The sequence below is a fragment of the Lissotriton helveticus genome, chromosome 2_1 (assembly GCF_964261635.1).
Source record: "Lissotriton helveticus chromosome 2_1, aLisHel1.1, whole genome shotgun sequence".
In the NCBI taxonomy this organism is placed as follows: domain Eukaryota; kingdom Metazoa; phylum Chordata; class Amphibia; order Caudata; family Salamandridae; genus Lissotriton; species Lissotriton helveticus.
The window spans coordinates 1,947,254,330-1,947,398,508 of NC_136059.1; positions in this window are offsets into that span (position 1 = coordinate 1,947,254,330).

The window sequence follows — 144,179 nt, forward strand, 5'->3', positions numbered from 1 at the left end:
TTCCAGGGGTGCAACAGGTGTCCTTTGGACACCCTGGCAACCTTGGAATTGCGCTTCTCAAATTGCGATTTTCTCATAGAAAATCGCAATTTGAGAATGTATCCCCATTTAGGAATGAATGGGACACTCATTCCTTAATTGCGATTCGCAATTTGGTAATCGCAATTAAGGAATTTTAGAGATTCGCAAAAAATTGCGATTTATTACCTACATTCCATTTTGCAATTCTCAAATAGCGATTCCTTAAAAATCGCTATTTGAGAATCGCAAAATGGAAATTACCTACATATGCCCCATGGTGTATATAAAATGTTGCTTTTGAATCTATGTATATAATGATGTCGCATTTCACTGTTTGTTTACGAATGTCTTTTGTGAATTGTTTAATGTATTGTTTGTAGATGTCTTTTGAAAATTAGTGTTGTTTTCTTTTCTTGCATTTGAATTTTGCTAAAAATATATGAAAATAATTTGAAAAGGAATGGTTAAATAAATACCTTATTCAAACATCAAAAGGTAGTTGTTTGATTAGCGCTCTAAAGTAAAAGAGAATAAGCTGTGAAGGAGTCAGGTTCCCCCCTTTTTGTGAATTTGTTAACTTTTAGAAAGTTGCCATTTTTTTGCCTTAGCCATTTGGTGCCTGCAGCCTGTCTCTGGTCACAAATTTGGATGTAGTTGGCAGTGGGGCTTTGTGTATTCCTCCTAGACAACTTGCATAATGGGAACGTAGGTGTAGTTGGATGGGCCATCACGGGCAGTATGGGTGGGAGCAGCTGGGTCCAGCCTCATTTACACCTGAATAGGTTGTGTCCTGTCTCTACACAAAGGGCTGCCTGCTCCCTGCAGTTAGTCTGGAGACAGGGCAGAGAAGGCATGGCATCTGTGCACTTTCTGCAAATAGATAAGCCCCCTGACAAAACATGCTATTATCGCCCAATTACCTTGCTGAATAGCGACTATATAATTTTCACCAAAATTATTGCGACCAGGCTAGCCCTCTTAGTGCGAAATGTGGTCCATTTAGACCAAAGTGGCTTTTTGCAAGCTAGGGTTTCGGCAATTATCATGCTGAGAATGGCTTTGGTTTAGTTCAATGGGAGGTCCTGTTCGCCAATCTATTGAATTTCGGTTTCCTTCGGAATATGGTAGTTCTGCTAAAAACCTGTATAGGAATGCTCAGGCTAAAATCATAACCAACTCACATATTTTTGAGTATGTGCACATTTTAAAAGGGTGGCTTTTTATTCCAAATGGATGCTATACTTTACCCCCTCTAGGTTGTAAAAAATGTTCTTCACCATCTCGGCAGCTTGTTTTAGGTGTGACCATGTGAGGGGCGATTGGCCACATATCTGTTTAACATGCCCCACTCTTAAACATGTCAGGCACAGAGTATTTGGTTTAAACAGCGATAAGCTGCAAGTTATAATTGATCCAAAACTGTCTTATTTGGCATATGCCCCATGTCAACTCAAACTACATTACTCCAGCAACAATTCATTTTTATTTCTACATTGATAGCTAATTCGTTCATATTGCAATTGCAACAGTGGAGATCCTCTGAAGTACCTACCTTTAATCACTGGTTGGTGAACATGAAGCGGGTGACACGCTATGAAGATCTCTAGGCTCAAAGAGTTGGTGCTCTCAAAAAATATGAGGGGATATGGCATGATTGACTGCATTGAGTTACTATGGCCCCGATTCCCAAAAGTAATCTGAGACAAAATCCTAACTTTACGACTTTCGATATTCACAAAGGGCATTTAGGACTAGTAAAGGTAGGAATCCTAGAGTTATGTCTGATGCTCGATTGAGTTACTATACAATGTTTTTTTTGTTTCGCCTGTTGTTTTAGTTGTGTCAGTATTTTTTATCACATTTGCAAATTAGGGTGATTTTGCACTTTATGGAGAACTATATTCCTTTTTCTTATGCATTTTGCTGGATGTGCACTGTATCACATGTATTTGATGAATTTCTGAATAATGATGGATGTTTGTAATGTTACTATGCACTTTTTCTACATTAGGTAAATAAATAAAAATCTTTAAAAAAGAAAAACACTTCTGGACCTGTGGGGACTTTGCCAGGAAGAAGAGCTGCTGTGCTGCTACAATGATTGCCACTCTCCTGGACTGCTGCTCTGAAGGACTGCTGCCCGGCTGTGCTGACCTGCTGTCTGCTTCCCTCTTGCCTGGGAAAGAATAACTGGACCTGTACTCCGACTTAAACCCTGTCTCCAGAGTGACTCAAAGGGAAAGTCTACTGGTCTCCTGACCTGAGCATCTGGGAGATAAAAGGCTCCACAAAAATGTCTAAATTTTTCTGCAGTGAGTTCCTGACTCCCAAGTGGAGCGTCTCAGGCCCTGGACTTTTGATGTAGCTCCTGAGCTCTTGAAATCAAGCTTTTGGGCTCTTCACCACCGCGAACAAGCCAGTTCACACCAGAGCAGGGCCGCTCGAACTGAAAGTCAGTGCAGCCCTTCACCACCCTGCCTCTTCACACAGTCCGTGGGGGAATGCCCACATGAAGCTCCAGCCTGCCGATCCGTGACGCCCAGAATTTTTTTGCGCCACACTGGCCACTGCTAGTGACGCGCTTCATGCCGCCCTCTCGAACGCAAACGGGACTCTTGCCACAAATCTAAAGAAGGTAAACCTTCAGCCGGACTAATCGTGGACTGTATCTGACTTGTGCTCATTTGTGGTCTGCCTGGAAATTTGACTTTGAACCATTCCAGTGCAACCAGATAGCTGCAGTTGGCACTTTATGCTTTTAGGCACTAAATTGCTGTTTATTCTTTAAAAATCCATAACTCCGGCTCTACTGATTGGATTGTGTTATTTTGGTCTTGTTTTAAATCAAGCACTATTCTTCTAATTTGGTGTGGGAACTTTTTGGGTGTAATTTTCGCAGTTTGATGTGTTGCACAAATACCTTGCACATAGCCTCTGAGGTAAGCCTGACTGCTCTGTACCAAGCTATCAAGTGGTTGAGCACAGGTTAATGTGGGTTTTGCTTGTGCATCACCCTGCCTGGATTATGGTTGCTGTTTAACCAGGGCTCACACCCCAGTGAACCAGTACAGCCCAATTTCAAACAGTATCACAGTAGAGTAAGTTATAGTACAAAAAAGCAGATCATTACAATAACACACGGTATATAGTAAAAAACAAAATCACAGTTCGATTTCTAGGTGAATCTTGGGCACATTCCCTAGTCTGCTGGAGAAAGGACATATTCTATTTTAGTGTATTACATTAACCAGCTATATTGAGTCAATTATTGGTTTCCCCTCGTGGGTTTTTCGCATTTCTGTCCCCTAGACCGTCCACCGTGCCCTGTGTTGGAGGCCTAAATATCACCATCTGCTGTTCCCTTTGGTGGAATTGCTGCTGCGATTTGCACCACCAAAATGTCCCTTTCCACGTTGAGATATTCCATTCATTGGAGAAGTATCCACAGCAAGGGAAATTCTGTGGAATGTCAAATCCTCGTGTAGCACAGCCACACTGACTGGCAAACGTTCTGACAGCAAAACTCTAAATCAGCCCCTACGACCTCCAATAGGGATTCATTTAGAGTTGGGTGGTAATGGAAAATGTGTCCTTTGCTAGAGAAAAGGTTTAAACTTCATTCACCATAACAATTTTATTGAAAAATAAATTCAACCATTGGAATCTCCTCCACATTTTCAGAGGATTTCCCTCTTCCACCATATTTTGAATCAAGCCCTAAAATGTATAAATACTATTTTTGGACACCTATTTAACGCGATGCCCTCTACCCTGCAGGCCGCCCGACACGGAGCCGCAGGTGACCCTCATAAGAGGGCGGGCACCGTAGTGCCACAGGAAAGCCGGCGCACCAGCCCTCAGGGGTCCAGTGGCCGGAGGCCGCTGCCTGGGCCATGACGTCATCGCTATTTATTGGGGGGCGTGGGGGGACAAGGTATTTATGTCTCCTCCACGCCCCTGAGCAGTCTCTTTTGTTTGCTGCCCTCGATGTTGAATGCTGCCCAGGGCGTTACGGACTTAAGGTGAGAGCCGTTTTGGGTCCGTCCATGTGGGGGGTTTCTGGGCACAGGGTTGGGGGTATTTTAAATTGGTAATATTGCTTTACTTTTATTCGTAGGTGGCCTCATTTTTCGTTTTGCCACGGGGTTACACACTATAGCTGGGAGTAATTTCGTTGTGCTCTGTTGTATGTTTTCTTAGTTTCCTTCCTGGGTTTTAACTGTTTTACTGTGTAACGGTTTTATGTTTAACTTTTGGTGCTCCGCTACTTGGTATGTGTTTATTTAATTTTCCTATTGCGGGGCGGGTTCGTGGGGAGCAATTCAACTGCTGAATCTGGCGCTTCCTTTTGCGCGTCTGCCTCGGGGTCCAGAGGGCCAGGGTCCTTCCCGAGAGCCTGTGGCTTGGCTTAGTATTTTCCCCGGAGTTTGGAGGTGGGGGGGGCTGCGGGCAGCAGGCCTGACCTGACCCTCGGGGTCAGGGACCCTCTCTGCGGGTCTTTGGCTGTTGCGGGCTAGGTTCTGGCATGCTCCCTCGAGGGAGATAGACAGTCCACTCGATGATTTGGGCAACAGTATGAGGGGAAAGTTGTCGCTCTCGTAGATTCCTCGGGGCAGGTTACTGTTTAGCCCAGGTGTCACAGGCCTTTCTTCTGTGGAGTTTATGTCCCTCTGACGGTGACATGGGTTTTGGGTGCCTGTGGTCCTTTGTCGGGGAAGGTGGCCATTGGTTGGGGCCGCCATTGCCGGACATGAGGGTCAAGCACCCAGGCGGCCATTTTGTGGTGTAACGGTCAGTTCGGCCATGGGGGGAGGGGCGGGGTTTGGGTGGCCATCTTGTTCACCTTTACCTCAGGCCTGCCCTTTACAGGGATGCTTGGCGGTGCGGGGCACCGCGGGTGCAGCTGGCCCCAGGTTTAGTACACGGGCCAGCGACTTTAATAAGGGTTTCTGCTTTATTAAAGTCTCTTCTGCTCCGGCCTGCAGCTGGCGTGCACAGCATCTCCTTTCTACGTCTCTTAATAGCCCACGTTGTAGCTCTCTCAGTATTTTAACTGCTTGTATTTCATGTAACCCTTCGGACTCCCTACGCGGTCCTCATGTCTTCTTGCCTTCCGGGGTTTTCGAGGGCCCGACCCCCGGCGGGCCCTTGTCCGCGTTTACTGCCTGCTTTTAACTAGCAAAGTAGTGGCCTTGGTTCATGCTGCAGGATTAAGGACCTTTTTCATTGAAGGCAGGGGTTCGAGTACCGGCGCTGCCAGTTACTTGCACTTCCTGCCCTGCTTTTCTTTACGGAATTTTTACTCCGGTGTGTCCCGTTAGCACTGCCAGGGTGAGCACTTCTCTGGGTCCTGCCCCCTGCTCTGACCCTCTGTCCAGGGCATTCCTCCCTTGTGAAAGTGTACGGGGCGCAGGGCCATGCATTGCCTCGCGGGTCGGGCGTGGCAGCATCCCTCTCCTTTTTCAGTCCCCCGCGCTCCCACTCTGTATCTGGTTATGGAGGTTACAGTGAACGGTTCCGCAGTGCCCTGCTGTCTTGCTCTGTGCGCCTCTTCGTCTGTTTCCCGTGTCCCGGCCCGCCTGCCTCCAGCATACCAGTGTAGGTTCTGGCGGGCCGAGGGGGGGGTTCCACTCGGCGGCCTGTGGGCTAACGCATTACGCCCCCCCCCCCCTCTCCTTGGCTCTCGTGGGTCTCGGTGTCGTGAGGCTGTGGCCTCTCACACGAGTTCAGGTGCACATTCAACCAATTTGCTAGCGGAACGTCGGATATATGCTGTCTTTTCCTTTCAGGGCTGCTGTTCCTATTGGGCAGTATTAACGGGCTTATTCCTAACCATTTAACGAAGGATTACTTCAGGATACAGTTTCGTTAAAGTTGCATGTGGGATAGCCTTGGAAGAGCAATGTTGGTATAGCTTGGGAGGAATACACGTTCACAGCGCGACGCATTCTAAAGGGTGTACAGAGCGGGGCCTCTCTCGTCAGTTTCGGCCTTTTGAATATTTCACTCGGGGTACAGGTTTCCCCCGATTCTGTGTGGCGGAGTCGTTTTACGTTGGATTCCTATCCCGCTTGCACTTGGCACACAGCGAGGAGCGCAGCGGTCAGCAAAGAGGTCTCCCGGGTCAGCTGCGACTTGACAAGCACCGGTGTTTCTCCGCCCTCGCCCCCCCCCCTCCGCCCGGGGCGAGGGGTGGTTTTCCTATGTGGTGGCCGGCTAGACGGTGGCATTGCACACGAGTTCAGGTGAACATCACACCAGTTATAGGGAACGGCAGGCATATGTTTTCCCTCCCTTCCAGGGTGCTGTCCCTATCGGGCAGGGTTAGCAGGTTATTCCTTATGAGTTAACTATGGACTACTTTTGTATACATTTTCTGTAAGTAAGGCATGGGGATAACCATGGAATAGCAATGTCGGTATAGCTGTTGAGTAATACATGGTAACTTACGAGGGCTGAGATTGGGTTCTTTTAAGGTGGCACTAACAGTCGTATCTTGCAGGACTGATTACAGATGGCTATCGATGTGTGGAAGGCCATGAACGGACATACAGCGGCAAGAAGCTGAAGAAAGAAACTTACAAGGGGTGATATTGAATTCATGTATGTGGCACTAACATCCATATCTTGCAGGATGAAATGCACACGGCTGGGGGAGCCGGGAGTGGAAGGAGCAGAAACACGGCGTCAAGGCACTTAAAATCTGGAATGCGCGCAACAAACCAAGGAGACCTAGAGTTGACAGGGAAGGGACGTTGTAACACTGTTGTTTATTTTTCAGACTGCAAGTAAAAAATCATCAGCGGACGATCAAACCAAAGGGGACAGGTTGATGCGTGTGGTCCAGTGACAGGTACACTGGTAGAACAAGCTGCTGGGGGTTGCCGGGGAGGCAATAGGGGAAAGGAGAGCTGGTCAGTTGTGGCCTATAGAAATTGGCTATTACAAGTACTCCTACTAACGTCCGCCTTTTCCCTCCATAGCCTCTTCTCACGCTCACTCACCCGAGTCCTCCATGCCGCTCGAATCTTTCTTTCCGCTTGTTGCATCACTGGGATATTTCAAGTGGTTAAGGTATGGCGCCATGTCAGTGGTAGTAATCCTTCATAGGTATCGCAAGTGGCTTTTATAGGGGCATGAGGAGAACGCTAGGATGGCCTAACACGTAGCGGGGTGCACTCCCTTTTCTACCTTTTACTTATATTGTACAGTGTTGTTTTTGCACTGGGAAGAGAAAGCCCCTTTCCTCGAGGGGGTTTCGGTATCACCGAAAGGCACTTTCCCATGGCTTGCGAACGTGTCATCCGCTTCCCATGCTGGAGCTCAGGGATCCTAGTGGGGCTAACCGCAGCAGGAGTCTACGGGGGCGGGCGTGATCTGTGTAGCGCCCCCTAGGTGCAGCGGCACTAAGTGCACCCCCCCCCTAGGTGCAGGCACACCATTTGGAGGTACTGGGAGCAATTTTCTTAAGAACTTGTGCCCACTTGCCCAATGGCCACTCGCATGTCATTTGCACGTTCTCTCTCATGCAGTCATTAATTTACTGGTTTTCCAGGCACTAGATAGTGCAGAACAGGTAGAGTACCAGGATATGGCGGGCGGGTCAGGTGCAGGTGTGGGAGATCGGCGCAGTGGATTGGCTGGTGGGTGCTTTCCCTGGAAGTTGGGATACTCTGTACAAACCTCAGCTTGGCCCGTTGTGGTGCCTAGGAGGACATGTGTCGTAAACTAAGCGGTTCCGATCTATTGCATGGTGTGAAGACTTCGCTGGTTTCTAGTTGCATTAGAATTATGTGGCCTGCTGACGAAGCCGTTCCTAGCTACTTGGGCACGGAACAAACTGAATTGCCATACATGCGTACATGCGTACATGTGTCAGGGCTGTAATTAGGAGTTGGGCATCAGTAGATTTGTATTGTGCCCGACCTTGTCCTGATTAATGGCTGTGACTCCCGATTGTATTTGGAGGCTATAGTCGTGCTTGCGGTAACTGGAATAAGGCGTGTTGGTCACATACTGTATGCGATCTCTGAGGAGGATCTTGGTGATTTTGTTCTGGTCCAAAGCCGAAGTGAGCTGCTGGCGCAGGGCCAGACTCATTAGGTGACTGCAGCGAGGCAAAGGTCTTCTAAGGGCACAGCTACAATATGGTGCAAGAGAAGGAGTCCATGAGGACCACCCCTCACAAGGAGGGCTAGCAGGGGTCACTCTGGGTACCTAGCTATTAGCTTCCAGTGTTTTGAGCCTTTAACCAGCATGCAAAGTTTGAGGGAAGCTGCTGAGTTGCCTGAGATTGTTGCTCGTCCCGGTGCTAGGATGGTGACGCTTAAGGGTAAGGTTCTAATTATTAGTGGCGTTTGGATACGTTGACAGGTGGCCCTTTCTCGTGTAACACAGCGATAAAGTTGCGAGTTGTGGAGTGTTGAACTTGATTGTTCGTGGAACAGCAGGAATGTGGCCCGATTGACCTAGTGAGTTTTGTCGTCCAGAGTAGTCCTTTATCCCAGTTTGGAGTCCCTCTAGGGTGCGGAGCCACTATACACATTTCGGTTCTTTGTAACATGCTATTTTGTTCCAGCTCCCTGGAAAGCAAAATACTTTATCGCTTTTGACAGGATGCACCAGGAAGCCTCGAAATGTGGCAGGGTAAAATCTTTCACCGTTAATTTATGGGGCTTGCCTTTATCACAGGTAGGAAAGGTAGGTACATGTATTATTGGGACAAATTGTCTCATACACATGTTTCTAGCAGGCAACGTGCATGCCTCCTCTGGATAGGGATAGTAGGAGTGCTTATCGTAATTTGTTACGGTTATATCAGGTACTATCGGTTTGTTTACTTTCCCAGCCACAGATTAGTTTGACATTTATTGGCACGCGTCACCCAGTTGGGTTGTGTCTTGGCAGGTAGGCCTGCAATGGTTTTGGCTAGGTTTTACTGGTAGGGCCCAGAGGGGACAGGTATAACAGTCGTCATGCAAACTGCATGGGGAAGAACCAATGTCACTCTTTGTGCTCTGTACCTTGGACAGGGCACACATAGCGGTTGATCCCGGGTAGCCTGATTAAGGGTGGCTAGTTCGTGCGGGACCATGCAAGGAAGTTCTATTGTGGCCGCTATTCTTGTGCAACCAAGCAACATTGACTGGCACTTTGACTCCCAAAGTAGCGTATATACGGCATTGTTGCACACAGGCATACGTCTTGTACGGGAATTTCTGACATATGCAGCCTTATCCTTGACATTTTAGTGTCTTTTGTTAGTCATTTGGTGTATTTACTGATTTGGCTCTGACTCAGCTACATGTTCCATGGCTGGCACGAAAGTGTTATTCTTGTCCTTTGATGTCACTCTTAGTGCACTGTATTGATGGAAAGGTCACACATAGACACCTAGGTAGCTATGGAGGGAGGCGACTTTTCTTGTTTTGCTGCGAGAAAGCTATTACTGTGGCTTAGTTTGACTCTGCTATGAGACGGCCGGGTTGGTATGTTATCGCTCCATTTCCACGTAAGGATAGGGAGGCGTTGTCTTAGCGGCCTATCACCAAGCACTTCTCAGCACTTTGTGCCTGAGCAAGCTGGGTAGCCCAGGTAGGCGATTGCTTTAGCTGTCTGTTGGTGAAGGGTCCGCAAGGGACAGGAATTTCCTCAGTCTAAGTCCCTCATCGGGGGTTGACTCGCAGGGAGGGCCCATGGCTAGGTGCTTGGATAGGCTTTTAAACCAGACAGCATCAAGTTAGTTGTTATTCTGGTAAGATAGTCGGGCTTCCGTTGGCAGTGTCCACTTACCAGGTAGTAAGAGGAGGAAGTTTTAGTTCCCTGATTTCCACAGGATGCATATACTGTTGTATAGGCTGCTGGTTAAGCTTCATAGGGTACAACTTAGGCCAGGCACAGGGGGACGCCTTGGCATGCGTCTACCACGAAGGGATTCCCTACACAGTGTTATAAGGGATCTGGCCCGCGCGAATCTCGCACTGGCCTCATACGCTTGATGGAGAGGCTTGCGTCCAGCGGTGGGCCGCTCAACTAAGGTATTATGTGAAGGGGGCAGGCAGGGACAAAGAATTGATCCTCGGGATCTGTCTTGTCAGTCTTTTGACTCAATGGCATTCCCACAGCCGAAGTCAGGGTCAGGTTGCATTCTGGTAGTTCCCCCTCCTACCGGGCTGGTACGCTGGGACACCCGTGCTCATGTCACTCTTCCCATGGCACGACAGTCACTACTAGGTGTGAACGGCCAGTTACAGGCCTTAACAGGACCGGACCAGCCACTCTCTTTTCTGGTCACCTTCAAGTACTGCAGGTCACATACTCTGACTGGGGGTGCGGGGCCCTATGCCAATAACATAAGCTGCGAGGGGGCATCGGGCTGTCAAATGTCATCATGGGACGGAGAGGGGCATTAGGGGCCTAGTGCAGGACGCAGTATTTGCAGGGACATATGGGTCCCGGCGGAGCCCCCAAAGGGATCTCAGTGAAGCAGGTGACACAAAACATGATAGCCCGACACCGTTCTGGTGTATGTATCTAGACTCACGCGGGTGGTTAACAGGGAACGGGATTCTGGGTCCGGTCATAGGGTCAGCTAGCAGGGTAGACTGCACCAGTTGGCCCTTCAGAGGAAGAAGACAAGGGTAATTGGCCACGCGTTGGTGTCGGATGAGCGCTGTGGTCTGATTCTTATCCCGAGCTCCAGTGGCATGATGACCTGTCTGGGACAGTGAGGCAGCTGGCTCGCACGAGGTTTGCTGCGCCATGGGTAAATATTTTGGGCAGAGATCGGGCCTTCTGCATGTGGGCCACAAGCCAAACTCCCTGGGTGTTGCTGGGTGGTTAGCAGGCACCGGGTCTACTGTGTCCGGTCACTGGGTCAGCAAGCAGGGTGCCTGCACGTGTGGGCCCTTCATGGAAGTTGTCAGGACTCTTTCCCTCCACCTTGTTGTGACACCAGGCTGTGTCGCCGGGCAGCTGTGGGGAAGTATTGGTAATGTGTATCAGCTGGGGCTAGCAGGCACTTTAGAAGAACACTAGGGGAATTGCCCACACGTTAGTGACAGATGAGCGCTGTGGTCCGATTTCTTATCCCGAGCTCCAGTGGCATTTTGCCCTGATGGACCAGTAAGGCAGCTGGCTCGCATGAGGGTTGCTGCGCCATGAGTGAATATCTTGGGCTGAGATTGGATTTGGTGTGTGTTTAATAAATAGTTACATGCAAAACTTCTCTTTATGTACCAGGAACAACGGTCTGGGTGCTGGGACACGAGGGGGTTTCCAGGTTGACCCAGTGGGCAGAAAAGAGAAAGTGGAAGCATGGGTTTAGCAGAACTCGGTTTCTTTGGCATGGAGTCACTGGTTTACGATGGAGCGGGGTGCTTGGTTTGCTAACACGTGAATTACAAGGGAACGCTCAGCCCCCAGACGTGCTCATCCTGCACGTGGGAGGGAACGACCTACCTTGCCTAGGGAAAAGATTTCTCTTAAGGGACATGAAAGTAAACATCATCAAAATCAGCAACTTATTGGGTCCTTGTGATCTTTGGTGGTCGGAAATCACACCACGCCGGTGTTGGGCAGGTGCTCGCTCTGTGCAAGCAGTGGAAGTGGCGCGAAGAAAATTAAACTGCGCTATGCGTAAATTCGCTGAGCTGATGGGCTTTGGTTTTATTAGACACGGGGAACTCCATGCCAAAGCCCCTGGTTGCCTAGACGAAGAAGGCGTCCACCTGTCCGACGTAGGCATGGACTTATTTCTTCTGGACATTCAGGAGGCACTAAGCTCTTCAGGCTGCATATAGGAGGTAGATATGGTGGCGGGCCCTGCCTGTGACGGTCGCCACATCCAGGGCTGTGGAGGAGTTACATGATGATCCAGAGGCGAAAGGTACTTGGGAGTACCCTATGCAGAAGCACAAAGGGTGCTGAGGCCTATTATCCCTGGGAGATCCGTGCGGTGGACCCTGGGGGTGCAACGGCGCCCCGTTATCCTACGGGCAGTTGGTTACCTGGACAACCGGGGGTTGCTTGAACGCTCCGCCCCTCGTAGGGGGGGGCGTGGGCTAGAGGGTGGACCAATGGTTCACCGGACAGGTGAGGGGCTACCCTCTCACCATCAACCGCTAAGCACCGCATGGCCAAGGCCGCGGGCTACTTGGCCTATCAGGTGGCAAGCTGCGAGGGGCGGCTTGCCTTGGATCATCTGTAAGTTAACCCACCATGTCTTAGCAATGATATGCTAATAAACCTGCGACTACGTTTTCCCAACAACAAGTTGTCTTGTCCAATTATTTTGATGGGGTTCATGTATTTGGAGGGATGGTGGGCGCGCCGATATTGGCACTATGTGCACCGACTCACTGCTTTGAAACAAACTTTTATTTAGGCATTCAAAACCTCATCTAACGTGCCATTTTACAATTCCTAACAAATATTTACGGGAAAATGACATTCAGGATCCGATTATTTATAAAGAGAAGGGCGGGGTGGTCTTCTACATATCGATATATATAAACACGGAGTACCACCACAATATAAACAGATATGTTTTGTTGTTTACGTGCCAGAGAAACAAGCTGCATTTTACCACCAGGATTTCTCGTAAACACAGCTTTACACAATCTTTGCTTGGTTCCTTGAACTCTGTAGATGGCGTTTGTGAGCGTTACAAAGTCAAGGAGAAATATAATCAGATAATATGTCGATTCCCATTTCTAAATCACTTCTAGCGAGTGCTGTGCAATTTTTATCACAATAATAATATCCAGATTACTTACCAGCAATCTTCATTACTCCGGGCTTTTCCCATCCTTTTTTTAGTTCATGTATTGTGACGTGCTCTTTCCAGGTATGTCTATTCGGTAACCTGTCTCAGGGTTGTGGAATTTCTCGGAAAGAAAGGACTAGTGCGAGATAATTATAATTTACCTTTACCATTTACTATTGGTAAGTGACTGTGCTAACGCACAGATCTTTCCAGGTAAATAAAAAAGTAACAGAAACCACATGGACAGATGAAGCAGTAAAAGAAAATTATAGACCTGTATATCAGTTTAAGGATTTGAGATACCAAGGCAATGTTGAATGTGTTTATTCAGCATCTATGTAAGCAATCAGCAGCTATAGTCAGGATCTGCAACTGCCGCCCAGTGTTTTAAAACATTATGGAGTAATTTGAAATTTAAAGTTTATTGTTTAGTTAATTAAAACCATAACAATTTGATATATGATGCACAACAGGTATACAAATGTATAAGATGGTCATTAAAAATCAGTGATAAAAAGGCTTGTGGTAAAAACGGAAGGTAAAACTAAATAATTTTCCTACTGTTATTTACATCACTATGAAAATGATTCAGGCAGAGAAAAAATTCAAATCATTAACAATTTAAAATCCTCATGTTGCTTTATGCATTGATCAAATGCCTGTAGGAACTTCACCAGCTTGCAATGTATTCGAGGAGCGGTTGTATCCAAGCTTCCAATAATGGCAGATCTGCATGTTCGTAGTCTCCTGATCCGAAAACTTTCCTTTAAAAAGTATGACTGCTCCTTGGACAGCATCTTACAATGACAGACTATGTGTATTATATCTTCTTTATGGCTACCACACAGTCGACATGTAACGGCAGCGTGCTGTTTCCAGGCAGGATCATCGGCTAGTGTCGGAAAGACGCCAAATCTCAAAGACATCAGCTTTCTCTTAATAAAAATAGAGTAGGTTGCTTCCAGGTACAGTGCTCGTGTCAGTGTCTTATAGCCATTTATCACAGCCCATGAGTGCGAGCGATGGGAGAAAATTTCTTTGTCTAAAACTAATGAGTGAAGTTTGGCCACTTTATTTAGAGTCTGTTTTAGAACAGCGAATGACAGATTTGTATCCCATAAGGTTTTTGAGCAGGTTGTCTCCAAGGCGTGCGTGAGGAATTGATTTGCTTTGGATTTTTTTTTAGATTTGAGCTCTTGCCATAGGTAGGTGTTAAGATTTTTATTACATGCTTTTTGCTTGATCTGATACCACACCTTAATGAAGGAGTATAATCTGCCCGGTGTTTCATTTTTTAATCCAAACTCGAGTCCCATTTGCGCTGGTGATGTACTGTTTGGTAATCGTAATATCTTTTTGTAAATTTTAGTTGTCAGGCTGTTTAGTAAGTCAGCGTCTTTTCCATGCATTGCCACACTTGTATAGGTCAGAGTTGGGAGAACTTTGTCTGCCATCACAGTTAATAAGGGTTTAAGTGATGGCCCTTCCAATTTTTTTGACAAAGTACTTAGTCCAAATAATAGGGCACCAGCTCTTTGAGTCAAATATTTCCTCTGTTCTTTAAAATTGAGTTTATCGTCTATATAGAAACCCAGGTACTTATATGCTGAGACTTTCTCTAACGGGTTTCCCTTTAACCTAATATCAAGGTGCGATCCACGTCGGTTGGTAATCAACATGGTTTTGGTTTTTGAGATGTTTAATGACAACTTGTTTGCCAACAGGAAAGCCGAGAGTTCCATTACTAATCTGGTGAATCCCACCTTTGTTAGGCTCAGGAGTACTATATCATCTGCGTAAGCCAGATGGGTGAGCTGTAAAACACCTAGTTTCGGTGGATGGGCATTGCAATGGTTCAGTTTCCCAGAAAGATCTGAAATGAAGAGGTTAAATAAATGTGGAGCAAGAACACACCCCTGTTTGAGGCCAATCATTGTGGGAACTTTTCTCGACAGTCGTGTTCCATCGCCTATTTTTACTTGCGACTAAGTATCCGAATAGAGTAGCAGCAGACCCCTTAGGATATTCTCCGGTATTGCCCACGTTCTCAGTTTCGCCCACAATAAGTTCCGGTCTACACTGTCAAAGGCCGCCTGAAGATCAATGAAACACATATTCAGGTCCTGTTTACTACTCATGCACTTCTCCGCAATCATAGTGATGGATAGGATGTTTGCTGTTGTTCCAGTCCCCTTCCTGACCCCGTTTGATTAATGGGGATCAGGGCTTTTTCGCCTGACCAGGAGACCAATTCGTTTAATAGTAAAGATGCAAAATATTTTGCCTCGACGTCCTGCAATGCTATCAGACAATAATTGTTTGCTAATGATCTTTCTCCACCTTTATAAATTGGCATAAATATTGATCCTTGCCAACTTTCAGGTACTTGATTCAAGTTTTGCACATCTGAGAACAGTTCCGCCAGGCAAGGTCCCCAAAATTCAGGGGCATATTTATACGCCGCTTGTGGGATGCCATTCGGGCCTGGTGCCCCATTGGGTTTACCTTTTTTGATTATTTTAATTATTTCTTCCGCCGTATATGGATTATTCTGAAGGTCTGTAACCGATATGTTGCAATGTGCGCTGGTCAACGTTTTACTCCAAGGTTCTTCTACGAGGCACATTTTGTTTTGACTTTTTGTGCATGGTTCACTACTTTGAGTTATTGTCGAGGTGTCTGTAAATTTTAATGCGAGAAACTCAGCCCAATCCGATTCCTGCACGTTAGAACTTAGGACGTTACAGGGTCTTGTTAACTGATTTATTGTTTGCCAAAATATATTAGTGTTCTGTAGTTTTGAACTGTGAATTAGTGTTGACCAGAAGCTATCGTTTGTTGACCTTTTAAATTCCCAGATCATATTTTTATACTCTTTTCTTTGTGCACGGAAGCTGGCCCATTGGGATGTACCATGATCTGCCGACTGTAACTTCCTTTGAGATTTTTGAAGTAGTCTTCACAGGTCTTGTAGCTCTTTCGGGTGTTTTTTCTGTGATCCGTCAGTGCTGGATTTCACGACAGGCAGCTTCATCTTTTGTTTCAATTTTGACAGAAAGAGAGACCATCCTTGGATAGCATTCGTTGAGGAACTCCCTATCTCAGTCAATGTGTCCTTCATTGTAGAGAACCACTCATATTCATATATGTTGGACCAGTTTATCCGTTTCAAATTGACAGAGCTTAACTGGCCTTCTAATATGTATGATGGTTGCAATCTTTCCTTGTCAAGGTTAAAGGTGGTATGTTGTAGTGCATGGTCACTCAACAGGGTAAACTCAATTTGAAAACTAATCACAAAGGGGATTAATGAAAGGCCAACCATTGTAAAGTCCAACGTGGATCCAGAATGTGGACCCATAGTATGTTTTACTAGGTGGTTGGTCCTCGGCAAACCTCCCATTCAGTACACGCAATCCGAGAAACTCCAATTCAGTCACTAATTGGATTGCTAATTGGTCTTTCCATGTACCAACATCTCCTTGCATCTCTTCGGGAACACCCCAGTAGCTATTATCAGTTAGTAATTTATCATCATCTTCCGGTGTTAGGATCATGTTGGAATTAAAGTCACCCGTGATTATTATGTTAGATAGTGGGTCAGTAGACCGTAGGTCCGTAATGACTTTGCACAGTATCGCATTCTTTAATTTTTTTTCCTTAAGTTTTGGTTGCGTATAGTAGTTAACCAGAATTGTTGGTTTGCTATTGTTATTATTTTGATCTGTTAATTTGATTAACTGAATACTGGGAACTGGTGATTGTAATTGTACTGAATTAATTTTTAGGGATGAAGATACGTATACTGAAAGGCCACCAATGGCACGGCCATAGATCTTACATTTTTCCGCTGCCACGCCATGATGTATAAACCCAGCTAGTGCTATTTCTTCTCGTAGCCAGGTTTCCTGTAGTGCGATTATATCACAACCACGCCATTCATCCAATGGAAGACCTCCTTCTATCAATCGTTTTGCACAGGAAATATTCCAGGATACCATATGTATGACCTTATTAGTATCTTGTCTCTGTTTACCTATGAGCGGTCAGACCTTCCGTTTTTCATTTAACATACCGGGGAGCCATTTCCAGTTGTCCATTGTATTATGTGATTCCTCATTACCCCATTTTGATTCTTCACATACTGGCGAAGGTTCACTTCTACCCTTTGCATTAAATAGAATGAAATATTCGAATGCCCCACAATTGAAAGATATCCACTTTCCCCATAATTGCTTCTGCTATTTCTATTGATTTCCAGGTTGTCAAAGTATGTTCAGCTGATGTATCCTTAGGGTCATTTAGAAATTCAACCAACTCAAGATCAGCTGTGTTTATATCTTTTAGGTAATCGAATTCTGCCAATAGCTTCAGAATGTTGCTCCTGTTTAGTATATCATGTGCCCCCTGTGATTTATACTCTGGTGACCAAATTATTTTGTGCAGCTCTATACCAGCTTTATGATTGGGTGGCCTTGTCGGAATGACAGATTCCGTATTTTCCTGTGCAACCTCTGGATTCTTTACACAGAATTTTAATGTTCTCTGCGTCAAGGAGCTTAAATCCACATTCAGCCCTTAGCGTTCACGGTGAGGTGAGACATCTCTAATTGTACTCCCCCGATCTGTTATTAGTTGTATCGAAGGAGCGGGAATTACCTTTTGACCTTCATCACGACGTACTGACATTTGTGCAAGGCTAATTGAACAATCTGGGGCAGTATTTTTTTCTGTTGGTTGAGCATCTACCTGTAGTATTGATGGTATTGATTCCACTAAGCTGACACTGGATTGCAAGTGCCCCTTCTTATCATCCTTGTCCGAGCCGGGGACAATGACTTCAATGGGCTTGATCTTGTACATTGCTTCTAGCTGTGTGGTCTGATCACCAATGAAATTACAATTTCTATCTGGATTTGGAGTGGGCGAGTGATTTATGCCAACATACTCGGTTTGCTCATGTGTAGAATTGGAAGATGTGTCGAATTTCTGGAGGTTTTAAAGAGCATTTTTAAACACTGATTTATCTCCTTTGAACGTTTCATCACTTGCAAATGTGTCTGAGTGGCTTCCGAAGTTGCCAGTGGTTTTTAGTGGACCTTGGTTCAGATTAGAAAAATAGGATAAACTCCGATAGCCTTGTTTAGAACAACCTCACTTATCTTGTTTCAGGCTTTCCTCTCTTTTTTCCTTTGTCTCTTGGTTAACATTAGCTTTGTGGTCTCATTATTTCTAGGGTCTTTCACAGCTGTTATCTCGGTTACTTCACTTATATTGATATTAGCCGGGGCGACATTGGCCTCATTGGTACAAGACGCTTTTATAGTATTATCATCATCCTGTAAGATTGCCTCGGGCTTAGCACCGATTGCTCCGTCCCGCATCTGATCTACATGAGAATTTAGAGTTAAAATCTGGTCTAGGATGACGGGAAGGGTGCTCAATTTGTCCAGAACAGGGCCACAGGATCAGGGGGATTGTAACTGATAAGTGTGGGCTTGTGCTCTTGTTATAATGCTATTTAAGTTGTCCAACTTTGTATTAATCCCAGCAATATTGTACGCGATAATACTCATTAGGTCGATTTGAATGTCCAACTTGTCAGATTGCATTGACATAGTTGTTACGGACGTTTGCAGGACTTTTAGGAGAGGGTCAACCAAATTCACGAAGGCCTTGTCCATTTGAGATTTAGTCATGGGGTCCTCCTTTGATGGATCTTTATGGATTGAATTACCTAATGGTGGTGATAAAGCCGGCCTGGGACCCTTTGGTCTCTGTAGGTGTTCCATGAGGCCCTCACAGGCCAGGTACTTGTCCTCCTTGACATTATCAATTTGACCTTCCCCCTCTAGCTCCCCTTTACCTGCGGAGAAGCCAACCAGCTGATCCTTCCGGTCCCTTTTATCTGAAAATGAACTTGTGATGAGACTGGTACAGGCCAGCTCGGCGGGGGCCGGTTCCATCGAACCGCACTGTAGACTTCCCCAATATCTGTAGGCTCTGTTAAACCCAGAAAAGCTGGGCTTGGAGTAATTGTTGTTAACACTCCTGGGGACTGCAGATTTGAAGATGTCGTTGGTTTGACCACTGGGATATTATGTACCAATGCTGTAGTTATAACTTCGTAATTTTTCCCCCACACGCCTGTTGATTTTTCAATGTTTCCTAAACTCTCCATCTGGTCAATGTGTTTACAGGGCTCACATGTATCATTTGATTGCTTACTATGAGTCACAAGGGCAGGTATCATTGGTGGTATGGAAAAGGCTTTATTTGGCATGGCCGCCCCATGTTCCCCAGGGCGAGTCTCGGTTGTGGGCTCAATCGGTGTTAATAAACCCGGGACTCCTTCCGTAGATGAAAACACAACAGCCCCAGGGTCTTTCAAATACTGGAATCGAGAACATGACGTGTTTTTGTTTTGGATTGACTTTTCAAAGAGAGAGGCAATTGGTGAGATCAGTGGATTTTGTTTTGGACTATTTGCTTTATTTACATTCAGTTTTTCCAATCTTTTCCGTTTGAGGGTGCCTCGTGAGGCTGAGATCTTATCCCTGGGTGCCTTCCTCACTTTACCAGACCTTATGGTGAAACTTGAAGGTAATATAACTTGAATTGACTTTAAGTTGGTCTTTATCTTTGTCTTTGTTATATCCTAGTCCTTGATTTAAATCTCGGTCCAGACTATGTAATGGTTTAAACAGACCCCTTGCTGAACCCTGTGAGCTGTTCACTCAACCTCAATAGTACAAGGCTGCGCAGACTGCACGCCCTCCCAAGCCTGTCTGCACCCTCCGTTCTTAGCCGTGTAACCACTTCCTACACAAGCACGACACACGTGGTCTGGTGCAGCTGCCATCAGGGAGGCAACGTTATGCTGATTGCGCTATTGCAATTGCCGGTTTTGCAGTATTAGGCAGGGTTAAGCAGGGGCAATGAAGTGGGTATGACCCGGTCAGATTTATATTTTCGCAGAAGTCAGTCATTGTCAGCACACCTTTATATAACCTTAATATAACCTTTTTAGAACTGCGCCTTTTCGAAGGAGCTCTGATGGTTCTGAAAACACGCGGCTTATAGTTTTGTATTGTAATATAATGTTTGTAATAGGCACTGCCCGGTGATGATAACCTTCCACCAGCTTACCGCTTGCCGCTTGTGCTGAAGCCAGTTGACCATGACATCGGCATCAGCATTCCCATCTTGGCTTTGCTTGACTTGGCTCGACTCGGCTCGGCTTGGCTTGGTTTGGCTTGGCTTATCAATCCCACGACTCCACAATTTGGGGCTGAAGCTGCCGAGCTCACATGGCCTCCCAGATCGCCCAGATCGCCCAGGCCGCACAGTTGCAGGTTCCTGATGCCTGATGAAGATGTCTGATGTCTGATGTCAAAGTATTAAAATGAGTTTTTAAGATGAGTTTTTAAGCCAGTGGCAGAGAAGGCAAAGAATGGCAGGTGGGAACTCAATAGTCTCAGCGATGGTGGTCTTAGTGCTTAGTGCTTGGTGCTTAGTCGTCTAGTCATCAGGACGTTTTTCGGAACAATTTCGGAACAATTTTCCGCCGCTTTTATGCAGTGAAGGTTTCCTTTTTTATGCAATAAAGGTTTCCCTTTCCCTATACACCAAAGGCGCCACTGGCAACCAGTCGTCAGCTATCGGCTGACTACAACCGGCCCGTTGAGGCCACAGCCCACAGCCCGCAGCACGCAGGCTACAGCAGTCTTCAGGTGAACCCCTGCCGACTTCCCAACCTCGGGGCAGTAACGGACCTGTTTGGCTGGGTCTGGTAGCGACCAAGCTCCCGCTCCCGCCGCGTCGGAGCTGATGTTGGAGATTTCCTCAAAGCGCACCGATATCCTGCAAGCTGCGCGTTTAACCGCTCGTAGATCTGCCACAGCCACGGAGAGGCCCCAGCAGAGCAGCAGAGCAGAGCAGAAGAGCAGCAACAACAGCGTCCAGCACCGCTGTCCAGCGTCCGGCAGAATGGCATTTTCGGCAGCAGCGTGTCTCTCTCAGCTCTCTGGCGCACTCTAGTGTTCAGCGGTTAACACAGTGAGTTGGTCATTATGGAGTATATTCTCAAGAACGTGCGATAACCATTGCAAAAGTAACTTAATGCAACTCTCAACATCGCAGTCTATAGCAGGAAAATGACGCTGTGTTCACTAAGTATTCACAACACGGCTGTACCATGAGCTAGTCACCGAATAATGCGACAAATAAGCGCGTTAAAATTAACCCCACACCGTAAAAATGCGAAACACGAATGCAAGAAAAGCTGCGAAGAGGCCAATCGCGATACAAAAATCTGTGAAAACCAGCTACAGGCCTGCAATTCACACGCGTCAGGCAGGAACAATCACCATAAAAGTAGAAAAAAAATGACAAACAAATGCCAAATAACAGCGAAGCTCAATGGATGTTGCCAAAGCAAGTACGGAGGAGAACCAGAACCCAACAAGCCCCCCGGAGGACCCGCCTAGGATCTCGGGGTCAGGGAAGGCCAAGGAGAAGAAGAGTAGGAAGAAACGGTTCAGTCCGCATGAAAACAGGATCCTGATAACAGAGGTGGTAGAACAACATCAACAACTGTTCGTCACCTCCACTGTGTCATTGGCAACCAAAAATGGACTATGGCAGTCCATCGTGGACAAGGTGAATGCATTGGGAGTGCTGAAGAGGACAATGGAAGAGGTCATGAGGCACTGGAATGATGTCAAGCGCAAAACCAAGCTGAAACTCACCAACAACTGGAAGGCAGCATTGAAGACTGGAGGTGGGAGTCCTGCTCCACAGGAGGAGCGGGACGAAATGGAGGAAAGGGTGTCCACAGTCGTCAGTGGGGAGACTGTGGAAGGAGTCGTGGAACAGGACACTGCTCAACAATACCGGACACAACAGCACCAGGGTGAGTAACGACCAGGGACTGGAGGGTCAGGGGGAGATGGGCACAATGGCACACATGCACAATTAAGTAGAGCACATCTGTGGACAAACCATGCCCCAGACCACCAACTCCCAGCAAGAGACTAATGTACCCAAGTTTGCAACATCTCAGCACTGTGCAAGCGCAAAAGTCAAAGGCACACCGCATGAAAGGGATAAGGGGCAGCAAAATCAGAGCTGCAGGGGCATCTCTCCCAAAAAGCAGCAAACACACATAAAATGCAGAGCACACCAACACTGACAACAATGAGGTACAAACCACAAAACACCTGCAACAGAACACAGGACACAACTGGTGTCGCTTGGGTATAGACACTGGCCGATCACACTTGGCACTGCAGGGAAATGTGAGTTGATAATGTACAAGTACAAACACACACACGTCTGTCGTCGAAATGTCCACTGTCCCCATCAAATAGGCAGCTCCTCCCCAAGCTCCTCCCAAACTGTCAGACCAAGGAGTGCGACTTCCTCAGGAGCAGATGACCTTACCCCAAATCCACCAAACCCAAATCAAGGACTGATAAAGACAACTGTCTCTTAATTAAACCCGGGGGAAAGTGGAAGTGGAAGACAAAACAAGAGAGACTGCCAGGCCACACCTCTTCTTCTTAACTTCTTTTCTTGAGTTTTTCTTATCTGAAATACATAAACAACAGTTATCTTCTCTAACCTATCTTCCTAACTGAATTCACAATCCCTATCTTTCTATTCTTGCTTCTTACTCATAAATGACCTAGATTAGCCCCTCTCTGGATGTTTCATCTTGTGCCAATACTATTTGATTGACTGAAAGAATTTGCGATTTGAGAATAATCAGTTTTTTAAGATTTGTCTCAGTATTTTGATAATTGGATATTGTCTCTTCTCAAGTTCAGTAGATTTTTCTTTAGCTGCACAATGCTCAATTAGAACCATATGTATTAGAAAAGATCCTAGGACTCAGATGTTGAAAGCCAGAATACTGTTCTCCTCAAATATCAATAAAATGATCAACTCTGCTTCTTCAGGAAGTAGAACTCCGATACTCAACTCTGGTCGGCAGACATAATATTCAAAAACTCTTACTTGTTGGTTGGAAATTACTTCTCTTCGCCAAAGTTAATTTCCTTACTTCACAATTTGTAGCCTCTTACTGCTCAGGTTCTATGGTAAGAAGATGCTTTGAAACTCAGCTCGACTTTCTGTGAAGAATGTATTATAACAACACAAATAAACTTAGGAAGTCAAAAATGCTAGAATATAGTAATACTGAACTTCCCTTTTAAACTTGGACCAAGCGCGACAAGTACTCAAGAAATATTCCAGTCAGGATAACGAGCGGCACGAAAACTAAACCGCTCCTCAAGGTTTTTTTACAGTTGAAGTGCGTTGCGCTAAACTTGCGCATGCACACTATTGACTCTGAAATGTCTAGAGGGAAAAAAGACTGGATCTCGCACCGCTACAGGAAGCGGTCGCGGTAAAATCATTCCCTGGGATGACGAATCTCCTTAATAGGCGCAATACAGTTCGTAAGGATGTTTTCCAACATGGCTTAAGTCTCTTCACAATGTAGAGGTTTTTAATCAATAGTGTTTTCATGGCGTGGGTGGTGGATTTCTTTATATGAGTACTGGAACTAGGTAAGAGGTCTGTATGAAAACATATACAATGCGACAACATACATGTGGACACAATGTTAACCTGCATCTCCCCTTCATATTGCAGAGGGAGAATCAACACCTCCTGCAGAGCAGCCCGATCCTCTCTTCTCTGATGACGAAGAGGACCACCACAGCTTCGACTCCGATGCCCTCCAACAGCTCATTGAGAGCCTATGCAGCCCACTTTCAGGAGCTGGCCAGCCCAGCGGCTACGAGGAGACCCAACCACCTGCACAGACCACACAGTAGGCAGCAACCACCACCACGGCTGCCTCCCAGGACTCCCACGAAGAACACATGGCCTTCCACCGCCGTGTTTTGGGGTGCCAGGAGCAGCTGACTGAACAGGTGCGGGGGGCTTTGACCATATGGCAGACAAACTATATGCCATACATGGGTATCTGAGTCCCATCAGGGATCACTCACGGTCCCTAACAGACACCCACAGTCTGCTCCATGCTCTCCAACAGACCATGGCTGACATTGCTGGAGCCCTGACTCAGAGACTAGAACAACTGTCCAGTCAGATTGGCTCTAGTGAAGTCACAAGGGAGTTGGGAAACATGCGGAGGTTAATGGAGACCATGGTGCAGGCGAATGCGGAAAGAGCGGGTCGCTGGGTTCCTCAATGACCTCAGGCATTGCTGCCACAAGGCCTGGTGCTGGTTCATGCTGCTACCACTACATGCACATTTCCGCCCCCTGAAGTGTCAGTGCCACACAGTGCGGCAGATCTTCCACCTCTGGCCACTGATGTGTCACTGTCACACAGTGCTGGAGACAGAACACCACCACCCACACGTGAGGCACATGAAACAGCAGGGTACAAAGATGCGGATGAATCTGCCCTTGTGGTAAGAAGGACGCAGTAGCACGCATCTCCGCCATAGGCCGGATTCAGCTTGCTTCTGCCCTCTGCATCATCACCTTCCACTGTCCCCGATGCACTCTGCGACACTCACCTTGGACCTCGACATGGACTGCCATTTGCTGTTTGATCACCAATGACACAGCAATCTGACTGCGGACTAAACTCTTCCTCTTTGTTTGGACTTATCATTACATGAAGGACTCAGGCCAGCCCTCCATGGGCCAACATCGTCATGTGGGGTTTGCAAGGCCGTTTACTGCTCCACATGCGACTCCACTGAAAGTGCATTAAACATTCATAATCACACAGATGTGTGATGTTGATGGTCTTTCAAGTGTGGAAGTATGGATGAATGTAGGCTCACTGGACTTCCCTTTTGTCCATGTAGCTCATGTCGTAGACCAGGGGTCACAGGGTGACACATTGCCGAATGTGGTCCGGGTGGCGCTGACATAACAACAGGGACACATGCATGAGTTACTTCCTTGTCCAGCCCAGTACTGAACAACGCCCAGGGCCCTGGGATCATTGTTCACACCCTTACGCTGGACTGGCATACGCCAGGCCAGCCCACTCTTCTTACGCTCACAGGGGGGGACGGCAATGCTACATGTCCCAGGTCTTCAGGGTAGTGATCTGCTGGTCACAGGTCTAGTTGACAGCATGCCACAGCCACTCCCTCACGGCTGGTTTACACCCACACCACACTCATCCAGCACACGCGTCACAGGACATGTAACCCTGCCAATAAAAAGGCCAGTCGCACCTGGTAGACACCATTTTCACTCTCTATCTGGGTGTATCTTTGTGGTGGACATGTAGGCATGAGGACCTAAGTCCCTGCAACATCGCATTCCCAGGGCCGGAGGAGACATTCTGTCGTCTGCAACACAATACCCAATTATACAGGGTCTATTACTTTGTTGTCACAGACTTGGTGGCACCGTATACATTGCTTCCGGCATAGGCATACCACCATGGGACGGTGACTTTCGGTGCACTGAGGTTGGGGCACCTTAAGTGCGGAGCTGTGTGCAGCCTGCGATGATGCCCCGTCCCGGCCATCCGGACTGCTTAGGATTTGTTTGTGCCCAGCTGGACCGCAGTGTCGGCCAGAGCCAGTGGGCAGTGCGGGCCTACTAGCACGTGGCGTCGCATCCTGGATTACAGAGTTAGTGACACCTCAAGGGCTGAGCAGGTGTGCAGCCTGCGATGATGTCCTGTGCACTGGTATGTCCTCTGCCATAGCGAAATCAAGACCCAGAATCAAATGTGAGACCTGGTGGCCTGAGAATCAGGGATGCATGATGTGGAGGGTGCCATGTCCATGGGCCCCGGGCTTGGAGCTTGTACCAGCACATGGTGGGCCCTTATTGCGACATGCCGGTGGCGGTTGGTAAGCAGTGAGACCTGGGTGCGCAGGGGCGGGCATGCCATGCTGGGTGGCGGGAGGGGCTGGGGTGCAGCTGCATGGGTGTGCAGGGACGGGCATGCCATGCTGGGTGGTGGGAGGGGCTGAGTGCAGCCGCCTGGGTGCGCAGGGGCGGGCATGCCACACTGGGTGGCGGGAGGGGCTGGGGTGCAGCTGCCTGGCTGCGCAGGGACAGGCAGGCGATGATGTCGTGTACAAATGTATGCACTCTGCCATTCATGTATCTGGACTATGTTTCAGATGATGGATTTGTTTCAGATGTGGGACCTGGTGAACTGCACCACATACCGGCATGTGGTTGGAGACACACCGGCATCAGCAGGTGAGCAGTGAGGCCTGGGTGCGCAGTGTCAGCACTCTCTCTCCCAGTCCCTCTCTTCTTTTCTCAGTGTCTCTCTCCCCCTCTCTGTACATCTATCTCTCCCTTTCTCTGTACGACTATATCTCTCTCCCTCTCTTTCTCACTCTCTATATCTCTCTCTCTCCTTCGCTCTCTCTCTCCCCCTCTCAAGACACACCTTCTCATAATGATTTCTGTCTTGCAGGCTGTGACCTACGGATTGTCCTGAGGGGAGCTGCCATGTGTCTTCATTTCTGTTCTGTGTTTATTTGAATACATTTTCATTTGTTAATTCAAAGGTGAATGTGTGATGCTCATTTTTGTGATGACACATGCATGTCACCAAATGTGATTGTGCGATAGGAGGCAGATTATTTGCTACATGATTCTGTGCAGTAGATGTGTCATGTCTTTGAACGGGGGGCGGGGAGGAGGAGTCCTGGGGAGGGTGGGGGTTGTGGCCCTCTTGGGTGTCCGGGCTGCATGATCAGTGCCTCCATAACATCTGTTGCCCTTCAGGTGTAGCTCTGGGCTGGGCTCCCTTTTCTGGTGCAGGCTGTGGTCCAACCTTACACCAGGTCAGATCAGGTGTTAATTTCCTGCTGCTAAAGCGCATAATCGCCTGTTTTGTGGTCTTACAGGTCGTTGAGAATGTTGCAGAGTGGTGTTGATTGCAGCTTTTTGCACTGGAACGCCTACTCTGCATCTCATTAGCGATAGTTGCGGAGGTCATCTGTGGCGATGTTTTTTGCGGCTGCTATCACAGGTAAACTGGTGCTATGGGCTGTTAGCACCAGCTTGTGAATGGGGTGATACCTTTATCGTGACTTTGGCTGTGATAAAGTGCCGAAAACACAGCGATAACTCCTTGTGAATATGCCCCTACTTTCCAAGGGCCAGCCAGACAAGACCTGGGTGAGACCTGGGTGCGCAGGGGCGGGACTTAATTTAATGTTAATTTAATGTTTGCTATTTCAGTTGACACACAGCAGGGCTGCAATTTTTGACTTGTTATATCATATATTTCTATTGATCACCAATACACAGCGGAGAGTGCTGTTGGCTTCATGTATACTCAGGTTATCTCCCTGGTTATCAGAATAATTGGACAGGACGTGTGTATGTCCGAGTGTTTATGTGGCCATTATTGTTTAAAGTGCCATTAAACTCAACCTCCACGCTGTTGTCATGAGCACTGACAGCAGAGGGATTACTGTGTGTGCTAAGACCCTGAAAATGTTAGAATCCTACAGATGGCCTTATATTTTATTTTTCATTCACATTTTGACTCACGTTTTTGCGGAACGTGTTTGTTGAGAGGAGTGTTGTGAGTCTGAAGATAGCCCCAGAGTATTCCTTGATTGCTAGGCATTTTCCTGCCCTGCCTCCTATACGTCTAGCTGACACAGGCCCACTTTGAGAGTCTGATATGTGTTGTCCACTTTCCAATAAAAATATTTTTGTCTCTGGGTTGGTATTTATAATGCCATACTGACAATTTTAAGAGGTCAGAATATGCAGTTTTTCAGGTATCGCCGGATCACGTCCTGTCTATATTTTGGGAGAGATACAGGCGTACCTGCAGCAATCGAGAGACAGTACCAGTGGTGACTACTCTGCTACGGCGGAGGTGCGTCGCCCCACTGCTATTTGAGCAGTGTACAAAATATAAATAAAATGATAATAACAAGCAGTTATTATCATTTAATTTTTCTGCGAGGGATTAGAGCCAGGTCGGGTGGGGTGGAGCTGAGCACAGTGATGAGTGGTTTTTGCATTCCCAAAGTGTGCATGATTGTTTGGCCGGCCCTCTTGTTGCACAGCCCCATGGAGAACATGCCCAGGCTCTCAGGTACTGCCTGAGCGGCCTGCATGCAGCTTCCTGATTGGCTGGGAGAGTCTGGGTGTTTCTGGTTCTGCAGAGTGAGGATGGAGACGGAGGTGTATTTTTTTATTTTGTGAGTGAGGAGTGGTTTTTGCATTCCCAAAGTGTGCATGATTGTTTGGCCGGTCCTCTTGTTGCACAGCGCCATGGAGAACATGCCCAGGCTCCCAGGGACTGCCTGAGCGGCCTACATGCAGCTTCCTGATTGGCTGGGAGAGTCTGGGTGTTTCTGGTTCTGCAGAGTTAGGATGGAGACGAGGGCGCATTTTAAAAAAAAATTTATCCAGTCCTCTCCCCTCCCCCCAGCCACGTACCAAAGCAGCCACCACTGGACAGTACAAGTCACATGTTTCACTGTACTTTCATCAGAAGTTATGGAAAAATATTCCTTTTATTTTTCTCTAATTGCTGGAATATATGTGCTCATGGTTGACACAGGAGAGAAACAATTACATGACTTGCACAGGTAAAGCCTTGTTGCAACGAGCAATGTTAAAGAGAGTGATGTTCTAATGCATGTTTTTGTGAATTTTAGAAAGAGTGACAGTGTTGTAGTGGAAGGCAGTGTTACCTGGAAGCATGTAGCCAGCACCCAGGCTCACCTGAGCCCATCACAATGCTGCAGCGTTGTGATTGGTAGAGCACCATGATTCGGCGCTCACCCAGGGACTGATAGCCTGGGCATGTTCTCCACCCAGGCTGTAATGCAGCCTGCAAGGAGAACATGCAAAGTGGGAAGAGATGTGGCGCCGCGGCCAGGGCGATTCACTCCGGAATCTGGGGATCACGTTCGATCCCCGGTGGCGGCGGCAGATTAGCCCAGCACCATGTGACTCTGGGCAATAGCTTGCTTAATCTTCCCGACGGCCCCCAGCGCCTAGAGACCCTCAAGGGTAATTGTTCGCGCTTTACAAATGTGGATTATTATTAAAGTGTGTATGATGGTGTGGTCGACCTGAGCCGGCCGTCCAAACTGTCATGCGCACTGATAACTCCATACCACTCCCGTGGGTGCCTGTTATTCCTCAGTCCATGCCCCCAAGACTCTGGGACACTAAATAAAACGATAAAAAACACAGCTTATTATCGCTTTATTTTTCTTTTGTTTATGCTGCTGGAATGTGCGACGCCGCTCGCTGCATACAACACTTACCACTGCTGTTGACTCCATGCTCTAGCAGCATATTTGAACAGGGGTTATAGTCTAAGTATGTGCACAGAGCTTGGTTACAGTGGCACAAGGACCATATCTGGGCATACTCTTGTCTCTCAGAGCGTTACATTACAAAAAAAAGATGATGGGAGCAATGCTTTCAATTTGTCTAACCACTGGCAATTGTTTGAGGGGGTAGCATTCCAAACCATCGCTCTGTTGCCCACTACGCCACCTGAGCTTGGCCCCAGCCATATACAAATCAGTCTTGACCCTGTTCCTATAGGAACAATCCAGCTTGAGCTGCAAGGCCAAGTCCACCCTAAACCGGTAAAACACAAGCCACTGGAATCAAGCTACACTTGATTGAAGAGCCCCAATCAGGGAGAAACCAGCCTGGGGTTCCTTGTATTCTGGTTCTGGTTCAGGGAGGACCTGAACAGAAGGAACAATATGCAGTGGACATTCACTTTTCTACATTAAATATATTTAGATTCATTGTAAAAAGCAAAGTTTAAAGTGATATTATCAATAGGTGTTGAAATAGGATAAAAATAAAAAAAAACTGAAATTCACCATTTACCAAGCTAACTATAAATTGCACCCAGCCATGCAGTCCTTATGACCTCTCATATTACATCACTCATGGCATAATAAATGAAAATGATTTATGACATTACTGATGATGTGATTGATCTACCCATACGGTGTGTGGTCTTTGGATGTGAGCAGCATGTGCTGGGTACAGAGCCTAGTCTTGGGTCACACTCAGGCACCAACCCAGTGCTGCTGCAAACACCTGCTGTGCATAACGTTACTTTGACCTGTCAGCCTTCAGGTGGTCTTTCCCCAAACGTTTTGCTATACTTCTCTATATTTTGTATCGTGTTTTTGTTGCCTTAGGACTCTGTGCACGTTACAACTGCTAAACAGTGCGAAAGTGCATGTACCCACTACTTAAAACATGGTAACATTGACCTGTCACCAATTGGCATAATTAATATACTTATAAGTCCCCAGTAAAGTGGTACTAAATGTGCCCAGGGCCTGTAAATTAAATACAACTAGTAAGCCTGTAGCACTGAATGTACCACCTACTTAAGTAGCCCTTTCAAATGTGTATCAGGCCTGCCATTGCAGCCTGTGAGTACAGTTTTAAACTGCCATTTAAACCCAACAAAATAAACCTTTTGCCAGGCCTAAGACTTTCTTTCTAGTATATATGTCACTCCTACTTTAGGCCCTAAATAGCCCAAAGGGCAGGGTGCAATTTAATTTGAAATAGACCAGATACTTTTAAGTTTTACACGTCCTGATAGTGAAAAACTCTAAAAGGATAACATTGGAGTCACCTTATGTGAGAAGCGGGCTTGGTATATGGTGCACCAATCCAGACAACCCTTATGGTGATTTTAGTGGTCTTAGACAACTTTAGGCAGCTCTTTACGTGATAGATGTTCTAAGTGGTAACTGTAGAGAGCAGTCGTCAGGCTTAGTCCAGAAGGAGTGTAAAGCAGCTTGTTTTAACAGAACGTAATCTTATAGGTATAGATTAAGTAATTTTTTATAGATCTGCGATTGGCCTGTGCCGCTCGCTGTCCCTCGCTCTCGTGTTTACGTGGTGGTGCACGTCATTTTGCTTGAGACTACGTTACCCATAATACCATGCTAACCTACGCACAGTACTAAAACGTTCTTAAATCTTTGCACTCTGTTACACAATTGCGTTAATCACTGACATCTTTTCATCGTCTTTGCGTGAACCACATGTATCATAATTAGTGTCGTTAAATTCAACCTGAAGAAACATTGCTATTTTAAAAAACGAACCAGATCTTATTCCATGAATGTCGAGCCTTTAAAGATAATGAGACTAAAATCAAAAAGACTACCACTTTTGTGGGTGCAATCCCAACGGAGGAAGGTAGCATAGAGAACGAGATTTAAATGAAGGGGTAACAGCAGGAGGGTAATTTCGACCGGATCGGAAACAAGACAGGATGGATTTTAGTGTTCATTGCACGTACGTGTAAGGAGCCAAAATGAAGCAGGGAGATGGAATGTGACCAATGGACAAAAAGACTTGTGAATGATGACATGAATACTTTGTTTTACACTAAAAACGTACTGAAAGAGAAATCGAGGTAATCATGTAAAAAGCACAGGGGCATAAAACGTGGTTTCTGATAGTAAAGGGTGAATAGAAAACGTTATATCAACAGGGAGGGGAATAAGAGCCCACAGTCTCTATGTACAATAGCGCTGGATATGAGCGATAAAAATGTTGCCGGATAGGCACTGTTTACAAAGGTAGTGATTGCTAGCGTTGAGGCGACAGGTTACTTAAGAAAATTTGCACAATGATCATGATGTACAAGCGTTTAATTATACAAGACTAGATGACGTGTAAGATTAATATTGAATTGAGTCAAGTGAATACACGATGTTTACCTTTTGCTATTATTGTTGTTTATAGTGTTCCCTGACGAAGGGCAGTGAGGTGCCCGAAATGCATTGGATTTTTAAATAAATATTGCTTTGGACGAACCGCTGCGTTGATCATGTTTGAAAATGAGGTCCGGAGGACACCGCTCAAGCATTAGAAATCTGGAAAATGGCAGAATATAACCTGAATGTGGAGTGAAATGACAGAGTAACACAGAAAATGTGGTAAAACGTGGAATAATATGGTTAAAACTATGGAATATTGGAAAATGGAAAAACATGGATTATGGATGGAATGTAGCCAAAAGGCGAAATAATGGCAGTTGCGACTGGTTTTGGGGTGACATGTGTTACCCCACCCTTCTTCATTGATTCAAAGGTGTCACCGGGGGAAGCACAAAAACCAGTATTGCACGCTATAAAGGATGAACTTTGGACAAACAGAAGATAAATAAATATTGACTTTTAAAAAATAAGTAAAAACAGGTGTGCATCCCACCTTTAATCAGATTGTTCGAAACTGACTTAGCCATGATATCCTATGGAAGGTGGATATCATGGCTAAGTATGTGAGGCCCTATCAGCAAGCTATCGCCAAAAGTTGTGTGATTATCGCTGGATTACCTGCGATAATCACACAGTTAGGCAGCTTGCACTCTGAATTTTATCACTGTAGAGATAAGCGCTATCTCCGCGATAAAATTCAGAGTTGAGAGGCGATAATTATCCTAGCGCTAAGTACGCTTAGCGATAATTATCGCGCCCTCTTGATAATATGCCCCATAGTTTTTAATGTTTTTTTCTATTTCAGGAGAATACATGATCAACTGAATAAACGTCTATCGAAAAGAATGAATAGGTACTGATACAATCTGGATTTTAGGGGCAAGGAAACTTTTAAGACTAGACAGAAATTTAATTAACAGTTTATAAATTCTGTGCACCGTGTGAATCATGGTTGCCAACTCTGGCATAGTTGCAAATGTAATCACCCACTAGGGATAGACACAGAAGTTCTGATTACAGATTGTTGACAATAGTCTGTTTATAATGAAGGTTAGAACATTAGCATGATAATTGAATGTTGGCTAATGAAATTGATGAGTTAAAATTATTTGAACAGGTGGAATACGTTAACACTGCCTTTTTAATAAAAATCTACATATAATGTGGTTGCCAATTTGTCTCTGACCGTTACTTTAATTGAGGAAAAGGTTATGGTGGACTTGATCTTTTCTGCAGGGTCATCTCCAAACCTTTTGCCTTTGCACTGCTTTGCTGAATTCTTTTTTGTTGGCCATAGGACTCTGCACACTTTACCACTGCTAGCCCGTACTAAAGTGCTGGTGCCCTCCCTTTTAAACATGGTAAATTGGCTTATACCAACTGGCACATTTAATTTACTTGCAAGTCCTTAGTAAAGTGGGACTACAGGGACCCAGGCCTGGTACGTTAAATGCTACTAGTGGGCCTGCAGGACTGATTGTGTCACCCACTTAAGCAGCCTTGTAAATTATGTCTCAGTCCTGCCATTCCAGCTGTGTATGCAGTTTTAAACTACCATTTCCACCTGGTAAAATAAACCTTTTGTCCATTACCCAACAATTGAAACAATTAGAATACCTAATAGACGACAACTAAACCAGAGGCTTCATGCATCTACTTTGGTGCTATATCATAGAGCAAAAAGAATACCACAGGGACTTCAGTTATCTATCAGACAAATGTTATTTAGATTTCACCTAAATCCAGCATTCATGGACCAATGGTTTTCTATTCTCAACAAATGTTCTTTGAACTTGACAACGCGAAGTGTTTTGGATAAACTTTCTGGATACTCTAGGCCCGAAAGGGTTAAACGATAGAGTAGAGATGAGTTGCTTTTTATGTAGTACACTGGCTATATCTTGAAGTTATTGTATTTATATATTGAAATGTTTACATGTAACAAGAGCCCACACATGATTTGTTATCTTCAACACTTCTTTTTTCCTGTTCTGTTAAGTTTGAGCATTTTGGGTTTTTCTATTACATCTGGTTCTACATCTCATTATGTCTATTTTCTAAGCCCATGACAGGGCATCTTGGATAGAACATCTATAGGCTGTTAGAGTTAACACTGGATGCAAATAATGTACAATCTACACACACACAGTCTAATGGTGATGTCATCTCCATTTAATTAATACATGCCTGGTACTACAATGTTGCAACTACTTCTGTCGTCCTTTATTCATTTCTCCTATTTTTGGGGTTTTTGGTTTCCAGCATTATTTTTTCACCCGACCTCAACTACCATCGGTTAGGTTCTAATATTTATTTTTTATAAAATACACATCCAATTCACTATCAAGATCGGGTCGTGTTTAGGACTTCAATTCCAGTCTCTTTTCTAGCTTCATTATGAAGTACGTTGTTTTGACACATTAATACCGTACGCACAGTGTAGAAGCTAATTCAGCTGACGACACATGAGATACACGCATCCCTTCTCCTTCTTTGGTAAGATTTCCATTTATTCTCGGTTAGTGCCATTCTTTTCCCTGAGCGCTTCATATTTAGAGGGTCAATGTCATCGTATTTCCGTTATTCCTTAGTTCGACGACTGAGCAGCAGATTGGTATATTAAGATCAAGTCTTACCGGCATTTTGTGAGTGTGCGCTATTTTATTTAGTTTAGCTTTGAATTCATCCATGTTTTTCTTGATAGCACATTGTGCTTACTGGATAGATATGTTTTACATTTTCTTAGGAACATGAGGTTTCCTTGCTGCATAAGTTTTTTGAACGCATTGCGGATAACACTGATACTGGCGAATATGACCATACTCATATTCCCCTTTATTCAATCACGAAACATAGACATAATATTTTACACAGTATCCTTATTCATGCAGGATTCAGCCTTCTCATTACAATACAGGTACGCCATTCTTCTGTTTTCTTTAGTGCATCTTGCTCAGCACCCCATTTCACATTTTCGAGGTGATCTATTTAAAAGGGTCAAGATCACTCTTTAAACCTTTTTTCTAAAAACTTCAGAAAAACTATATTCATTTTGGTTTTCAGTATTCATTACTTTGGCTTGTCTAGATTTCACATCTCATTCTCACTTCCACGTTCTGCTCACGTTTTATTTATTCCAACAATTTTCTTCTTCATTCCTTGATTTGGGCTAATTTTATATCATGTATTAACATGTGAGTGCATCTATCACTTGTTGGGCTATAGGATTCTCTTTATGTATAATTATGGTAAATAATATATGAATGTATAATTTGAGATTTGTTTGATTACAGAACCCGCCCCTGAGGAAGGGACCGCAGAGTCCCGAAATGCATCGGGCTTCGTATTAATACTATGACATAATCTGTTATTGTAACGTCTGTAATTTCTGTACACATTTTGGTTTGGATTGTAAACCATAACAGTAATTTGTATGTTCTCTTTGTTAATTATCAAACACAGCACACACAATGATGTGTTCCATATGATTTATTGATGAATAATAATCTGCATAAGATACAACATAACTGAGTTGTTTTTATTGATTAAATTGGTTGTGTTCGGATTTAACTTGCAGAAGATATAGAACGGCTAGTTCTAAGGGAACAGTGCTCACTGCATTCAGGGTTTTTATCCTGTTAGACTCCGAAAAAACCTATTACCAGGCCTAAACATTCCTTTTTAATATATATATAAGTCAGTTCTTGTATAGGACTTAAGCAATCCTTTGGGCAGGGTGAATTTTATTTAATACATTTGATATGTACTTTTAAGATATACATAAACTGGTAGTGAAACATTCCAAAATGTATTTTTCACTATGGTAAAGCCTACCTCTCCTATAGAATGATATTTGGTTAACCTATTACATTTGTTAAGTAATAACTTTTGATTGGGAGCAGGAGGGAAAGTAATGTTTGGTGTGTGAGAAACTGCAACGTAAACCCTACTTAATGGTAGAGTCAGATTTTAAGTCACAATTATGAAAATGTCACTTTTAGAAAGGTACAAAAGGGGGTGGTGATGGACGGAGCATCTGAACCAATCAAACACTCACACCCAGTCAAAAGATCTGGGTTTGATCCATCACCGTTCTTTAGCCCACTCTGCCACCCCAGTTCAGACATGGCTATATGCAAATCAGTCTGACCCTGTGCCTCATGGGAACAGTCCAGCCCGAACTGCCAAGCCATGCCTTCCCTGGACCGGAAACAAGCTTCCGAGGACCGGTTTCTGGCATTCCAGCCGTCTTCAGCCTGGCTTGCTTGAATCCAGTGGCAAAGTGAGCAAGGGACTCCCGTCTGAGCATACCCTGCCACACTTATGGCGGCCAAAGTGGTACAAAAGGGGGTGGTGATGGACGGAGCATCTGAACCAATCAAATATCACACCCAGTCAAAAGATCTGGGTTTGATCCATCACCGTTCTTTAGCCCACTCTGCCACCCCAGTTCAGACATGGCTATATGCAAATCAGTCTGACCCTGTGCCTCATGGGAACAGTCCAGCCCGAACTGCCAAGCCATGCCTTCCCTGGACCGGAAACAAGCTTCCGAGGACCGGTTTCTGGCATTCCAGCCGTCTTCAGCCCGGCTTGCTTGAATCCAGTGGCAAAGTGAGCAAGGGACTCACGTCTGACCATACCCTGCCACACTTATGGCGGCCAAAGCGGTACAAAAGGGGGTGGTGATGGACGGAGCATCAGAACCAATCAAACACTCACACCCAGTCAAAAGATCTGGGTTTGATCCATCACCGTTCTTTGGCCCACTCTGCCACCCCAGTTCAGACATGGCTATATGCAAATCAGTCTGACCCTGTGCCTCATGGGAACAGTCCAGCCCGAACTGCCAAGCCATGCCTTCCCAGGACCGGAAACAAGCTTCCGAGGACCGGTTTCTGGCATTACAGCCGTCTTCAGCCCGGCTTGCTTGAATCCAGTGGCAAAGTGAGCAAGAGACTCACGTCTGAGCATACCCTGCCACACTTATGGCGGCCAAAGCGGTACAAAAGGGGGTGGTGATGGACGGAGCATCTGAACCAATCAAACACTCACACCCAGTCAAAAGATCTGGGTTTGATCCATCACCGTTCTTTAGCCCACTCTGCCACCCCAGTTCAGACATGGCTATATGCAAATCAGTCTGACCCTGTGCCTCATGGGAACAGTCCAGCCCGAACTGCCAAGCCATGCCTTCCCTGGACCGGAAACAAGCTTCCGAGGACCGGTTTCTGGCATTCCAGCCATCTTCAGCCCGGCTTGCTTGAATCCAGTGGCAAAGTGAGCAAGGGACTCACGTCTGAGCATACCCTGCCACACTTATGTCGGCCAAAGCGGTACAAAAGGGGGTGGTGATGGACGGAGCATCTGAACCAATCAAACACTCACACCCAGTCAAAAGATCTGGGTTTGATCCATCACCGTTCTTTAGCCCACTCTGCCACCCCAGTTCAGACATGGCTATATGCAAATCAGTCTGACCCTGTGCCTCATGGGAACAGTCCAGCCCGAACTGCCAAGCCATGCCTTCCCTGGACCGGAAACAAGCTTCCAAGGACCAGTTTCTGGCATTCCAGCCGTCTTCAGCCCGGCTTGCTTGAATCCAGTGGCAAAGTGAGCAAGGGACTCACGTCTGACCATACCCTGCCACACTTATGGCGGCCAAAGCGGTACAAAAGGGGGTGGTGATGGACGGAGCATCTGAACCAATCAAACACTCACACCCAGTCAAAAGATCTAGGTTTGATCCATCACCGTTCTTTAGCCCACTCTGCCACACCAGTTCAGACATGGCTATATGCAAATCAGTCTGACCCTGTGCCTCATGGGAACAGTCCAGCCCGAACTGCCAAGCCATGCCTTCCCTGGACCGGAAACAAGCTTCCGAGGACCGGTTTCTGGCATTTTCTTGTCCTAACCATTTGGTGCCTGCACCCTGTTCCTGGGCCACATGGCTAGGCATAGTTGGTAGTTGGCCTTTGTATATTCCTCCCAGACAGCATCCCAATAGAGGGTCTCCGTGTTGGCAGGATGGGATATCTCTGGCAGGATGGGGGATGGAGCTGTCACCTACCACACTTGCACTTCAAGGATGCTGGCCCAGCTCATTCACAAAAGATTTTGCCCAAACCTATTGTGCCCCGAGACGGACTGAGAGCAAAGCAGGAGAACAAGAAGTTCCAGACACCTCTATAGGGGGAACTCCAGAAGCTTCTCTCACTTCAAAGCTACAGCAACAGCTGTCCACGACACCTGGCCTGGTCTTCTCACTACCGCGAAGACCATTGGCTATGCTCTCCCTGCTGCAAGCTGCCTCCTCCATCGTGAACAAAACTATTTGAGCTGGACTGTAGAAGGTAACTTTTTCAGTGGGCTAACCTGGTCCCTGTAGCGGGCCCATCCTCCATCGCGGTTGTCCTGAAATTGTAACTGTTAGCCGGTCTTGCACGAACAGATAACTGCTAGTGGCGCTCTGTACTTTTAGGCATTATACCTACCTTAAATTTTGAAATTGCCTATCTCTGGTTCTATGATTGGAATTTTGTCATTTGGGTATCAAAACATTTATTCAATTTTACTCTATTTTTCTAAATTGGTGTGGGATTGTTCTTTTGCTGTGTTTTCAGTTTATTACTCTTTGTGTGCTGCATACATACTTTACACATTACCTCTAAGTTAAGCCTGACTGCTTTTGTGCCAAGCTACCAGAAGGGAAAGTGCAGTTTAGTCACTTTTTGTGGTTCACCCTGACAAGGATTGTGACTGTTGCTTGAGTAGAGTTTCTCCCCCCTCAACCATCAACCCAATTCCTCACATTGGTGTTCAGTGGTGGAATTCAGTACTTGCGCCTGTGCAGTACCATATAGTAAATCGTGGAACACAAAGATCCCATTATAAATAATTTGATACCAGATTCGACCTCTTTTTAAATTCTTTTTTTGCTCTCAAATTGGTCATTTTTGCAAATGCAACTCTTTGCTTACCTCCATACACTTGGGACTCTTTTGTTGTTGCACCTGTGATACCTTGCCAGAGCGGACATGGATCCCGACTGCCAATCAGGCTACAATATGATGGAGCTGGTCCAGCTTTATGGCTTAAGCAATGCTGAGCTGAACACGTTCTGCAAGAGGAGGAGCTGTCCATGAAGGAGAGATCTTCTAAACAGGTCTTTTGGATGCCCTATATGTTTTTGAGGTAGAGCCCAGTGGAAGACTCCACAGAGTATCAGGATTGCCCTGGGAGGGATGCTGAAGAGCCGGAGGGAAATTACTTTGCAATGACTACAAGAGAGAGAGGAGGGCCCACAGAGATGGTGTCTCCTGCTAGATCTCCTGCAGGACGCAGTGTATCCTCTCAAGTCAAGTCAAGTCAAGTCAGAATTTATATAGCGCACTACATACCCGTAGGGTCTCAAGGCGCTTGAGGAAGGGGGGGGTTTACTTATCGAATATCCATGTTTTAAGTTGTTTTCTGAAGGCTAGGTGGTTTTGAGTAAGACGGAGGTGGATGGGAAGGGAATTCCAGGTCTTGGCCGCTAAGTAGGAGAAGGATCTTCCTCCCATGGTGGTTTTGCGGATGCGCGGAACAGCGGCGAGGGCTAGGTTGGACGAACGCAGCTGGCGGGTGGGGGTGTAAAAGGAAAGGCGCGTGTTGAGACAATCAGGTCCAAGTTCGTATAGGGCTTTGTGTGCGTGGGTGAGGAGACGGAATGTTATTCTCTTGTTGACGGGGAGCCAGTGAAGGTCTTTCAGGTGAGCAGAAATGTGGTCTGTGCGGGGGATGTCTAGTATGAGTCTGGCTGAAGCATTTTGGATGCGTTGGAGTTTTTTCTGTAGTTTCGCGGTGGAACCGGCGTAAAGGGTGTTTCCGTAGTCCAGACGGCTTGTAACCAGTGCGTGGGTGACCGTTTTTCTTGTTTCGGTGGGGATCCAGCGAAACGTTTTTTTGAGCATGCGTATAATGTTGAAGCATGAAGAAGAGACGGCGTTGACTTGTCTGGTCATCGAGAGTGAGGAGTCCAGGATGATGCCTAAGTTCCGTGCGTGGTCCGTCGGTATGGGGGCTTTTCCTAGGGCCGTTGGCCACCAAGAGTCGTCCCAGGCGGAAGGGGATGAGCCTAGGATGAGGACTTCCGTTTTGTCCGAGTTCAGTTTTAGACGGCTGTGTTTCATCCACTCGGCTACTTCTTTCATCCCTTCGTGTAGGTTGTTTTTGGCGATGGTTGGGTCTTTGGTGAGTGAAAGGATGAGCTGAGTGTCATCAGCGTAGGAGATGATGTTGAGGTTGTGTTGACGTGCGATGGTTGCGAGGGGGCTCATGTAGACGTTGAAGAGGGTGGGGCTGAGTGATGATCCTTGCGGGACGCCGCAGATGACTTCGGTGGCCTCTGACTTAAAAGGGGGGAGGCGGACTCTCTGAGTTCTTCCAGCGAGGAATGAAATGATCCAGTCCAATGCTTTTCCTTGAATTCCGATGTTTCTGAGACGTTGTATAAGGGTGCTATGGCAGACTGTGTCGAAGGCCGCAGAGAGGTCAAGGAGGATAAGGGCGACTGTGTCTCCGTTGTCCAGTAGTGTTCGAATGTCGTCTGTTGCTGCGATGAGGGCGGTCTCGGTGCTGTGCTTGGCTCGGAAGCCAGACTGTGAGGAGTCGAGTGATTTGTTAGTTTCGAGGAAGGTGGCGAGCTGATTGTTAATGGCTTTCTCAATGACTTTGGCAGGGAAAGGGAGGAGCGAGATGGGGCGGTAGTTTTTGAGTTCGTTGGGGTCAGCTGTGGGTTTCTTCAGAAGGACGCTGAGTTCGGCGTGTTTCCAGCTATCTGGGAATGTGGTGGAGTTTAGGGAGTAGTTGATGACATCTCGGAGATGGGGTGCGATAATGGAGTCTGCTTTGTTGAAGATGTGATGGGGACATGGGTCTGTAGGGGATCCTGAGTGGATGGAATTCATCAGGCGAATGGTCTCGTCTGTGGTGATTGGGTTCCATTCGAGAAGGATATTCGGAGGGGGTGACGGTTCGGAGGTGAGTGGGGTGGATTGGTTTACAGGTGTGTTATCAAAGCTGTTATGGATGTCGGCGATTTTGTTATGAAAGAATGAGGCAAGGGAGTCGCAGAGGGCTTGAGAGGGGGTGATGTCGTTAGAGCTGGCGGTGGGGTTGGTGAATTCTTTGATGATGTTGAAAAGTTCCTTGCTGTTGTGGGCGTTGTTGTCTAGTCGGTCTTTGAGTGCTGATTTCTTGGCTGTCCGTATTAGTTGGTGGTGTTTGCGGGTGGCGTTTTTGAAGGCGGCTTGGGTGATAGTGTTTGGGTCTGTTTTCCAAGTTTTCTCAAGGGAACGACAGAGCTTCTTGGATTTCTTAAGTTCGTCGTTGAACCAGGGGGCGTTCTTGCTACCTTGCTTGGTTTGATGTTTTTTCAAGGGTGCTAATTTGTCGGCGGTTTGGGTTAACCATTGTGTGAGGTTGATGGCGGCTTGGTTAGGGTTCGTTGAATAGGCAGGGGGGTTTTGAAGAAGCGATGTGGAGATCTGGTCGATGGTGATTTTGTTCCAATTTCTTCGCAGAGTTGGTTGAGGGTGGTTGTGGGTCGAGGTCTTATTGTAGATAAAGTGGATACAGCTGTGGTCCGTCCAGTGGAGGGGTGTGGTATGAGTGAAGGAGATATGCTTGCTGGAAGTGAAAATAGGGTCGAGTGTGTGTCCTGCATAGTGTGTGGGGGTGTTAACAAGTTGTTTGAGTCCGAGATTGGCGAGATTGTCCAGGAGGGTGGTGGTGTTACTGTCGTTGCTCTTTTCTAGATGGAAATTGAGGTCTCCTAGTAGAATGTAGTCTTCTGAAGGGAGGGCGTGTGGGGTGATAAAGTCAGTGATGTCTTCGCTGAATTTAGTACGGGGTCCTGGTGGCCTGTAGAGGAGGGTGCCCCTAAGTGTTGTCTTGGGGTCGGTGTGGATCTGGAAGTGAAGGTGTTCGGCGATAGCAAGGTTGTCATCTGAGCTGGTTGAGACGCGGATGGTGTTCTTGTGGACGATGGCGATGCCTCCTCCTGCCACAACCTTGTCCCCTGAAAAGTTGAAGAACAGACAGGCTGAGAGGGGCCAGAAGCTGTAGCTAGCCAGGCTGGCTGCAGAAGAGAGACAGGCTGAGGCAGATAGAGCCTTTGGGAAGGAGGATGCAGAAAGGGCCTTTGCAGAAAAGAGGATGTTGTGAGCTCATGACCTAAGTATAAAGAAGCTGGACTTGAAGGCAACACAGCTGTCAGAGTCCAGCACAAATGGTGGCACCAACAGCAAAGTGTCCAATAGAAAGGAGCCCACATACCAAATGGCATGGTGCCCAGCTTTGAGGTGCAGGGATGATATTGATATGTAGTTCACTGCATAGGAGGCAGACCTTATAATACACAGTGTCCCAGGGAAGTTTTAGGGAGTCAGTCTGTGGAGTCACATGCCAGCTTTGGAAAGCAATAACCTTTTGGCTTTAGAGTTGGCTGACCAGATGTCTGACACCTCCATGAAAGCAGCACGTATTACTAAGTTTAGCCTCACCCCAGAGTGATACGCTTAAGGTGTAGGGACAATCACAGACTGCCTGGCCAGTCTTGGAGAGATTTTCTGGACTTCTCCAGTACGGCACTGAATGGTTGGCTGAAGGGCAGCCAAATGAATAGTTGTGAAGGGCTGTATGATCTAATTGTATGGTCCTAACTGTTTGGTGCCTGTAGCCTCTTCCTGGGTCACATGACTATTTGCAGTTGGCATTTGTGTATTCCTCCCAGACAGCATCACAATAGAGGATCAGGGTGTTGGCAGTTATGGGCCTTCTCTGGGAGGATGGTTAGGGGGACTGTCACCTACCACACTTCACCTCAAAGACAGTGACCCTGCTCACACACAAAGTACTTCAAACTAGCCTGTTGGGCCTCCAGACAGAGTGGGACAAGGGCAGTGAGGAAGGAAATCCCAAACACCTCTGTAGAGGGAAACTCCAGAAGCTTCTTCCACTTCAAAGTGGGCATCAAGTATAACAAGCATTTACAATGCAATAGGTCTCCCAGTATTAAAGTTTGAGCTATTGGCATTGTATATTACAATGTGTTACATTAATTTGTTATCAAACTCTGAATTGTTGTATAAAGATGATTTGTGTCATGTGACTTCCCTACCATCTCCTGCATGGCCTGCTGCCTGCAATGTCGTAATGCAAGAGGATGTTCCTGAAAGAACTTTACAATCTACTTCAGCAAAGACAATCAGACACTGTCAGACACAGAGACGAACCAACACTGTCAACAAACCATAGACAAACGGACACTATCAGAGACACCCAGAGAACAACCAACACTGTCAACTAACCATAGACAAACAGACACTATCAGAGACACCCAGAGAACAACCAACACTGCCAACTAACCATCGACAAACAGACACTGTCAGACACCCAGAGACGAACCAACACTGTCAACTAACCATAGACAGACACTGTAAGACACCAAGAGACGAAGCAACACTGTCAAATAACCATAGACAGACACTGTATTACTCAGAGATAAACCATCACTATCTAATACACATAGACAAACAGACACTGTCAGACACCCAGAGACGAACCAACACTGTCAACTAACCATGGACAATCAGACACTGTCAGACACCCAGAGACGAACCAACACTGTCAACTATCCATAGACAAACAGACACTGTCAGACACCCAGAGACGAACCAACACTGTCAACTAACCATAGACAAACAGACGCAGTCAGACACCCAGAGATTTCAAATTACATTCAGTATCCCTCGAATAATAATGAATGCGTTAATAAAGCGGATTTATTTCGAGTCAGATCGGTAAAACATTTCGGTATAAACAAACACTAGAGCTTTCTACCAACTTCCACTGTAAGAGAATTCTTAGCGCAGAGATACTCCCATGTGGAGTCGATTCTAGCCGCTTTACAAACCCGCTAATAATACACTTGTTACGGGCATAAAAAAAAACCTGGCCAAACGGTGTATCTTCTAACAGTAATACAAGTCAAACAACACTCAGTATGCTGGAGAGAGGAAATTGGGGTGCGCTTTCTGTGTTGAACTAAAGATGATAAAAACGTCTTCGTCAATTAGTACTCACTTCCATCAGAGCTGCACTAGGGAGGTAGCAGTCAGACAAAAAACAAGTTTCACTTTCAGTTCGCCACTAAATTGGAAATAAAACTGAATGTCCAGATTAGGCTGCCAAAAGTTAAATGGTGAGCCTTGATCTCTTGCTTTTGCATTATGTGTAGTAAACAGAACTTCCAAAGTGTTCACATCATATGCGATCTGAAGCATGCGAGCAGAGTGCCACCGTAAAATAACGCCTGTGTTAAAAACCAGAAAAGCTCATGCTTCCCTAACTCTGAGCACTAAAATACGGTCCCTACTCAAAACGGACCTACGGAAAATGCAGAGCACATCCAGATTAATAATTTGCCCGTGCCGATGGAGGAAGCTGATTACTCTATATTAACTATAGAGTGTATACACAGCATGCTGACCATTTGACAAATTAGAGGTGCGACAACCCCACTAATACCAGGGGTACGTTTTGACAGGCAGCGTGCATTGCGCCCCCCTCATGTACTAGACGAGAAAACAAACTGCATATATTGTTAGGACAATGACACAAGGTACCTTTTGTCTTTGATATTAAATTCAATGCGGCGTTTTCTGAGGATGCAAATTGTATTTGAAGTCAGAGACGGTTCTAAACAGATGCGCTACAAAACATAGTAAACATTATAACTAGATGTTGCATCACGACCCTGCGGATCTACCGTAGCATTGGACTACAAACTCTGAGAAGCATTAGTAGCAAATGACGTAACACCACTCTCACGCCATTAGGTTCCACTATGCTCGGTTTGTGCCATGTAATTGAAACTACCTGCAAGGCTTTAAGTTTTGAAACAGATCTGCGACAGTTTGAAAGGCAAACTCCAAACTACATGTTGCGCCCATACAGAAGCAGTGTGTTGAATGCTAGACACTATACATAGCGTACTCGTGCACCGAGTGCTGACAGGCTAAAAGGCAACACGTCCCCTCCCACTATGCACAGAAGTTAGGATGGTATGGCTCTCACGTCATACCTACTTGCTATAAACAACACCTATAGGGCAGAAAAAACACAAGGCTCGTGCACCGCACAGATTCGAGTAGAACATCTACTAAAGGTCACAACACCCCTGTCCCCCCCGCCCCCAGAACGGACTCAGTGGATGACGTCGTACTGCACCCTCCCGGCATACATTGAACTCGGGCCGTGACGTCACAACGTGGCTACTGTCACCTTCTACAAGCCAAGAGCGCAGCTGCGACCCTCTCAGCGAATTCCCAGCCTGCACACAGACCAGGGACGCGTATGACGCCATACCCAGCAACGCCTGCAGACCATAAACAAAAGACAAGGCCCGTGACGTCACATCAGTCGGACTGCACAGGGGCTGAGGGGTCCGAGGTCAGGCCCTCCTGCGGGGGCACAGTGACGTACCGAGAGGGGGCTCGGCCGCCTGCAGCACTGAGCCTTCCCAGACATCAGAAAGTGAACCGAACACCCGTTCCCCTACACCAGCACAAAAGCTGCGCAGGCCCCGGAGCCCCCGTACCTTGGTGCGAGTAGGGTGCGGATCCAGGGGGAAGGAGGGGGGTCGGTCTAATGGTGTCTTTGTGTGTGGGGGGGAAGGGGGTAACTAATTGGACGAGACGCAGCCGCTCCGCCCCGCTGCTACCGCACCGAGCGAATGAGAGCGACAGACAGGAACTGGGGGGATTTACAGATCAAATAGGGCCTCCCGGTAGGGCTGTCCTGCGCGAATGCCTGAGTCAAGTGACGGCGTCAGGCACGGGCTGTAGATCATGGGTCCACAGCGGCGTCGTAGGGTAGCGCCTTGAAGTGCGGCGGAGGTGGAGAAAAATACCTCTTCGCACGAGGTCAGTTTAACGGCGTACTCTATATGAAGGGGTCTTTCAGGCGACATCTAACAACAACTAAATGGCCCAGCGGAGGCGGGCGGCCATGAAACACAACGGTCTGCCACACTTTGAGGACCCCAAACGTGAGACGAAATCGGCCATGAAAAGAATAGGAGGTGCCTGCCCAGGAGAGGAGCGGTGGCGGCTGAAGTCCGGAGTGGCGGTAAGTGGGGGTGGGGGGGCGCTCGGTGCACTTGTGGGTGTGTGTGTGCACGCGTGTGTGTATGCGACAGCGGGGGTAGGTTCTCTGTATGTGTGGGTGCGTGCGTGCATGGGCGCTTGTGTGTGTGTGTGTGTGTGTCTGTGTATGCGTCTGTGTATGCGCATGCGTGTTTGGTGAAAGAGCTTCCCGGGAGACAGCAGCTGAGCGCGTTCGCGAGCGCGTGCCCCGCTCAAATAGCCTCCTTGAAGAGGCAATGCGCGCGGCCAGCCCTGTCTCCTGGGAAGCATAGTCACTGACAAAAGATCTCCTGGCGGACACAGCGCTGACGCGCTGTTAAACGCCAGGAGACCTAAAAAGGGGACCCTCAAACCCACTTGCTGAGAAGGATGACTGGACCTGCTCCCTTCATCCCATGAATGAATGAATGAATTGGGATTTGTAAAGCGCAACTAAACACGTAGGCATCAAGGCGCTAAGAGATGGAACAGCTGTTTGAGAGAGAGGTGGGCAGATCACGGGTAGGCTTCTCGGAAAAGCCAGGTCTTAAGTGCTTTACGCAAAAGGGCGTGAGAGGCAAGCCCCTTGAGGTCATCAGGGAGCTTGTTTCACATTTTGGGTGCAAGGGAACGGAAAGCCCTTCCGCCCCATCTGGCCTTGAAGACTCGGGGAACAGTCAGGAAATTTTTATTGGCAGAACGAAGAGCCCCGCCGGGGACATATAGGGACACATGGGAACGAATGTCTTCTGGCCCAGTCCCATTTAGAGCGTGGTGAATAAAGCAGAAGGTCTTGAAATTAATCCTGGCCTAAATGGGGAGCCAGTGCAGGTTCCTCCTAATGGCAGTGCCTGACGCGCGCTTCGGGGCATCTACGACAAAGCGGGCCGCTGCGTTTTGCACAATCTGAAGGCGTTGGACCAGGCCGTTGTAAATGCCTAGATATAGTGCATTGCAGTAGTCCAGCCGGGAAACTATAAGAACCACCGCAACTTGTTTGCGTGCTTCTCGGGAGAGGTAGTGGGTGATTTTTTTAAAGATTCTTAAAGCACCACAGCAGGTAGAAACTGTCCTGCTGCCCTATTTATCAAGGGTAAGAGTGGTGTCCAGAATAACACCCAGATTTCGGGCCGAAGTGGAGGGCGTGGGACAGGTGCCAAGGGCAGAAGGCCACCAGTCCATTGACCAGGTCTCGTGTTTGCCTCCAAACATGAGAACCTCTGTTTTCCCAGGCTGAGAGACTCCAACAGTCAGCTAATTGACGACCTGTTCGGAGCTACAGGGACATAACAAGCTTCAGGAGCCTCCCTGCATCTGCTCAGTTGACCTGCAGCTGGACCTGCAACTGGAACTGCCTGAGTCCTGCTGGCCTCTGTGGCAGTGAATCCGAATCCCCAAGAGGTGATTCCCCAAGTTCTGGACCCCTGGCTGGTATCTGAGTGTACTTCAGAGGATAGGTCCTGAAGTTTTGCCCTCCTCGTGACCGTGAACAGGCCCGTTTATCCCAAGATCTTGTTGTGCCGACTGCCAGCCTGAAGCTCCAGTGAACCTGACTCTTTGTGTTACAGCAACCACCAGCTACGACCAGCAAGCGAGATCTGCACTTCGCGCTACAACAGTGACAGCCAGCGGTGACTGTCAATGCAAATCTCAAGCAGTGACCATCAATGACTCCCAACTGGATCTTAATGCTACCGTGAGAACTAGTCTGCTCTTCATGCTGCAGCAATGACTATCTGAGGCGCTCTCCCTGCTCCTTGAAGCCTTCTCCTCCAAGAACCAAACTCTTTGCACTGGACTTGAGAAGGTAGCTTTTTCAGTGAGACTAACCTGGTTCCTGTATCCAGCTCGTGCTGTATCGCAGTTCGCCTGAACTGGTGACTTTCACCCAGTCTTGCATGAGCAGATAACTGTGAGTGGCGCTTTGTGCTTTTAGATGCTATACTTACCTTACATCTTTGAAATTGCACGTCTCCAGTTCTACAAGATTGGATTTTCTTTGTTTTTGTTTCAAATAATGTATTAAACTTTACTCTATGTTTCTAAATTGGTGTGGGAGTTTCCTTGTGTTGTGCTTTACCTTTATTACTGTCTATGTGCTGCATGCATACTTGCTTCTAAGCCAAGGCTGACTGCTTTTGCGCCAGACTACCAGAGGATTAAGCACAGATTAATTTAGTGACTTTTTGTGGTTCACCCTGACAAGGATTGTGGCTGTTGCTTGAGAAGGGTTTCACCCCCTCTACCACTAACACAATTTCTCGCAGGTTATCAATGGCAATCATTGCCAATATTTCCTGAAATTGGTCTATTTATATTGGATTGACCACATAAAAAGTAATAAAGTACCAAATGCTAGACACATGTATTGACTCTTGAATGTTTATTCGCACAAATATTTGCCTAAAGAGATACAGTGAGATATTTGGATCTTTCCTAAAATGCATTATTATGAAAAGATAAGAATGGACTTTAATATTGACTTAAATAAGGAAAATGTGAAGTGATAAAATGTAACATACTTATTGAGCATAATTCTTCAGTCTGTTCTCAAGTTCTGTTTCTCAAAAAGCATCAGTCCTTTGTTCGTTTTTATGGCACTTTATTTGATAACACTGAATGCAAATTATAAATGTAGATAGGACCAATTGTTAATGTCGTAAAAAAGGTTCCCGGCCGGACCTGAAATGCGTTGATGTACCTGTTTGGACACTATGCACAAATAAATGCTTAATAACTGCTCCTGATTGTGCTTCCGAGGTGTTCCTTCAGGCGTATTACATTATACATTGGTTACCTTTACCTGCTCCTTTTCGGAACTGTCCGATTAAATGAATTTGGTATTGCGAGTGAAGATCACGCATATTCTTATGCATATATATGCCAAACCCATCTTCTTGTTCTTTACAGGACTCTGAGGAAAGTAAGAGGACAGAAAGAAGCATGCGAGTGGAGTATTGCGGAAGACGGAGGAAGTGTGGCAAGGTAAAGTCGCACAGTGCATTAGTCTGTTTCAAAAAAGGAGTATCGCCGAATACTGCGGTGGTATCGTCGCATAACACTGTTTAGGGACTTTAGGTGTGAAAGGATAAATGTATAGTGAGGACAGTCTATGAAATCTCAGCCTTCAAGCACAGGGATCATTTTGTGTATCCTGATTAAAACTTACTGCTGGGAGAATAGTAGGACTCAACCCGAGCTTGAAAGAAGGGTAAAGGAGCAGCGTCTACTTTACTTACGATAGAGGAATTCTGTGGTAGGTTAGATGGACGCGCTGCCTACTGGTAACACAGAGTTCATGCGTATATGAATAGGGTTTTCCATATGAATGTGTGTAAATGAAATTGCAATACGCGTTCTGGTGAAACTCTGGGATTGTCTCTAAGGAGGTGAAAAAGATCTCTGTATGTGCTTTCCTGGAGATACGAGTTTGTTATTGCCTGATAGAAGGGTAAGGCCAGTAGTGTTGCTTTATCGACGAGTCTAAAAATTCTGAGGAGATAAGCGTCGTCTACTCCGGTTACAGAATACTTGTGCGATTGAAAATTCTATCACTTTATTAGCGAAACAGGTTAGTGGAATTGTTTTGTGTAAGTTACTAACTGATTTTGTAAAATATCTAGTAAATACGGCTTCTTGAAAAAACCCTGTAAAGGAGGGGTCAGTCGGCGCTGCAGGAGCCGGAGCGCTGGTGACGTCAAAAGTGTCGCACTGGGATTGGTCCACGTGACTAAGACAGAGTAGGAGCTGATTGGTTCATCACAGAAAGCAGCAAAGGCTATTGCTTTAGCACTAAAGTAACGTAAGTGTTCTAACTGGTGCATTAGTGCGAACCGCGCTGTGATAGGTTGGTGTTACTGAATCAGCAACAGAATAGTACGCGATCTTTTGAAAGCAGGAAAGTTTACCGAAAATGTCATACTGCTATTATGATGATGACAAGAAGAAACCTTCATGGTTTAAAAGGCTGAAAAACATGTTTGTAAAAGACAAAGAGGTAGTTACGAGAGAGGGAAAAATACTTCCTTCACCGAAAACACCTGCTTCCTATATGTTGACGAAATATGGTTACCATACGTGTGTTTGGTTGGAAAATTGGGTACATTATACCAAGGATGATGGTGTGTTAGCTTTTCCGGAAGGAGGATCATTTGATTTGGCTATTTTGAGGCATTTGAGAGACAAAATGATGAAACTGGAAACGAGACCCAGACCAACTCAATTTGAAGCATTGGTTGAGTGGGAAGATGAGATGCATGAAATGGAGAGTGAGAGGTTAAGTAGGCATCTTAGACCGAGAGGTAGAGGTAGAGATTTGTGGAGAGAAACACATGAGACTAGAATGCGAAGATGGAGGGATGGAAGTATGTGTGATGGTATGTATCCAGTCAGATTGGTAGAAGAATATGAGGAACGAAAAAGTACAGAGAAGAAAAAGAATACTGAATTAGGAAATCAAAGCTATGGTGAAAGTGAATCAGAGGATGCTGTTTTAGAAGAAATATTAAATAGGAGACCGCCCCCATATCAACCAAGTTCTTTATGGACTACCCCAAATGCCCCGATGGCAGAAGAAAGAGTTAATGAAAAGCCAAGACAACCATCAAATTTTAGAGACTTTCCTGAAAGAGTAGAAACAAGATATGTCCCGAGTACACCGATAGGAGAAGCTAGAATTACGGGTACACCTGTACAAAGTAATGATTCACACAGAATTGTGCTAAGTGCAGAAAGACGAAGTAATGAACAGCCAAATATGTCTGATTATGAGAGTTCTGCACATGAATTGATTCAAAACCTTACTAAAAATATGGAAGCTGCATTTGTACCAGTAACCATAGGACCTGTGATACCAGTATTTGAAGATCAGAAAATAAAAGAGCCGAGATTAACCATTCCATTACAACAAAGTCTACAGAGAGCAAAAGAGAGTGCTTATCCTGATTTATCGGAAATAAGGCAGAATATAAGTGTAAATCCACCAGAGTTAAATTTTAATCAAAATATGTCATGCGGATACCCGACAGGAGCCGAATCTGACTCTGCCACTCCAGAGAGAAGTGCAGACAAAGTAGATTTAACGCAGACACCCATGGGACCATCAGAAAAAGAGTTGAGTGAATTGATAAAAACGTTAAAATTAAAAGAGCAGGAATCAAAAGTGTTGGTTGTGGCTAAATTAAAAGTAGATATGAAAGAATTAATAATTGGAACAATTGGGACAGACAGATTAAAAACTTACCAGGATGATGAGCTCATGTTTTTATGTAAAAGCATAACATGGAGAGCTAAGACAATGTACGATCAATTAGAAGAGGTGGCAAGTGAATGTGGAATAGAATTTTCTAAAATAAAATCATTACAGAAAACTTATCGAGTAGATTTTGCAGAAAGAGACATTGAAAACATGAACACTGCAGGAAGACTAGTTCAGATAAAAGATTTGATTGTGTTATTGCGCAAGTGGGGTGATGTAGGTAAATGGAGAGTCAAGTGGGCAAAGAAGAAGGAAGAGAATAGTGATAAATCTACATTAGCTTTCCCCATTAGAGAAAAGAGAACAGCGGCAACTGAATTCCCTATGAGAGAAATTCATGGAGGAGGATATGTACATGTGCCCTGGAGCAGGCAAGATATATTGTCATTTACGAATGATTTCCCTAGACTGAGAGAAAAACCAGTAGAGTGGTATTGGCAAGTTGACAGATTTGTAAAGGTGTCAGAAGTATTGTGGATTGATTTGGATGGATTATTTGACATAGTAGTGCCAACAGATTTATGGACAGAATGTAAAATAACTGTGGATTGGCCAAGGGAGGAGTATTCCAGAGATGAGAAAACAGGAGCTCCATCACCAGATGTGATGAGAAAATACGAACAAGTGATAGTGTGGTTGAAAAACAAAATACCTCCAAAAGAAACTGATTGGGTAAAGATAGACAGGACCACTCAAGAGCCGAAAGAAACTGTGCATTCATTTTATGAAAGATTATTGTTGGTTTTCAAACAATATAGTGGTTATGAGGAATTAAATGAAAAGGATATGAGCCATTTTGTGTATAGGTTTGTATATGGATTAAGACCAGAAATTTCAGACATGATTAGACATAGTATGATGGATTGGCAGTCGAGCTCAGTAGATAAGGTATTAAGACAAGCAAAATATTGTAGTGAGGAGATTGATGCAAAACAAAAGAAGTTGAAAGAGAAAGCCATGTGGGCACAAGTAAAAGTAGCGGAACAACAAGTAGCACAGATGGAGAATAAGAATGCAGGGGAACAAGGTGGGTTTAAAGGCAAACCTAAACTGGTAGGGAATATTGACGAATTGAAAAAGAAAATGCCATGTTTCAATTGCGGCAAGATAGGGCATTGGAAACGAGAGTGTAAATGTCCGCCTAGAGTTAATGGGGAACATACATCATTGAATCCACAGGTGCAGTTTGAGGTAAATCAGCAGCAACCGCAACAACAGCAGATAGCAAATCATCAAAGTCAGGTGCCGCAACCGCCACTGCCATACAGTGGGAATCAGCAGAGATACAGCGCAGAGACAGGATTCATCGGAGGTGAGCAGGTAATAAGACCGCAAAGAGTAAATGCGTGTCCTCAATATTGGTTACAAGAAGAGAATGGCAGTGAGCCGGGTGAAAGTTTATGACGGTGCTTGAGGGAGGAAGAAGAGTGTATGCTTGGAGCCACTCTTGAGGTAGATCAGTCAGGTCCATTTGTGAGCAGAAAGGTGAATGATGTGGAAATAACTTTCCTAGTGGACACTGGTGCTACCCGTTCTACTGTTAGATCAGTGGAAATTCAGAATCTTCCTCTCTCGGGTGAGACAATCCAGGTTGTAGGTGTAGCTAGCAGACAAATAAATACTCCTTTGACAAAACCAGTTGAAATAGAGATTGGGACATACAAAGATATGCATCGGTTTGTGGTGTGCGACAGCAGTCCTGTTAATTTGCTAGGCAGGGATATATTGTGCAAAATTAATTGTGACATATATTGTTCACCAGATGGCATAGAATTGAAAACCCCAGATGAAGATAGTTTGTATAAATTGACAATGCTCATGGTTGAAGCGGAACAGGATAAACTGTTTCCTGTTTTTGATAAAGAGAAAATTCCTGTTGAACTGAAAGAGGCAGTGAAAGAAAGCGTGTGGGATTTCACTGGAAAAGATATAGGTTTGATGAAAGGAGTTGATCCTGTGAAAGTGTCTATTAAAGAAGGTGCACGTTACCCGAATATACCTCAATATAAAATGACTGTAGAGGTAATTGAGGGAATTACTCCAGTAATTGACAAAATGATTGAGCAGGGAATTCTAAGAGAAATTGAGAGTAGTCCTTGTAATTCACCAATTATGGGATTGAAAAAGCCAAATGGAACGTTTAGAATTGTGCAGGACCTGAGAAAGGTTAATAAAATTGTTGTCCCATGTTGTCCAATTGTCCGAATCCAGCAGTGATTTTGTACCAAATACATCATGATGTAGAATGGTACACAGTGATTGATTTATGCAATGCGTTCTTTACTGTTCCATTGCATCCAGAAAGCCAACCAATTTTTGCATTCCGTTTCCAAAATCATATCCTAGCATGGTGTAGAATTCCACAAGGGTACACTGAGAGTCCATCGATTTTTAATCAGCTGCTAAAGAAATCATTCGAAAATTTGAGTATGCCTGGAGAATCTGTGTTGGTGCAGTATATTGATGATCTTTTGGTTGCATCAAAAACAAAGGATGCCTGTATAACTAATACAGTGGCATTGTTGAATCATTTGGCTGAGGAGGGACATAAAGTGTCTCCATCAAAATTACAGTTTTGTCTAAAAGAAGTACAGTATTTAGGCCACAAGATTGCTAAAGAAATCAGACAGGTCACAATTGAGGGAATTAAAATGATACAAGGAATGCAGCCACCTAAAACTCAAAGACAGGTAAGAATGTTCTTAGGAATGGTAGGTTAATAATAATAATAATAATCTTTATTCGTTTTTTTAGCGTTTGCAAAACCATAAAAGATGTCACAATATATAAACATTCACAATAAAAGAAGTACAATTGAATATACATTTATAAAAGATGCCAACAATTTACGTGAGATATAGATTAGTCCTTTGTCTTACAGATTATTTCTGTGCCTCATGATGCACTTTAAAAAATTTAGTACATGGTACACGGTGGTTTCAGAGTCCAAAGATTGAAGTGCCAGTATAGCTGGATGGCATTGTCTGTATCCCCATTTTTTTAATAAAGGGATAAGCCAAATTTTTCGATGGGAGTGGAAAAACTTGCAAAACAGTATTGTGTGAATGGTGGACTGTTGGGAAAGACCATCACACGGGCACGGGTCCGTCTGAGTGTTCCAGTTATTTTTTTCCGGGAATGTTACTAATCTGAATAAAAGATTCATTCTGAACCTTGTTAAGAGCATCTTTTCATATTCGTTGATTTCTAAAGTCAAATATAGCTGGATTTTCAGAGACTGCTGAATCATAATTGCATGTATAACAGATTTTTTTGCGATCGATGAAGACAATTTCAGGGATTCCAGGTGGCTCAATGCAGTTTGTTTAAGGTTTTTTTTGGATATGTCTTTTAGATTTTCTGGTTTATAATAATAATGTTGTAGACCCAGATCAGTAAAAAAGTGTCTTACTTAGGAGAGCCAGGCTATTTTGTTGGCGTTGTCCAGCTCCATAGTGTCCTGTAGGATGCTTTTGGTCAAGTTATTTTTTTCCGATAACCAGACTCGCCTCCACAGCATAAGTGGTTGGATTTTGATTAAATCTTCAATATATGGGATTCCCAATTCTATGTGTGAGGCATAGGTGGACGTGCCTCGTGGAGTTGATAACAGGAATCTCATGAAGATATTTTCTTCTTTTTGTATCGAGCCAGTGGGTGTATATCCCCAGATCCCTGCTCCATATAGTGCGATGGCTTGGCATTTCGCCGCGTAAATCTGTAGCAGTTCTACTGGCGTTTTTTTTCCAAGTCTATTTGAAAATTTCATCAACGCCATGATTGCTCGTTTAAATAGATGTCTCCTGGCCTCAACTGCCGCTTTCCAGTTTAGGGCATCATCTATCATGATACCTAAATAGGGGTATTGTGAGGTCTTTTCGATTTTTTGGTCTTTCAGAAAGATGGACTTAGTAGCTTTTCTTGGCCCGCCAGCTACCATGACAAAAGTTTTTTTGACATTAATGTGCAAGTCCAAGGCACCCATAAAATCTGCGTATTTGGATAAGGATTTCTGCAGTTCGATGGGGGTTCGAGCTAAAATAACTGCGTCATCCGCGTACAGTAACGCGGGGATCAAACGATCTTTTACTCTTGGGAGGTCCCTCCCCCCTCTCAACATGGACTCTTCTAGGCCATTGGTGTAGAGGGAGAAGAGGAAGGGAGCCAGGACGCAGCCTTGCCTCACTCCCCGCTCTATTCTAAATTGTGCCGTCAGTTCTCCTCTTGTCCCGTACCTCACTCTTGCCGTGGCTTCGCTGTAAAGTTCCCTTAGAAAGTCCAGGAGGGGAGGATCTACCCCCATTGCGCTCAACAGTGACCAAAGCTTCGTATGTGAAACGCAATCGAAGGCGGAGGATAGATCCACATATACCATATAAATGGCACCAGGTTTAGCGTGAGTGTACTTAGACGTTAGCAGGCTTAGATTTAGGGCCTGCTCGATGGTTCCAAAGCCCTCCCTGAAGCCAAACTGTAGGTGCGAAAGGATGTTTTTTTCTTCTACCCATTGTTGCAGCTTTTCAAGGAGGACTCTGCCAACTACTTTGCCCAAGGAGTCAAGAAGGGAGATTGGTCGGTAGCACTTAGTGTCTTGTCGGTCCCCCTTCTTGAATATTGGGACCATGATGGAGGATGACCATGAATCTAACAGGCCGAGTTTCATTGTTGCTATACACACTCTTGTAATTATTGGTACCCAAAGGTCGGGAAGATGTTTGAATAGGTCGACTGGGACCCCGTCGGGGCCCGGGGCTTTCCCGCACTTGCTTGAAGATAGCGCCGTTTCAAAGTCCTGGAGATCGACCTCCAGTAATATAGGATAGACTACTGGATTGATGTTAAACTGGGGATCTTCGGGACTGCATTGCTTTTTGAAGATTTTTAAAAAATGGTTCACCCACGTATCCTCGTCAATAGCCACGTCTATTTTTGGGGCATTAGAGTCGGTTAGCAGAGGGGATTTGACTATTTTCCAGAAGGCCTGGGTGTCTTTCTGAAGTGCACTCTTGTGCAGAGCGTTCCACAAGGATTGTTTTAGTTCTTTTTTCCTTATACTTCTAACAGAGTTATACTCCCGTCGGAGAGTTTGGATGGTTGTTTTGTCTCTGTTTTGATTTCCAAGGGCTTTCCTCAGTTTAGTCTGCGCTTTGGTACAGTCGCGGTTGAAACAACCTGTGGAGCTTTTTTTATTTTGATTAGGTGTTTTAGTTAGCAATTTTTTAGTTTGTTGTGTTATTATGTTGAAATTTTCCAAAATTTGATTTGGCTCCGCATGAGGGTCAAGACAGATCAAGATGTTATTGTAGGCTGATGTTACTAACCGTTTGGTGAGAATGTTGGGGTCCACTTTTTCCCATCTTATTGTGAAACCATTACTTTTACCCAGTTCGAGCCTGTTCTGTGTTAGCGTATTTGCTATAGTTGCCATCAATGTTCTTGGTTGGTTTGTTTGAAGGTTTAAGCTTAGTGCCGAATGATCACTGAGATTGTTTTCCAAAATTTTAATGTTGGTGATTTGACCTTTCAAGCCTTCTGTGACTATTACATAGTCCACGGTGGTCTCGTGGCCCCTTCCTCGGTAAGTGGGTTCTAGTTTATTGTTTGGGAACTGGATGGGGTTTATGATTTGCAATTCTATATCGGAAAGTATTTTATTCATGGCTAGCCCAACACCTGAGTGGGTGAAGTGGACTAGGGGATTGTCATATTCGTCTACCATTCCACAAGTGACAGTTTTGAGGCAGGGATGAAGATTAAAATCTCCTCCCCAGATTATGTGGGGGTTTTCCGTTTTCTGTTTGGGGTGGCGGTGTTCGATTATTTTTTCTTGGATTAGGGAAAGAACATTCAAGAAGTTGTCATCCTCTAGGTTGTTATAAATATTAACTTTTGTGATGTAGAGTTTTTTCCCAATTATGAGAGTGAGGATCTGAAAGTTCAATAATAGGTCTGCTTTATGGATCTTCATTTCAGCGATTGTGTTTGCCAGGTAGATTACCAGTCCCCCTTTGGGTCTACCTGAGATGCTGGGAAGGGCAGGAGATGCGAATGTTCTGTACCCCGCAAGGTGGAGGGGCTTCGTGGCCCAGGTTTCTTGTAAGCAGATGATTTGAGTGTGCTTCAAGAAATCAGTGACCGAACCATCCTCGATTTTGTTTCTGAGGCCAGCCATGTTCCAAAAGACCACAGAAAGTTGAGTGGGTGTGTTATCTAAAGCGAAGTTTTTCATTTGTGGAGAGGCAGGTATAGAAATGCAGGGAGCCAGGGTTGTTCGTGGGGGCTCCGCAGTTTTGATTTCTCGTCAATCGACCATTTCCAGGCCGCTAAACCGGTTCATGGTCGGTATTCCTAACCAACTTTGCGCATTATTGGTATCTCTATGGTTGGATCCGAAGTGTTGATGGGGTGGTCTCTCCCACTGCTCCCAGTTTCTAAATCTGTTTTGTGGGCCCATGATCTGCCATGGTACTTCTCTCTGTTGGTAGTTCCGATTGGCTGACCACCAAGAGTAATCGGGGTCATTATGGCGCGATGGTAATTTTGGCCCGGCGGCATCTAGCTCCCACGGCTGCGGGATTGGTTTCCTCCAGATGTTGTCGATCTGACGTATATGGTTGTTGCTGTTATACCTTTTTGGGTAGAAGTAAGACAGAGATCTTGTTGCGATCCCCCCTGAGGTGTTATTGTGTTCCCAGGAGCAGATGTACTCGGCTATACTTGGGTCCTCAAACGTCATTACTATACAGTCTCCCCGGATAGTTTTTTTTCTGAAACCCACCCACGTGGTCCGGCATACTGATGCTATTCTGCTATTCCAGAAAGGTGGGACGGGGCGATTTGTATTCAGCCAATGCTGAACCTTATTCTGTAATGACCAGTTGGGTTCAGTCCCCTCACCTGTAAGTTCGGGAACCCCCGTCATGACTACCACGTATGGAGAAGCCTCAGAGTTACAGAGAGTTGTGATGCTGAAAGGTCTACATTATTTGGAAGACTAAGTCTATTAACGGTCACCGTAGTTTGAGTTGACCCTGACTGTGCTTCTGGGGTTCTTGCAATTGCAAGTAATCCCAGTGAGGATCGGCGTGCAATTGCGAGTTCGGTTGAGACTCTCCTCTCAATTAGACTTATGCTTTGGTCGATGAATGTGTTTGCTTTAGCCAAAAAGTCGTCCATTGGGCCTAATAGTTTTTCCCCTATCCCGTTTTTTAAAAAAAATTTCTGTTTCCTAGATCTTGTATTCATTTTCCAATGATTGGTTGTTAAAGTCTTTTTGTATGATCTCTCGGGTTATAGGAGAAGTCAAGGAGATGATAGATACCTGTATTAGGGTGACCAGGATACAGTACTTAGGGGGGTGGGCCGGGGGCGTGGCTCTGTGAGGGGGCGCGGCTCTCACGGGAAGAGGACCAGCTGGAGCTGTTGAATGCTGGTCCTCGCAGTCCCGGGGCCAGCGCCTCGTCCTCCTCTGCGGCCTCGCGGTGATGTCAGACTCCCAGGTGGGCTCACAAAGGTGCTGCTAGCTAATCCTCTAGCAGGGGCGGTGAAAACGGGGCTCCAAACAGTGCGTGACAGCAAAGTCTAATCCACGAGTGGCACCCGCGAAGCGGGTGCCGCGAGAAGTTGTAGGGCTTGGCTGGGGGCGTGGCTCTGTGAGGGGGCGCGGCTCTCACGGGAAGAGAACCAGCTGGAGCTGTTGAATGCTGGTCCTCGCAGTCCCGGGGCCAGCGCCTCGTCCTCCTCTGCGGCCTCGCGGTGATGTCAGACTCCCAGGTGGGCTCACAAAGGTGCTGCTAGCTAATCCTCTAGCAGGGGCGGTGAAAACGGGGCTCCAAACAGTGCGTGACAGCAAAGTCTAATCCACGAGTGGCACCCGCGAAGCGGGTGCCGCGAGAAGTTGTAGGGCTTGGCTGGGGGCGTGGCTCTGTGAGGGGGCGCGGCTCTCACGGGAAGAGGACCAGCTGGAGCTGTTGAATGCTGGTCCTCGCAGTCCCGGGGCCAGCGCCTCGTCCTCCTCTGCGGCCTCGCGGTGATGTCAGACTCCCAGGTGGGCTCACAAAGGTGCTGCTAGCTAATCCTCTAGCAGGGGCGGTGAAAACGGGGCTCCAAACAGTGCGTGACAGCAAAGTCTAATCCTCCAGTGGCACCCGCGAAGCGGGTGCCGCGAGAAGTTGTAGGGCTTGGCTGGGGGCATGGCTCTGTGAGGGGGCGCGGCTCTCACGGGAAGAGGACCAGCTGGAGCTGTTGAATGCTGGTCCTCGCAGTCCCGGGGCCAGCGCCTCGTCCTCCTCTGCAGCCTCGCGGTGATGTCAGACTCCCAGGTGGGCTCACAAAGGTGCTGCTAGCTAATCCTCTAGCAGGGGCGGTGAAAACGGGGCTCCAAACAGTGCGTGACAGCAAAGTCTAATCCACGAGTGGCACCCGCGAAGCGGGTGCCGCGAGAAGTTGTAGGGCTTGGCTGGGGGCGTGGCTCTGTGAGGGGGCGCGGCTCTCATGGGAAGAGGACCAGCTGGAGCTGTTGAATGCTGGTCCTCGCAGTCCCGGGGCCAGCGCCTCGTCCTCCTCTGCGGCCTCGCGGTGATGTCAGACTCCCAGGTGGGCTCACAAAGGTGCTGCTAGCTAATCCTCTAGCAGGGGCAGTGAAAACGGGGCTCCAAACAGTGCGTGACAGCAAAGTCTAATCCACGAGTGGCACCCGCGAAGCGGGTGCCGCGAGAAGTTGTAGGGCTTGGCTGGGGGCGTGGCTCTGTGAGGGGGCGCGGCTCTCACGGGAAGAGGACCAGCTAGAGCTGTTGAATGCTGGTCCTCGCAGTCCCGGGGCCAGCGCCTCGTCCTCCTCTGCGGCCTCGCGGTGAAGTCAGACTCCCAGGTGGGCTCACAAAGGTGCTGCTAGCTAATCCTCTAGCAGGGGCGGTGAAAACGGGGCTCCAAACAGTGCGTGACAGCAAAGTCTAATCCACGAGTGGCACCCGCGAAGCGGGTGCCGCGAGAAGTTGTAGGGCTTGGCTGGGGGCGTGGCTCTGTGAGGGGGCGCGGCTCTCACGGGAAGAGGACCAGCTGGAGCTGTTGAATGCTGGTCCTCGCAGTCCCGGGGCCAGCGCCTCGTCCTCCTCTGCGGCCTCGCGGTGATGTCAGACTCCCAGGTGGGCTCACAAAGGTGCTGCTAGCTAATCCTCTAGCAGGGGCGGTGAAAACGGGGCTCCAAACAGTGCGTGACAGCAAAGTCTAATCCACGAATGGTAGGTTACTGTAGACAGTGGATAAGTGGATTTTCATTGATTGCAAAACCATTGCAGAGACTGACAAAGGCAGACATCAGAGACCCTATTGTACTGACAAAAACAGAGATGGAAGCATTTGAACAGCTAAAAACTAAGTTGTGTGAAGCACCAGCTTTGGGAATGCCTGATTACGAAAAATAATTTGAACTGTACTGCAGTGAGCGAGAAGGATGTGCTTTGTCAGTATTAATTCAGAGGCATGGAAGAATGAGAAAACCAATTGCAAATTTCTCAGCTGTTTTGGATCCTGTTGCAAAAGCTTTGCCAGGATGTCTGAAATCAGTAGCTGCAACAAGTGTAAGTTTGGAACGAAGTGAAGGAATTGTAATGGGATTTCCTGTGAGGGTGTATGTACCTCATTCAGTGGAGATTCTCCTTACTAGAGCAAAGACCCAGTACATGACCAACAGCAGAATGACACGTTATGAGAAAATAATTTTGGGAGCTGAGAATGTGACAATTGCAAGTTGTGTGAATATCAACCCATCGACATTGTTACCTGATACCATTGAGGCAGAAGTGAAAGGTGAGCTTGATCACAAGTGTTTGGATGTTCTGGAGTATTGTACAAAGCCTCGTCCAGATATCAAAGATGAACCTTTGCTCTAATCAGATTTTGTAATGTTTGTGGATGGATCATGCTTGAGAACAGAGAGTGGTGTTCTAAGTGCTGCATATGCTGTTTGTACAGTGGCAGAAGTGTTGGAAGCATCTTGTCTGAAAGGAATTAATTCTGCTCAGATAGCGGAGTTGATTGCTTTGACACGAGCATGTGAGTTGGGAAAAGAGGTGAAAGTAACCATAGTGACTGATAGTCAATATGGTTATGGAGTTGTTCATGATTATGGACAGCTTTGGTCCCAAAGAGGCTATTTGACCTCTGCAGGAACACCCATTCGGAATGCAGAATTTGTAAAGACACTGATAGACGTGATACAGTTACCTGAAAAATTGGCTGTGGTAAAATGTTCGGCTCATAAAAAGGGAGAGGATTCTATCACCAGAAGAAACAGTTACGCTGATGTAATTGCAAAACATTGCGCAAAGAATCAAATTTCAATCAATCGAGATAAAACTGAAGAACATGTTCCAAGTCCTTTAATGCTAACCACTGTAGTTGGGACTTGGCAGGAAGTGAAACAGATGCAGGAAGAGGCAGGAGCAGAGGAAAAGGATATTTGGTTAAAATCAGGTTGCAGACAAAGGGAGGAAGATGAAATTTGGGTTTACAAAGATGAAAGACCAGTAATGCCTGATAGCATGATTTCAGATATGGCCCGAATGTACCATGGTCAAGCCCACATTGGTAGAGATGCTATGATTCGTCTTTTTAGACAGATTTGGTATAATTCAAAATTTAGAATGATTGCTGAAAGCTTATGTCAAAGATGCCTGGTCTGTCAGCAATTTAATCCAAACAGAAAAACTGTTGTAAGTTTGGGAACCATTGGACGGGAGGGTGGCCCATTCACAAGAGTTCGGATGGATTTTGTTGAGCTACCTCCATGCAACAGACTTAGATATGTTCTTGTGATAATCTGTTTGTTCTCTCGATGGGTAGAAGCTTTCCCCAAGCGGAGGAATGATGGATTAACTGCTGCTAAACCGTTCTTGCGTGAGATAATACCATGCTTCACGTTTCCGATGACGATTGAATCGGACAGAGGCCCGCATTTCCAAAATGAGTTAATGCAAATGATCTGTGAAGCTCTGGACATTCGCCAGAAGCTACATTGTGCATATAGATCTGAGGCTTCAGGAGTAGTTGAACAGGTGAATGGAACGATTAAAAACAGAATTGCAAAAATGTGTTTGGCAACAGGAATGAAGTGGCCTAATACTTTGCCACTTGTTTTAATGACACTGAGAAGCATACCTGACAGAAAAACTGGATTAAGTCCACATGAAATCTTGATGGGCAGGGTGATGAGACAGGCCTATGTACCAGTTGATAAGTTGTTAACAATAAATGATGACGTCATACTGGATTACTGCAAGAATCTATCTGATGTGGTAACTTCTGTGCTCCACCAGGTGGGAACTGAATCAAATTCCAAAGAGAAAATTCCAGCTCATGATTTAGTTTGATTGGGGACTGGGTACGAGTGAAAGTTCATCGTAGAAGGAATTGTTTGGTACCAAGGTGGCAAAGACCACGTCAAGTTGTCTTGGTCAGTACTACTGCAATTAAGTGTGCCGGACTGAAAAGGTGGGTTCATGCTACTCACACCATCTGTGTGCCTGAACCTGAATACCCATACGACGGTGAAAGTACAACTGACTCTGATTCTGAAGGTGAACCAGAGAAGGATCCAGATATTGAAGATCGACAGGAACGTCGACATCTGGAAGTATCAGAAGCCAGTTCTGCGTCTGAAGGTGAAGGTGAAAGGGAGATTGTTGAAATACCAGATTCAGAAGATCAACTTGAAGATTGAGAATCGGTAAAGATAAGCACCAGTAAAGACGCAAAAGAAAGTGAAGAGAAAGTTGCTGAAAGGGAGAAAACTGAAAAACAATCTGAAGACTCTGAAAGCAGGAACGGAAATCCTGAAACTGGGGAAGAGGAAGTAACTCACGACAAGGATGAGATTCCAAGTACCAGTTATGAAGGTGTTCCTAACAGAGTAACAGTAGAGAAAACTGATGAAGACAAAGACATTGTGAAGATCATAATCAATGATACAGTAGAAGACACTGAAAGTGAAACTGATGACAGTGCAGACGAAACTCCATTAAGAAAAAGCACAAGAAAAAGAGCTTGGAGAGTGGAGCATAATACAATAGAGCCGAAGACTAAGAAAGTCTGCAAAGGAGACAATTGGCCTAAAGGAGCTGGAGGATTGAGATTCTAAATAGTAAATAAAACAAAAGAGCAAGAAGATCAAGTGAACAAGAGTACCAGTCAAAAAGAAACATTGGGAAAGAAAATAGAGACTATTCAAAGGCCAAAGAGAGTAAGACGTCCAAATCAGAGGTACAAATCACCTGAATGGACATATATTGTCCTGCCGCCAATTGTTGAAGTTAATAGCAGTCAAGAAAACCCGTACAACCCAAAACCAATTGGGAAAAGTGAGTGAAGAAGTCAACCAAGAAATGGAAAGTTAGGTGCTCAAAGTAGATGATATTAAAATAAAAGGTCTAAAGTCCTGTGAGACGGATATTGTAAATATAGGAGAGGTCGGTGTTGACAAAAGGTTGAAGAAAAATCTTGTTAGAAAAACCTAATTATAGTATAATTTAGAATAGTAATTGATACAAGGTCGAAGAAACTTGTTAGTGTATTGAGTGAAGTGTACAACTTGTAGGTGACATAAGGTCGAAGAAACGGTGTTAGGGAAGATGGCAATGAATAAACACAAAACAAAATGTTCTATTTTTAGAAAATGGTGCAGATGCTTTACAATATGTATGGGGTTGTTGATTATACTATGGATAATTTTAGCTATTGTGATTCCTTTCCAAATTAATTTAACAAAATTAAAACCGAATGTGAGTTCAAGTAAGCCAATTGAGAAAGAAAAAGTGCATGAGACTCATGTGTACAAGCCAGAGTTGCATCAAGATAGGTCTATAAGCGATTTCACCAAAAATACTTTTTCAAAGTTATTGCTTGAATACATTAAAACTATGAATGTTGATGACTGTTATGTTTGTGTAAAACTGCCAGCATCAGTGTCAGAAGGGGTGACAGATCACCACCTTCCTCTTACATTTGGAGTTACGTGTAGTGTAATTGCAAGTTTGTTTTATAAGACTGGGAAATTGGAATATCATTATTCCAATGTGGATGAGATATTTGCAAAATTGAAAATTGATGCCACATTAAATAAAAGGAAACCTGTGACAGAAATGGGAGAATATTTCTTAGAAGTAGATGAATTGACACATGATTACGCTTTTAATCATAATTTGACATGTAAAATGAGAGTTGAGGAGAAAGCATTCTTAAACATGGTTGAGGAAAGAAGAATTGCTTACAAACGTAATGAGTAAATGAAACATGCAAAGTCTAAATATTACACATTTGATGATGAGAACATTGAGGACAAAAATGTGAATGTAGCAATCAATATAGATGCACCAATGTTGGGGAAATTTTGTATTAGAAGAGACAACTCAATGTATGACAATTGTTTTGTGGGTGCGAGTCAAAGTGAAGATACCTATAGAATTATAGGGGGTTGGGGATTTAAAGGAGCAAATGATCCTGTTTTTCCTGGAATTTATTTCATTTGTGGGAATCGAGCCTATTATAGATTACCAGAACATTGGTATGGGACATGTTATGTGGGTTTGGTCTTTCCTAAAAAATTTTCATGTAGATAGAGGTACTAATGGAAAGCATGAGATAGGTAAAGTTCTAAGTCGAAAAACAAGAGAAAGTGTGTTAGAAATAATAGGTGATGTATTTGGAGCACTGATACCAGCAGTGGGCATTTCGTTTAATGCAAATAGAATCAGAAAATTGTCTACAATAGTTGATAAATTATCAACAGATACAGCAGGAGGATTCCTAATGGTAAATACTGAAATGGTTGCTATGAGAGCTATGGTTATGCAAAATCGACTTGCCCTTGATATAATTTTAGAAAAAGAGGGAGGAGTCTGTGGAATTTTGAAAGTTCAACATTGTTGCACTTATATTCCAGATAAAAGTCAGAATATTGACAATTATATTATAAATATTACAGATTTGCATAAAGAAAACGAACCACTGGAGGTTGAAGGTATTCTTGAAAAACTGGGTAAAAGTTTCTCAGCAATTAAGCATTGGTTTCAAGAAATAGGTAGTTCAATTATAGGTAAAATACTAATACCGATAACAATCTTAGTGATAGTAATTTTTATGATAAGATTATGCTGTATATACGAAGGCAGAAGAGATTTTAGAAAGTCGATAAGGAAAAGGAATGAGGAACATCAGTCAAGAATGAGAGAAAAGAATGAAATAGAAATGGAAGAAATAAAAGAACATTTTTTCAAAGATTCAAAAGAGAAAGAAACAAAAGTATAGATGATATTAACAAAAGAAATTGAAACATGTTCTGCTAAATTTTCCAAAATTTTGAGAGTTATTTGGTGATAAAATCACCAGATGAGGGAATTGATGGAGCGAGGTGGCAAACGCAAAATTTTGTGTACCCCTCTTGAAGTCAATGTCCCATAACGATAACATTTACTAAAAGTGTTTTGTGAAACTAATCAACCATAGAATAAGATGCACACATTTTATTAAACACAGGAGTACTAATTTTGCTTGCATGTTGCCATATAATTAATTAACATGTGTTGTGAATTAATGCACAGCTTAAATATAAACAAACGCAGACTAAATGTGCTTATTGTATAAATTTTGTGCTAAGAAGTGGTCTATTATGTAAGTATAAAACGCATTTGTGTTGCTTATTTGCTAGGTAACAACTAATGGGAAACATTAGCAGGGGGGGAGGTAAACAGAACGGATTTAAATTCAATAATTAACATGAATTTGTGTTTGCTTCTATGATAGTTCCAAAAGTGGCTTCTGAGGCCTAGTTAGAAAATGGACGCTCGGGTAAACAGTGAGCAAGAGCTGAACAGCGCAGGCGCGCCAAAACCAGCAAGTCAGAGTGAACTGCCTGTGCTCGATGAGGTTCAAGGCTGCCCTGGCCCGGAACCTAGGATGGGTGCCAAACATGGCCGATTGAATGTACTGATCCTGAGAAAATATTGTGATGTCGCCACTCTAGGAAATGGCTAGGCCAAAGACTGTTCTAAAACAAAGACCCATTATTTTTCTGCTGAACCATCGAGAAAATGATGTTGTAATAGTGAGATGATGCTCACCCACCCCGAAATTGTCCAATGAAAGTTTGAATAAGAAATTATAGTTACTTTTTAGATAGATTAAGTTAGGGAATTAAGGTATAAAAACCCCTAGTTTTGTCAAGAAGGGGTCGCTTTCTCGATTTCATCGGGAAGTGCTGCCCGACTGATGACCGATTCCTGGATGTAAGACTCTAATGATTTTTACTTGTTTGCTTTGCAGGATTGAAGGATAAGATGAGGGTGTTAGTTAGAGATGTTAGGAGAGAATGAATTTGGAACTATCTGTTCTTTGCTAAACTTTAACTGTTTTCTAAAATAAAGCGATTTTCTTGCGCTCTAAATAAAATGATCATTTTGAAATAAAGTTTAAGATTTTACTAAATAAAGAATTTACTAATGCATAAGTGTCAGACATAATAAAGTTTTGCTGTTAACCGCATCGCTGCTAGAGCGATTCCCCTGCTGTGCTGGACAGCAATAAAAATGGGTGTGGTCATGACGAGCTCAGCTCGTCATGAGCACAGGAGCACTGTACTGCATGATGAGCTGAGCTCGTCATGAGCATGGAAGGGGTTAATAAAATTGGGAAAAGGGAATTTTATAAGCTGGTCTTGTGATTTTCCTACGCGTAATTTTCTTTCTAGCAGATCCATTGCCACTATGGTGGTGTGTCTGAATAATTAAAAGTTTGAATAAAACCATGGTAAAGTGTAATAATCTGCAGGTGTAAATAATAAATAGTTAAATAGGTTTAGACGCTCCACCAAATGCTACAGCATTTCTCCATTATGATTCACCAAAGCCTTGAAGCCAAGTGGAAGTGAACAGGGTAAATGCGCAGTGTTATGGGCCCCACTGATGCATGATTTGTGAGTTTTAAGGTTTCAGGGAAATGGTGAGTATTGATTAGAAATGATTTCTGGAGCCGCGCTGTAGCAGGTTGCTTAACTTAAAACTATAATTAGAAACTGTGCACAGTTCTGATGTATGGGACCAGGGGTGTGGCACTTATAGACAGTGAGGTAGAAGTGACAATTGTTTGCCAGACTCTCAAAGAGCATCTTGTAGTGCGTCCATCTAAATAGTACATACAGGTTGTAACATCGAATGGAGATGTAAACTCTCCAGATAGAGTTTATGAAATTCAAATTGAATGGGGTATATTGTGCACAATTAAAGCCATATTTTGGTCTCAATTATAGGACACCTGTGGCATAATCCCTGCAGAGGACGATTGGCTTCCATCGTTTAGAAGGGAACCTTAAGGTGAGGAGATAATAATGCAAGTATTTTCCTCCTTTGTATCTGAAGAACTCAGGGAGAGAAATGCATGAGAGTCGGCTTTAAAACAGGCTCCAGCATTGTATAAAAATCAAGGATGCTGATACAAAGATTATGTGCCACATACAAATTGCTATATAAAGGCTTTCACAGATCAATCATAATGTATAGAGCCTGAATCCCAGTATCTAACCACCTTTTCATTCGTTGGATTTCAATACAAGACACAAGATTGCCTTGGGTTATAAGAATAGCTAACAAGAATATCCATATGTGTTTTAAAAATCTAAATTTGCATAGTTTTTGGTGATATTTCTTGGATATAAATTCTCCAGTGGGGGTAAAGGATTGCCACCTGACCTCCTATGGTGTGTTAATTTATACCCTTCAAATACTCTGCACATATTACAATTCCTTATGGGGTTTATGAACTTTGGAAGAACTTACTTGCTACATTTTTATGAGTGAGTTAAGCCATTATATGAATTAATGACTCCCATGTTTTCTCTAAACAATTCTATGAAAACACACACAGCTATTTTATGTGACTGTAAGCAGACATGTTAGAGAGTAGGGATCCTATTCAAAAACGTAAATCTACTTGTGTAGATTTACTACAAGTTAATTAACTCTTACACTTTTGAGTAACTTTACTGCTTTTTATGCAAAATATTAATCTTAATTAATTGTATACATTTATTTTAATTATAGAACAATAAAAAGTTACAACATTAATAACACTTAATTTTAAATACATTTAATATGTTTTAATAGAATTGTTTTTCTGAAGCTTAAATTAGAAATCCCATCAAAAGTAAAAGCGAATGGCCGAAAAAGCGCTATTTGTCCACCGTGGATGCCCTGGGAAGTGGGAGCGAATATGGGGTGCATGGAATAAGTTTAGGGGTGATATATGCGAGCCCCCGCGACTAGACGAGGATGAGGTCACCTCAGACTGAGGGTTGTAATTATGTGCATGTATGCTGTTATATTGCTGCACCCACTCTACTTGAATTCCTACTGCTCTGAAGCTGATATACTAGTTGAGCTTGACTGTATATGCGCTGTATATGCTTTATGATGCTGAAACTGTATGTTTAATCGCCTTCCATGTTTAATTCAATAAAAACATACCAAAAGTAAAAGCGAATAATATATATACTAAAAATGATTAAAAGTGATGTATTGAATTAATTAAAAGGAATGTAATGTATTTTCAATAAATATTAATGTTACATTAATTTTAAAATGTAATAAGGTTACTATAACATCTTAAATAAAATAATACTTATGTTTTATTAATAGACAGATTTTTTAACATTAAATGAGAATCATCTGTATTTCTTAATAGTTCATATAATTGAATTTATCTTAAGATTAGATCATATTGGGTTTTATTTTAAGTACTATTAGAGGAAAGAGGAGCACTCAGTTGGATGACCTATATTGACCCTCCTATAGTTGGATTTAAACAAAGCGTGCTACAGGGGATGGCATGCTGTCTAGTCATGCCTGTATCAACCACATCATATCTCAAGTATAGGAACTTGACCTCTGTGAACTGTAACTTTTAAGCTGTTGCTACAGAACAATTCTCCTACTACTAGTCACAAAAAATCTTTCATACTGTCATAATAGAAAATGTTCACTGATGTAAAGCCATACATTGATATAACATAAACATATGCTTCTTTCACACAATCATTTAATCTGTTGTTAATCACAGAAAAATGCATTGTTCAATGTTCATATTATAGCGGATTTCCATTTGATGCTTAAAAACATTTCTTTAAGAGCCCAATGCATTTCGGGCCCATGTGGCCCTTCTTCAGGGGCTTGATTCTGTAAATGATACAAACAAATTCTTTAAATACAAGATGCAGAGAAGCGTATTTCAAAATGTACATACAAAAAACGTTGAATCCATATGTCTAAATTGGATATTCACTTTACAAATTATCACCATACAGCGTTGCCTAAATGTATTACTAAAACCTGTCTAATCAAGATTTAGAGGAAACAGGAAGAAAACAGATAGGGAAAACAGAGAAAAGCTGCTCGAGTGTAAAAGAAAGTGCAACAAAAGTGAGCCATCCAGTGTAATCTTAAACCACAAAACCTCATAAAGCCACGTGAAATGTGCTACCGTTCGTAATTCCACAACCCAGTGATGAACTCCACACGCTAATCACCTGTACCTTGCAGATTCCGTTATAATAGTATCCTGTAAAAAATGTGATTCACTGTGAGATCCAAGTGCGAGCAAATGCCTTTTAAAAGTGACCCTTGATACAAGTTATGAAACCGACCTTACTGAGTACATCGATACTGGGGAACCATTCAATAGCCAGCTCGATCCAGCACCTGTTGACCATCATAAAAAACATTACTCCCCCAAGTCAAATCGACAACCTAATGCAAAACGTGAACCCCCGAGATCTGTGCCTCACCTCTTCTTAGTCGAAAAGATACCACATGCCCGATTGTCATCTAGCCTTCTCCGTGCTCCGCATGAACTATCGTTTAGTGGAAAACGTGCATCTGCCATCAAAGAGTGCTGTCTATCTATTCCAAACCATCAACGGCGGACTGAGTCTCAACACTACTGCTACCATACACGAGGGCACCATCTTGGAGGAGGTATACAGTGGATATGTAGTCTTACACAGAAAAAACACCGACCCATGCAATCAAACGTAAAAGTGCGCAAAACGTGAAGAGTGAATAAATAAAAAAAGAGAGAATGGTAGATACATTGAAATAAAACTTCCTGCAAAGATGACTTTATGACAAGTAATAAATATGAATGCTATTGAGTCTGTGGTATACATGACAAGTCCATTTCAGAAATCATTCTCAAGAAGCACCTAAACGTGCTGCCCACAATAGCGCTTTACAGAAAAAATCCCATATCAACGTTATCACTGGTCCCTTTGGGATCCTGAGTATCTCATTTTCTTATCCAGAACATTTCCCTTTGTAACAGTGTTTTAATCAGATCTCTGCCTGGGTTGGGGTCTACCATTTCTATAACCTGGAATTTAATTTGGGCTATGGTATGCCGAGCTTTCATCAATGGACTGCTAAGCTACTATTGGTATTCAGATTCTGAATGGTACTTTTGTGTTCAGAAATAAGCGATTTTATCTTTCTTTCTGTTTTTCCAACATAAAGTAGCCTGCACGGACACTTTATGCCGTAAATTAAATTCTTGGAGTTGCAGGCTGCGTTGTTTTTTAATTTGATGGTTTCACCTGTCAGAGGATGCTGGATAATATTACCACTGATCACATTGTTACAATGCACGTAGTTTAAACACCTACTGGTGCTCTTAAAATGTTTTGATACTTCGCTGGTGTCTGCATCAACAGTTCTTTTAGGTTTTTTGACTGTCTGTACATGTGTAGAGGTTTTTCCTTAAATAAATTTGTAAAGTCACTTTCATTTTGTAAGATCTCCCATCTATTGTTGATGATCCTTCTTAGATTTCTGGAACAGGTGGAATATTTAGATACAAATACTTGTCTGATAACCTTGGGTTTGGATTAGTTATCAAAAAGACGAGCATGTGTTCTGTTTTTCATCTTTTCAATACCCTCGTTCAAAATGTGCTCCAGATAACCTTTCGATATGTATCTTTTTTTCTGAATATTGATGTTTTTTTGTAGTGCTATATCGTCTGAACAGATTCTTTTCGCTCGTAGAAACTGAGAGTATGGAAGATTGTCAAGTTTTGAGGATGAAAACTAGTAAATTGCAATGCGTTGTTCTTGTCTGTCAACTTGTGGTATACCTCAGTATGAATGGTATCGTTGTTAATTGTTACCAATACATCCAAAAATGATAGTGACTGTTTATTCAAGGTACTTGTAAACTGAATTTGCTCATCATAAGGGTTAAGTTGTGTGATCTTTCTTTTCAGTATGTCCCAACTGCTGTTCCACAGTAGAAAGATCAATGTATCTACAGTATAACAACAGGTTCTCTGTCCATTCCTTGTCACTGTAAATGTGTTTATCCTCAAACCTAGCCATGTAGGTATTAGCATATGCCGGGGCCTCAGCAAATCCCATTGATATTCCTTTCAACTGACGATAATACTGATTTTCTCATTGAAAGTAACTATGATGGAGGCAAACATGTAACATCTCCAACACAAACACTTTATCTGCTCCTATAGCTGGTAGTTTCAACAGAGCCCACTCCACTGCCTCCATGCCTCCTAAGTGCGGAATAGAAGTATACAATGATTTCACATCCAAAGTTCACAAAATGGTATCCTTATTTGGTTTTGTAGTTTGAAGCTTCTGAAGGAAATGTCTATTATCTTTCACATATGATCCCCATCTCTGAACAAAAGGCTGTAGGAAGTAATCGATGTACTGACCTATTGGTTCAAAAATGGTCCCACACCCCGTAACAATGTGTGTAAGTGGTGGATTTTGGAGATCTTTGTGAATCTTAGGCAACATGTAGAATCCAGGTCTTCTTGGATTCATTTCTGTCAAGTACGAATGTGTTGTTGTAGTTATCCATCCCATTTCCAAGGCCTTATTAAGTATGGTTTCCAATGTAGAGATCAATTGCCTAGTAGGGTCCTGATCAAGTAAAAGATAAGTGGTAGAATAGGTAATGTGTTCTGCTACCTTCTGGGTGTAAAATGCCTTGCCCATGATTAGGATGGCCCCTCCTTTGTCCGCTTTCTATATCACTAATCTCAAATCATGTGTTAAAGACATTAATGTATTTCTTTCATGCCTAGTGAAATTGGTACTCTTTGACCCCCTTAATGTTAATTTTTAGTATATCGTTTTTGACTAAATTCTTAAATGCATCTAACATTGTATGAGATGTGGGAGCTTGAAAAGTAGACTTCCATTTGAATTCTATGAATTCAGGTTCTGGACGTTCCATTTCCATGGTGGTCAGGTTGGAAAAAAAATAACGCAAGCGCAAAATCCTCATAAATTTGTATAGCGCAATCTCATTCTCCAGTGAATTAGTTTGATATGTGGGAACGTATCCTAATCCTTTATTCAAAATTTTTGTTTGGTGAGGAGTGAGTTCAATAGATGAAATATTTACTATTACGTTATTCTCTGGCTCCTCAGGTTTTGACGTTATTTCCTTTTGCTTCTCCTGGCTTTCCTACGGGCTTTCCGGGGGTTGTCTGGTGTTTGCCTCCTGGGCCAAAAAAGACTTAGATGTAGAGGTGTGTGCTGCTGCTTGACCCCCTGTTTCAATCCGTCCCGTTTCACATCCTCTTTCAATCTTTGGGGGTGCTCTGTTACTATTTGTATCACCTTATGTAGCCACACTCTCTTCTGATGACGTTTTGGTGTTTCTCTTGAAAAACACTCTCTTCTTGGCATAGACATTAGACCAGGTATACACCTCATTAAGTTTGTAATCCAAGGTATCTATTTTATAGTTTCTAAGCTTTCCTTCCTGTAATTCTTTAGAATACACATCCAATTTAGCGTTGATTTTTTCCATGACTTTATTCCAATCTTCTGCTCCAATTCTTACTTCCAAATCTGTTCTGATGATTGAAATCTCTTCCGTGATTTCCGAATTACTGTGGCCAGTTCTTCAATCAACAATAGAATCAGATCTAATGAGCATTTATTTAACACTCCATACCACCGTTCCATGAATTCCTTCTTCACATGAAACCTACATCACATTGGTTTGATCGACAGTCTTAAACCTCGAGGAATCCTTTTAGCCCGATGATACTGCGCTAATGTGGATGCATGTAGGCGCTGGTTCAATTGTCTCCTGGTGAGAAATTCCAATTGTTTCAATTGTAGCTGTAAAGTGCTTCCCTGCACGTTGAATCTTGTATTAAAGAATACATTTCAGATGTCTGTTCAGTTGTGTAAGCCAATGTAGTGGCCTGGTTGTCCGTGAGACTAGTAGTAGCGTCAAATGACATGTTGGGTGCTTCCTCAAAAGTAGAAAGAAAAATACTAAACACTATTAAAGGAAAGAGGAGCACTCTGTTGAATTACCTATATTGAACCTCCAATATTTGGATTTAAACAAAGCGTGCTACTGGGGCTGGCATGCTGTCTAGTCATGGTTGTATCAACGTTTGTATTATGAGAGTATGAAATATTTTTTGCGACTAGTAGTAGGAGAATTGTTTTGCAGCAACAGCTTAAAAGTTACAGTGCACAGAGGTCAAGTTCCTATACTTGAGATATTATGTGTTTTATTTTAAGTCACTATCGCCATTATTTTCATGGTTGTGTGGTGCAGTTCCAGTGGTTGGCCTAAGTACTTAAAAACTTGGGACAATAAGACAAAAGTAGAAATTGAGGTTGTTCTTAGCTCTTCAGGTTACATATATATACTTTATAATAAGGGACAGATGATCTCCATAGCACATAAATCACATTTATATTGAGCTGTGGAGCAACAGTTTACTCCTATTTAGAAAATCCTCATGGCAATTCATACAGCCATATTGAAGGTGTGTCCTCTTGTACAATGAAAACAAATAATTATAGTTTCCCTTACATCATCATTGGGTGCAGTGGGCTGCATCTTTAAATGCTCCTTATATAAAGTTTGAATATGATTCAATACTTTGGACTACAATATTGTATAGTAGACTCATAACATTTCAAAAACTCCAAACATCTTATCAATACACGGCTACAGGAGTTGATATTAAACCAAAAATATTCCACAGCTTCCCTGCGGTACAGGGAATTTTTGAAGTTGGCAACTTCATAGCATTACAGACACACACTAATGTTTCAGGTGATTCCATTGCACAAATAACAGAAATCTAGGCCCTATTGCTTGCTCTTCAGAATGCTGATCAATCAGTTCATACATACACCTATTGAGTCAGATTCAGAATTTTGTGTGCAGGCTTACAATGTGGGCATGCCATACTGGTGCTTAAATGGATTCAGAGATTATAAACATAAATCAATAAAAAGTAAAAAACAAAGGTTGCTGTTCTTCAAGGCAACTAACTTCCTTTGGTACAAGTGCAACAAACCATAACTCATACAAGTGAAAGATTTAATGGAGAAGGGAACTGTACAGCACACTTAGCTACAAAGACATCAGTGCAAACCCTTAAGATAGCTGCTGTAACTCAACTCACACCACGGTTGATGCAGACATTATAGTGGCAATACAGCAATATTGAAAGGTGAAAAACCATCAGATGGATTCCCTTTCAAATGTTCTTATAGTCTAACAAAAAGACAATGTTCCTATGGTTTTAATACCTCGGACCAGGGTTAGGCATATACCTAATCATCAAGCTAGGTTAGATTTAATCAGGGCTCCTCATAAAGGGATAGTTTCAGCTCATGCTGGGCATCAGTACTACTGTATTAATATTACAACAATGATCATGGTGGCCATAAGTATCTAAGAATGCAAACAAGTATGTATAGCAATGTAAAATTTGTCAAGAAATAAAGCATTCAACTGTTGTAATACCAGCACCAATTCTCTTTATGATGTCCGACAAACTATTTTGTGTAATTTTCCTCAGTCATATCAGGCCACTCCTGAGTGTCAATTAGCATTAGTATAAATTTGTTGCAGTTGATTCCTTAGGGTTTGGTCATCAACTGCTGCCAATGTTTGAGCAGTCATAAAACATTTGTAGTGCTGAGGAGCAATGGCTGCAATTTGCATGCTTCATTCAGACAATGGTCCTGCATTTGCCACTAAGACATTGAAGGCTGCTATACAGGCACTAGGAGTATGACAGCTATTCTTGCACCCATTCTGCAAGGAATAAAATGGTGTTTTAGAGCGAGCCAATGGTATGCTTAAACAGGCCTTGACAGCTAAGTTATTGGATACAGGATTGCCAGGCCTACCTAGAATTGACAGAGTCCAGAGAGCACTAAATACCTTGCCTAGAGTAGTGTTAGGTAGTCTTACCCCATACAAGGTACTTTGCTCAGTTCTAATGTATATGCTTGATCTTGATCTCCCCTGAAGGGTGATGAAGTCAAAAACTAATTTGTCTGAATATGCTTTACGATTGGATTGGTTGCAGAATAGATCCTGTTTCACGATTATTTCAGAATATTGAAGAAATTAGGAGGAACCTTTTGAACCTAAAAGACTACGCCACTAGCAAAGATAAAGTCTTTGTCAAGTGGCTCCACAAAGTGGGAGAACTAGTTCAGCACCAACTTCCTGATAAGCATTGTTATACAGACTATCTGTTCCAGGTCTTGAGGTACAAGTATATGCACTTTTATCTTGCCACATCTTCCTGATGAAAAGACATATGGGAAGTGGTTGATCAACCACATCAAAAAGTACTACGTGGCCAATTCTGTTCAGCACACCTTCACCAACACCATTAGACCAGCTCTAATCCTCCCTATTTTGCAGTTGCCCCAAGAAGAGTTCAGCTGCATCGAAATTGTTGGCCCCATTCTGGGGACTAATGAGCATGCTGTATCACCAGCTTTACATATGGTTCCAACTACAGACACATCTTTCCACCATGCTCATACATCTAGAAGGTTGCTGAAATTATATCAATTCTTATGTTGATTATAATGTTGATCATAAGTTTGTTGTTGGGATATGGAAACGGTACTCCTAAAAATGTATACCGTCTCCTGTGGTTCAGGAATTGCACCTTCATTCTTTTTCACACACAGCTAAAAGGGATTTTCATGTTGTTAACATCACCTGTATCCTGTGTATCCTGTGCTTGATGGTATTGTTTGGGAAAAGGTTCCTTTACCAAATTTGAGCCCTACAGAAATGATCCAGATTCCTTATGTTTTAGAAATCTCTTTGGATGCAATTATTACTTAAGGCCCTTTTGCAAGCTCATGGGACATAAATGTTGTGAAACAATAGATAATTAACTAGGGTTCATCTGCTTTATTGGATAATAGAGACCTGTATCTTGATGCAAAATATATTCAGGAGCTGTTTTGTTTTCATAATTTTGGACATCACTACATTCATTTATGTATTTATCAGCCTGACGATAGTACATAACTTTACACAATGGGAGCATTGCCAGGCCCCAATAAATAGTCCTAAAAGCTTTCAGAAAACGTTTTTTCATTTTAACAATAATGACAGTTCTGATCTAATCATCGATTCATATGTTCACCACAGTTAATTGATTTATTTATTAATTTATTTTTTTTAACATTTTTATTGCAGGGTTGTACAATACACTCATATATTCGGTCAACATTGCCCTCAAGCAATCGTTCCAGATGTCTGTCTCCTGGGGTAGTATTACACGGCCATTCAGCCCACAACCCGAAGGACGGGCGGCATCAGTCTAGCAAAGGGCATACTAGTACATCAATTACAAATGTGGCAACATCAACCCACTGTCTCAGATCACTCCTGCTTTTTCTTTTTTCTCCCAAATCCCCAACTGACCAACTAAACCAAGAACTGGAGCCAAATGCATTGTGCTACGTCAGCTTGTGCTCCTCCACTCCCACTGTGTTAGAAAACCTGTTTCTTTGCATATCTGTATTCAAACGCAACAAGACAGTCATATAGGGCGCAGCACATTGACTCCTAGTTCCCCCCCCCAGCACCAACCCCGAGGTTCCGTCACATCACTCCGCATCAGCAACACAAATCCTCCCCATCTCAATGTGATGGTCATAGCAGTGCCCGCCGTGTCATTACAATCAGTTCTCCGGTTAAGTGGCGACCCAGCCCCCAATGTTCCCGCCCCTCACAGCCCCCGTCCAACTCATGGTAATGCCTCCATTTAGACCATACTCTTCGGAATTTTTTCGGGCACCCCCTCGCCTTGTAAGTCACTCTCTCGGCTGCCATATACAGGTCCAGCCCTCTCCTCCATTCCTCTATTCCAGGCGGTTCCGCTACCCCCCAGTACTTTGCGATATCTCTCTCAGCTACTACTAATGCAAGGACCAGAAAGGTGAGAAGTGGGCGCGTCAAATCCACATCATTTGTCATGCCCAGCAATGCCAGCTTGGGTTCCTGCGGGAGGGGCACCTCCAGAACCTCCCTCAGTTCCGTGAATATGTGTGTCCAGTAAGTCTGTACTTTCTCGCATGCCCAGATGGTGTGGTAGAAACCCCCCTCATGTTGGCAGCATCGTAAGCAATATGAATCGTCTATTTTCCCCATTCTAAGGAGTCGCACCCTATCATAATAGGTTCTGTGTAACACATTGAATTGAATAAGTCGCAGTCTCGACTTTATCGCCACCTCCCGAGGGTGCATCAACACAATCTCCCAATCGAGATCCTCCATTTCTCCCACCTCTGCCTCCCACACAGTCCTGAGTTTTCCCAAGTCACCTAGCATATTATTAGTCAATGTTTTGTAAGTGAGGGAGACCGCCTGTCCCATAATCTGCTCCTGAAGGAGCCTACCTTCCAATGGCGCATATTCCGGTATGTCCGTCAGCGGGATCTTTTGGGCTCGCCATGCGTGACGCAGCTGTGCGTATTTGAAGAGCTGTGAGTGGTGTAGCCCGAATTCCGTCCTAAGGACCTGGAAGGACTTCAGCTCCCCTTTGGCAATCACATCCCCAATGGTCGAGATGCCTATATCGTCCCACTGTCGAAAGCCGCGCAGCTTATTTAGTTCCTTTAACCACTGACAATGCCACAATGGCGTCTGCCGGGTAGGCCTCTGATCCCATCCCATGCGCCTCGTAGCCTTAGTCCACGCATTCAGCGTGAGTGCGGTAGGCGGGAGGAGCGGTGTTCGTCTAGCACCCCCATAGAGGTAGTGCAATAGGTTTTTTGATGACATTTTAAGTCTTTCTAAGGCATAAGTCGGGTGGTCCACCGGTGCGTGCAACCAGTCGTATTGGTGTCAGGTGTTCCGCCCAGTAGTAGGCCTCTAGGTTGGGGAGTGAGATTCCCCCACTATACTGGTGCCGCTGAAGCGTTGACAGGGCCACCCGTGGTTGCTTACCCAGCCAGAGGAATGCGCGGAGGTCGGCGTGGATTTTGGCAATAGTCGGGGCCTGAAGAGGGTAGTAGTCGTTCTGGAGGGCATAGAGAAACTTAGGAAGAATGATCATTTTGTACATCGCGGCACGACCCAGGAGTGTGAGTGGGAGCTGTCTCCAACGGTCCATGTCCGCCACCGCGCTGGATATTATCCGCTCTAGATTCTTACGGAAGGATAAGGCCCTATCCAAAGTGATGTATATCCCAAGGTATTGGAATCCATCCAGTGGTGGTCAAAGACGGTCCGGCAAGCTCCCCCAACGCTCATGACCCCCGGGTCATAAATAATAGATTTGTGCCAATTTATGGTGTGGCCCGCCCGCCTGCCATAGTGGTCTAGTTCCCGGTAGGTCCGTCTGTGCCATGTACTGTAGGGCCGCATCACTGGTCCCCAAGTCCCTAGTCGCATAGAAGCGTTCGTAGTGCGTAGCAAACGCCTCCGCTATCGAGTCATCGGTGTTAGCAAGCCTCCCTTCCGACGTCCGAATCTTGTCCACCCATCTGGCTGCTCGCTCCGTTTTGCTGAGCCATGCTAGGAGCTTGCCAGATTTATCCCCCACGTCATACAGACGGTGTAGGGTTGCCAGCGATTGGGTCTTCGCCTCATTTGAGACCAGCTCTCTATACCGCCTTTGGGCGTCTAGTAATTTTCGGAGAGCTCCATTAATCTTCAGGGTCTGAACTTCCTTTTCCAGGTTCAAGATTGTATGTTCCAAGGTTGTTACCTCGGCTTGTAGCTTTCGGCGTTCCTCCCCCAACCTACTCTGCAGTCTATCCCGGAGGACCGGTTTCATGGCCTCCCAAAAGGTGACCCCCGACTCAACTGTTCCCTCGTTTTCCGCCACGTAGACCTTAATGTCTGCCCTGAGGCCACGCAGGAGCGCTGCGTTTTGAAGGTCCCAGGCCGCGAGGCGCCAAGAAGCTTCTACCTTGCCCCTGACATGTCCCACATTCCCAAACAAAGCGAGTGGTCCGATATTCCCCTAGCCGTGTATTCCGCCAAGTCGTCTACCTTCAGGTATTGTCTAGACATAAATACGTAGTCCAATCTCGAAAACACCCTTTGGCCTCCTGAATAGTAGGAGTAGGTGGTCTGAGTGGGGTGCAACCATCTCCAGACATCCGTGAGTCTTATATTGGCCATCTGATGGGACAGAGCGGTCTGAGTCCCCCCTCGATCTGTAGCCCCCAATCGGTCCTGCACAGTGTTCATTACATCATTAAAGTCGCCTCCCAGCACCTGAATAGTGTCCGCTGTGTCTAGGAGGATGGACGCAACAGCTTTGAATGTACGTGATTGTAGTTTAGGCGGGGCATAGACCGAGAGTATAGTGTATGTGCGTCTATTCCAGGTCCCTTGCACTCCAGCATAAGTTCCCTGTGGGTCTATCCAGGTACGTGTGGTGCAGAATGGCGATGTCTTTTTGATAATAATCGCCACCCCTCTGGAGTCTGAGGTGTACCCCGCGTGAGCCAGCACTCTATGTCGGCCTCTCGCTATGAAGGCACATTTCGTACCCTTAAGATGTGTCTCCTGCAATAGAATGATATCTGGGTCTACTCTCCTCAAGTAAGCATGTACCAGACCTCTTTTAACTTTGGCTCCCAATCCATTAACATTCCATGTCAGGATACTAACTCCCCTGTCTCCCATTCGTGGTGTCGCTAGTGCACTTGCCATTGTAAACTGGGATACCAGCTTGCTGGTCTCCTCTGAAGTGGATGTGCGGTGCTAGATATTTGAGTGCGTGACTGCTTCCCCCCAACCGTTGCCCTACCCCCCCAACCCCTCCCCCCGTTCCCCAGCCTGAAAGAACGTGAACACCTCCCTCCCCTTCCAGTCCCATCCCAGAGCGGGACCGAACTGTCCGCAGGAGTCGGTCTTTCGCCCTCCCGTGAACCCCTCCCTTCACCTGATCCTCACCCCCCCACCCCGGTAGAGAAGGATGTGGGATCAAGCACCCTACGCACACCCAACCACAATAAGAAACTTGCAGAAAAAAAACGAAAAACAAGGGGTCGTGTCAACTTGCGTGCTTCAGTTCACCGGGCTGCCATCTCCGATAACCCGTTCCACCACCTTTCATGATTGTAAGGTCCGCGTATCCGTGATGGGTAAGCTGCTCCGCTCCGGCAAGTCCTGTTTCAAGTTGGAGAGCCGCTTGAAAAACAAGTGGTCGTGCCGACTTGCATGTAGTCCCTACACCGGGCTGCCGTCCCCAAGGGCCTGTACCACCCCCGTTCATGAGTGTGAGTCTTGCGTATCTGTTGCTGGAATACTGGTTCGCTCCGATGAGTCCTGTTCCAAATTATGGATCGCCTCTACCAGCGGGTGCACAGAGCTCTGCCGCACATCCTCTCCCTCCCCTCCAGATGCCCGGGACTCCAGCTCCTCTTCGTCATCTCCTTCCGAGCGGATATGGTTTCGCAGATAGCTGAATCTGGATCCCCCCACAGAGGTTCCCCCTGGGGAAGCCTATCGCCCTCCCCGCTCACCTCCTGAGGCCTGTCCCTGGTATGGTGTCCCGGCATTCGTGTCTTTATCCTTCGCGACTTTCTCCTCTGCGGCTTCGGCAATTCCCATTGCGGCCTCTGCCGTAATGACCTGTCTAACTCTTCGCGTCCCATGGTCTCCCTGCTATGGAGTATTGGGCACTCCTCTAGCCACTGCTAGGCATCCTCTGGGTGCGTGAAGAAGATTGTCTTGTCCTTGTAGATTAGCTTGAGCTTTGCAGGGAAGAGTAACATATAGGCGATATTCAGGGTCCTCAGTTTTGCCTTCACGGCATCGAAGGATCGACGTTGTTTCTGGACCTCCTGACTGTAATCCGGAAATATCATGATGGTCGTGTTCTCCATATGGATCTCCCCCATTTTCCTAGCCTCCCGCAAGATCAGGACCCTGTCAGCGAAGTTGAGGAAGCGCGCAATGACCGGTCTAGGTCTCGCACCTTCAGGGGGCTTCACCAGTAGGGCCCTATGCGCTCTTTCAATGACGAAGCACGATGAGAACCGCGCCGACGGGAAGGTTTCAATCAGCCAAGATTGGAGGTATGCAGCCATATTTGTCCCTTCAATTCCCTCTCTAAAGCCCCCAAAGCGCAGGTTGTTGCGTCTTGCTCTGTTCTCGGCATCGTCCACCTTCCACAACAATTGCCGATGGGATGCCTGGAGCTCCACCATATCCTTCCTCAGGGTGGAGACCGAATCCTCCGCCTCTCCTATCCGAGTTTCAGTCTCCGTCACCCTGTCGGATAACTTTCGGAAGTCTTGCCGCAGCAGTGTTACCTCGGAACCCACTTCACCGATTTTTACCTCCAATGACGCTCTGAACTCCTGAATATCCGTTCTGGATGCCTGGATGGCCGCCATAAGTCGGTCCGTGTCCGTCTGCGCCCCAGGGGCTGTGTGGAGGGTCTCCAGTTGGTGTCGCGGCCCCGTGAAGTTGTCCATAGGTCCCTGTTTGGGCGGTTTTTGGAGCAGATCCTTTTTCCCATGTTTAGTAGTGGTAGTGCGCTGCCCTGGCATCGGAGATGCGGATTTTCGCCTCAGCGGCGCACTGGCCAGACCTTGGGAGATGTGGGAGGGGGGGTACTCCGGCGATCTGCTCAGTACGTCCCGTATCTGGCGGGCACCGCTGCCTCCACTGGACCTCTTTCCCAGGCCGCCACCAGCATCTTTGGTGGGCACCACTCCACTCGGAGCAGGTTGCGTGAGGGCTCCGCTATCCGCTCCCCTCCCGCTGGCCACTGTCCCCCGCTGCCCAGGGACTCCTCTCTGCCACAGAGGGCCTGGGGGGGATGTAGTAATATGCTGTACCTCTGTTTGGGGTGTTAGTCGGTGAGCAATGTGGCGCCTGTGCTATTGGTCTTCGGTGGGCACCACTCCAATCGGTGCAGATTGTGTGAGCGCTCCGCTATCCGCTCCCCTCCCGCCGGCCACTGTCCCCCGCTGCCCAGAGACACCTCTCTGCCACAGAGGGCCTGGGGGGGACGCAGCAATATGCTGTACCTCTGTTTGGGGTGTTTGGCGGTGAGCAATGTGGAGCCTGTGCTATTGGTCAAGTCTCTGGTGGCTGCTCCCCTGAGAAGTCCAACTAGCCTTGCGGTAGGAGGCCAGGGAGTGCAATTTTATGGCCCTCTGAGGAATACTCCAGTTCGCCTGCAAGCACCGCTCCCTGTGTGCTCCCTAGCAGGATCTGCCGATCTCCAATGCGGTCACGAGGCCGCCGGGCCTGTCAGGCGCTGCCCAGTCACTAAAGCGCGGCTCCAGCCGCCATGTTGGTAAAGGGTCTACCCGCTCCGGGGCGGGGGGGAGGGGGGCGCGAGGACGGGACCACAACGCAGCCGGCAGGTCTTCCTCCCCGCCCCGCGCCACCTCCCAGGAGTGCCCCCCTACCTCCTCCGGTCGCGTCTCAAGGGTCTCCGGCGCGGGACTTCATACACCGCTGGGCCGCCTATCCCCGCTCCGTCGCTCCGTCCGCCATATTGAGAAAGGTTCGGCAGGGCTGAAGGCGGTGCTAGTTCAGATGCGGGCCCCCAATGTTTACCGCAGCCCCCGGGAGGGCACTCACGCGGATCGTCCACCGCCTCCTTCCGCTGTCAGGTCTGCCAGCCGGGGGTTAGCACTGTAGCCGGTGTCCAAGGATCACGGACGCCATCTTGACTCCGGGAGGGCTCCCACCACCGCAAGACCGGACCGGGAACTCGCCGGCCCCCAGGCAATTGTGCCACTACATGATCGACTGCGTTGGCTCTAGAAGCAGTACCGGTCCCAATTCTTGTGGTTTGGTGAAGTTGGGTCACATATTAAGCCGGATTCGGTGGCAGCATGCCGGGAGCTCAAGGGGGAAGCACGTCCTAGCCGGCCATGCTGTTGGCCACGCCCCCTAATTGTTTTATTTTTAATACAAGGTTATACATATTGGAAGGAAACATTAATGAGAAAAGTGTTTGAGGAGCTAAAGTTTGACAAATTCAGGGTACTGATTAGGAATGGACAAAAGCTGTGTAATTTGCTGTAGTGTTATTATGTAAAATGACATCAGAATTTTACAAGATTACGCAGAATTATGCGAGAATCATAACCCAGCATTTAGCGATACTTTCTTACTGCCTAATGCGCCCTTGTGTCAAAAGTGGACCTGAGGATATATTTTGAGCTACAAAATTAACTCTAAATGCAACAGAACCCGAACAGCAAAGATGAGCAGCGGCTTGAACTCACTAAGTTTGTTGTTCCTACGAGAAGTCAGGAGTGAGTAGGCACCTTGGGCATGCCAGAAACTGGGGTAGTCTAGTGGATGCCTTCACATCTCCTGTCTCTGACACTACTATACTCTCCTCACTGGGATCCCCCATTTCCGGGTCACACTGAGACCCTATTGCAGGACGGAATGACACTAGGACACCAAGAGTAAGGAGGGGACCTGGATCACCTGGCAGCCAAACGGGCCCTGTCCGCTTCTTATCACCTACCTCGTGACACCCAAACAAAGCCACACGCTGGTACACTACATACACAACTTAGTACTGACTCAGAGGAGGAGGAAGGGAAAGGGTGGGGCTGTTTTTACTTCTTCAATATTTATTTCTTTATGATGAGAAGTTTGTGCACAGTTCAAGTGCCAATGCCTCCTGATGTGTATCATAAATTTACTGTTAGTATGTAATTGTGCTGAGTGCTTGACAAAAACCTCAATAAATTCTGTTTAACAAAAAACAAATTGTAACACAAAATTACCAGAATTACTCAGATTATTCCAGCATAATTACAATTTCACAAAGGCCTAGTATTGATTCATTGTTCAGGGCATTCCCGATTCCTAAAGAAATTATATATTTTTTAAAGATTGTACAACAAACCACTTGCATGACCTTTGCATCTTTTAATAATTTGTAAACACCATCAATTTCTAAAATTAATTTGACACACTTTACAAGTTGAAATTTGAAAGAAAATATTGCTTATAGTGATTTAAATGAAATAATGGAGAATGGAACATTCAAATTGATATTTTTTAATTCAGATAGTATAGCCTTATAGTCAAAAGATACTGATTTGTGCATGCATAGGTTTCTAGATAAAGCAGATGTCTAGGTATAGCACATATTTCTCTAGAACGATAGCTACTTATTAAGCCTGGGCAGAGTTTGCGGAGTTCCGCTACGCAGAACCCCGCGAAGGGCAAAAAAAACTCACCGGAGCTCCGTAAGCGGCAGGTAATTTGTTTAGATAAATGCAGTTTGGGTGATTTTTAGTGCCAGGTGCTTGCCCGCACTGTGCAATCATCGTGAACGACACCATGCACAGCGCAAGCGGGCGCTGCTTCCTTTCTGCCACTCGAGTAGATTTTTACTTGAACTGAGTTTTTCGGAACTACGCGAGCTTCGCATAATACGAAGTGCGGAAAACTCCGCAAGCAGAGCAGAGTTCACCACCCAGACCTACTAATTATTGTAAAGGAAGCTGTGCCAAAGATGACTGACCGAATCCAGTGTGACAGTTGTAAAAAACTAATTTTCTTCTTATGCTGAACCTATTAAAGACCAAAGGATTTGTGTCTAACATGATTTATGCTGTCATAAAAGTAGAACAGGCATATTCTAAAAGGAATGCTGAAGAAAGAATTAGAGAAACTCATAAACAAATAATGCAAACCACTTTCAAAGCTATTGACAATGACATTTACATGCTTTCTAAATGCATTTACACAATCTTAATCATAACCACATTCACTTTCAAGCTCCTAAAAGAAGATTTGAATCTTACAGACAAGGACAAGCTCAGATGAGAGCAATAACATTAGTAAATTGGGGAATACAAATGATAAACATGCAAAAAGTGCCATGGTAGGTCAAAAACTAGTCTTCCTTCTTCCCATGTAATCTTACAGCAAGATAGATGATGATCTCTAAGAAAGAAGCACCGCACAATCTCCTTCCAATTGAACATATAGAAAGTACTCCTTTTTCAGTCACTGAAGATCCACATTTCAAACGTGTTCTGCATAGAACAATCTCCTTGCTAATCACTGTGTTTAATTTCTAGAATCATTAGGAACATACATCTGGGGTGGCTCCTCTGCAATGGCGGAGGAGCGTCGCCCCAATGGCTCAGAGCCACCAGCTAAAAAATAAAATTATATTTTATTATTGTTTTATTGAAAAGCAGCATGCTCAGCCAGAGTGTGCAGTGAGGGGGGGCAGGGCATGGGAGGAGGAGGAGTGCTATGTGCTCTCTCTAAGTACGCATATGTATCTGACAGGCCGTCCCAGGCTGGTCAAAAACACATGCGCACTTAGGTTTCTTTAACTCGGCTCTAATGAACAGCTCCCTGTGCCTGAGCGAACGTTTTTTCAGACTGCTCAGGTCAATCCCTTTGCTGTTCTCATAGAATGAGAGCAGTGCGGGGATTGGACAGGGAGTCTGATGCAGCCCCTGTGCCTGCTGGGTCAAGAATAGGAAAGTGTAGAGTTGGCCCTTCTGCATGTCACCATTAGAATGTTAGTTATGTCGCTACAATGAATATTAGCTTTTGATTATAGGAGTTGGTTTGTGAGCTGTGAAGCTGTGCTGGAGGTATCTACCTTTACTCTCCAATAAAGCAATTTATCTTTCATCAAATTGACTGGAAATTGGATCTTTTCATTGGCAACAAGGTGGTCTTCTCTGTGCAGGGGACAGAGATAGTGATACTACTTTGATACCTTCACCCCTGGATTTATGGACTTATTAGAGATTTTTGAACCAATTGGAATATATCTACAGCAACTTACTTCTGGATATGCTGTGAGTAAAATTTTATTGGATGGAAACACACGCTACACAAGATTTAATTCGAAATTGTGTGATTTTGACTCTCTAATAAAGAAAGGAAGATTAATTTCCTTTAATATTCTTTCAAAGATTGTTTAAATCTAAGCCTGAAGGTTTTAATACAGAGGCTTAGACAAATTGTACCTGTTTTTATCATCATTTTGGGACTGCATGTATTAAACTGTAGCTGAAGTGCATGTATTAAACTGTAGCTGAACTGAAGCTGAACTGAAGTTGAGCTCGATCTTACTGAGCATAATCTGAGCATAATTTTTTATTATATTTTTAAGAGCTGAATGTCTGAAAATCATCTGACTAAAACTTCATTTTTGGCTTTAAAAGATTTTTCCACAGTAAAGTGTTGAAGATTATTTGAAGGTAAATACTGTAACGAACGACCATATTGGAAAAACAAGCTCTATTTCCTCCCGAAAACAGCCTGAATGTTTTTCTTGGCGGCCATATTGGAAAACATGCTCTACTTTCTCCCGAAAACAGCCTGAATGTTTTTATTGGTGGCCATATTGGAAAACAAGCTTTATTTCTCCTGAAAACAGCCTGAATGTTTTACTTGGTGGCCATTTTAAGAGATTGGGCAATGCTTCAATGAAAAGACTTGTTTACAAGATTGTTATTGAAAAAAGATCGCGATTTTGAAAGCAACAGAAATAAAGAGAGAAAAGAACAGTTTTCTACAACATTGATTTTCTACAGTTTTGGGAAACATGAGTCTTCTACAAATTGGGAACATTTGGAGTTGAAAAGCATAATAAGTGGACCAGTGATTTCAGAAGAATAAAGTTCATCAACTTTCTGGTTTGTTATTTCAAACTATTATTTTATCTTCTTATATTGACTTATTTTTTGACTTGTTATTTTATTAACCGATATTTCCTTCTAGGTACGTTGTGTTGGGTCTATATTCTCATTGTAATTATTTTTTTTAATCAATATGGGTGATCAATATATGTCTGATCCTCCAAGTTTTCTTCCTACTCCTGGTGATCCAGCAATTCTTTGGAAAGATTGGAAAAAATAATTTCTCACTTATATTTTAGCGATAGGAGCAGATAAATATGGACCCATACGGAAGCAAGCCATATTACTCCATCATCTTGGAGTTGAAGGACGTCGATTGTATGAAGATTTACCTGAGATTTCTCTGGGAACAGGGGATGGTCAACCCATTAATGTATATGAGATGTCAATGAAAATGTTAGAATTGCGTTTTACCACTAAAGTGAATGTGGTCCTTGAGAGGCATACGTTTTTTAGTCGCAAGCAAAAAATTGATGAGGATATTGGCACCTATGTTGCTGCGTAGAGAGGTTTATCACTGACATGCCAATTTGAAAACTTAGCTGATTCTCTTATTCGAGATCAAATAGTAAGGTGCACTAACAATAAGAGAATACAAGAGAAATAACTTAAAGATCTGTCTCTTGAGGAAGCAATTCAAATCGCTAAAGGGTTAGAACATACCCAAATGTGGATTAAAGAAATGGAAGTTTGCAGTGATCCATTAACTAAGAATCAGAGTAATAAAAGTTGTGAAATACAAGCTTATATTGATGAAACTAAGTTAGTTAAACAAACTATAAAAAATCCTGTCAAGTCTGACGGATCTGTTGGTAATAATAATATGTCAAAATTTGACACAAGAATTGTTAAATTTTACCGTTGTGGGGCACCTGGTCACATTGCTTCTAGTCCCAAGAGTGCTGTGAGATTATGTAGGATTTGTGGTAAAAGGGGACATCTTGCTAAGGCGTGTAGGACCAAAATCCAATCAGGACAAACTCAATCAAACCAAGTACATGAAGTGAGTGATGTTTCTGATGATATGCAAGAGCTTATGTTATGTGTTGATGGTTACAACGACACTTCTGAATACGATCAGGTGCCCAGTAATGATTTAGAATCACTTTGCGATCATGTAATTTTGGATTGTGACGTAGTTAGGGAGAGCACTTCATTATTAACCAAACCTCATTGCATCTTTAGATTCAGATGATGTTAATATGCTTGTAGATTCGGGTAGTCTTTACACTTTGTTAACCATGGAAATGTATTGTGAAGTGTGGAAAGATAAATCTGATACTAACTCGTGGAGTAACCCTGACATTAGAGCTGTCGGGTATGGGGGAAAAACCATTGACATAATTGGACTCAAATGGATTATAATATCTTTTAAAGGAAAGAAAGTATATGGAAGAGTGTATTTGACTAAACAGGGTTCGAATTTGTTGAGTTGGCGTCATCAAAAAGATTTAAATATTATCCTCAACCCTAATGCTGAAGAACCTGTTATGTCTACTGTTGTCGATGATGTTAATTCTGTCTATCAAAATGACTTATTTGAGAAGTTCTCAAGAGTATTCTCTGATGATCTAGGAAAGTTAAAAGACTTCTCGCACAAAATTATTCTAAAGAAAAATGCTGTTCCAGTAGTGCACAAGGTAAGAAATGTTCCCCATCTAATGAGAGAGCCATTGCAATGTGAACTCAAAAAGCTTCTTGCTCAAGGAATTACTGAACCAATTGAGGCCTCTGAATGGTTGGCTCCGATTGTCGAAGCGCCAAAAGATGGGAACAAAATTCGTTTGTGTGTGGACTTGCGCAAATTAAACAGGAATATTTGGATGGATAGGCAACCTTTGCCAAATATTTTGGAAATGCTTACAGCTATGGGTGGTGGTACTGTTTTCAGTGTAATAGACATGTCTTCAGCGTATCATCAGATAGATTTGGAAAGTGAGTCGAGACATCTTACCTCTTTTGTTACGCCGTTAGGGGCATTTAGATATTGTACGATGCCTTTTGGTTTCAGCATCTGCCTCTGCGGTATTTCAGAGCATCATGTAAAGGATTTTTGGAGACATGAATGATGTTTTCTGCTTTCAGGATGATGTCTTGATTGTGGGGAAAGATAAGGTGCACCATAATACGATTCTGAATGAGGTGTTGAAAAGGATGGATGACAATGGATTGACTATAAAGAAAGAAAAATGTCAGTTGAAAAAGGATAGTGTAACATATCTTGGACATGAAATTTGCAAAGATGGTATTAAGCCTAAAAAATGTATCATTGCTGCAGTCAGAGACTCTCCCATCCCAAAAAATAAGGATCAACTTAATTCATTCTTAGGACTTGCGGAATATTGCTCAAAATTTGTGAAAGGTTTTACAGAAATTGTCGAACCATTGAGGTTGCAAATGAAGAAAGGAGTTATCTTTACTTGGAATGGTGGTTGGGATAAGGCATTCAACAATATAAAAAAAGTATCATTAGTGCTCCTACTCTTGGCCATTTTAACGTTAAGGATAGAACATTTATTACAACTGATGCAAGTGCAGTAGGGATTGGAGCAGTTTTGACTCAGTTGAGCAATGGTGAGGAAAAGATCATTGGATTTGCTTCCAGAAGATTACGAGATGCAGAATTATTTTATTCTGTGATAGAGAGGGAAGCCTTAGCGTATTGTTGGGATATCAAGCACTTTAAGTACTTTGTATGGGGGTCTTCCTTTCAATGTGCAAACTGATCATAAACCGTTAGTTCATCTTTTCAAAGGAGGTAGAGGGTTAGAAGGAAATGTCACCCCTAGAATTTCAAGATGGATTTTATCTGTTCTCGATTTCAATTTTGTTGTTGAATGTGTTAAAGGTCTCAAGAATGTGGTAGCGGACTATCTATCAAGGATGCCAATTGAGGGTGTGGAAAATATTATGGATGACATGATTGATGTAGTGCATGATGTTAAAAGAGTTGAACATGCTTTTAGCAAGGAAGAATGGACAAGGGCAATGTCAAATGCTGAACTTCTGCAAGAAGTTATTACTTGTGTTTCTCATGTGTGGCATCAAAACAATATTGAAGATGTTAAACTCAGACGTTTCTACCATGTTGAGGCCGAATTGAGTGTATGTGAAGGAAAATTGTTGAGAAGATATCAATTTGTACCACCAGTGAGTTTGAGAGGAAAAATTATAAATATTGCTCATGAGGGACACTTAGGCAGAAATATGACTGAGAAAAGGGTTCGACAGTCGTATTGGTGGCCTGGAATGGATAGAGAGACTGAAGATGCAGTAAGAGAATGTTATGCTTGTGCTCAAGCGGATAAAACAAAAGTTATAAGGCAACCTCCACTGGTGTGTACATCTTTTCCTAAACGTCCATGGGAAAGAGTGGCAATTGATTTTCTAGGGCCAATTGCTAAGCTTGGTTCTCGCAGTAGATTTTTGATGGTCATTTTTGACTACCATTCCAAGTGGTTTGCAGTAGAGAGCACAGAATTTATAACTACTCAAAGGGTTGTTGATTTTATGGAAAGAGTGTTTATGAATGAAGGGATACCTAAGACATTGGTGTCAGATAATGGTGTTCAGCTGGTGTCGAGAGAAATGCAGGAATTTCATTCTAAATTTGGGATTATTCATGAGAGAGTTGCTTTGTTTAGGCCACAAGCCAATGGTTTGGTGGAACGAATTAACCGACTAATTATGGATAAAATCCAGTTGTCCCTAGCTAATGGATTATCATGGCGTGAAGAATTGAAAAAAATGGTGTGGTCCTATAGAATTACACCGCATTCGATAACAGGAGTTTCTCCACTTATACCTTTGAAAGGACGTGAACCTGGTGACAAAGAGGTTCCTGGTCGGTTGAAAGTGAAAGATTGTGTGTGGGTTGACAGAAGTGTGGTCGAAGATAAAATATTTAAAATGCAAACTGAGTCTGCTAAGTATTAGATCGAAAAGAAGGGTGTGAAAGAAATTGAATTTAGAATTGGTGACTGGATGACCATAAAACATGGTGGTATAACTACAACGGGAGACAGCAAATTTTCTGCACCGATACAAGGGAAGTCTGTAAAAAGAAATGTTGTTATTCTTTCTGATGGATCAGCCCGGAGTACTAGAAACATATGTAAATGTCGTGCTCCAGTACATGTTTCTAATAATTTATATTTTTGGAATGTAAAAAATGGAAATTACTGGAAACATATGTGAATGTCGTGCTCCAGTACATGTTTCTGAAAATTTAGATTTTTGGAATGTAAAAACTTATTCATTAAGTTTATTTTTATATGTAAAAATGTATACATTTTTGTTCAATATATATTAAGTAAGGAGATGTGTAGAGTTGGCACTTCTGCATGTCATCATTAGAATGTTAGTTATGTTGCTAGGATGGAATTTTAGCTTTTGATTATAGGAGTTGGTTTGTGAGCTGTGAAGCTGTGCTGGAGGTATCTACCTGTACTCTCCAATAAAGCAATTTATCTTTCATCAAATTGACTGGAAATTGGATCTTTTCAGAAAGGCTAGGTGCAACGTGGGAAGTGGCCGGCAACGTAAGGTGCGTTTTTACCTTTTTTAAATTTATTATTAACCTACCCCCTGCGCTCCTCCTCCCACACGACCACCTCCCCCGCCTCACCACCTTTAGTATGTGGCAGCCACACTGCGTACATCTGTTGGATAGTATGAAAGTATACACAATACTTTCCTACAACACATTTGGACATTTTATTTTAAGTATTACTGCTAGACAAATGACAATCATGCTTTCATTATTGCATCTGCATTCACTAATCCACTAGGACACTTATTCTTTTGTGATTCATTCTGTCACTATTCACAGCACATGTAACCCTTTGAAAATCAACCTTGCTTATAATAAACTATTGGTGGACTGGCGTCTTTCCTCTCTTCTTATCACACACTTGAATCCTATAGTAGGTTGACCCCATGTTTTCTATACTTTTTAACTTTGCAGAAGACAGTTAAATGTTGTGGTATTACATTTTGTCCTCCCTGAGAAAGATATTTAAAAGCATTTCTTGGCTGAAGGTAAATGATAAATAATAAGTACCTTGATAAATAAATAAGTGTATTGCAATTTTGACCCAGAAAGAGATAGCTTTAACCTATGCAGCTGTGACATTCAACCTGCTAACAGCCTGATCTGCATCTGAGATTCAGCAACTTTCACAGACTCAATTACAGACACATTTTGGTGACCTATTGCACACTAATACAACTAACATCATTCATAGTTTTAAAGCCATTGGATCTAGCTTGTTGACTGGCTTTACAGCTATTTATATATATATTACTTTCTTTTTCAGTTATTTGTTTTCAAATCTGTTCAGTGGAATCTCAGTTGCATTATTTTTATAGTTGATTACAATTTGTATGTTTTTCCTAGTGAAGAAATAAAAGTAGCGATGAATGACAACATGAATGAAGAGTCAACTTACCTGATTGAATGGCAATGCAGCGAAGGTATGGTTCTCGATTTTGGAGGAGACATGCTTGCTAAGTACCTTCCTAAAATGAGCAAGAATGAGCTCTGTCAATTCACAAATCCCAAATTCCTCGATTGAGACCTGTGTTTTGTTGCAACTTGCATTGAAATAGTTATCCTGCACATTCCTTTGAAACAACCAGCAATTCTGCCTGTTAGAAATGGGGGTCTCTAGTTAGCAGTGGCTTGCACCCTAAGTAGGAACCCTTCCTTCTAGTTGGGATAAGGGACTTAGACACCGAAATAGCCCCTGCTCATCCCCTTGGTAGCTTGGCATGAGCAGTCAGGCTTATCTCAAAGGCAATGTGTAAAGCGTTTACATATAGCACTCAGTAACACAGTGAAAACACTACAAACTTATACCACACCAGTTTTAGAAAAACTAGCCAATATTTATCTGTGTAAAAGAAAACCAAAATGATCAAAATTCAACATAGATACATCAAGATACGAATTCTGTAAGAATCAGCTTAAAATAGAGTTCCTCAAAGTGATAGCTCCCAAGACAGAAGCAGCACTCAGCAGGTCAATACAGCAAAGCACGCCGCAATGCGGTAGTCATGCCTGACAGTCGTTCCAGCTCTTCTTCTTGGCAGAGTCCTTAGTCCAGAGTATTCTAAAGTTGTGAGGTCAGAGCTCCAGTACGTATGCCAGTTCTGGTCTTTGAAGTCAGCAAACTTCAAAGAAAAGTCTTTGTTGTGCACAAAACCTTGGCCTTCCCTGCTCTTCCCCCAGCCACACTACAGGGGGTGGAGACAGCATTTTGTGGGGACAGGCACAGCCCTCTTCAGGTGTCAGTGACAACTCCTCCCACCACTCTAGCTCAGGAAGGCCCACCAACCAGGTGACGAGCCATCAGGATATGCAAGGCACACCTCAGTTCCTTTTGTGTGACTGTCTAGAGTGTATGCAGGAAAGCCCAGCTGTCAGGCGACACAGACGTGGATTCCGCAGGCAGGCACAGAATGGTTAAGCAAGAAAATGCCCACTTTCTAAAAGCTAAAAAAACGGTGATGGATCAAGCCCTGATCTTTTGACTGGGTAGGAGTGTTCTGCTTAATTCAGATTAATTCAGATACTTTGTCCATCACCACTCCCCTTTATGAATCGTTTTGGCCACCACAAGCGTGGAAGGGTATGCTCAGATGTGAGTCCCTTGCTCACTGCACCATCAGGATTCAAGCAAGCCGGGCCGAAGACGGCTGTAATGCCAGAAACCGGTCCCCGGAAGCTTGTTTCCTTTCCAGTAAAGAATTGGCTTGGTAGTTTGGTCTGCCCTGTTCCCATGATGCACTGGGCCAGGGACAGACCAATTTGCATGTAGCCAGGATCTGAACTGGGATGGTGCAGTGAGCTAAAAAACGGTGATGGATCAAGCCCTGATCTTTTGACTGGGTAGGAGTGTTCTGCTTAATTCAGATACTCTGTCCATCACCACCCCCCTTTATGAATCGTTTTGGCCACCACAAGCGTGGAAGGGTATGCTCAGATGTGAGTCCCTTGCTCACTGCACCATCAGGATTCAAGCAAGCCGGGCCGAAGACGGCTGTAATGCCAGAAACCGGTCCCCGGAAGCTTGTTTCCTTTCCAGTAAAGAATTGGCTTGGTAGTTTGGTCTGCCCTGTTCCCATGATGCACTGGGCCAGGGACAGACCAATTTGCATGTAGCCAGGTTCTGAACTGGGATGGTGCAGTGAGCTACAAAATGGTGATGGATCAAGCCCTGATCTTTTGACTGGGTAGGAGTGTTCTGCTTAATTCAGATACTCTGTCCATCACCACCCCCCTTTATGAATCGTTTTGGCCACCACAAGCGTGGAAGGGTATGCTCAGATGTGAGTCCCTTGCTCACTGCACCATCAGGATTCAAGCAAGCCGGGCCGAAGACGGCTGTAATGCCAGAAACCGGTCCCCGGAAGCTTGTTTCCTTTCCAGTAAAGAATTGGCTTGGTAGTTTGGTCTGCCCTGTTCCCATGATGCACTGGGCCAGGGACAGACCAATTTGCATGTAGCCAGGTTCTGAACTGGGATGGTGCAGTGAGCTAAAAAACGGTGATGGATCAAGCCCTGATCTTTTGACTGGGTAGGAGTGTTCTGCTTAATTCAGATACTCTGTCCATCACCACCCCCTTTATGAATCGTTTTGGCCACCACAAGCGTGGAAGGGTATGCTCAGATGTGAGTCCCTTGCTCACTGCACCATCAGGATTCAAGCAAGCCGGGCCAAAGACGGCTGTAATGCCAGAAACCGGTCCCCGGAAGCTTGTTTCCTTTCCAGTAAAGAATTGGCTTGGTAGTTTGATCTGCCCTGTTCCCATGATGCACTGGGCCAGGGACAGACCAATTTGCATGTAGCCAGGTTCTGAACTGGGATGGTGCAGTGAGCTAAAAAACGGTGATGGATCAAGCCCTGATCTTTTGACTGGGTAGGAGTGTTCTGCTTAATTCAGATACTCTGTCCATCACCACCCCCCTTTATGAATCGTTTTGGCCACCACAAGCGTGGAAGGGTATGCTCAGATGTGAGTCCCTTGCTCACTGCACCATTAGGATTCAAGCAAGCCGGGCCGAAGACGGCTGTAATGCCAGAAACCGGTCCCCAGAAGCTTGTTTCCTTTCCAGTAAAGAATTGGCTTGGTAGTTTGGTCTGCCCTGTTCCCATGATGCACTGGGCCAGGGACAGACCAATTTGCATGTAGCCAGGTTCTGAACTGGGATGGTGCAGTGAGCTAAAAAATGGTGATGGATCAAGCCCTGATCTTTTGACTGGGTGGAGTGTTCTGCTTAATTCAGATACTCTGTCCATCACCACCCCCCTTTATGAATCGTTTTGGCCACCACAAGCGTGGAATGGTATGCTCAGATGTGAGTCCCTTGCTCACTGCACCATCAGGATTCAAGCAAGCCGGGCCGAAGACGGCTGTAATGCCAGAAACCGGTCCCCGGAAGCTTGTTTCCTTTCCAGTAAAGAATTGGCTTGGTAGTTTGGTCTGCCCTGTTCCCATGATGCACTGGGCCAGGGACAGACCAATTTGCATGTAGCCAGGTTCTGAACTGGGATGGTGCAGTGAGCTAAAAAACGGTGATGGATCAAGCCCTGATCTTTTGACTGGGTAGGAGTGTTCTGCTTAATTCAGATACTCTGTCCATCACCACCCCCTTTATGAATCACTTTCTAAAAGTGGCATTTTCAAACACGCAATTTAAAAACCATTTTCACGAAAAGATGTATGTTTAAAGTTCAGACATCTCAAATTCCAACTTCCTATCACCTTCCAATGGAAATCTGCTCTTGTAAGATATTTCCAAGCAGACCCCTATGTTAACCTACGGAAGAGATAACCTTGCAATAGTAAAAAACTAATTGCACATTATTTCATTATCAGGACATGTAAAAACACATCCTACCTTTTAAGTACACTGCACCCTGCACACAGGGCTGCGTTGGGCCTACTTTAGGAGTGACTTATATGTAATAAAAGGGAAGGGATAGGCCTGGCAAGTGGGTACACATGCCAGGTTGACAGGACAGTTTAAAACTATGCATGCAGACACTGCAGTGGAAGGCCTGAGACACATTCGAAAAGCTACTTGTATGGTGGCATAATCAGTGCTGCAGGTCCACTAATAGCATTTGATTTCCAGGCCCTGGGCACACACAGTGCACTTTATTAGGGACTTCTTAGTAAATCAAATTTGCCAATTATGGATAAAATCAATCACCAAAACAATTTACACAGAGAACATGTGCACTTTATCACTGAATAGCAGTGATAAAGTGCCCACAGTCCTAAAACCAACAACAGCAGGTCAGTAAAAATAGGAGGAAGGAAGCAAAAGGTTTGGGGATAACCCTGCAAAAATGCCAGCTCCAACACCTATTAACATTTGAGAAACAATTTGACCTATAAGAATAAATCAGGTAGTCTGCAGTGCAGTGAAGTTACCCATCCTCAAGGATACTATATACAACACTACATCTGTGCAGCCATATCTGGTAACCTCAATAGGCTCCAGAACACTGACTGTTTCACCATTTTGAGACGCAATCAGTGTCACTTTACAAAATGCCTTAACGACTGTAACTGCAGCTTCCACTATTCACCTGCCGTTTCAGTATCTTCATTCTGTCATACAATCTTGACTTCATCACCAATACCATCGACAACTGATGACAATCAGTGTTCCTCTACTTGAAATTAATATTTTAGGTGTGGGTAACTCGCGTAATTTTATGTAGTGTAATTACAATGAATTATGCACAAATTCTGCAAGACTACACACAATCACACAATTAACGTGAGCTTAACCCCCTGGTAGCTCTGGCACAGAGCTGCCATGCTTAACTTAGGGCAATGTGTAAAGTATTTAAGCAGTGATAAAAGAGTAATGAATTTGAAATGCAAAACGATAAAAATCCCCAACCAAATTAAAGAAAAAGTGTAAAATGTAATAAACAAATTACACCAAAATGACAAAAAGAAAACAAAGGGAACCAGTGACATAGTTTAAAAAAAATGTTAAGTGAGACTAGCTCCAAGAAGAATAAAGTGTCAACGACAGTCAATGGATAATGGTAGACCAATTTGACATTGACCATGATGGAGCATGGGTCTGATACACCAATTTGGATTACCCTGGTCAAACATTTTACCTTCTGACTTCAGTCCTATAAGTCCCAACGCACCACAGGAGTATGCTTCTCAAGCCCACAGACATGACCTCAGAGGAGGCACTTAGAGTCTCACTGGGTGTCAGGGTAGAAGCCAATAGCAGGATCAAGTCAAGATCCAGTTTCCACTGGTCACTTAGGCAGTTGCAGAAAAAGACTTCTTGTAGTTTGGTGTGTCCCTGTAGCTTTAACAGGAGGTCAACATGATGGTCCTTGAGTCCCCTTCTTTGTTCTGGGTACAAGAGGGAGCAGGTCCAGGCCTCCAGGGCTCATCTCAGATAACAGACAGAAGGTCAGGTCCAGACTGTTTTGTTCTTCTTCAGGTCCAGTAGTGCTATGACGTGGGTGTCTGGAGATGCCACATTTATGCCTGGCCCAAGCTAGTGGGTATGTGTGACACCTGGACACAACCAATGGGATAAAAGTTACTGGGGCCAACCCTAACTTTTTTGAGCATATTCAAGATGACAGAAGTGTTCACCCACACTGCACATGGGCTCTGAGGACTGAAGATGTGTGTAGGGATTGCACTATGGTAATCCTGGTGTCCTTTCACATTTAGCACTACAATCCTGTTTGTGGCGGACACTGTGTTCCAAGAAACACAGAGACAGATGGCTGGTGGAAAATAGCGGGGTTTTCCATTAACCAGATAGTGGATACACTGGAATTGCTTTGGAATCCAGTTTTGCTTACTTTCAAGTGTGCCCCAGGTGTTATATTTAAAACTTTAAAGACAGAAGTATGGTGGGACAAAGCAGGTCCTGTAGAAACCAGATAGTGAATATACAAGAATTCTTTAGCATCCTGTTCCCGTTCATTCAACTGCAACCCCTGTGTCATATGTAAAAACACAGCAAACTGGCCAAACAGGAGTAGGCACTCCAGCAGTATTTAACACTTTAATGTCAAATGAAACCCACTGTGATTAGGGCCTACCTGATTGGTGGTACAAGGGAAGGGTGCTGTTCAGGTGGCAGATAATGTTTGCTTGTGAAAGGGAGGCCTCTTTGAAATTCATCCAGTTACTAGGTCCAACCCACTAGTATCCTGTCAAGAGAACAAAAACTTGCACACCCATGCCTGTGTTCTGTGATCTGGGAGCAGTTATCCCACCTCAAATTATAAGCTGGCACCAGTATCCTCCAGGAACGTTAAGCGGGAAAAAAGTAACTTTCTAAAACTGACTTTTTCTTAATATTTACTAAAAACATGACTTCAACATTGAATTGGATTGTTGGTTACTAGTAAAAATAGTGATTTCATAATTTTTTCTTGCTCATCTCATTCCCAAGATACAATATTAGTATTTAATATTGCCTCCTAGTGTTCTGCATAGAACAGCCCGACTTGCTACAGTGAAAATAGCTTTAAAGTGCTAGTCACTGTAAGGACATGTTTAGCATAACATTTCTACTTGTCCTACTTTTAAATACCTTGCATCCTGTCATACGGGCCATAGAGCCTATTTAGGGATGACTTGTAAATATTTATAAGGAAGGATTGACCTGTCAAAATGGGTTATTTTGACAGATCAAATTGTAGTTTATAACTGCAATAGCCAGGCCTACAGTCATGTTTGCACTGCTATTCGTAGCGGGTGGCACAATTGGTGCTGCAGTCTACTATTGACATGTAACCTGCATTCCCTGAATACACTTTGCACCATGTATTAGGGCAGGCTTCTTCAATGAGTCGCTTGGGAACTACTGGTAGCTCTCCAACTACCTATAAGTAGCTCTTCTATGGACTGTCCAGCCTACTAACTTAGCTGCCTGATGAACTGAGGTGATCACTGCTTGTAATCTTGCATATGGTCGCCCGAATACAATTTTGACCCAATGCCATCACTATTAAAACACTTATAATATTAGTAGCACTGGATTATTTTCACTAAACATAAGTAGCTCTTATTACAGAAAAGGTTGGAGACAACTGTACTATACGTGACTTAAATATGTCAGATAGGAGTATGCCAAATTTAACATATGGAAAGAAGGAGGGCATGCACTTTCTCACTGATTAGCAGGAGTAAAGTGCACTGAGCGCTACAGCCAGCAAAAATAGAGGGCCCAGCAAAAGGTGAAAATCATGGGTGGCCCTGTAGAAATGTTCTATATAGAGCAGTTGGTGTTGCTTATTTGTATATTAAATACTAGCAGCCCGTCCCGACGTTGTCCGGGTATGAAATAGAATGTGTGTAATGTGTGTATTCAAATACGGTCATTTGCGTGTTCCCCCGCTTGAGGCTCATTTGCAGCCCTGGTTGATGTTAACAGGCGCGTGTCCCCCGCTTGAGGCCCAGCTGCAGCCCTGGTTCATGATAGCAGGCGCATGTAATTAGTGTAGTGATCCGCCGCCTGAGCCCGGCTACAGCCCTGGCTGATGTTAGCAGGCACGTGTAATTTGGTTTAATGTGATAGTTCAGTAACAGCGCGCATGAGCGGCTGCAGTAATTGTCCCCGCAGACACGCTCAGTTGCGTGTGCCCCTGCTTGAGGGCCAGCGGCGACCGTCTAACAATTAGAATTGTGTGAGTCTTGAATGATTGTTTCCCGCTGTTCTCATATTTTTTATGACCCACACCGACGCTTTTCGGCCCCGAGTGCTTTTTAGACGCACCCAGGCCAAGCCACACACTGCGTTCGGCCCTTTCAGACGCACCCAGGCCAAGGCACACACTGCATTCGGCACCCCCAGTATGTGTGAGACAACTGGCAGTCCCCCAAGGGAGTCTTGGGAATGGTTACTTACCACGCTTCGAGGTGAACGCCTATGTGACGCCCCCAGCGCACGGCCACAGCAGACGATCTGATTAATGTACGACCCAGATGGCATGAAGTGCGGAACGTAGCACATGCCCCCAGCGTTTGTCAAGCCCCCAGCATGCCCCTTGATGCGGCACAATTGAGTAATTGGCGCTTCACATGGCATGAGGGGCGGACACACGCCCACAGCGCAGACACACGCCCACAGCGTTTGTCACGGCTCTAGCGTGTCACGCCCCCAGCGAGCCCCTTGATGCAACGCAATTACGACTCACATGGCATGAAGGGCGGAACGTACCACACGCCCCCAGCGTTTGTCATGCCCCCAGCACACGCCCACAGCAGAACGCAGACACGCCCAAAAGGGACTACTTTGCTGGCACGGTTCTTTTACCTTTTAAATGTATATGGTGGCCATCTGCATAGCCTATGTCCTGCTGCTACTGCCCTTTCCAACGCTATATTGGGCGTTGTGATTAGTGCTGTGGTTACTGAGATTATCTGCCTCAAAGGTTAGGGCTCTCTCTTTATAATATTAGTATGGATATATATATATATATATATATATATATATATATATATCAAAGCACCTCCGAATTCACGAAAGTAATGGGCGCACTCGCGCTGTCTCTCCACAATATTTTTAATAATTATTTCAGCATGGAAACAAAGATAAACGATCAACGCGTTTCAGTGCTGCTTGCACCTTGCTCACGATCACCTTTTTTACATTTTTTCATCATTTTTAAAGTAACCAATAACGTTGGATGTTACCTCACATCCTGTATTGCTCTAGGCATTGTGGTATTTGTAGTTTTTGACAAGTTTTTTATAAAAAGAGTCTATATTGTGAAGTTGGACCACTGGTTGCATGAATGTTTAAATCGTGACATTTTGAGGTATTCATTGCATCATGAATAGTTGATTTTCATTTTTAGTGTTTTTATATTGTCATTATTTACGCCCCTCTAGTGGGGATATTTATCAACCAGATTTGAAGATGTCTATTTTTCTACCATTCCATATTGCTTATGTCCCTCCAGTGGGATTTGTCATGTTGACCTTTTCTGTTTCAATTCATGCTTTGCACATTATTGCCCATCTGTCTTTGTCCTTCACCTGCTCATCCTGATTATTCTTATAAGAGGTGGATGTACAACTCCTCCGATTGGTTCAGGCCGTGCGGATGTAGAGTTCTGAAGTTCAGTATGTGGCGCGATTCTTTTTTGCGCATAATTTTCTGACGATCTCCACCACGTATGTTCTTCGGTATGGTTTCTATTCCGAAGAATTTCAATTTTTGCCAGTCCGCATTGTGCTTCAGTTCCATATGTTTTGCTACCGCATTTGTTCTTTCCTTATGTGTCGTTGCTCTGGCATGTTCCATTATTCGTTTCTTCAGTTCTCCCTTGGTGCTTCCCACATACATCAGGGGGCATGGACATGTAACACCATAGATTGTAAATTCTGTCGTGCAAGTGATTAGTTGTTTTATCTGCCATTGTTTGTTGTGTGGTAGTGGTATTTCTTTGATGGGTTTGGCGATTTGGCACATTTTACAATTATAGCATTTTACGAAGCCAGTGGTTTTCAACCATTCTTTCTTTTTACTCGTACTGCAGTGGCTATGGATCAGCTGATCTTTCAAATTTGGTGCTTTTCTAAAGGTGACTTCCGGATGTGAGCCGACTATTTTTCCTACAGTGTCGTCCAAATGGAGTATTTTCCAGTTTTTTCTCATTATTTTTACCAATTCCTTGCTGTTTTCCGAATAGTCCATGATGAGCCGGATTGGTTCACGTGTGGTTTTCTCTTTTTCTTCAACTGGCTTTGTCAGACACTCCTGTCTTGTTTTTTCATTTGCCTTACGCCAACACTTCTCAATGTTTCCCAGATTGTATTTGCGGTTTTTGAACCTTTGTTTAGCCTTGGTGCTATGCTCCAGCCATTCGGAATCTTCACTGCATATCCTTCTGATTCGGAGGAACTCTCCGTACGGTATGCTTGAGATAAGAGAAGCTTGGTGGCAACTGGTTGCTTCTAATGTTGCATTAGTAGCCGTTGCTTTTCTATGAAGCGTCGTTTGGATATGGTTGTCCTTGATATAAATCCGAGTATCCAGGAAGGTGATCTCAGTGTTACTGATTTCATAGGTAAATGTTAATCCGGCCACACTGGCATTGATAATGTTGAAGTATTCCTGGAATTCATCTTTTGTTCCGTCCCAGACAATCAGCAGATCGTCTATAAACCTGATCCAACACATGATCTTGACTGTAAATTTATCATATTCTGCTGCCCAAGCTATCTCCTTTTCCCAATACCCCATCGTGAGGCAGGCATAATTGGGACTGAATGAAAAACCCATCGCGGTTCCATTGCATTGTCTGTATATTTCTTCCCCGAATAAGAAGATATTTTGTGAAAGGCATAGTTCCATCATGTCTAACAGCATTTGGTTATGATTTTTGTACCGGATATCTCTCTGCTGTAGGAAATAGTTACATGCTTTAAGGCCCAGGTTATTCTGTATGTTTGTATACAATGATACAACATCCATAGAGATAAGTTGGTAGTTTTCTTGCCATGGGGTGTTTTCTAGTCGTCTCAACAAGTCGTTGGTATCCTGAATATATGAGCTGAGTTGTGTTACGTGTGGTTTGAGAAAATGATCGATATAGTTCGAGATTGGTTCCAGCAAGGAGCCCTTTGCAGATAATATTGGTCTGCCCGGTGGTTTGTTGCGATCTTTGTGCACCTTTGGTAGGAAGTATATTGTGGCTGTGATTGGATGACTGGTTGTAAGGTATTTTTCTTCATCACCGTCAATGAGGTTGTTTAATTTCCATTGCCTCAATTTTTCATCCAGTTTAATCTTAATTTCTGGAGTCGGATTTGATCTTAGTCTTTCATAATATTTGATATCTTTCAATTGACGGTGTGCCTCGATGATATATGAGCTTTTGTCCCAAATCACAATGTTTCCGCCCTTGTCGGCCATCTTTATTTCAATTTGGTCATCTTTGCAAAGGTTTTCTAACCCCTTTCGTTCTTCTGGGGTCAAATTATCCTTATAGTTAGTGCCTTTGATTTTGTATAGGTCCTGGATTACTGCGTCCTGGAAGGCGTCCACCTTGTTACCCGGTGGCAATTGCGGGTAAAATTTCGATTTTGGCTTTAATTTGCTGATGCCTGCTCCCTTTTGTGTGATTACTTGACTCACTGTTGTTTCATCCTCATCGGTGGTGTCAAGATTCAGGAGGGTTATGAAGGCTTCCGCCTCTCTTACACGTAAATCTGGAGTTTCTTGGCTTGCCATCGGTATACTATTGATGTTTTTGCGTTTGTTTTCCTCAAAGAATTTTGCTAGTTTGATCTTTCTCACGTAGAGGTATAAATCAATCCTTGCTTGGACGATATTCATTTTCTTTTTGGGACAGAAATTGATTCCTCGTTTGAGAAGTCTCATTTCCGTTTCAGTGATTGTTCTTTTTGAAAGATTTATGATTTGTAGCTCATCTATTACTTCCCCTTCTTCTGGCGCATGCTCCTTGTTTCCGTACCTATCTTCTCGGTTAGTTGTTCTGATCCGGTTGCCCCTTCTTGTCTTCTTCTGTTTGTTGTCCAGCGTCGGCCTCTTCCTCTTCCTCTTTGTTGGTTTTGCGCGCCTCGGCTCTGTTCCCATTGCCTTTGTTGCAGCACGAGGCGCATATCCCCTAAAAAAGGCATCCTTTCTTTATTCATTGGTGCTCCTGGTTGTTCTTCATTTCCTTCAATTGATACCAGTGAAAATGAGGATGAGGCACTGCTGGATAGGTTTGCGCCACGTTTTTGTGGGGATAGTTGTTTGAAAAAATCATATTTTCTGGAGAAGGTGAATATGCATCCCTCCTCGTAATCCACAGTGTCCCTAATGAACTTGTTGTGTTTACGCTCTCGCACAGTTTCTTCATGTTTCGCAATTTGACTGTCCAATTCCTCCTTGAACTTCGTCATTTCACTGTTCAATTTCAGTGAGGCGATCTCCTTTTCCATTTCTTTGAGTTCCTCTTGTATTTTGTTTAGGCTAATTTCTATGTGTTTCACCAAAATTGCTACTAAGCCCAGAGATGAGTGAAGGATGAATTCACCCCATTCCTCCAAAAGTTCGTTTGATGTGTCCTGGTGGCTAGGCATCAACATTATTCTTAAGCCTCTAGGTATCATTTTTGCCTCCAAATACTTCTGTAATGCAATAGATTCCCAGGACTTGTTAATCTCTTTTCGGCTTAGTTTCTCCCACAATCTCAATTTGCTTTTGACATCTGATTTCTGCGTATCCGCTTTGGTTGATTTATCTCCTTTTTCTCTTTCAATATTGCCCTTGACAAACATCGTCGTTAACATCTCTCCTCTTTTTGCTGCCCTTTCTTCCATTATTTGGAATGGTAGAAAAATAGACATCTTCAAATCTGGTTGATAAATATCCCCACTAGAGGGGCGTAAATAATGACAATATAAAAACACTAAAAATGAAAATCAACTATTCATGATGCAATGAATACCTAAAAAATGTCACGATTTAAACATTCATGCAACCAGTGGTCCAACTTCACAATATAGACTCTTTTTATAAAAAACTTGTCAAAAACTACAAATACCACAATGCCTAGAGCAATACAGGATGTGAGGTAACATCCAACGTTATTGGTTACTTTAAAAATGATGAAAAAATGTAAAAAAGGTGATCGTGAGCAAGGTGCAAGCAGCACTGAAACGCGTTGATCGTTTATCTTTGTTTCCATGCTGAAATAATTAATAAAAATATTGTGGAGAGACAGCGCGAGTGCGCCCATTACTTTCGTGAATTCGGAGGTGCTTTGATATTTGGAACGGCGAGGTTCCGCCGTAGGGAAACGCACCCACACTGAGCGCTCGAAGGGCTGGGAAACCAGGAACCGGCGTGTGAATATATATATATATATATATATATATATATATATATATATATATATATATATATATATTTGCCACCAATACGTTCTTTAGAAGGTGCACACCTTGTCAGTCGGTGTCAGACAGCAGGGATGAACGTATCCCTACATAAAATCTTTTCACCAAGAATAAATATGTCTGCACACGTCCAGTTGCTTATATTAAAGGGCTTTATTCAAGAGACTCAAGGAGCCCCATTCACCTACGCGTATCGACCGCAGGTCTTGTTCACAGTGTTTACCACTGGTCCATTTTCACTTTCCATTATTTATAATCTCACTCCCAATCAGCTCATAATGAAGCATCTTGGGATATGTAGTTTAACAATTTTGACACAAATAAAACGTTCCTAATATGCAAAAACATTACTTATATCTTTCTGTAAATAATACCTTCTCATAATATTGTAAAGAAAAAGTGGTTAAATCATAGAAGGTTTACTGTAAATACACCAAATTTCGGTTCTAAACGGAAAATTGTTTTTCCAAAGACAACACCATGTTGCTTAGACCGATAGTGCACTATTTTACAAGCAATTAGTTAAATAATGTCACTCGAGTACATTTTCATTCTAGGCTAAGTGCCATAGTGCACCTTCCTTTGATATTCCCACATTTCGTAAGTTAGTATAACGGACTCAGTGCCCATTTTGGAGTTATGAGAAAGTTATAGTACAAAAAGATTATTAAATTAGAAGGGATATTTTTCATAAAGTTTCAAAGGTTCAATTCTGAATTTCTCATATCTATTTAGTGTTCCCAATTGTCCATTCAAAGTTACTAGAGATGAACATACATCTCATCGTCCATGTTCAATCCTCTCGGTGCCTTAGTTTGAAACCGTATGATTAGACGTGACTCTAATCTCCTCAATTGCAATTTCCGATTTCCACCTCTTTCATGTGGGAGTATTGTTGCTATCCCACTATATCGTATGTCTTTCCAGGTTTTTCCACTATGCATCGCCATATGCTTCGCTATGGCATACGACATGTCCCCATTTTGGATGGCTCGGATGTGCTCCAAGATTCTCTTGTGTAGTGGGCAGGTCGTCATCCCAATATAGTTCTTACCACAAGCACAAGTGAGAATATAAACTACATAAGTTGTCTTGCAGGTTATAGTTTGTTCTATATTGAATCTCTTTCCTTGTGGATCCATTAAGGATTTGAGGGATGAGCCTACTGTACATGCTTTACATGCTTTACATACTAAGCATTTCGTGAAGCCTTTTTGTTGAGTAGTCAACCAGTCAAACAAACTACTATAAAACAAAAGGGAAGAGGCCAACAAAGCTCACCCCACTGTTAAGGAGGGCACGCATTTCACGACGCAGGCCCGTACCTGGGCGAGGTTGGATTATATCTTCCTTTCCAGAGGACTAGTGGCTGGATTGCGTGGGGTGACACACCTCCCCAGGACATACTCTGACCACTGTCCAGTTAGGGTTGTGGTATCGGTGCCTGGATTGCACCGACCGCGACCGCCTTGGAGGCTCTTCCCATCGGCCCTTCTGGACCCCATCTTTAAGGCGGAGCTGGGCGAGGAAATAGAGGCTTTCTTCCCGAGGAATAGGGGATCTGTGGACAGTGTGGAGGTGATATGGGAGGCATTCAAAGTTACGATCCGGGGGTTCACAATCTCCAAGAGTTGTGGGGTACTCAGGACTATTGTTCGTACACTTGCTGGCTTAGAAGCCGACCTACGACGCCTAGAGCGTAGACTGCTTGATGGCTCTGACCCTGATCTCATGCACCAGTTTAGAGGTAAACTTTCGGAATACGAGGAAGAAGCGGCCAGGGAAGCGAAGCATAGGGGAAAATACTGGGTGGCTAGACGGTATTGTGAAGGTGAGAGACCGGGGAAGGTGCTTGCTGCTCTTACAAGACACCAGAGGCATGGTTCGGATGTCTTGGAACTGGTCTTGGCTGATGGTACGCACTGTACGGACACGACGACTATTCGGGACACGTTTCTGCAACACTACACACACTTATACACTTCCCAGCATTCAGGAGATGTGAGATATGGGGGGTTTCTGGACGAGTTGTCACTTTGCTGGCTCTCTGACGATCATAGGGCTTTTCTGGGTAGGCCCCTGGAGGTCGATGAGGTCAGGAGTGCCATCATGTCTCTTAATAATGGCAAGGCTACAGGCCTTGATGGTCTCCCCGCCGAATTTTATAAATGTTACGTGGATATTATGGCTCCGGTGTTGCGGGAGGTTTTCGAGGAATCCCTTGAGGTAGGGCGCCTACCAGGGACTATGAGGGAAGTTGCTACCACCTCTTTGCTCAAACCTGGAAAAGATCCCCTTGACGTGGGTTCCTATAGGCCTCTTTCATTGCTCAACTGCGATGTTAAAATTCTGGCCAAGGTGTTGGCGATGCGTCTCTCTGAGCTTATGCCCATTATAGTGCTGCCTGACCAGTCAGGATTTGTGCCTGGACGAGCGACGTCCCATAATCTTCGTACATTATTCTCCTTGATTCCAACCATTGCCCCGGAGCTCCCGGTGGCTGCTATTTTTCTAGACGCGACAAAAGCGTTTGACTCGGTGGAATGGGGTTATTTAATAGACGTTCTATGCAGGATGGGCTTTCCCAGAATGTTTATATCATGGGTTAAATTACTTTACACTGACCCTATGGCCAGGGTTGTTGTGAATGGTGTGTTGTCCTCCCCTTTCCCGATCACGCGAGGGACCAGGCAGGGGTGTCCACTCTCTCCCCTCTTGTTTGCCATTGCTATAGAGCCTCTTGCATGTAGGATTCGGCAATTGCATCAACAGAGTGCGTTTAATTGTCTTCGGCGGCAGATTGGCATATCCCTGTACGCTGATGATGTTACCCTTTATGTGAAGGATCCGCAGTTGCATCTTAACGCGCTGCTACGTGAGTTTGTTGTCTTTGGTGGTATATCTGGAGTTCATATCAAGTGGCAGAAATCCCAATTCTTTCCACTCACTGCAGCGGTTCATCGTTTCCCACTTGATTACCCCCTGGAGTGGTGTGACTCGGAGCTGCGGTATCTGGGTATTGTTGTGTCATTGCTCAAGGAGGAGACGCTACGGCTCAATTACGGTGTGGCTATAACTAAGTTAGCGGATAGCATAACGAGGTGGATGTCTTTACCATTGTCTATGGCGGATAGAGCATCTCTCATTAAAATGGTGGTGTTACCCCGCTTCTTATATTTGTTTCAAAACATTCCGTATTATCCTGGGGCTTATTTTTTCACTCGTCTCCGCTCGGAGTTGCTTCGGCTGTTCTGGGGGGGCAAACAGCCACGAGTGGCGTGGGCTACGCTGACGCTGCCTTATGCCGATGGGGGCTTCGACGTCCCTGATTTTGAACAGTATTATGTCAGCGCTCAAGCGCACTACGCCTACCACTGGATGCGCCCCACGCCGTTTATGCCTCAGTTGGCCGCTGAACAGTGGGTTGCTCATCCTCTCTCATTGGAGGGCATGGTCCTGGGTAATGTTGGGGACATTGACACACACCAAACGACGGTTACCTGCACTGTTGATGCATGGAAGCGTATCGCAAAGGCGCTGGATGTCGCTTTTCTCTACTCGCCTGCGTTGCCTCTGATATATCACCCTGCTCTGTCTCTTCTGCAGGAAACTGGGTTTCAGCGCCTGTGCAGTCGTCTTGCGATACTTACCTGGGGTGACCTGTTTCGTGAGGCACCTTCCGTACCCTGGAGCAGTTTTTTGGGGGTGGGGCGTACTCCCCGCTTGAAATGTTTTATTATGTCCGGCTGCGACAGGGCCTGAGGTCGCTGTTACCTGAGTTCCCAGGGGAGCCGGGTGTGACCCTACCGCTTCATGTGCTGTTACTTTCTGATGGACGTCACTTGGTGTCTAGATTGTATGGTGCCATCAGGACACAACGTGCTGTCTCGCCTGGGCGGGCGCGAGCCCAGTGGGATGCTGAGCTTGGAATTTCCATCTCTGATGACCAGTGGAAGTATTGTTGTGGTGTGACCGCCAATATCTCCTCTAGCTGCCGCCTAAAGATCATACACTACAAATTCATACAGCGTTTTTACTACACCCCGGCTAGGAAGCTCAGGTTCCGGCTAGCGGAGGATGATAGGTGTGCTCGTTGTCATATGCCGGGTGCCGATTTTCTTCATTTGGCGTGGGAGTGTGGGGTAGTTTCGGAGTACTGGGTGCAAGTCCATGATGCTCTCCAGGTTATGACCGACAATGGAGTGCCACTCGACCCTATGGTCCTGTTGTTGGGTTATACCAAGGAGGTGCCAGCGTTATATCGTAGGTTTGTGGATGTAGCTCTGCTGCTGGCAAAGAGGCGTGTGGCCTGTTGCTGGGGAAGGTGCAGAATACCGCAGTTCGAGGACTGGTTGAAAGATGTCGTTTATTGTCAGGACCAATATAATGTCTACGCAGAAATGATGCCTGTGCGCTGTAGGCCCAGGGACTTTTGGAGCCCACTGCAGGTGTACCTCCTCAGCAGGTCTGTGCAGGATTCTGATTCGGACAGTGCAGATCGGGTGGGGGTGGGTTAATGGGGCTTCATTTGTTGGACTTACATGTTTCTTAGCCACTTGTCCAGTTTACACGATGTGAGGGTCTGTCTATTTGCACCACTGCTGTTTCGATGTATGGGGTATGCTCTGTTCATCGGCGGGGGAGCGGGGATTTACGGCCCTCTCCCTTGTGGTGCTGTTTATGATGCCTTACCTCAGGGACTGCTGCACTGCGAGTACGTACCCGCGGCCCTGCCGCTGCTCTCCTCCTTGGAAAGGTATATGCTTGTTATTCGCATTATTGATGTGTTTATATGCTCTGTACTGATGTGTAACGTCGCATGCCACTGCTGTTACCATGACTTCATTTCTGCCCGCTGTGCTCCCCCTTCTGGATATGTCACCTGGACACTTCATGTATGCCGCTGCACTGCACTACACCTGAATCTTTGTATGCTTTGTATATGCGTCATTGATGGTCTCTTGCTTGTCTTCCACTTCTTATTGCGAATAAAGGTTTAAAAAAAAAAAAAAAAAAAAAAAAGAGGCCAACAAAGCCAAAAGAAGCAAGACGACGGAAAACCAGAAGAGGCTCTGGCAAAAACAAAGGGATATACCCTACGAAACAGAACCACAAATTAACACAACTTAATGAAGAACCAGACCCGTACCTGATAATAAACCTTTCAAAACATGTGCTAACAAGAGCAGAGGAAAGTTTATTGAACAAAGGACTAACGTTCTGTCCGGAAAAACATTATGATCCAGTAGAGACTAAAATCGATCTCTACAAGTACACCCGAAAATTGAAGTTAGCCAAATACTTCAAAAAACAAAATCAACCAATTGGCACCTCCATTTCCAATGAGAATGTTGGCAATGCAACCCACATTGCAATTAGTGAAATCCCTGCAATGCGAACAGCCTTCGAACTAGCAAATGAAATTGAGGAATCAACTTTTACAGATAGTCAAATATTATCTGACATGGGGCAGGCAACGAATCAACGCCTCAAAACCAATTTCAAGAAACAAACGAGATTTTGTCCTACGTTACACCCAGGAAACAAAATTGATACTTTTTTTGATTTGGTGAATGCAGACATAGAAAAAATGAAAAAAATCAAACATAATGGCAAAAAGGAAAATATGTCAATACCAGAAAGAAATGCCCTACGACTTTTGATGGAAGATGAATTACTCGAAATAAAACCTGCAGACAAGGGCGGGAATATAGTCCTAATGGACAAAATAGACTATATACAAGAAGCCATGCGTCAACTAACCGACAATAAGAACTATGAAAAATTGAGAAAAAATCCGATCAATGAGCTAATAACTACATTTAATCTGAAGTTGACAAAATGGGAAAATATGGGGCTCCTGACAAATCAGGAAGTGCAATTTTTAACGAAAGAAGACCCTGTGATGCCCACTATGTACTTTTTGCCAAAAGTGCACAAGACTCTAAAAAAACCACCGGGCAGACCCATAATTGCAAGCTGTGGCTCACTATATGAGAATCTTTCCATCTATGTTGATTCTTTTTTGGCACCAATTGTCCCAACTTTATCATCGTATCTCAAAGATACAGGAGACTTCTTGCGTAATCTGATGAATATTTCCTGGGTAGACGAATACAAACTGGCTACCATTGATGTAGTCTCCTTATATACATCAATATCACATGAGATGGGACTTACTGCAATGGACTACTTCCTGAAACAGAAACCATTGGAAGAGTTCCAACATTGGCAAATGATAAAAGAAATGACGGAACTATGTTTAAACAACAATGTCTTTCTTTTTAATAAAACGTATTACATCCAAAAATGTGGGACTGCCATGGGCGTGGCATTTTCTCCCAGCTACGCGAACCTAGCAATGGGTTATTGGGAAAAAACAGTAGCATGGAAAGAAGAAAATGAATTTTTCACGTCAAAAATAGTAATCTGGCTACGTTTTATTGACGATTTGTTCCTAATCTGGAATGGCACGGAAATCGAATTCAACCAATATCTAACCGAATTGAATACCAACGATCTGGGACTAAAATTCACTTCAGTGATCAACGAAAAAGAAGTGGTGTTCCTAGACACTAGGGTATACATTGAAAATGGACAACTGGAAACAACTGTGCATAGGAAGAAGACTGCAACCAACAGTGTCCTGCATGGTGAAAGCTTTCATCCCACGATTTTAAAAAAGAGTATACCATACGGGGAATTCGTACGTATGAAGAGGAACTGCTCAAATCCAGACGAAATGAACCAAAAATATAAGGAGACAACCAAAAGATTCATGAAACGAGGATATAACTATGCAGACGTCAAAAAGGGAGAACTAAAAGCGAGACAACTCAGCAGAACACAAACTCTGATTGATAAAAGAATTTTGAAAACTGATTCCAAACCAGAACCGATCAGAATGATTATGACGTACAGCAAGGAAAGCCAGAACGTAAGAAAAATCCTGAACAAATATTGGCATATCATCAGAAAAGATCCTGACATCGGTGAACAAATGAGTGAATATCCCTTAATAACCTTTCGAAAACCACCATCATTGCAAGATAAATTAGTGAATAGTCACTTTAAGAAAAAAGAGGACTGGTTGACTACTCAACAAAAAGGCTTCACGAAATGCTTAGTTTGTAAAGCATGTACAGTAGGCTCATCCCTCAAATCCTTAATGGATCCACAAGGAAAGAGATTCAATATAGAACAAACTATAACCTGCAAGACAACTTATGTAGTTTATATTCTCACTTGTGCTTGTGGTAAGAACTATATTGGGATGACGACCTGCCCACTACACAAGAGAATCTTGGAGCACATCCGAGCCATCCAAAATGGGGACATGTCGTATGCCATAGCGAAGCATATGGCGATGCATAGTGGAAAAACCTGGAAAGACATACGATATAGTGGGATAGCAACAATACTCCCACATGAAAGAGGTGGAAATCGGAAATTGCAATTGAGGAGATTAGAGTCACGTCTAATCATACGGTTTCAAACTAAGGCACCGAGAGGATTGAACATGGACGATGAGATGTATGTTCATCTCTAGTAACTTTGAATGGACAATTGGGAACACTAAATAGATATGAGAAATTCAGAATTGAACCTTTGAAACTTTATGAAAAATATCCCTTCTAATTTAATAATCTTTTTGTACTATAACTTTCTCATAACTCCAAAATGGGCACTGAGCCCGTTATACTAACTTACGAAATGTGGGAATATCAAAGGAAGGTGCACTATGGCACTTAGCCTAGAATGAAAATGTACTCGAGTGACATTATTTAACTAATTGCTTGTAAAATAGTGCACTATCGGTCTAAGCAACATGGTGTTGTCTTTGGAAAAACAATTTTCCGTTCAGAACCGAAATTTGGTGTATTTACAGTAAACCTTCTATGATTTAACCACTTTTTCTTTACAATATTATGAGAAGGTATTATTTACAGAAAGATATAAGTAATGTTTTTGCATATTAGGAACGTTTTATTTGTGTCAAAATTGTTAAACTACATATCCCAAGATGCTTCATTATGAGCTGATTGGGAGTGAGATTATAAATAATGGAAAGTGAAAATGGACCAGTGGTAAACACTGTGAACAAGACCTGCGGTCGAAACGCGTAGGTGAATGGGGCTTCTTGAGTCTCTTGAATAAAGCCCTTTAATATAAGCAACTGGACGTGTGCAGACATATTATTCTTGGTGAAAAGATATATATATACATATATATATATATATATATATATATATATATATATATATATATATATATATATATATTGATACCCCTCGGTTCCTTTTCGCCAGAATTTGCAGCGCTCTCTCGCCGGTTCGTAAATCCCTGCGACAGAACCACGCCGCTTTTAAATCCACAACCAATTCCCCCAGCTGGGAGAAAAACGCGACGTACTCGCATTTGTCTTCACTTATGTGCTTTTTTATTTAATCCTCACAGCATGGAGTTTCTACAAGCAGGCGGCACAAATCTACGCGTTTCGGTATAGCATATCCCTTGTTCACGATCAATTTGGCTCCAGGCTCTCAGTCTCAATATAGTGAGTCACAGTATTACATCATTTCCTGTTTGATGTTATTTTAGCCCTCGGCCTTCTGGATGATGTAGTTTTTTGCAATTTTTTTATACATTTTTTTATCCGTCTGCATAGCCTATGTCCTTCTGCTGCAACTGCCCTTTCCAATGCTGTATTGGGTGTTGTGACTGGTGCTGTGGTTACTGAGATTACCCGCCTCAAAGGTTTGGGCTCTCTTTTTATAATATTAGTATGGATTTTTATTTCATGACAGGTTGATAACTCAGCTTTCATGAATATATTATTTAATATTTGTTTCAAACAACGATCTGATAACCCGGTTTACAAGTATGTATTGTTTAATATTTTGATAATCAACAATTATATTTTCAAATATTCAACAATGTTTCAGATAGTTACATATTTGTTTCAAGCGCTCCAAAAATTACTGGCATGATTATTTGAAGTTACCTGCATGTAACTTCTGATGACACATCTTTGGTCTATACAAGAGGGAATCTTTCACAACTTGAGAGTGAATATTAAATATGCATCCAATAAGTGAAAAGTTTATACACAACATATTCAAGAGCATCAACAAAATACATGTTGGGGAAACAAACAAAATAGAAGCCACAGTAAAAAAAGAAAATAGAGTTTTGGCAAAAATAAGTAACATTAAAAAATAAAATGCTTCTACCTGAGTAGCAAAGAATGTCTGAAAATGCAGGAAGCCATGCTTTTCTAATTGTTTCTGGATTTCCAGGCTTCAAAGCACATCAGTTTGCTGAGTGTTACTAATTATAAAGTTGGCTACACATTTCTGAAACGTTCACTTGAAAATATAAAACATACTAATAATAACTCTTAAAATAAATTTAAGAAAGTAAAACTAAGATCGTAACAAAGCATAGTTAAAACTAAAAGTAAAAGAAGGCATTTCCTAATAAAGTAAAATGATGTTTAAAAATGTGAGTTGAATTATTTGCATTAATATTTATAGGGACATATTTATAAATACTGATGCAATTCTGTGCAACTCATTGTTGCATCAGAAAAATCTGCGCTGTGTTGCAGCATTTACCTGTGCCATGGATGCGCCTCATTTATGGTATGGCGCACCATGGTGCAAGGACCAACGATGGGTCAAGAATTCCAACGCAACAATTTTTGGAAGGGTGAAAGTGCCGTATTGCAAGTACCCCCTACGCAACGTAATGTTGTAAAGCACCTATAGGTGCCACAAATCAGCATTGCGTCACACAGGAGAGCTTTGCTTCGTAGGAGTGCCTGAAAAAGCAATACAATCAACACAGCTATACTTCCCAATACTGAGAAGCATGGAAGGAGCCCCAGAGTGTCAACAGGGTAACAACCCCAATCCAGAAGACTTGCCATCATCCCTGGGCAAAAGGAAGAAGTTGTCTAACTTCGATGCGGAGAAGAAGCAGATGTTAATAAGTGAGGTGACAAAAACTGAACAACGCCTATTTGTCACTTCCAAATTGGCCTTAGGTAGGAAGGATGCCATTTGGCAATCCATAGTGGACAAAATAAACTGCATAGCATGGGCAAATAAGACCATCCTGGAGTACAAGAATAGGTGGTACAACTACAGATGCAGAACCAAAGAAAAACTGCCCAGGAACCTTAAGGCAGACATTGCTGCCCGGAGGAGGAGGACCTGATGGCCAGGAGGAGTTGGATCCATTGGAAGAGCAGGTGGCATCCCTCATTTCAACAGAGCTGGAGTGAAAGGGCAGGACAGTGCTGAAGTAGAGGACCAGAATTAACCACAGGGTGAGTGAAAACACGGGACCATATGAATTCATCCTTCACATAGCTGTCCTTTCCCTGGACTGTACCAATTTGCCAGCCCAGTCTAGCCCTTCCAAGTTTCCCAGGTCCATGTGTGATGAGCTGCCCCAGTCAAGGTATTTCATTTCAATACTGGGACTTGTAGCGTCATTTGTCCCTTCACAAAACAGGACTACAAGTTACAGAATACAGAGTAGAAAACCTGGACTGGAGCAGCACATCATGCATGGACCTTGGATACTTTGCAGATATGCTAGTGTTAATGTGGTTAACAGGGAAGTTATCAAAGATTGCCTCAACCTCACTGGCGCTGATAATATTAAGTGGCTCAAGTATGTGAGAGTGCTGCTCACTGACATGGGACATCCTGAGTTTTTTCACAACCCATTATCCATGACAAAAATGCCCCGAGCCGTCCTTAAAAAATTGGTATTGTATCATCTGACCGCTGACCGACAGTCCATACGAAAGAGTAAACCTATGGTAGCGGAGCATCATTTATCGACCTCTATGATAGGGGTACAACTGTATCTCTCCCTAGAATCATCTCCTTACAAGTGCATGCTGCTCACTCGTTTCCGTATGGAAACATTCTTTAGACTACTAACTTTCCCATACCCAAACAGTTGGTCAAGACAGTTGGAAAAGTGCCCATGTGACAACCTCTCCTCACAGTCGAACATCCATTGTTTACTGTTTTGTAGGTACCATCAGCTCCCAAGGGCAATGTTCTTGAAACCTTTGCTTAAATTATGGGGTATACGATCTTGTAGAGTGGCATATCGAAAACTGAAACCCCTGGAAACCATACAAGTTATTGTACTTGTCTCTACCTATCTAACAGCTATGGTTAGAGTCAGGACTTCAATGTAACCCTAATATAATTGAGTGCCTTACCGAATCGTAATGTGTTGTTTACCTAAACAATTGTTTTCTGTATTAATTGCTCGTCATTTTGGAGTATATGACCTGTTTTTTTTTTTGTTTTTTTATTAATTGCATATCTGTCTTTCGATATGACAGGGCTTTTCATTGTGTACTATATTTTGTTATGATAATCAAATTTTTTACCTGTATATGTCTTTTAAGTGCAAACCAGTTATTACAAAGTAGAGCACAATAGTATCAATAAATATTGTAAGCTTTCTTTGTGTCTCTTTTCTGTTTATTGGGGATACATATGGGTGAGAGAATGAAAGGTGATGGCCTGATGCCGAAATCCCTGAGAGGGTCTAGAATGTTGTGTTCTGGGGTGCTAATTTACTTGTTTCTCTGGAAAGGTTAGGAGAGCAAGGCACTATGATCTAGTCTAGATTGGGAGCCAAAGGTACTGATGTGGTATGGTGACTTGCAGGTACATGCATCATTGTAGGAATTTGCGATTCCTAAATTGCGAAAATTAAGGAATTGCAATTTAGGAATCGCAAATTCCTATGCATCAAGAAATCGCAAAAGTTTTTGCGATTTCTTAATTTTCCTTATTTGCGATTCCTTAATTGCGATTCGCAATTAAGGAATCGCTTTACATTGATTCCTATGGGCCTAGAGGCCCATAGGAATCAATGGGAAGGCATTCTCATTTTGCGAATTCGCAATTAAGGAATCGCAAAATGAGAATACAATTTCAAGGGTGCAGGGGGGGTCCAAAGGACCCCCCCCTGCACCCCTGAAATGTCACGTAAGTACATTTTACTCACACTCATGTCCCAAGGGCATGTGTGTGTGTAAAATATAAGTTTCAAAAATGTACTTTTGTGCATTTTTGAAACTTTTCGCAAATTACCATGAAGGTTTACTTCATGGTAATTTTTCCCTTCCTAATTGCGAATTCGCAATTTCAAAAAAATCATGCATAGCAGTTAAGAAATCACAAAATTTGCGATTTCTTAAATGCTATCGCAATTTAAGAAATCGCAAAAAATTGCGATTTCTTAAATTGCGAAAAACGAAAAAAAAATGATGCATCCCAAAAAAGGTTTTTGCATTCGCAAACGGCCGAATTTTGCGATTCGCACCGTTTGCGAATGCAAAAAAAGCTTGATGCATGTGGCCCTTGGTTCCTACATGCTGATGTTCTGTGGTCCCAGGCATAATTCTGTTTCGGAGCAGAACCCCTGAAATAAAATGTGAGCCATTACTGCCCTCCCTTTTTAAGGCAGGGCAGCAAGCTGCCTAACTGGGTTGTATTGTGTGAAATTTACACAGATTGGCCCCTTAGTGAATACTGAGGTTGTATGAACAATGTACATGCATTGCCATGTGAAAAGCAGCAATAGTGCAGCATGGCCATATACACTTGAAGAAACATATGTTCCACATATCCCTGTGTACTTGAAAGTGAAGAATGTTACAGAAATCCTTGTTACATATTTCTATCTCTTTCCAGAAGGACTAACAACACCATCTCCTGGAGATCAGCCTGACCGTGGTGCCTAACCTGTTGAGGACATCATCCTGCTTCTGGACACTTTTAAAACTTCTCCGGTACTGGCAAGGGAAGACGATGTTGTTGGGTCTCTATATCAACCAAAACAGACTGGACATGGACCATCAACCTTTGACATCACAGCTGAGGACTCTGAGGACACCCAAGTTGCTTTTCAATGGCGAGTGGTCAGAGTCTAGCAGCGAATGGCTGATGAAATCAGGTTAGGAATGGAAACTATAGCGGGCATTCTTGAAGGAGTCCGTAGGTGTCTTAGCGCTAAAAAGGGGTGGACAACGACTATCACAGGTACCTACTCTTGGCTCCATGGGATTGATTAATCCCTTACTGACATCGGTGTCATAATGTAGAAGGAACAATAGTACTTTCTACATTTGTCACCAGTGAAGTTGTCAGGCAGCTGAGGGCCATTAATACATCTATCCAGTCCCATGAGGGTAAGCTTGGCTCCTTCATAGCATCAATGAGTGCCGTCAATGGCAATGTTGTTGCTTTGTTCGATAAATAGCAAACTCTTGCGAGGGACTACCGTGCTAGCTGACTGGCACCCACAAATTTTGAAGGGAACCTGGGAATTACATCTTCTGCTTCGGATATGTGTGTGCCTGAGGATAGTAACATCATTCAGCTGCCTCCCATTCCAACTCAACAACTTTCAGTGGAGGCAAAACACTCATCAGAGGAGGAAGATGTAGAGTTCCCCAGTTTCCAAAGATGAACTTCCAATAAACATTTGTAAGTGCCCCTTGGCCAGTTTTTCTGACTGTCCCATGTAGGATATCATGCCACCTTCTTTGGAAAAAAGCACAGTACTTTTTGTTTGTGCAATAGGTAATCTTGTCGACTGGTTGTCCAAAATAAAATGCTAAACTTGCTAATGGCAATTTGTTTATCCTCAATGATTAGAATAATCACATTTATATGTGAAATCGCATGTGTAAATAAATGAATTGTATAAGCACAATACCTCATTAATTTGGATACATGTTGATAGCGATAACAAATGAACTACTCACATGCTGAAATGTAAGGATCTGTAAGCCTGGAATTAAATCATATTTTGTTTAAATCCATTATGAGATTGCATGGTTGTCTCTTAAAAGTCAAGAAGAGTGAGCTATAGTCAATTGCACATTCTTTCTTTGTATGTGCCCCTACACCAATTAAATCCATTGCTACAGTATGATGAGCAATGTGTAGTTTGCCATTATAACTTCAGAGTATATCAAGAAGCTGCATTTTCTTGACCGACACTCAGTGAGATTTATTGCAAAGGACACAAATACTTATCATCTATAAACAGGATGTGTGAGGAATACGAGGGCAAAACACTGTTCCACTCATCCACATATATGTAGTAAAGTAAATATGACAACATCATTACCTAATGTGAAAACCTCACTGCTCACACAAAACATAATCTAAAGTACATAAATCTGGATGGTTGTACCAGTACTAGCCAGATACTCATGCCCGTGTTAATCATGGATTTCCATTGCACTTGTGGCACACAAGGATGCACAAGGGCAACCCAATAAATAACTTGAATGGCAGTAACCAAGACATGCAGGGGCACCTTTCCTGGTACTGTTTATTCTCAGAAATGTTGGGTAATGCAACACCAGCAAAAAATGCCAAATTATGTAACTCTGCCTTAGAGGAGACTTACATGTGTTAAGAGCATCCACATATTACATCCTTTGTACATTCTCTTTTGCATAAGTAGCAGACCAGGGAACGTGTACCAATGCTACTTCTCCGAGGGGAGGGGAAAATGGGAGGTATATGGACAAACATCTTTGTTGATAGTTATTTTTAAGGGTGGGCGGAGCTGGCGTAGTGCCTCTATGCGTAGCTCCACGGAGTTTAAAAAAAGTCAGTGGAGCTTTGCATAGCTCCGATCCGCATCCTCCCCGCTTCCCCCTCTCAAATGCTTTAAAAATACTGAATAGAAGGCACTTACCTGTGTTTCTGTTGCCTCCCATGCCTGGCCACTCTCCTTCCTGCTCCTCGCTGCCTCTCGTCCTTCTTCATTGAAAAAAGCTACCTTGTACGTCTTGCGCATACGCACTCGCAAGACGTACAACATAGTGGTTTTTTTTATGAAAAAGGACTTAAGAGGAGCAAGAAGGAGGGTGCCAAGGCAGGGGTGGCGGCAGAAACAAAGGTAAGTGCCTTCTTTTTAGTATTTTTTAAGTATTTGGAGAAGGGAGGGAGCGGCTAACTCTGCTCCACCGCGGAGGTGGACTTTTGCCTATCTCTGTGTTCGCCACGGAGCGCAGAGTAGGCAAATCTCCACAAACTCCTCTGGCAGAGCGAAGTTACCCACCCAGGGTTAGTTATTTCCTAAGTGACCTGCATGATGTGCCACACTTAGGAAGTAATACATGCAAAAAATGATGGATGCTGTCAGGGCAGGTGTGACTTCCTGCATATGTATGGCAATGAGGTGTCTGCTTTAGTGCTAGGCAACAGTTTGTGTGCTAGCACAGCCAGGGAGCTGCAATCTGTAGTCAAATGTCAAATACTACATGTTCCTGCACTCCCCCTTTCACCCAGGGCTCTACAGTAAGGAGACTACTTGTGTTGTGTTGTGTTGTGTGCAAAATCAAATTCTGAACCCCACTTACAGTGTTGAAATAATGGAAAAGATTCCATACATAACTCAAATATGAGCAAGTCCTACAGTTGTCCAGAGGACTCTGACAATCCAACAAATTCCTACAATGTACTCATAAAGTTGATCCTCATGAACTTACCTAACACACTAGTACCAACTCATGACAAATAAATATTATCCAACTAGAGAACAATGATTAATTTCTTTAAATATAAAACCTGAAATCCAAAAACACTAACTAACCATAACTAACCTACACTATCATAAAACCTAGCCTATACTATCTAATATAAAACTTAACCTAGCTTAACCACTATTGACATATGACAAGTTAAAGCTTCATACTCCACTCCCCTTAATACACATAGCTCAGTACAATACAAACATCAACAACATCCTAAAAATATACTAACTACACATAATATATATTTTCAGTTTTTTTTGTTTAAATGTTAATTCTTTTGGATTTCCTTTTTTAACGCAAAACATCAAACTGCTCACCCACTTAAAAACCTATCATAAGAAAAACTTACTAAAAAACTATGCATAAAAACTTCAAAATCATCTAAAACTAACCTAAACCATTCCTAAACCTACACTAAACACTGTACCTATAACTATGACTACTGAAAATATCTATATAAAACACATAAGATAACAAGGGAGGGATGCCCATGGGAGAGGTTATATCTGAGCCACATTCTGCACAAGTGTCTTATGGCACTTTTCCAACAGGTTTCCCTGCCGCTATTCTTCCTTCTCCAACTTCCTTCCTCTTATCTATTTTTCCTATTCTCCTGACAAGTAACTCAATAGATCTGGCCCATGCAGATCCTCCAACTTGACCTCGACCAGACGTTTGCTGCTGCTATGCTCCTGAGGGTCCAGGGTTGGGGTGGGAAGGGCTTGGCTGCGGAGTACCATGATGCAAACCTGTTGCGGAGGGGTTCGTTGGTGCCAGGGTGTATGAAGGTTTGACTCAAATTCCAGCTGATTTGGCCTTATAATAAGTGTGGCCCATGTTTCTGAAGCGATGTGCAATCTTGTTGATGCAGGAATACCGTGCCCGTCTCAAGGCAAAAAAAGATGCCATTTCAGGTGTCATGTAAGCTAGGGAGAAAATGTTACTTCTTAATAGGGCAAGCATAATATTTACATTACGGATCACAAAATATAACTGATATTATTCTGCAATCATAAGGGCCTCTCCATTTCTACAACTAATATTGGTATATTGAAATGTCCAATATTCTTTCATTACAATGATTTCTCCAATTACAATATGTCAAAATCACCCAAGTAGGTGTACAAAACATCTATTTAGGCACAATATAGAACCATGCATTTCACTCATACCAGAGTTCCCCCCTCATTCAGATGTGTCAATGATAAATGAAACCCATGGGCCGGATATGTACACTTCTGCTGTTGGTCTTGCATCATGCAAGAGAGGGCAGGTTCAAGGCAAATCTGTAAAGGTAAGGAGTGGCTGCTTGTGTGGCTCTGCATGTATTAAGTCATCTTTATTAACGCAAGGCAGCACACATTGCTGACTTGCCTTACTCTGCGTCAGGGAACTTTCCATAGATGGAGGGTGGGTGTCTCACTGCATCAACACCCTTCACAGATATAGCATCAGTGCCTTGCCTGAAAATGTGACATAATACATAATGTCTACAAGTGAACCTAAACCGGGATGAAAAAGTAGATTTCACATTTCTTTTACCTTGTTCTCCCTGTGCTGCATTTTGCAGCACAGAATGAAAGGTTAGATACTGCCTATGAGACTGGCATTGACATGCCAATATATGTTGAATATGGAGCACATGTGCTGCTGGCCAAACTTAGGCCATGACTATGTATACTTGCAGTGAGGCCTACTGGGGGTGCATACATTTTATTAACAATGCTATTGCCACTATGTGCTCAACACATACATAAATCACTGAGATGTGCAGGGTGCCATCCAATTTACAACTGCAAGGGCACAGCACAAGTCCCCTGACATGTGTACATATACCCTCACAGTGAGCATTAGACAGGCTGAGAGCTATTGTGATGAAGCAAACCTCGGTTCAATACATGAGCAGCAATATATTTACGCAGCCTCCAGGGCTTCAGTTTAATGGGGCCACTGTCACGCCATTCTGCATAGGTCTGAAATGGACATCTCTGATGGAGTCTCAGTCACCCATGAGACAGGATTCCACAACTATCAACTATACCTCAGACAAGTGGTGAAACCGAGGACATGTTTAGATGTCATACAGATGACTCACACCCTCGCAGCAAAACAAGTTCAGATGTCAATTGTATCTTTTCATGGATTGTTCCAGGATGCAACCAAAGTTGGGATGTTACTTGGTACATTTCCAGCATGTATTTGTTGTGCTATGATTGGAATGTGATGGCTAAACTGGTAACACGGGCGAAACCCATTGTGTAGGACCAGTGGATCGTTCACTTATGTCATGCTTTAACAGCGTTTCTTGTTCTTTCCCAACAGCTTCTGGCATGTTAAAAGCGACTCTGCGGTGCCGTTGTGAAACAGGGTGAATGTTCTCCTTAATATGAAGTGCACTTTCATGTTCTTGCGTTTCCTAAACCATGAAACAAAAATGGAAACTGACTTACAATTTCTAACTGAGTACATAGTTGTAATTGAGAGATATCAGTCCCATCTCAGAAGCTGTGGTAAAGATGAGCAGGAATGCACTGAATGAGGTTCCGTGGAGGGCATGGATTGGCACTTGCACTGATGTTGGTTTGTGTGGCATGGTTGCTGTGAATGACCCTTGGCTTTGCAGTGGTTCAGAAGCAGCCCAAGTGTATACATAGGTGAGACTGATGGAGTAAGGTGAGGCACAGGGGCAGGGTGTAAAACTTTTCCACAGGCACAATGTTGATCAAGGCACTACTATATATGATGAAAGTTACTGGTTGATCATTCAGGTTCAGTGTGATTTTGGGACAATGTTCAAATTAGGTTTGTCATTTCGTCTGGTGAACTTCTTTTGAATTGCATTCTTCGTTAAAAGCAGCTCTTTGGTAGTTATCATCAGCGCACACCCATCTTCTTCATTAGTACTCAACAGCGATGTCAAGGAGCCTTTGTAAGATGAGCTTAATGATGGTTGATCTAGCCTTGTTTCCATTTGTCATATTTGATGTTGCTTTTTGGTTTTGTGGATGTGGTGAGAATGTTTCCGGAACCTTCTGGCACTCATTTTCTCTTCGTGCTGTGACTTATTTGATTTCGCTTTTGCTTTGCAAACCACTATGAAGGGTTTTTCTTTCCCACAACCTTTGCATGTCTGTCCTGTGGCTAGATATTTATGGGGAAAACAAAAATCCACACCACAAACATAACTTTGATTTCTTTAAAGATGTCGACTTACTAGTCTCTTGTTTTTGCTTGTGCTTGCTTTTCACAGGCAGGGACAATTCATGATAGGCTGTTCCCGTTTTTATATCAGCAGCTTGTCGATCTGCTTGTTCTTTTGTTCTCTCAGCCATGAGCATTTTCTCCAGACTGTGTGTTTCTCTCATCATGTGCCTTCTAAACGAATCAGAAAGTCAGCCATAGATGATTCTGAGATGCATGACTTATTCGTTGGTGAAATCATAGAACTTGCAATGCGTAATGAGCGTTTGTAGTCTTTCAATAAACGTATCCATTGTTTCACCAAGCTGTTGTCGTGCATGGTTGAAGATGTATCTTTCATAGTCAATGTTCGGCATTGGATTGAACTTGGCTTTCAATGCTTCTTTTATCTTTTGATACAATTTTGCTTCATTTGGAGAGACTTTCTTTATCACTTTTTTCACTCCATCATCAGCAAGATTCTTTAAGTATTTAATGATCTTCTTATCATCTCCTTCTACTAGCGCATCTATGAAGTCATCAAATGTTTCAATCCATGCTGCCCACCAGGCACCAATGTCCAGCTTCTTAGCCATTTCAAATGGCGGTGGTGGTTTTAGGAACATGGCTGCATTGTATTTCACACTCCCCTTTTCTGCTCTTGAGAGCACATACTGTTCAGTCAGGTTTCACTGTACCCAGCAGCTTCTGCAACTTCTCCAAGCAAACCCTTGTGCTTGAACTTGGGTCACCACACCTGACTGACAGTCATAAATCGCTTCACTTGCTTATGTCGGTAAGTACATTTCTGATTTTGAACCTGCTTAGCATTGCTTTTAGTCTTTGCTTTGCATGGATGATGGCTCTGTGTTATGGCTAAGCGCAATACCTCTTCTTTCAGCCTTAACAGCAGATTCGGGTGGGCTTTCTCGAATGTGCTCCTCTGTTGGGCCTTCAATGTCTTCTATGGCCATGTACGGGCTGGAGAAGGACTTAGACTCAACATACGCTGCCATCAGACTGCTTTGTATCGATTTGGGGTACACGTGGCATGCATGAGCAGTTTGCTATACCTCCATAAACTCTCAGGGAGAGCAGTCTTGTTTCTTCAGGGCACGTATCCTATCCTCATTGCCAGTTATAGCGTCCTCTCCAGCCCGGGATCATGCAAATGAAACATGCCACACCCGAAGCGCTGCAACATGCGTCTTTATTCTTCAACATACACACTGCACACGTTGTCAGGGATTTTAATAATCACACCTTAACACCTCCTGACAGCTTGCATAATTCCTGCTTAAAGTCCTCCCAGACCCACAAGGGTCCTGGAGCGCAATATCTTAAAGACCTACAATGACGTGCTGTGCTGTGCTGCATGAAGATTAGATGGATGGATATGTCCCTTAGTACATACATACTAGCCGTGCCACACAACATTACCTAATAACTTGTGCAGTGTGGATGACAATCTGCTTTGAGAATCTAGCCATAGGGGCTGATATCCCAACATTAAGTGCAGTGTTTGCATCACATGAGTGATGGAAAACTGCACTTTATGATTACATTTACAAACCCAAATGTTCATCAGTGCTGGATATTGCTAAATTGTAACCCTCATTTGGACAAAGGGCTGCTCAAGAACTACTTAGTGCCAAGAGTGTTAGCTCCCTTTAGCGCAACACTACATTTATGCCATGTGGGCTGCTTTGTGCAACAGTTTGATTTATCTGTCACCTGGAGTCACTCTGTTTTGGATTGTGAGTGCAAATACATTTTGAGATTGATATGTACTGTGACAAAGTTATCTACAGTACCGCTTGTGAATGGTACATTACTACATACATAGTGTGCCTCCGATCTCCAATACCAGATGGTCCACAACATCTGCTTCCCGGGCTATGATGTACGCCCAACAATGTTTGATTTGGGAGATGGAGGCTCTGCATAGGCCACCTTGCTCAGGTACCAATACACCCACTCCCACCGATCCTTTTGATCTTTAGCTGGGTACCCCAGCTGACTCTTCCTCCTGCAGTCAGCATCAGCAGCAGGAAGTGCTTCACCAGACAGATGAGACTGCGAACCTCGCTGGCACTGAAGTTCTTACCTCTCCCATTCCCCGACACAGCAACAATGGCACAAGCCCTAACCAACCTTACCCCACTATACAAAAAAAATAAACCCTGTAACTATACCTATGTAACTATTATCCCAAATTGCACAAACACCCAACAATACCAATTACTAAGACAAAAAAACTACACTCAGGTACTAAAACTACCACAAAATATATTTGATGAGGACAGACACAGACTACTCCACAAACAGCCAGAAACTCCTCCAAACTCTCCAAGAACTCCAAAAACCAACAGCAGCACCAATAGACACTAATAGAAAGTGAAAGTAACCTGTGCACTTGCTGGTATACAGCCAGTCACACCCATTGCCTGGGTGTAACTAGCAAGTTCTTGGCATTTGCATCAATTTACAGACACATTACTACACAAGTGCACATTGCGTGATGCACTGCAGAGCTGCACTTACACAGCAATGCAAAGAGCTACACAATTGCAGCGATGTGCTGTGTTAGACCTGTCCAACAGAAGCGATGCGCTGGTTCTAACCCACGCAACAGAGGCGATCCGCCGGTTCAACAGAAGATGCATGGCTTCTGCTGGAGCAAAAAGCTAAGGTCCACCGCCAAGGGACCAGGGCTGGGGTGGCACCACTTGGTAGGGCAGACTGGCAGATGGCAGACTCCAGGTGCAGAAGCAGGGTGGTTGGAAGTCTTTTATGTCCATATCACTTGACAGCAAGAAGCCAGGCAGATTGCTCTAGGAGTCAGTCTGGGTTTAAGGAACGTGTGTGCCGTCCTTATCACCCAGCCAGAGGAACAGTGGACAGCAGGACAGTACAGGGAGGCAGGACTTCAAAGCTGATTGATCCCACATCAAGATTCCTATGAGTTACCAGAGTGAACATCTGGATGTCATCCACTGTCATATCTGCATTAAAAGGTTGATCCTGGGCCCTCTGTCTCACTCTTTTATTTTCTCTAGTCAGGCCAATCTCTTTCTTCCTGAGATGTGCCCTGACCCTTGCTTGTGATCTATCACTGATTCAACTCACAGGTAGGGAAGCACAGAGACAGGGCGGCTCTCACATGCTACAGTATATGTCTTACCCAGCTTGCAGCTTTCCTGGACTTCCCCTACTCCTCATGTTTTCCCCAGGGACCCATGATCTTACCCACAAAGGAACCCAAGGTCCTCCATGTTATTTAGCAGTGCGGGCACTTCTGCATTCAGTGTATAATCACAGCACATTCAGTGCCCAGTACTGTAATACATATGTATTATGCTACCACCAGCATACTTACATGCTGAAAACACACTCAGAATGTGTACACTGTTCAATACTACAGACCCTTTGTACTGTACTAGAGTGTGTAACTTTGAACCCACACTCCGAGCACACACACATTAACCATGTGCATAATTTGCACATTGCCAACAAGTGACTCAGTTGGGCCAAGTACATACACCTTACACCGCATGATGAAATGTGTATCTTTATCCCCAAGGGGATCACAAAAAAACATATAAAACAAACATGTGCACAGTTAACCCCACCCTGAAGCAGCTTCCAAAGTCTTATACAATTGTGGTCTAATGGGTCTTCACAACCCCCTGGACATCCTGACCATATTGTCTTATTTGGGCGTCCAATTGCAGTCCAGCATCATATCCGGCCCTAGAAACAGTCCCCTGTAATCAGCCCACCTCTCCTAGATCTTAGGCTGTTTTTGGGGGCAACCCCTTGACTGAAAAACTGCGACTTTGAGTCCCATGCAAAAGTCCATCCACCATTTCCAAACACTAGGATGCGGCAGTTCAGCAGCCTTTCATTGCTTTGCAATGTCTCTTTTGGCCAGCCTGAGCCCAAGAAATAATAAGTGGTACTTGAACCTATTACCATCTATGCCCTCGGTAATATGCAAAAGGAGCAATTTCAGGGACAGCGGCATATCCCATGCAAGCACTTCAGGCTAGCAGGGCACAACATCCCACCAGAAGCAGGACAGAAACCTACAATCCCACACGTGTGTAAAAATGTACCCTCCTCGGTCCCACACTTCAAACAAAAAGGGTAACTTATGATGCCCATGCACCACAACCAGCGCCTTGTACAGTGAGTCCTATGATGGTATTTAAACTGGATTCATAGTAAATGGGAGAATATTACCGCCCCACGGAGAGACTTCCAAGCTTCCGCCCAATCTTCTTCAATATTGCCTAAATCTGTTTGCCATGCTGCCGAAAGCACAGATAATGTAGTATGATAAGTACTTTAGAATACACAAGATTTGATGCTACACTTTCAGGGCATGACATACAAGGAATTTAGAAGTTATTTTTCCATTTTGCTCCTGATACTTTGATCTGCTTACCTATATGCTGCCATGTGTGACACATATGCTTAGGATCACGTGATTTGTTGTATGGCCCTTATTTTAGTGGAACATTGACAATTTATCCAGACGTGCACCACCATTGCACATACACATCTAAAACTTTGCTAAGATTTAGCTTTTCTACTCATTGAATTTAATTGTGGACCACCTGATTTGTCTTTTGACCTGTTCAACATTGCAGAAATTGTGATTCTTTCCATTCACACGGTGTGAGATGGCACAATACTTCTCACTGTGGGATTTTTCCTACTTCCATTGTAGGATCTGTGAGGGAATGACACAATGGGACATCATTGATTACATTTTGGAGTAAGTTATTCTCAATACGTGCAGATGACACACGACCCAGACACAAGCACAGAGATGGATATTATGTCATACGTTACAACTTCTTAGTTGGTATAATGTGTATTTGTACTTCCCTTACCAATGAGTATGCCATTCCCATATCTGCCATACTGAAACTGGTCATTAATGTTAATGTGATGGACGATTGATGCATCATGTGCACTTCCAGGAAACTTTGCCAGGGCATTGATGAATATTCCCTGATAGTTCGCTATCACCTGAAAACTGACGGAGTAGGTGTGCTTGCGGTTGAGGTACACGTACGATGTTGCTGCAGTGAGCTCAAACTGGACATGTGTGCAATTTCTGACCCCAAGCACATGTGGAAATCCAGCAATTGTATAGAAGCCTTGCTTGGTAACCAATTTTTGTTGGCTAGTTTTTGGGAAAAGAAGGTACAGGGATGTGAGTTTCATGAAGAGATCCAACACTGACGGGACAAAATCAGAAAATGCTCCCTGTGAAATGACTGTCGATCTGGCCACTGTGGTTTGGCAGGAACCTGAGGCCAACATGTGCAGCACAGTCATCAATTTTACATGGGGTGGGATGGCATTGGTTCTTCTAGTTGCTGTCTGGAGGCTTGGCGCTATCTTCTCCAGCAATTCCATGATAGGCTCCCTCTTCTGTACGACCTCCTTGTCCCTGAGTTCCATGAGAGATATGCGCTGACAGAAATTGCACTCCTTTCTCCTTCACTGCCTTCGTGGTTGTCTCCAAGCTATTCCCACTTGCAGTATAATGACCTCCAGGGCATAATTAATCTTGCCAGATTGCCTGTGATGATGAGGAATTTGTACTACAGCTAAAGTGTCATTTCCTGCACATGGGTTGCAGATGAGCTACAATTCTGGCTCATTTCTAGCATTGCGATGCGATTAGAAACGTTGCTTGATGCAGTGCTACACTAATAAATACCACTGCGTTACCGTTATGTTGGATGTTATGCAGCAACTGCTACATTGCATATATTAATTCCTGTGTGAAGTAGCAGGATTCGGCGTAGCTTTTGCCCCTCGCAATCCTTAAAAAACAACTTATTTGTGTAGATGAATCGTTTTTTAAATATGACTTACTGTTTGAGATGGCTTGTATTGTAAAGTCCACATTTGTAAAGCGCACAATCACCCGTAAGGGTCTCTAGGCGCTGGGGGAAGATTAAGCTAGCTATTGCCCAGAGTCACATGGTGCTGGGCTACCGTCGTCCCCAGATTCCAGCGTCAGTCGCCCTGGCCGCGGCGCCACACCTCTCCCAGGTCAGTGCAACTCCTTGATAAATACGCCCAATAGTTTTCCACCACACACAGTTTTCTCACAGTAAATATTGGTGTTACACCCCTTCTTAAAAAAGCTTTTTTATGGTGTGAGCATTTGAAAAAATGTAACCTTCAATCCCGGCACTGCTTGCTTTGTTATCTTCCCAATAAAAGTGACAGAATGAACTTGGAAAACAAATGAAAGAAGAGGGATTAGAATGAGAAGTACTGTATGCAGTGGATGCTTTCATAAATTGGAACATGACCAGCAAGGATATATATACAACACACCAAAAATAACATTTACAAAGTTTTTGTGTTACTTTTTTAATGCAAACATGATGCAAAACCTTTTTGAGGATTTACAAACCAATGCAATTTGAGTATTTGCGTTGGTTTGTAAGGAAAATTTACTCAAAGCAGTGTGAAGCACTGCTTTGCGTTACTTAGTGTCAAGGTGGCATTACATGGGTGGTACATGGGCGCGCGCATGCAATAACCCATGATTTTTTACGCAAAACCCTATCTACTAACTTTAGTAGACAAAGGTCTGCACCCAAAAATGATGCTGCTGGAAAGCAGGCGTTAAAAGGAGAAATGTTTTAATTACACCGTTCTTTTCCGACTTTGCATCTGTGCTGCACTGTACAGCAAACATGCAAAGTAGGGAAAGTTTTAAAACTTGTCCAGGCACGGTATTTTGTACAGGAAGGCTTCCCTTTCTATATAAAACCTATGCTAGACTCACGCACACACCCCTGCACTGTGGCGCAAAGGTGTGTGAGTGGCTCTTGGCAGCAACATTCATCACTGGCACTAGGGAGAGGGGAGTGTTATGTCTCTGCAGAAATGTTGCTTTCTTGCTCACGCCCTGCCATGTAATGCAGCACAGTACTTTTGGGTGCTGTGCTGCGTTGCAGGACACCTTTGTAAATCTGGGCCAAAATACTGTATTTGTCATGCTGGCTTAGAGGATGCTATTACTGATGGGCCATATCTGTTGAAATGTGGTAACAACAATCGGTGATATTAGATTTTATACCATTTCCCATTCACCTTTAGGTGCATTTCGTAGTTAGAAATATTTATTGGTTTCTATCTTGAATCCCTAAATTTGTGATACTCACCTGTATTTTGCTTTCAATTTTGTGCTTGGGGAAACAACTGTTGCTTTTTGTGGCAAGATGTACTGCAATTTCCTGTGGGTATGTGCCATAAGCATGTCCCAGATGCATTCTGATATTTAGAGCCTATAGTTTATTTACATCCTTTTACAGTAATGACAAGTTAGAATGTCTCTGCTATTGAAATATGTTGGGATGCTAAAAACCAGTATAGAGCGCATTCCTACAAGAAATATTTGCTCATAGCCTTGGATGTTTGAACGATTGAACTGTTGATTTTCCAGAGCCTGGTGGCAGTACTCCATGCTCCTGTGAGGTGTCGACCATGTTTGAGATATGAAGCAGCATCATTAGCATGACCTTTCAAGAGAAGTTAAAACTTCTCTGAAGAGTTGATGTGAAACATTGCTTGATTGAATTCATTTGATGAATGAAAATGGAAAATCAACTAATCTGCAGGTTACTTGCCATGCCGAGGAGCACAGCAGCTTTCATTACTCATTGGGAAGTTGGATTGGCATTTTTGGAGGATCCAGTTCATGTTGCTATGGTTAACGCTCTGGCATTCACCCCATATATCATTCAGTGAAATGATTCTTACAGACTGTCTTACATTCGATCATGCAACCATGGCTGCCAGTTCAATGCTTGAAAGGAGGATTATTGTATCAAGCTTTCCATTCTTGGAATACAATGTTACTGCTTTTAAACTTGTGACTTAAAACTCTATTTCATATGTATATTAAATTGATACAACAAGCAAACAAAATGTATGTCTTGCTGGTACTTCAAATTGACTTGTATGGGAAATTTCATGAATCAACACTAAATTGAATAGCGTGCCGAGGTTTATGTACCTGTTTGACATTTTCACTGGGATCATTTGGGCCTTAGTGATTCGACACCTGAGGTAGTGGGGTGCAGATCTTTAACCTTGAGGGGCACCAATACTGAGATGTCTATATATGATGCACAAAGAGAGTGATGTGCCACCAATCAGACCACTACTACCATTTGTAAATATTGCAACCAAAATACCTTGGCTCGCTTATATCCAAAAGACTTTCACAGCTATAGCACTGTATGAGTTCTTTCACAAACCTCAAGAAATCATTGGAATCGCAAACAAAATGGGCAAAATCCTCTTTTACTTTCCCACAGATCACCTTCAAGGCTTGTAAAACATTAGTCCATGACATAAGTCGCTTGTTATTTAGATCTGAAGCAGACTAAGGGCCAGGAACGGTACCTTACCTGTATTACAAATTTGTAAAGCAGATTTGATCTGACCCATTTTAGATTGTATACTTTGTATTTCATGGTAGGGCACCCTAAGCAGGTCTCATGGTTCTCTTTTTTACCTCCCTGTCCTTGTGATGGGTTTTCTAAGCAATCTCTAGCCTATTTTATGTTTTTTGTAGTTTTTATTCCAGACCCAGGGCATTTTTTTAATGTCAGTTGCTGCACTCTTTTGGTTTTAGTTCTTTTCTGTCTGTTTGCTTTGTCTCCAACTGCTAGAATATGAATTTTGTTGTGCAGCATTATTGGGTTATATCCGTCAAGCTCTCAAAATCAGGAAGCCTGTGATCTCCTTTATTTATTAATGCTATGTATATTCACCTTGTATTGTGGATGGAATTTGAAAATGGCATCATGAATGGCTCAAGATGACACTGTAATATTATTATCTATTTTAAAAATGTGTATGTATGATGTTTATTCTTTTATAACCTTGTGCCGGATAAAGCTATGAATCGGATTGGAAAAATGATGTTTGAAATATATTAAAACTCTAAATTTTAACAAACCATACACATGACACATCTGCAAGAAATTATTGCTTAGTGTCTGGCATGTTTGAGATGTGGACTCCTCTTTCAATGTTTTTCCTTGGCAATTGCAGAAGCCATTGCCAAGTTAAAATACGTTACAGAGGACTCTGCCAATAGTATTAGGGCAGTGGATATAACTGATCCTCTGACGATCTGAAAACATGAGAGTTTTTGTTTCATACAATGTCTCAGCTTAATTTTTTGTGGGTATCCTTGCTACATCCTTTGTGATTTCTCTGTGTGGGATCTGTGTGGTGGGTGCGATACTCCAAAGATGAAGCATGTTTCTCCAAAATTGGCTTTGACTAGTGCTGGGGTGGGTGTATTTATTTATTTTGTATTTATTTATTTGAGTTTTATATAGCGCTGTCTAGACCCGGAGGTATCAGAGCACTTTACATAAGGTTCCACAAAATTACATCAATTACAAGTTACATCAGTTACAAGAGAACATTTCAAGAGTTTAGAAGGGTAAGGGGGTGGGGTAAGGTGTAGGAGGGAAAAAGGATAGAGATAGGATGGATGGAGAGACAGAGGAGAGTCTGCCCAAAGTCCGACTGGTTAGGTGACGGCCGAGGGAGAAGTCCACAGCCCATCTCCTCTATAGCTAACAGGTAGCTCCATCTGGCTTCCGTCAAGTGGCTAGGTCTCAAGGAGAAATCCGTTAGAGAGCAAAGAGGAGGTATAAATGGAGCATAAAGGAGAAAGTGGGTGGAGTAAAGGAGTATGAGGGAGAGTACGACAGAGAGACAAAGTAAGGTCTGCCCAATGTCCGGCTGGGTAGGTGACGGCCGAAGGGGTAGTCGACAGCCCATTTCCTCTATCGCTATCAAGTAGCTCCACCGGGCATCGGCCAATGCGGGGATGTCTGCTGATTTGCATTGTCTTCATGACTACCTTGTCACTATCATTTGTGGTCTGTTAATTCATGCTTTGTTGCCACACCTATGGGAAAAACAACTTTTAATCACAGGCAATAACACAGTTAAAGTGTAATTTCAGCATTTGTGGCAAACTTTGTGAATGCAATTGTCCCTTATAGCATGCATGTCTGCACACATTTCCGAATAGTGAATCAGGTAAATGTATGCTTTGCACATGCCCTGTGTATTTACAAGCATACATTTAAGCCAGACAATTCAATACTTTTCCGGGTGCAGGACTCTAAGCACAGATTTACCAGCTAGAAAATCCAGACAGTAAAATCGCATGAGGCCTAGGCTGCAGGTGCATCCTGGTGCTGGGCCTGGCCCTGGCCTGCACCTGAGAACCTCCTGCAGCATGAAGGGGAGGACAGAATGCTGCCCCTTCCAATCCAAAGGGGACTTTTCTCATAGTTCAGTTTATATTGAAGTAAATGCCTTTGTGTGTGATGTATTCAAGTCAAGTCAAAATGTACTTTATTCGGCATACATACATTACAACCAAAAAACTTCTACATATAAACTTGATCAGATCAATGCAATCGTTTCCTTTTTTTTAAATGTTTTTTTTATTTTTTCAAATTGCAAAGTACGTGCAGATACAAATTTACATCAAAAATCTGTCTGTCGAGCCCCCCACCCATCTGTAACAAGAAAAAAGTACATCAAGTAATTGGAATAAAGGGCACATATATACACAAAGAAAAGAGTCAAGAAGGTGTAAAGTAGATTGGGATAAAAAAGAAAAGAAAGAAAACTGTCCGAATAAGCAGGCACCGAGTAGTACAAAAACAGAAATGCACAGGCTAATCAGACAGAGTCAGCCAATTAGTAAGCTTTTCCCATACCTCAAGGCCTTTCTTCCGGCTCTTGCGTCCCTTTTTAGAGTATACAGCTATTTCCAGGTGATAGGTTGCCATGAATCTAGCAAGCCATTGAGAAAAGGAAGGGGGCTCTGAGTCTAGCCAGGCTCTGGCCACACAGATCCGCCATTGCTCTGAAAGTAATCCCCCCCCTTTTCAAATGTGGAGTTTCTGTTTGCGTTCCAAGCATAATGATGGTGGGGTTCAGGGTTATCGGCTGAGAGGTGACTTCTCTTAGAAACCCCTGTATTCGGTTCAAAGTGAATGAGAGCTTAGTACAGGAAGCAAATATGTGTATGGAGTTGGCCCCGTATTCAGCGCATCTAGGACAAAGAGTGCCTTGGCCGGTCCCCATTTTGCGATTTTGCTGGGAGTGATAGACAAAAAACAAATTGTTATAAAGTGCTGAGCTTGTAGTTTGGCTGAAAGTAGAATATTTTGTGAGAGGGTAAGTGAGTTAAAGAAGTCATTCCTAGGAGAGTCAAGTTTAATATGCCATTTGCCTGCAATAGTTTGTAGATCGTCCGGAGTCTGTCTATTTAGGATGCTGTATAGGAGGCCAATTCGAGGGGTCAAAGGTTTGCGTAGGACATTAAGAAGTTCCACCTCCGAAAATCCAGAGGTACCCCCGGCCTTCCTAGAGAGAAAATTGTAAATAGACAGATATTTAAAAGCGTCCTCCTTCTTGAGGCTGAATTTAACTAGAAGGTCAGGGAAGGGAATAACTCCCTCACTGGTAATTAGGTCACCTAATTTCCTAATACCAGCCCTATACCAGTCAGAGAAGGAAGCCCTTCCAAAGATATCAGGGAGGTTACTATTGTTTAGAATGGGAGAATAATGATTATATCTGCCTATACCGAAACATCTACGGATGCTTTGGAAAACCTTAAACGAGTTAAGCAGAGTCTTGAATCTAACCCGTTTAAAGTATCCAAAGGTTGTTTCTCGTAGCAGACACCCCCAATGGTGCTCCCCAACCAATAATTGAAAGGGAGAGGGCAGCTCTGTAGTGTAGATGTCAGGATTTTCTTTAATTAGCTCAGAGCTGTACTGCATGACTGCGGCCCAATAATACAGAGTGATGTTGGGAAAGGCCCATCCTCCTCGATCTTTTGGCAGGCATAGTTGTCTGAGTGCTCTCCTGGGTTGCGAATATGCCCAAATAAATTGTGTGTATATTTGTTGAAATTTCTAGCTAGCTTTACTAAATTCTAAAGGTATTGTACGGAAATAGTATAAAAGTTTGGGAAAATAGGTAATTTTTACGACATTACATCTGCCAACTAAAGTGAGGTGCAGGTTATTTATTTGCTTCAGTGCTTCCCTGGTCTGTGTAGCAAGCGGAAGTAAATTGTTGGAAACAACTTCGTCCAGATTAGAAGAAATAAAAACTCCTAAATATTTGGCTTTAGGTACCACCCGGTGGTCAGCCCATGAAATTTGGCTATTAGTTATTATCTGGGTCTTATTTTTATTAAGAGTGTAGCCAGAGATCTTTCCAAATTTTGTTGCCTCAATTTCCAGTCCCGTTATGGCTCTCAGGGGGTCTGGTGAGGTAATAGCCAGGTCGTCTGCATATGCTAAGATTTTGGTACTGCAGCCTTGGTACCTAATCGGTGGGATGTTATGGTTGTTTTCGATCTGTTTAATAAAAGGGTCCAAATACAGGGCAAACAGTAGAGGGGAGCAGGGGCAGCCCTGTCTGGTACCTCAGGAGATCTCCAGTTGTCCGGTTAATTGACCATTTATAGAGACACAGGCTGAAGGTTTTAGGTAGAGCGCTTGTACAGAATGTATCAGTTTTGGCCCAAAGCCCATCCTCTTCATGACTGCCCACAAGAATCTCCAGGAGACCCGATCAGAGGCCTTTTCGGCGTCCAGTAGTGTTAATGACATCGGGTCTCCTGCTGCCTGTGCGGCTTCAAATATAGTAATGGCTCGTCTGACATGCTCTGTTGTGCCCTTTTTCAGGATAAACCCATGCTGCCACTCTGATACGAGGGATTCCACCACTGAGGAGATTCGACTTGCCAATACTTTAGAAAAAATCTTGGGGTCGCAGTTGATAAGTGTTATTGGCCTATATGAACTCATTTCAAGCGGGGATTTGTCTTTTTTGGGAAAAATAGCAATCCTGGCATTAGACCAGGAGGCTGGAGGTGAAGCCCCGCTGAAAATTGATGTTATCAATTCCGTTAATATTTCCTGGATTTGTGGTGCAAAGACCTTAAAAATACCACAGGGATACCATCCAATCCTGCGGCTTTACCGTCGGGAAGGGACTTAAGACATTCCTGTATCTCTTCCCAGGTAGGAGTTAGTTCTAATACATCGTTAGTGTCAGTGGAGAGTGTTTGGAGATTGATCTCGCTCAGGTATCTGGAGATGTCGTTCTCAATTAGGTCAATCGAATCTTTATTCTCCTCAGTATACAATTTAGCATAGAAGTCCTGGAATCCCTTACGTATTAGATCAAAATCTTTAGACTCCTCTCCGGATTGGAGTTTAATTTTGTGTATTTCGTTACTCGAAACCTGCTGTCGGGTCCTAACCGCCAGGTGGTGCCCTATGCTATCACTACATTCATAATTCTCCTGTCGTGTAACAGCCCATTTTGCAGCGTTTTTTTCAGAGAAAATCGCTCCTATTTTAGCTCTGGATAGGACAACCTCATCTTGGATAGCCTCAATGTTTAGCCCTGTTTGGTTAGCTTGGGTTAGTTTGGTTTCAGCAATCTTGAGCTTCTCCTGGAGATCAGTAATCAGAAGTCTCTCCTTTTTATTTTTACCCACTGAGAAGCCGAGGGTCTTGCCCCTGATGACTGCTTTGAGTGTGTCAAAGACAACAGCCAAAGAGGCTGACCCCATATTTGTTTCTTAAAAGTCCTGTATCCAACCCCACATATGTGTCAGGAAATGTTAGATCCTGCAGCAGGGCTTTCTCAAAACTCCAAGTAGAGGACGTTCTAGGTTTTAACAGCCCCTTGATGTTAAGAATAAGGGGGTTGTGTTCGGACATAAAACGTGGGGCTATCTCAATAGTGCTGTTGTTAATAAGAGAGGATGACATAAAGAAATAGTCTAGCCTGACAAGGGTGTGATGCGGGGCAGAATAGAAAGTGTAGCAGGGGTGGGAAGGTTTCAGGCTAGCCCAAACGTCTTTTAAGCCATGTGTATCAACCAGGTTAGTCAAGGCCTGAAAAACCAGTGGTTTTCGGCCCTTATATTTCCAGGTGTTATCAATAGCCCAATTGCTGGGCAGGTGAAGGTTGAGGTCGCCACAGAGAATTATGGGTGTGGGCCAGTGGGCTAATTCTCCTGATACTAAATTTATGACTCTAGGATCATCCGTATTACTACCATAACTTGAGCAGAGTGTGAAGGGAGGACTACCAGGAAGAAGGCACTCGATTATAACCCATCTGCCGAGAGGGTCCGCTTTGACCCTAGGAGTATTAAGAAGGAGCCTCTTTTCAGCCAAGATGCCCTCCCCCCTAGTTTTAGAGCCTTGAGAAGTTGCCCCCAAAACTTTGAACCCTAAAGAGTCAAGTAGGTATCTCTGTGGGCCTTCGATATGTGTCTCCTGCAGACAATAGATGTCTCCCCTCAAGGTTCTGAGACCCTGAGACACACTTTGCCTTTTGCAATGATCATTAAGTCCACAGATGTTTACACAAACGATTCTTAATGTGTCAATGTTAGCCATTTAAAAAAGAATTGTGTTCGCCATTCGGTGCCGTGAAATATACAGTCTGCTTGTATGTACATATGGTGACTAAGTGGAGAATTAAAACAAAATGTAGTGCCTATTTTTCCAATAGAAGTGCGAGTGCCTCCCCCCTCCCCCCCCCTTCTTTGAGCAATCAGGTAAACCTGAATGATGGCAATATACATGAGCCCCTGCCGTCAGCCATGCCGGAATGAGAGAAAGAGGCCCAAGTAGTTCCCTCCTCTAGATGGTAAGATGTCAGAGGTCCTCGTATGGTTTGCTATGCAAGCTGACAAAAATAAGAAAAAAAACTAGAAGTAAAAGAAAAAAAAGAAAGAAGATAAAATAACGGTGTAGAGGCATTGGTGTGTGTGACAAAAGGCCAGAAATAGTCAATAGTAGTCTATACTAGGCGCGCAGCCGGGGCATTCTGCTGGGCGGGCAACGTCAGCTAGAGCTAGAGCTTGATTCATCTGTTACTTTATTTTGGACTTCAGCTCGTCGAGGTATTCCCCAGCTTTTATTTCAGACAAGAAGATTTTGGTTGTTCCATTGCATATGACCTGAAGTCTGGTGGGATTCATGAGATACACGTCAGCCCCTTGTTGCTGAAAAGGCAAGATTAATTGTCTTAGGCGCCCTCTGCGCTCAACTGTCTGATGACAGAAGTCTGGCTTAGCAAAGAAAGTTATTCCGTTGGCACCTTTTTTGAATTGAAGCAGGCTTTATCGTAGATCATCTCTCTAAGAAGGAAATTTCCGAAATACACCAGAAACACCCTTGGGTGTCCTCCAGCTGGGTTATGTTGTCGTTTTAGGTGAAAGGGGAAGCGCTGCGCCCTCTGCACCTCACAGTCCCAATCCCAGCCTGGTTCGTCAGGGAAGGACTCTTGAAGCAGCTTGACGATAAAGCTTCTTGGATCGTCCCCCTCCTTCCCTTAAGGAATGCCAAGTAAGCGTAGGTTTTTTCGACGCTGGCGGTTTTCCTGATCCTCCATCTTTGTCATTAGGTCGATCATACAGGCTGTGTTGAACTCCCCAAGTTGCTTGGCGGCAAGGCTTTCTGTCTCTGGGTGTTCTGTTCGTGCCTCTACCATGGTGATACGGTCGCTGATGTCAGAGCAAGTTTTATTCAGGCGCCTTAGCCCGCCTTGCAGTTTCTTGGCGGTATTTTTGGCTGTGCCGTTATCAGCCCTAACCTCTTCATGGAATTCCTTAATTGAAGCTAGAATGGAGGCTAAAGAGGGTTCAGAGGAATCAGTCAGTAGGTTCTTTGAGTTCCCCCACTGGGTTGAATTGTGATCATCCTCATCTGGTGGATACGACATTTGGGAGTCAGAATAATCCCACTTTAGCTGACTGCGCCGCTTACTCTTGTTGCTGGGCTTCTTAGTGCGCTGAACGGTGCCGGTTTCCTTGTGTGAAACCTCAGTAACACCTTTGCTTGTGCCTTCAGACATTTCATCGTTTGTAGACAAGGGAGTGCCATCCGAGACAGAGTAAAAGTGTTCCATTCCTGCCTCAGGTGTCCAGGGGTTTTGAGGAATGGAGGGTACCAACAAGTTTTGAATGACCTTATCAGTCTCTTCTGACTGTGGGTTAGGAGTGAGAGATGGGATCTCAGGGCGGGGGTTTTTGCTGAAAATGTCCAGTACATGAGGTAAAGAGAGGTTGCTGGAGGGCTGGTCTGGCAGGGAAGCTGATGGTAGAATGTCTGTATCCTTAGTGGGTGTTTGAGGATGAGCAGAAATGCTGTGAACATTCTCTTCTGAGTCAAGTGTAGGCCCTCCTCTAAGGCTCTCTTCCCAAACATTCCCCTCTTGTTGTAAGGCTGCCTGGTTTTTAGAGTTTAGCGTGGGGTTAAGATGAGTCTTTTTAGTGCCCAGAATTTTTTTTTGCCGGGGGGGTGAATTATATCAGAGTTTTTAACGTCTTTATTCACAGTCCCCCCCCTGGTTTAGCCATCAGTTTCCCCTGTAGTTTAGGCCCAGAACTAACCTCCGATTTGTGAATGGCATCTCCTCCCCATGCTCCTCCTGATGTGGCAGCTCCAGCAGCCGCTGTAGCTGAGTCCTTGGAGGTGTTCGATTCGTTTGCGGTGACCGGTGTCTTAGTTTTGGGGCCTCTCCGCACTCCTCTCGAGTTAATGATGCACCGGCTGTTGTGACAGATTATACTGCGGTACCTTCTGCCCGGAGCCGGGGGATCGACAAGGGAAAAGGCGCCTTGAAAAATACTTGCAGCCGCAAAGTGTAACAGGATCCAACGAGCCTGTGGGCCGGTAACAGTTACTGCCAGAAAAAGCAGCGCCTCCAGCACAAAGCTATAAATCCTTTGTTCGTCAAGCGTTACTTGTTGGGAAGCCCACACTTGGCAGAAAGTCTTCGATCTCCCAGTAGGTTTCCGACCTCGCCGCACCAGAGTCAGCCCCTGCATCACTCACGCTCTCGCTCTGGCATCTGACAAGCCCGCTCAGGGCGGCTGGCCGAGCGTAACGCTTCCGGCGTGAGCGGCCGAGTGACGAGAGCTCACAGAGATTCCATCTTGCTCCAATGCAATCGTTTCCAAGAATTCCAGCCATTAAAAAAGAGATATAAATCTTCTTAATATCAGATACTCGGTACAGCATGGTAAGACATAAATCCTAAAACTTCATTAAAACTTAAACAAAGCTTAAAAAGTTGTAAAATTCGAATCACTGACAAAATATTGAAGGTCAGAATATTGACCTACAAAAATATCGAAGCATGAATATCAAAGTCAAGAATATCGACATCCAATCTACATTGTGGTAAGTACAAAGACATCGAAAAAAAATATTGATGTCAAAAATATTGTTATAAGTATCGTTTTTTATTTAAGTTAAAAAAATAATGTCAAATAAAGTAAATAATACATATAATTAAAATAAACATAGTTAAAAATATTTGTAAATGTTAAAAAATTATAAGTAATATATATATAAATAATGTAAAAATAAATTAAATAATACATATATTATATAATATAGACTTACTAATTAATAATTTTTATTAATATTTTATTAACTTGTCTTTTTTTAAAATATCATATAAATTATAAATACATCTGTACACATAAAACAATAATATAAATAAAAGTTAAATAAATATATAACAAATAAAAAAATCATAATCTTTTATATATTAATTATATACTACATTAACTAAAATAATACAAAAAATATTACATAGTGGAGGTAATAAAATTACTATTCCAACTCCAAACAGTGCCACTTCCCTGAAATAATATTGATTTCTGACTGAAGGGCTTTAATAACATAGCAGCTATTACTGTCAAAGATGTTGTAATACCAGTTTACCAGCAATAGCTTGACCCAAATCAAGTTAGAAATCAAGATTAGTTGGTACCAGGGGGGGGAGTTAACTACAGAGACTTGTACAGACCAATATCTAACGGATATTAGCTCTCTACCAGTGATGGTATTGCGTGGATGGTAAAAGAACAATAACTGTCCACCACAATGTCATTTTTATGCTATGTTTCCTGAAGGCAGACAATGTCAAAGCCCTTAATGGACTCAAGCCACTCCTCATTTGCAAACTTTGTGGAATGCCTGCAATGTTCCAGAAAATCATTTAGGTGAGTAGTGTGTTCATGGTCCACCGAGCTCCCCAATGTGGAATTAATAGTGGGCATGGAACCAATAGCTGTCTGGTCAAACCCCTCACCTCCAAGGCTATCATTGGACATGGAGGAGGGAGACCGACAGCTCTTTCCAAATTGGGCTCTATGCTCAGTGGCACTAATAAGAATGGATGAAGTGGTGCCAGGTGCCAGGTGACTCAAGAGGCGTGTTTCTACCAATATCAGCATCTTCTGAGACTCTCCCTAAACTGATGCGTTGTAACCTAAATCTTCTCGTTTCGACTGTGCTGCCCCCGCCTGCGGACAGTCAGTCAATTTTGCTCATGCCAGAGATAGCATCAAAACGGTTGGAATGGATAAATTACGTCAACTTGGGACTGGGGATCTATTCTGTCATCTTAATATGGGCGTTGTCTCGTATAAGACCCCTGGAAGGATGGGTAGAAGTGGATGGACCTTAGTCATTTCATTAGATGAATTGCTAAGATGTGTCAGTGCGAAATGTGCAAGCCCAGCTAAACTAAAGTTAAGCATAACACAATCCCTTTTCACACATTTTGCCATATTGCCCAATCAATTCACCCTCCTTGCCATAATAATATGTTTGAGCCAGCAACTTTCTCGATGCCCTGACGCGAGCTCGGGGACCCCTGTCAAAATCAATGTATATGGTGTGCAATCTGGGGGTAAATCTAAGATGTAAATTGCACCCCGTATCCCCCGAGTAACATGCAGTGGGCCGTTTAGATTTGTGGAGCTTTGCTGGTGTCTCCCTCCCCTCAGAGGGCCAGAGCTCTCTCGATTAGTAACCCCAGGTCACTGCTTTTGGTTGTCCCCAACGAAGGCCCTTTCATGTCCCACAACCCCAGATGATAAAGGCATTGAACAATTATAGACATTTGTGGGGACAAGCTCTTGGGAGGACTTTTGGTTATTTATAATGAGTAAATTACTTATTAGTGCAGCTTGGTTGAGTGACCATGTCATCATATATTCCAGTCATCATTCGTTTCCTTGCACTGTTCACTAACGGGCACAATGCTTTTCAATGCAAAGTAGTCGTGCATAAATGGGTGCCAGGGCCGATTGTTGAGTCTATCAATGGACATGTCTATTTCATCCTGTGTAGTGATTATTCCTCCTGCAGCACAGGATTTACCCGGGAGGGCTTGTTTAGGTCTCTTTACCCTTGATAAATGTCCTTCAATCTATGGTCAATCCCTGTGCCTGCCCATGCCAATTCAGTACGCTTCCTTTTTCCTCCTATTGCGAGCTGGGACCCAGACTCTACCACACCTGGGAGGAAGATGGACTAAGCTTCATTTTGTATAGTACATGAATCTCTCTGGGCCAGAGTTACAACATTCGGCGTAAGTGGGGCTTGTAACCTCTGTCCAACATTGGGGTCCACCACTGCTCTATGTGAATCAGAAAGGGCTGAAGCTGATAGATCAGGTGGAGGAACTGATGAAAGTCTGTGCTCCGCCAATTCTATTTCCTTATTGATAGCCCCCACCGCCTTTTGGAGGAAGCCATCTAAAGTTGTGTCAGTAAGTTTTACTGGTGTCGTAGGTTTCTATTTCCCCATGCTGCAGATTGTCTTATAATTGAAAAAGCTGTTTTACCTTAGCACAGCTTCAGCCAGTTGTATCATACATCTTTATCTGGGGATCTAGACAGGAAAACCAAGAGGGTGGGCCCAGCCCAGCCTCCTCCGGGCTCCGTCACGCATTGACGGGCCCACCCTTGGCCCGGGCTTTGCCCGGGTTCGGCCTGGGCGCATACACGCTCGTCCCCCGCTGCGGGAGCCCAGAGCTGACTATGACTGCCTCTGGGAGCGGGGCGATGGCGTCGGTGCCTCCTGGCGCTTGAGGGCTGCTGGGGATTGAAGTCCCAGGACCAAAGTGCGGCATGTGTGAAGCTAGCAAGGGCTCGTGTGACGTATTCCAATAACCATGCCTCTGTAAGTGAGTGAAAACATAATCTTGCACTGCTATTGTTTTAAGGTAGATTTCTCTCTGCACAAGTATATCACAACGTCCATTCAAATGTTTATAATCAAATGTGAAAATTCTTTACTTTTTAATCTGAATTGACTTTTAACCTCGATATGCTGGCTAAATTTCATGATTGTTAGGCTTGGAAGTAATTTTATTTTTTGTACATTTGGACATTTCATGCATCTCCTAGTAACAGTAGTCTTGCTTTTGATATTGACAACCAGAAACATGATTTTAAGAAAATTTATGAAGTCAGCAGTGTATTCATGCATGGTATCTTTGCTTCAAAGACATTTCACATGTTCTCAGTGAGCAGACCCTGCCCAGGGCCGGACTGGCCGTAGCGGGCACCAGGCAATCCCCCGGTGGGCCGCACGGGTGG